The 144,179-nt window shown below is 41.4% G+C and overlaps 2 protein-coding genes, 1 long non-coding RNA gene and 1 pseudogene across 10 annotated transcripts; 3 read left to right on the top strand and 1 right to left on the bottom strand.

Moving 5' to 3' along the window:
• The first annotated feature begins 3,753 nt into the window (after window positions 1–3,753).
• Window positions 3,754–12,312, top strand: LOC122242072. Its single transcript, XR_006222244.1, has 3 exons — window positions 3,754–3,979; window positions 10,049–10,159; window positions 12,051–12,312. It is a non-coding gene; the product is annotated as an uncharacterized LOC122242072 (long non-coding RNA).
• Window positions 12,313–24,277: 11,965 nt separating this feature from the next.
• On the bottom strand, window positions 24,278–86,916 carry CEP63 (centrosomal protein 63). Of its 7 annotated transcripts, XM_042998772.1 has the most exons (16): window positions 86,413–86,488; window positions 84,163–84,200; window positions 77,605–77,673; window positions 76,504–76,681; window positions 65,513–65,608; window positions 64,421–64,543; window positions 59,924–60,037; window positions 45,448–45,681; window positions 44,870–45,009; window positions 43,913–44,050; window positions 42,046–42,160; window positions 40,986–41,183; window positions 32,075–32,161; window positions 27,906–28,111; window positions 26,854–27,133; window positions 24,278–24,669 (listed from the first exon to the last, which is right to left on the bottom strand). In XM_042998772.1, exons 2-16 carry the CDS (start codon window positions 84,189–84,191, stop codon window positions 24,511–24,513), a joined length of 2,166 nt encoding a protein of 721 aa, XP_042854706.1. In that variant the 5' UTR covers window positions 84,192–84,200; window positions 86,413–86,488; the 3' UTR covers window positions 24,278–24,510. The 7 variants fall into 7 exon arrangements, with proteins under 7 accessions (XP_042854706.1, XP_007087465.2, XP_007087466.2 ...); XM_007087403.3 differs by lacking the exons at window positions 84,163–84,200; window positions 86,413–86,488 and adding an exon at window positions 86,858–86,916; XM_007087404.3 differs by lacking the exons at window positions 84,163–84,200; window positions 86,413–86,488 and adding an exon at window positions 86,711–86,826.
• On the top strand, window positions 86,874–95,257 carry ANAPC13 (anaphase promoting complex subunit 13). 2 transcript variants are annotated; one of them, XM_007087401.3, is made up of 3 exons: window positions 86,874–86,950; window positions 89,407–89,532; window positions 93,993–95,257. In XM_007087401.3, exons 2-3 carry the CDS (start codon window positions 89,434–89,436, stop codon window positions 94,116–94,118), a joined length of 225 nt encoding a protein of 74 aa, XP_007087463.1. In that variant the 5' UTR covers window positions 86,874–86,950; window positions 89,407–89,433; the 3' UTR covers window positions 94,119–95,257. The 2 variants fall into 2 exon arrangements, with proteins under 2 accessions (XP_007087463.1, XP_042854711.1); XM_042998777.1 differs by lacking the exon at window positions 86,874–86,950 and adding an exon at window positions 87,288–87,953.
• Window positions 95,258–113,416: 18,159 nt separating this feature from the next.
• Window positions 113,417–114,210, top strand: LOC102962452 (annotated as a pseudogene).
• The last annotated feature ends 29,969 nt before the right edge of the window (window positions 114,211–144,179 follow it).

Here is a 144,179-nt window from a genome sequence, read left to right on the forward strand (position 1 = left end):
GCTCGTCCATATTCCAGCTCCCTTCCTTTCTCTGACACGAGAGACCCTGGGGTCCTGCCTTCCACACTTGCTCAGCCCTGGGAGCCTCAGCTGCCCACCAGCCCTCAGCAGCACCTCAGGCCGGTGTTGCCATGGCAACAACCAAGAGGCTGGCTCCTGCAAGGGCAGCGCGAGAGGGAGGGATGGAGAGGCCTTGCGTGGTCACTACAACACCATCCTGGCTCCTGGAGGCCCTGCAGGTGCTCCCTGCCTCCTGGCCTCTCAGCTCTGTGGCCCCTGCCTAACCCAGCACCCCCACCCTGAGAGCTGGCACTGGCCAGCACTGCCCCCACCCCCCACCATTCTAAATGCCCTCAGGCTCAGCCACAGCCAGGGCCAGCCCGATGCTTGTGCCTTCATCCGCACATTTGTGTCTTCAGCAAATGTTCACGGGGCGCTTAATATGCACCAGGCACTGTGCTAGATGCTGGGGTTACGGGCAGGACCAAGGGGCCCCTGCCCCTGCCATCTCAGAGCTCAGGGTGAGCAGCAGCAGCCTCCCCTGCACAGGCCTGTCTAAAGCTCCATCCCAACACTTCAGGCCATCATCTCCCTGAAGATCCCCGCTGCCACCCAGCTTGGACCTGGCCCACGGCCACGTTACAGGGAAGCCCGTCCCCTACCAGGCTGGGGGTCCTGGAAATGAAGGGAGTACACCACGAGGGTCTGAGCTCTGCCCTGGCCTATGTCCAGTCCTCTGGCAGGCTCCGCCACCCAGGCATTTGGCACTGCATCACTCATGCCTGGAAAATGCACAAAGGCCCCAGAGGTGGAACTGCTATGCACTAAGACAGGAAAACAAGGGGAGTTTTTACACCCTGAAAACAGCCTCTTTTCACACCTTTGATTTTATGGGCTGAAAGAAATGTGCTGTGTTTTGTCAAAATAGTAAGTGCCTTCTGTGATTCACGTCACTCACTGGACCCAGAGCCATGGCTAGTCCTGATGAGAACGGCATGTATCTTTTTTAAAATAATATAATTAATACCTTCTGGAGCATGCAGAGAATGCCACCCAGCAAAACAGGAGCTGCCCCAGGAACCAAGACAAGGCCCAGCCTCTCAAAGTGTCTGCAGAGCAACCACGTGCCCCCCCACCTTTGTAAAGACAGCTGTAGGCACAGTAAAAAATCACCTGTATTTCTTTCCACTGAAGTAAAAATACATGAAATGAAATCCAATCTTCATGAATTTTTATACACATGCTGCTCAGGGTAGAATTCGGGGTTGCATTTTGAAATCTTTTATTCAAATCCCCATCTTTGTCTCCTGGCGGTGGGGTCCCAGCGCCTGGTGGAATGACACGGGCGCTCCCTGGTGCCCAATGTGTGGAGCTGCCGGTGAGGAAAACTGTGAGGCTGAGTCTATCACCAGGGTTTTTACACAGAATCTGAAATATGCTGCTGAGATGTTTGTGTTAAATCCACTGGGTGCTTTCTTGTGGAATCTCGCCGCTTCCTTGTGTGCACACGGAGCACATCTTTGCTACGTACAAGCTGTGAGGTGAGCTTGGGGACTGCCTGGCAGGGTGATAAGACTCGGAATATAATATTGGGGAGTGGTTTGCCCGGAAATCACAACGTGAAATGCAAACCCATGGATATGGGACTAGAAGGGACAGCTTTCACCGCACTCATTACTTTGCCAGTGAAGGATTGAAACTGATCAATCTCAGAGCTTTGGCTGGCACGTCCTAGGGTGGCAGACCTCAGGCCACAGGCAGAAGGGTCCAGAAGGCTGGGGAGGGTCGGGCAGTGGGAGGCAAATGGGCTACAACCACAACTGCAATTACCTTCTTTTCGCTGGTTTCGGAAACGCCAGCAGCACAGCTGGACTCCCGTTTCAATCTGATTATGATCATTGTGAGTTCCCCATATGCTACACTGTCCCACCAAGACAAACTCCTCACAGCCTGCTGAGACTAAAAGGAAATAAATAGATTAACTGAAGCATGAAGGATTTAGGCTAGACATAAAGAACTACTTCCTGTTTTTAAGCAAGAGAGACAAGTTGCCAAGAAAGTTTGTGAAATCCTCTTCTCAAAGGACTTGAAAAGGTTTCCCAGTGGTCTGGGTTTTAGATGCCATGCTAACTGGAAGGACTAAATTCTCTCTAAACCAGTGAATCCTTGAAATACACTAAGTGGCCCGCAGCAAACACAAGGTGAGCGAGGCTGCTGCATCCTTTGCTGTTAGCAGTGTGTTCAAAGGGGGTGTGCGTCTGTGTCCCACATCAGTTTATCTGGGGTCTATCATTTCTTTTCATTTGGAATAAGTAGCTGGAAATCTTAAGAGGTGATTACTTTTCATAACGTGTGTGTTGAGTTGTGGGGGCCAGTGGCTGTTGCGTATGCTTTCCCCACATTGTTGCTGGTGTTGTTTTTCAATAAAATTTATATTCATTTTTATCCAACAATGTAATTATCGATCTGTTCTTATCACTGCTCTCACAAGGGGGTAAATAGGAAAAAACACTTTCATGTTCAAAGGGAGCCCGGGCGGGGGCGGGGGCGGAGGGGTGGGGTGGAAATCAATGTCCCATCGGTGAGGTGCAAATGCAATGTCAGGCAAATAGCTATTTCACGTTAAAGAAAACATAATTGGGTTAGCTCCAGCCCCTCCCTGGCTCACATGCCTTTGAAGAACATGAAGGCAGTGTTTCTTTCACTGAATCTTGTTTAACTTGAAAATTTTAAAGTCAATCCTAATTTCTGTTATCAGGAGAAGAAAAAAAAGTACCCAAAATGCCTACCAGCCTGCTTGTTTTGTTGTTTTCACTATATATATTTCTTGATTTTCATATCCATACAGAAACTTCCAGTAGGTTACCTAAACAGACTATTCATAAATTAGACATTTAGGGAAATAGAGAAAATGAAAATGTAGACCTCTGAAAAGCTGCCGTAACCATGGAGACCATCCTCGTAGCTGTAGTGTGAAGGACAAAAAGAACTTGTGTTCCCAAACCTGGCCTCGTCGTGTCCCTCCCTGCTAGATCCACAAACATGAGCCCCAGCACACTTCTCCCAAGGAAGAAGGCCCACGGACGGGTAGGGCCATGTCTTTAATAGCATATGAAGGGGAAGTTAGAAGAAAGTCTCCCACATTAATAGGAGGAGGAACTCTTAAATTATTAGAACAGTCTGGAAATGCCAACCCCGAGGCTGGAACGGATGACCTCTAACGTCCCTTCCAGTCCGGAGAGTTTGTGATGCTGTGTCTCTGTGAACAAATGCTGGCAGGTGGTAGACCTGAGATTGTCAGTTTCGGAACATCTGAAGGGCCCTGCTGTGTTAAGAGCCTGCCCTGCAGCCCCCAGCAGACTGCGCTGCCAGCTCCTCTCTTGCCTGAGGGCATGGGGCTGGAGAAAACCCAGCAGCGGGACCAAAGGGAAAGCAACAGCGCCTGACAGGATGCTGCTTCTCTCTGATTTTGCAAGCAGAACGAAAGAAAACTAAAAGTCAGGGAGCAATTGGGATGCTCTCCCTTGGATGTCCCGCAGGCATCCCCAAGTCAAAAGATATTGAAGTCACTTTTCTCCCCCAAATTACCTCCAACTCCTCCTGGGTCCCCAACACAGTAAATACATCCCCATCCCCCAGGTACCTAAGTCAGACTTATGATGGTCACTAGTGACTCCTTCATTCCCCTCAATGATGAAATCTCGTCCATTGTGACCCACTCTCCCACCCCCACATCCACTGCACTCCCACAGCTTTGCCCTAATTCAGGCCTTTGCCATCTCTCAGCCATGCTGTGGTGATTGCTTTCCATGATGACCCGAGGCCCCCCACCACCACCTGATCCATGACTCCCCATGTTTCCTCTTGTAAGAACACCAGGACTATTGGTGTATTAAGCCAAGGTTTCCTTGAAAGCCTCCCAGAAGAACTTCACCATCTCAGGAGAAAGCATAATTTGTGTCAGGTGCAGGTAGAAAAGGTAGGTCTTCAAACAAAAACTGGTTTTAACAGAGGGGCAGAAACTCCTCCTTTTTCTGGACTCTGAAGAGGCCAGGTGCTGAGGTCTTCACTCCTGGGCAGTACTGTGGAGGATGGCTCATAGCACCACAGTCAAATGGGGATGTGTGACCGTAAGTGGTGGAGCCTAGCCCGAAGGTTAGCAAGCTACACTTTGTAAATCAGATTATCCATATCCTGTGGCTCATAGATTTCCTTGTTCTCCTCCTGGAACCAACAGTATCGAACGTATGTTCAAATTTACCACTTGGATTCCCTGGCAAGCAGTTTCTGAGACAGAGTTAGGAATGCACACAGGGTATCAGAGGGTAATACCTGCAAAAGATAAAAATGGAGGAAGCAGGATCAGGCAGGGAGAACTTCAGGCAGTGGTCCAAGTCTCAGACAACACAACAGAAGAGTCCCTTGTTGTGCAGAAATGGCCAGGCCAGACCTTAGTCTGCTCAGTCACTGGCTGGGGGCTGCTCAGAAAGAGCTCGGCCTCAGTTCAAAAGCGAAGGCAGACATATGATTTCTGATCCAGCATGTAAGAAGCTTCGAAGCCATCACTCCCTCCTAACAGGTAAAAAGCTGACAAACTGAAAAATCAACGGCCCTTCTTATGTCTGTAGGACAAGTGAGGTCATGTCACAAGGTAAACTGGAGAGACTGACAGGTGGTACAGAGAAACAGAACCCACCAGAGCAGAAACCTCCATGGGAAGCATGGTCTGGGTGGGACAACCTGAATTGTAATTGACAAATTGCTGGGGCTCCATGTGGACAACTTTGAGAGTTGAAAACTCTCCAGGGACCCAATCATCAGGGCCCCCATATTTTTTTGAGTTTTATCTCCCAGATCTCCACTGGGTCCCACCAGGCATATCAGAGAAAAATCCCCTCCTGTATCTGGAGTGAGAGAATGGACCCCATCCACAGGCAGAAAATCAGTAAAGACATAGTAGAACTCAACACCACCCACAAACTACTGGATATAATTGACACCGATAGACTACTTCACCCAACAACAGCATATTACACCTTATTTCCAAGCTCACATGGAATATTCACCAAGAGAGACCACATTCTGGGCCATAAAGCACACCTCAACCAAATTAAAAGAACAGAAATCATGTGCTGTCTGCTCTCAGACCACAGTGGAATTAAACTGGACATCATTAACAGAAAGATAACTGGAAAACTTCAATTTTTTTTCAGATTAAACAACACACTTCTAAATAGCTAATGGGTCAAAGAAGAAATCTCCAGGGAAATTTTAAAATATTTTGAACTACATGGCAATGAAAACAAAACTTTTCAAAATTTGAGAAATGCGGCAAAAGCTCTTTTTAGTAGGAAATTTAGAGCATTGAAGGCACATATTAGAAAAGAAAAAAACTCTTAAAATCAATTTACATTAGCTTCCACATTAGGAAACTAGAAAAACAAGAGCAACAGAAGCAGAAGAAAGGAAATAATTTTAAAAGAACGAAAATCAATAAATGGAAAACAAGAAATCAACAGAGAAAATCAGCAAAGTCAAAAGCTTGGTTCTTTGCAAAGATCAATAATATCTATAATCATCTAGCCAGGCTAGCTAAGAAAAAAGGATACAATTACCAATATCAGAAGTGGAAGAGGGAGTATCACTACAGATCCCATGCACATTAAAAGTATAATAAAGGAATACCATGAATAACTCTAGGCCCACAAATTTGATAGCTTAGGCTAGCAAATGGTCCAGTTCCTTGCAAGACACAATCTTCCAAAATTCACAAGAAGAAATAAGTGATTTGAATAGGCCTATAATCTATTAAAGAAATTGAGTCAATAATCAATAACCCTCTACAAAGAAAGCTCCATGGCCAGATATAGGTGCACTGGCGAATTCTACCAAACATTTAAGAAAGAGTGTATACCAATTTATTACAATCTCTTTCAGAAGATAGAAGCAGAGGGCTTACTTCCTAACTCATCTGAGGCCAGCATTATCATAAGACCAAAACCAAAGACGTTATAAGAAAACAACACATTAATATCTCTCATCAACACAGATATAAAAAATCTTCGCCCCAAATCAGCAACTTGAATCCAACAATGTCTAAAAGCTAAGGCCAACACTGAAGATGCTGCCAACTGGAAGCTCTAAACTATCTGATACAATACACGCCTTGCAGATAATCAGCAAGTTCTCTCTTGAAGGGAAATCTGAGCAGCACCCCTCTGTGTCTGCCACGGAGGATTCAGATAAGAACGGGTGGAGGTTCTAGGAGGGGGGCAGAAGATTCCAAAGCCATCTGGGATCCAGCGATCATTGGTGAAATGCCACCAAAGGGTTTGTCAAAGGGGCGGGCTCCATGTCTGGCTGTCTCTGCCCAGGAGGAATGCATTCCCCAAGAGCCACCTTCAAGGTGCTGTGGACCAATTTGATAGAAGGCAGCTTCTTCCTTCCCTCTCCTCCTTGGCCTCCTGGATCCTGTCAACCAGGACAACCTCAACACTAAAGCCAGAAGGATCTGCTCATATTATACTCTTACTTAAAACCTGCTGACGACTCCCCATTGTCTAAGGGATAAGATTCAGTTCCCCATTGTCTTAGTCTGTTCTGGCTCCTATAATGGATACCACAGATTGGGTGGCTAATCAACAACAGAAATTCATTGCTTATGGGCACCTGGGTGGTTCAACTGGTTGAGCATCTGACTTTGGCTCAGGTCATGATCTCGCAGTTCATGAATTTGAGCCTCACATCAGGCTAGCTGCTGACAGTGCAGAGCCCACTTTGGATCCTATGTCCCCTCCTCTCTCTGCCCCTCTCCTGCTCTCTCTCTCTCTCTCTGTCTCTCTTAAAAAAAAAAAAACACACACAATCCAAATTCATTGCTTACAGTTCTGGAGGAAATCTGAGATCAACTCATTCACAGATTTGGTGTTTGGTGAGAACACACTTCCTGATGGTTCTCTTCTCCTCGTGTCCTCACATGGTGGAAGGGGCAAGGGAGCTCTCTGGAGTCTCTTTATAAGGACACTAATACCATTCATGAGGGTTCCACCCTTATGACCCAATCACCTTCCAAAGGCCTCATCTTGAAACACTATCATCTTGGGGATTTGGTCTCAACCATGAATTTGGGGGAGGGGTACAAACATTCAATCTATAGCATGCACTCTGGCTTCACAATGTTTTCTCTACTTTAGCTAGAGATTCCATGAGATGCTTCTTGCAAAAATTAACTACACAACACCAGGCAGGCCATGGACCCTCATATCACCATGTTTTGTTTTGTTTTTTAAGAGAGAGAGAGGGCACAAATGGGGGAGAGGGGCAGAGGGAGGGAGAGAGAGAGAGAGAGAGAGAGAGAGAGAGAGAATCTTAAGCAGGCTCCAGGCTCAGTGGGCAGGCTTGATCCCACAACTCTGGGATCATGACCTGAGCCGAAATCAAGAGTCAGATGCTCAACCGACTGAGCCACCCAGGCACTGCACGCCCGCCCCCCCCCCCCATACTTTTTACACATGCTGTTCTTTCTCACTGGAAATCCCCTCCCTCCCCCTCTCTCTGGAGAAGCCCTGCCTGGTCTTCAGAGATCCAAACCAACCCCAGATCTTTTGTCAGCCCTTCCTTAGCCTTCCCACTAACCAATCTCATGTGGAATTATCTGCCCACCTTCCCTGTTCCACTTAGCACTTTGTCAGCTCATCTGTTAACCAGGTACTTTCTACATGATTTATGTGATTGTGGGGGTTGTTGGAGGTTCCACACACTTAGTCATGAATTGTTTGAACACAGATACTTTGGTTTTTCTCCATGGCACAAAATAGTGGTTTGATAAATGCTGGGCAAGTGTTTCACTGGGAAAACAGAGAGGAAAGATGAAGACAGGACCAGCAAAGTAACGTAACTCAGCAGTCCAGTAACCAATTCACTGACATTTGTTGAAATGTTTCCAATTCACCAAGACTGGCCCCATGCCTTTTGCCCAGCTCTGGACACCACAGCCTGAACTTGAGGAGAATCTAAGATGCTCTCAGGGGGGGCCACACCCCAGGAAGGGCTGGGAACCTGAGGCAGGGGAGATACTGGAATGACCACCCTGGGGATGGTGGGGGAGGTAGTTCATGGTGGTCTTTAAAGAAGTGGGTGAACTTTTTACCAAGACCAGCAGCCCACACTTACTTCTGAGGCTCTAAAGAGAACACATGCATATTCCACAGAACAGGACTCAAACAAAGGGCATCAGCTTGACAAGAGAAAAATGGTCACCCTGTGTGTGAATGTGGGTGGCAGGGGGTGGTCAGGACTCTTTGTCCATGAATAGCTTCATGGAATTGCCTTTCCTCTCCCTAATTGTGGATCCTGGCCCAGATTTCCCCTTCCAGGACCCTATTTAAAGGAGATTCTATAGCCTAAGCTCAGTGCTTCTGTTTAGTAGCACATAAATATAGCTCAAGGCATCTGCAGCCCTCCCCACACCAATCCCAACAGAGCAAACTAGCCCACTAACAACCAGTCAGCTGCCCAACCGTAGGTCCAAGGATGGTCTGGAGGCCTCCCAATGCCTCTGGGCTCCAGGGAGATGCCACCCAACATACCCACTTGGAGCTCACAAGTGCACGCAGGTATACACCACCCCAGGAAGAAGAAGCCCAGGCTGGACGTTCCTGCTGTTTCATCTCATGTCATGATTAAATGACACCTGCATTTGGAATAAATGATCAGTAAGTTTCTGAAGTAAACATCAATTTGTCATTTCAAAAGAGAATTCCTAGATCACTGGATTTATTTCCAGGGCTGTTGACCAAAAAGGCTGTTGAGTTACAACATCCAGAGCAGTCATTTCCCTCTTTTTCTCAACTGAGTACAAAATACATGCCCAGCAGCAAGTTTCTCTGCCTTGTGGGAAATGTATGTTTACAGGAAGACAGAAACTGCCACCAGCCGGGAGCACTCGCACTGTTTGCCACCAGGAAGCCATCAGGGCACCAGATCGATCAGAGGAGTACCCTTCTTCTCAAGGAACACATGGCCCTCAGCTTGCGCTGAGATTGCTTTGTTTCCATCAGGAGGGATGGCTGACTGCCTCTCTGACACAAGGAATCAGACATCACTGCACCCCGGCTGTGCAGGGACGGAGGCCGTGGCGCCCTGCCCCGGGTGGCAGACAGGACTGTGGAGATGCTTGGGGCATGAGGGCACAGGAGCAGCCACAGCCCTGAACAGCCAAGAACAATTGGGCCACATGATTAATGAAGTACAGATGTAAGGGCCCCGGCAGCTCCCACATGGACAAAGAATGGTGACAGGGGAAAACGGGGGGATGTTTATTTAAATCGAAACAACTGCAGGATTACAAATTGCTCCCTGAACACTGGCTGCTGTATGTGTATGTACGTGAAACCAAGGGGATGGGAAAGTTAACATTTATTATACTACAAAATTAGGTGTAGCCAAGACGCCTGAGGCATTTAGAGGCTGTCCCCTCCCCTGCCCATATCCTTTGTGATGGTTCCGCCCTTGGGACTTGGGCAAACGTGGGCACCATGAACCCTCTGGCCTCCATTTCTTCAGCAGCGGATCTCCTTCCCCACCTCCCAGGAGAAACACAGTGAAGAGAACACGTTAACCTGATTGCGGGAGGAAATACACTCTGTCAGTAAAAGCTTCACTTGAAATTTTTAAAGCTCAGCAAGAGTGTTAAAAGTCCATTTTAAAAAGAAGAGAATGGGCCTCTTTCTGGAAAGATGTCCTCTTAGCTGCTGGTCCCGTTTGACTGAAAGCTGTCTTGCGCCATCAGGAGCCATTAATGTATGATTGAAGCCATGGTTTCTTTCTGTAAATATTGGTTCAACTTGGGGAAGCTCTGCAGCTAGCTGAACAGCCCTTCTCACTGAGCTCTGGCCGGCCCAAGGCCAGGGAAGGCCTGTAGCTCAGACCCTGTCTGCCAACGTCAGGCTGGCATAACAGGAACGCAACCCCCTGGGTCCCGTCTTAGCTCGGCCACTTCCCTCTGCTTTCGGCAAGTTACTGATCCTCCCTGTCTTGGTTTCCTCAGCGGTGAACTAGGGATAATCAAAGCGCTCAGCATGCAAGTTTCTTATGGGGACTGAATGAGGTAACATGAATACAGTGAACAGAAGAGCCCCTGACACATAGTTCCTGCCTGGTGAGTGTCAGCTGTCATCACTGCCACACCATGGGTGTCCTCAGCATTATGAGGATGATATTAAAGGGCCATGTGTTGTTCCCAGTGCAGTGTTGAATCCAAACGTCCCAGGCTCCTCCTGAAATCCTAGTCATCACTGATTCTAGCCTCTAAGAGCAGAAATCCTGTCTCCACCACTTGGCCACCTACCTCTCCTAGAATCTTCCAGAGACCAGGAGCTCATCTGTCCATGAAACAGCTATTCCCTTCCTAAACAGCTCTGTTAAAAGACCTTCCCTCTAGGTAACTGCCTTAAATTCAAGCAGTTGAGCCAATCCACCCCCTGGTCCATGAACATACCTAGAATTTTCCAAGATCACTAGATGACAGGCATCCTGAGCCACCGGTACAAAACCCAGCTCATCCAGGGTTTCTGGGAGTTGGCTGGAACAGCTGTAATCTACCTAGACAAGGAAGGAGAGTCCAAAGACAGGTAAAGAAAAGGAAAATCTCCCACTCAAGAGAGCCTGCCAGTGCATCTGAAACCACATGAAGAAAAGTAATGGTTAGAAAATATATACGATTTGCATACTGTATGGTGAGACCACCCCAAGCCCTTATCCCACATAATGCCCCTGGCTGCCTGCCTTATACCCTCCAAACATTTCTTCTTTGAGAAAACTAACCAATCCAAGGTCTCCAGTGACAGGACCAGGACCCTATTAGACCTCTAGGGATTCCTCTAGGATCCCTCCCCATGCGTGCACACACACACACACACACACACACACACTCTCACATGCAGGTATTCATATGCACATACACACACATATACACACACATGCATGCACACACACACGCAACTCACACACAGAGTTTGCAAATGGCATCTATGGTGGTTTTACTTTATTTTTTTACTATTTTATTTTATATTATTTTTTGAGAGAGTGAGGTACATTCGAGGAGCAGAGGAGAGAATCTTAAGCAGGCTCCATGCCCAGTGTGGAGCCTAATGTGGGGCTCAGTCTCATGCCCCTGAGATCATGACCTGAGCTGAAATCAAGAGTCAGATGCTCAACTGACTTAGCCACCCAGGTGCCCCTGTGGTGGTTTTAAAATACTTTTACAGATTCGTTGGTACTCCTCCCTTCCTAAGGTAGAGCCTAATCTGCATCCCCTTAAGTGGGAGCTACACTTAGTGACTCTCTTCTAACAATTAGAATGTGACAGAAATAACAGTGTGTGATGTTCAAGATTACGACATATAAGGCATTACCACTTCCTCCTGTAAGCCAAGAACAATGTGCACTGGGACCAGGAAGCTCCTACAGAAAGGGAAGACAAGGGGGGTACTCAGGAGGATGGTAATGGACAAATCTGGGGAACAGCTGCATGACAATGAGGATGGACACGGTCTAGAAAGGAAGAGGGCAGACCAGTCCAGGAGGCATATCACAGGAAAAAATAAAATGGGACCACTAAATTAGTTACCCGAGGTACTGGGGCTATTTTACAGTGACATTGAGGAGTTTGCAGGACTATTTGGTGAAAGCTATGATGAAAACAAAGCAAATACTAATTTCATGAAGAAATATTGTACAAAAAAGTCATATTAATCATGGTATATATTATATGTGGGTATTTACAGGGTCATAATATGTAAAGGTCAAGTACTGATTTGCATTAGACACTGTGTTTGGACACCTCCTGCCATTCTAGCCCTGCCCATCTTTTCCATCTTCCAATTTTGAGGCTGAGGTAGGAAATTCTTCCTTTCTCTCAGTAGTAATGTTTAGTAGATTTTGTGTTCAGTAATGTCTTTTGTTAGATATATTTTTAGGTATTTACAGGTGTATTTTCATGATGCGGTAAATGGCATAAATTTTAAAGTACATTTTCTAATTGTTTCTAGCATATGGACATACAGATTATACTACATGAAGTCATGCTGTGCATTCTTTGTGGGTGAGCAAAAATATAGCTATAACAAATACAAAAATATAGTTGTGAGATGTTAACACCATCACTAGGACAGCACTTGCTTCTTGGAGACAGAAGAAAGGCATGGAATTAGACCAAAACTAAGACATTTTCAGTAGTCTTTTATTCTATGTAATTTTGAAGAATGTATGTTGAAATGTTGGCATTCATTAAATTCAGGGGCAAAGAAATCATCCGTGCCACCATTAAAAAAAATAATAATCTTTGCCTAAACCGGGGTCTCAAAGATTTTGTTTTCTTCTACAAGTTTTATGGTTTTAGCTCTTTTTTTTATGGTTTTAAAAGTTTATTTATATTTGAGAGAGAGACCGACAGAATGCAACTGGAGGAGGAGCAGAGAGAGAGGCAGACAGGATCTGAAGCAGCCTCCAGGCTCCAGGCTGTCAGCACAGAGCCCGACATGGGGCTCAAGCTCACAAGCCAAGCCATGAGATCATGACCTGAGCCGAAGTCGGATGCTTAACTGACTGAGCCACCCAGGTGCTCCTGGTTTAACTCTTAAAGAAGTCCACTCTATTGCAAGATGAGCCCCATTCTCCACTGAGGATGGAACACATGGCGGGCAGCCACCTTCTGTGGCATCAGTTTCCCCGGGAGCCCTGCAGGCAAGAAAGATGACCCTTCCTCCTGCTGCCTTGCTACCCCCTGAGGGGCCTTGCCAGGGATAATGGAGCCTGGTACCAGGTCATCCTTATCACCCCAATACTGGTGTGGGCAGAGGTTGAAAACTACTGCTCAACATGCAGTATTTAAAAAAAAAAAAAAAAAGTTAATCAGTGCCAACATTTAAAAATCAGGAAAATCACACCGAAATCTGGCCAGCATTTCTCCAGAAGCCTGTGAGCATCTGCATTGCAATGCAGCCCCCACCCCTCCTTTGGATGAGCTGGCTGTCTGGGTTGCATCACACCTGCCCCTCTGACTCCCACACCCTGAGGCCAGGGTCAGATGCCTGAGTGGATGCTTTCCTACAGCTGCCCTCTTTGGTGTTACCTACAAGGCTCCATCTACAGCTTTTCCATCCTCTTCCCTACTCAGCCTCTCACCTGGTCTCCTGACAGCCTTGCTGAGTAAGGATCAGAGTCCACTCTCTGCATATGAGGAAAATGCCCAAGGGCGTACAGCTGCTAAGTGGTGAGCTGGCTTTGAGGTGCTCCTCCCTGCTCTGAGACTCCATTCTCTGGGCCCCATCGCCCTGGGCACTGGGGCTATCTTTAAGCACTTTTTAAGATACAAAGTGCTCAGGGTGCAGGTGTGTTACTAGGCCGCCAGGCACACCTGTCAGGTTCTGCGAGTGTGAAGGGAGTTGGGGTCTGTGTCACCTGCGCTGGCACCTGCAGGGAGTAGCAGGTGCTCAGGCTCCTAGTTGAGGGGTTTGCTTGATTAAATGTTTGACGAATGAACTAATAAATGGATGAGCTGTCATCTGAGTAGCTCACGTATATTTAACCATTAATCAAAATAGATTTTAACTGCAGAAATATTTTAGCTGAGGCATATAAAGGAAGAGGAGGAGGGGCAGGCCCATGACGTGCCAGAACTCATGGCAGGCTCCGCCATGAGGCCCTCTCATCTCATGACTGAACATTTTGAAGAAGACTTCACATAAAAAGCATAGACAGTAATATTTGTACAACCCTCTGGGGTAAACAAGAGAGGATTTAAAGGTGTCTATGTGGGACAAAATTCATCGATTTTCTCTGAAATATGTAATTATGATGATAAAGATAAAATGCAAATATTAGAAGACATTGAATTTATATGATTTATATGATCTAGTATGACTTAATATGGTCTTTTTAAAAAATTTTTAATGAAAACCCTGAGCTTTCTTTTGTGACTTTAACTTTCTATATAAGGACTTACGCTTGAAACCATTATGCACAATTCCTGATCAAGGCATTTTGAATTAACAATGTCTTTAAATTCTTCATACAGACCTTGACAAGGAACTTTGCCAAGTAGTGATAATGCTCTTTACAACAACAATTTGAAGATTACAACAATACAGATTGTATTTCAAGACTCTAAGTGTAATTCCTTTCTTGACAAATTTAACGTTGAAGTTTCTAGTAATATTATGGATAGACTTGAATCCAATCAAACACTTTTAGATCCAGTGTTAACAACGTGAAATGCTAATTTGGACAACTTCTGTTTCTCGTTGGAGCCGTCAACCTGTAGCTTAGCTTGTGATAAGAAGTGACAGGGTACACCGGTAGACAGCTACAACTATCAGACCATTGCTGGAAAATAATTGCCTTGTTTGCAGGCAGACAAGAGTCTTGTTAGGGCAAGAGTCCAAGATACAGGTCTTGAGATTCCAGAAAGATTCAGACTATTGGATTGTTCTGTGAAGACAGAGATTTGAGACTGCTTGCAGGGTTGCACCCACGAGAACACCACCAGGCCCCCCTACGTCAACCACCCCTCACCTGTCTCTTGCCCCGCAGTCCCCAGGTGGCTCCACTTGGGATGCAAAATTCCCTTTTGCCTTTAGCCTAAAATTGCCTTTAGCACCTTGTCTACAGAAGACAGTGGCACCCTCTGCGGCTCTGTCAAAGATGTTCAAGTGGTCCAGCTTCTCCCTGGTCACATCCAGCAAGCCCAAGATTCCACACATCACTCATTGGGCTTGTCACCTCTACGGACTATCGGCTGTATGGCCAAACCTAGCTCTCCTCTGAGGAGCCCCAGGCCAGGAGCTCTGCCCATCCCAGACTTGACCTGGCTGCCCCAAATGCTGAGGGCTCCCAAGACTCCAGGCACCCCAATAATCCAGGTGTGATGCTCTGGCCTGCCAATGAACAACACTTGTTCTCCAAGATGCCTAAAGGTATGCCATGAATTAAAAAAAAAAAAAAAAGTTTCCTTGTGTAAGTCAGGGATACTAAGTACAAATAGTACCCCCTCTACCCAAGTGTGTGTTCACAGAGAACAAGACTGACCAGGTGTGAGGTAAACCTTATAAAGTTCTAAGCCTCTATATTCTCTCTCTCTTTTTTTTTTTAATGTTTGTTTATTTTTTGAGAGAGAGACAGAGCATGAGCTGGGGAGGGGCAGAGAGAAAGGGAAACACAGAATCCGAAGCAGGCTCCAGGCTCTGAGCTGTAAGCACAGAGCCCGACGTGGGGCCTGAACCCACAAACTATGAGGTCATGACCTGATCCGAAGTCAGACGCTTAACCGACTGAGACACCTGGTGCCCCTAAGCCTCTCCATTCTTAACCTGGAGTTCACAGACCCCCTACCAAGGTGCTTAAGGATGGAACTCATGGGCGCCTGGGTGGCTCAGTCGGTTAAGCGTCCGACTTCGGCTCAGGTCACGATCACGCGGTCCGTGAGTTCGAGCCCCGCGTCGGGCTCTGGGCTGATGGCTCAGAGCCTGGAGCCTGCTTCCGATTCTGTGTTTCCCTCTCTCTCTGCCCCTCCCCCGTTCATGCTGTGTCTCTCTCTGTCTCAAAAATAAATAAACGTTAAAAAAAATTTTTTTAAAAAAAAGGATGGAATTTAGGAGTCCATGAACTTGGATGGGAAAAATTGACATCCTAATTCTCAGTAAGCTCTAACTGAAATTTAGTTTTTATTCCATTAAGAATATAGACCATAAACCACAGCAGCTACCAGTACCTGGAGCTTTATTCCAGTAGAAATCACAGATATTTTTATATCTCATTACACTTGTTGTAGACATCTCAAAACATGATTTTCATGAGTCACTGCTTTGAAAGCATAGTAGAAGCCAGACCCGCCACTCAATCTTGTTATTTAATGAGTTAATAAAGAAGTATACAGAATACTGTGTTACAAATCTGTTTTGTCTCAGGTTTTGATAACAGAACGTCAAAATAATTGGCTTTCCTTTTAACACTAGGTATTTTATTTTATGCACGTAGTCATGATTTTGAGGTGTCCATAGGCTTCACCACTCTGTCACAGGAGTCCCTGGCACACAAAAGGTCGAGAACTGTAAGTGCCTAAGGTCACCAGCTCCCAGTGCTTTGGGAGGCAATAGAGGAGGCACTGGGAGAGAGCTGGAGGGCTGGAAGGATCTTGGCCAGTGAAGGGAAGAGTTCTCCCAATTCTATACTGGCCCTAGGGGATACGATATGCAGCATTTCTCATTCCGCTTGGGCATATTTCTACGGAACATGTATTAACACTGAAAAATTTCAGATCTCTGGAAAACAGCTTGAAATATATGGATTTAGGGAATGGCTTAGCCTGAGAAAACACTGGAATTGCTTGGTGTTCTTTAAAAAAGTGATAGTAATCAGGAATGCAAGCTGGTGCAGCCACTCTGGAAAACAGTATGGAGGTTCCTCAAAAAACTAAAAACAGAACTACCCTACAACCCAGCAATTGCACTACTAGGCATTTATCCACGGGATACAGGTGTGCTGTTTCGAAGTGACACATGCACCCCCATGTTTACAGCAGCACTATCAACAATAGCCAAAGTATGGAAAGAGCCCAAATGTCCATCAATGGATGAATGGATAAAGACGATGTGGTATATATCTACAATGGAGTATTACTCAGCAATCAAAAAGAATGAAATCTTGCCATTTGCAATTAAGTGGATGGACCTGGAAGGCATTAAGCTAAGTGAAATTAGTCAGAGAAAGACAAACATCATATGACTTCACTCATATGAGGACTTTAAGAGACAAAACAGATGAACATAAGGGAAGGGAAACAAAAATCATATAAAAATAGGGAGGGGGACAAAACAGAAGAGACTCATAAATATGGAGAACAAACTGAGGGTTACTGGAGGGGTCGTGGGAGGGGGGATGGGCTAAATGGGTAAGGGGCACTAAGGAATCTCCTCCTGAAACCAGTGTTGCACTATATGCTAATTTGGATGTAAATTTAAAAAAATAAAAAATAAAACAAGTTAATAAAAAAATCACTAAAAAAAGAGAACACATTTGTGTACCTCAAATCCAAAAAAATAAAAAATTAAAAAGTGATAGTATTAAGACCTTTTGGAGCAAAATAAAAAAGATCAGGTGATGCCTTCTCACTATACAAATGGAAGTTTTTGCAGGAGGTAGCCCGCTGAACATACCAGCTACCTAGAATCTTTCCTATCCTTCACTCACGGTCCAGGACTTGTTAATATGAACAGGTCAGGATTCCACGCTGGGCTGTCAGCCAGGAGGGGGATCACTGGGGAAACCACTGGGCTCCTGCCCAGCCACCACTCTGTTGGGTTATACGGGGACCTGCACAGTTGGAGTACATGCTCCTGCTGGGAGCAGGCTATATCCTCCATCACAGTTGAAATTAATTGGTAGAAAACACTTCTGGCCTTGTTTGTAGCATTTAATTTTGGGCTGAGGACCTGAAACATGTGTTCTAGATTGCAGAAAGATTCGGGGACTGGCATGTTATCCAACAGGGGTAAGACAAATCCAAGAGATGGAATCCCGAGAGGTCCTCGTTGCCTCCCAAAGCCAGTGCCATGGGAATTAGGACAGCTCTGGGAACTGGCAATTAGCTCAGCCACACCAGATGCCTCCCAAAGGAGTGGTTGTTCCACAAAAGCACTGGGCAAACTAGTGTCAAACGGTCTTAGCTGATCTGTGTTCCAGAGCTGAAGCAATGAAGAGGTTTATGTAATGGATCTGGCTTTCCTTTCTCTGTTTTTCCCAGTCATGCTTGGAGAGCTATTGGAGGATTTGCCAAGCAGTCTTAGTGCACATGTCCCATATTCACACACTTCCCCATCATTGGTCTGTAGCGCTCTCTGAAACGTTCTGGACGCAGTCCTCCTCACCACTGAGGTTCATGCCAAGCATTCCTGTAGCCCCTCCATACAAGATACTTAGCCAAAAAGTGCTGCCTGGCTGATTATTATGGACTTTGCTGCCGGGACCCTCAGTAATCCTGGAAACTGCTCCCCTCACAGGCAGCGTAAGACCACGCCCTGGAGGGAGAGCAGGAGGCTTACAGCATGCCCAGCTTGCGGCAAAGCCCTTACTCACATCATCTTGGAGGTGAGGAACTGCCTCCACTCACAAGCAATCATGCAGACAGAGCTTGGTCACCCGTTCTCTGAAGAAGGCTACCACTGTTACTCCTGAATGGGCCCGCAGAGCAGAAAACATGAAACTTTGGCATGCATTGTGCTGTGATGTGTTCTGAATATAAACCTGAATTTTTTAGGCATTGCTATGCATCAGGAAGGCTTTTTTTGGGTAACACCTTTATTAAGATATAACCCACATACCATACAATTCACCCATTTAGAGCATATAATTCAATAGTTTTTTGGTTGTTACATTCAGACTTGTGCAACAATCAATTGTAGAACACTCTCATAACCTCCAAAAGACACCCCTTACTCTTTAGTCTTCAACCTCCCCCACCTTCCCCCCCTCCCCGCCACCCCTAGCAACCACCAACCTACTGTCTGGCTCTCCAGATTTGCCCATCATAGACACTTCATATAAATGAAATGATACATATGTGGTCTTTTGTGACAGGCTTCTGTCACGTAGCAGAATGTTCCCAAGGTTCATCAGTGTTGTGACAGCAATGCTTCATCCCTTTTTACGCCCAAATATATTCCACTGTCTGGATACAGCACATTTTGTTTATCGGCTCATCGGTTGAGGGACATTCAGGTTGTTTCTAACTTTTGGCCACCATGAGTAACGCTGCTGTGAACATGCATGTGTCACTTTCTGTGTGGACCTGTGTTCTCGTGAGCTTGGACACGTGCCTAGGATTGGCACTGCTGGGTAAACGGTGACTCTTTTTCAGGAACTGTCAAACTTTTCCAGAATGGCTGCACCATTTTACATTCCTATCAGCAACACAGAAGCGTTCCAATTTCTCCACATCCTCATCAACACTTGTTTATTGTCCATCTCTTATACCATCGCGGCTATGAAGTGGTTATCTCACATAGCGTTGCATTCTCCTGAAGCTGCATTCTCCTGAAGACTAGTGATGCAGAGCATCTTTTCATGTGCTTTCGGCCATTTGTATATATTCTTTAGAGAAATGTCTATTCGGATCCTTCGCCCACTTTAAAATTGGGTTACCTGTCCTTTTATTATTGAAAATGATGAGAACAAAGGCAAGAGAAATGGAGCCAAAATTAAGTCTCCTTCTAGCTTGCAACCCACTGACAACCTGAACCACGCACAGCATGACCTTCATGGCTGCCTTAGTGCCCTAATGTTTATGTTTTATTAAAGACTAAAAGTAACCTTAACAGCAGCTAGCCCCTCAAGGTCCTGAAAGCCTTGCTTCCAAATTCCTTAGAGGCTTACGCTATCCCTAACCTCACTAATTAAAAAGCACGTAGTCACCCCTCACAATCCTGGTGCAGCTCTTTCTGCGCATGGGGCCTGTCCCCGTGCTATAATACAATCAACTTTTGCACTAAAAACATCTCAAGAATTCTTGCTTAGCCATTCGCTCTCGAACTCAAAACTTCTAAATTTCATAATTTTGTCAGAAAAGCTTGAGTTTTTAATGACTATCCAGCTGCACTTTAAAACTCAGCCCCAGCCCCAACAGGAATGGGATGGGCTCCTGCAAATTTTGTGTCTCTTCCCAGATAACATCATTCTGGGAAAATTCCAGTCCCTGAAGTTGTGGTTCTTGATTTTCCACCCCCCCCCCCCCCACCAGTTCACAGATATCCTTGAGAGTCTGATGGACAGTCTCTGAGAGAAAAATGTACATACGCAAATTTGTCTATTTTGCATTTAGTATCAGGGAGTTCCTGGACCTTCCACCATTCAAGCATTGCCTTAGTAAGGTTCTTTCTTTTCATAAGAAGAGTGTACACTTATTTCTAATGATTGTATTGTCAAATGATTTGAACTTGGCCTTAATGGACGACATAAAATGCCCAAATTCTAGGTTCCCACAGAGGAAAAAAGAGTGAACTGGCTGTGAGATTATCGAAATCACACTGTAAAGAAACAGCTTTTATAGAAGATTGCTTTGAAGGCCTGCAGTCCATCATTTCTCCAAATTATCCCGTGATCAGGCCAGACCATGAGAGCTTTACACCATCACATCTGAGATTGTCTTAGAACTGGTCTCTGATTGCACTTCAGCCTTTGCCATCAGCCCACAATGAAAGCACACTGTAAGGAAACTGTGCAGATTCTATTACTATCAGTTACAAAAATGTTGTAGGACCTCTCCTAAGGCTCATACACGCATTCAAAAAAGATGTGCTTCTCTTCAACCCATGGTCTGTTTTGATCTCGTCAGCACCATAAAGCTGTTACATAATGTTTCCTTCCCCACTTTTGCCCTTAAGAAACTCAGAAGTAAGGGGCACCTGAGCAGTGCAGTCAATTAAGCATCTGACTCTTGATCTTGGCTCAGGTCATGATCTCACAGTTTGCGAGTTCGAGCCCCATGTCCAACTCTGCACTGATGGCACAGAGCCTACTTGGGATTCTGTCTCTCCTTGTCTCTGTCTCTCCCCCACTTATGTGCTCTCTCTCAAAATAAATAATAAACTTAAAAAAAACAACAACAACAACAACAACAACTCAGGTGTCTGGGTGGCTCAGTTGGTTTAGCATTTGACTTTGGCTCAGGTCATGATCTCACAGTTCGTGGGTTTGAGCCCCATGTCGGGCTCTGTGCTGACAGCTGCTTTGGATTGTGTGTCTCCCTCTGTTCCCCCACCCCCACCCCCACTCATGCTCTGTCTCTCTCTCAGAAATAAATAAACATTAAAAAAACAAACAAACAAACAAAAACCTCAGAGGTAAAGTTGCTGCCTGTCCCCAGCAACTGAACTAGATATTCTGTTAATTTGTGAATGGACATTGATGGCCTTCATTTTCCCTTTGCCCTGATTCCACTGTTTCTTTTTGATATGTTTTACATGCGATCTCAAACTGTTTCTAGAACAAGTCAACAAATCTCTTTTTCTAACCTTACCTTTCTGCCCTTGACTGCCATTCATGACACCTGTTTGTTTATGCATGTTCTTAATGACAGAACTTATTTTATAGTTATTTTTCTCACCCGTAACTTTTAGTTTCTGGACTCAAGGGTGTTTTGCAAACAGATTACCATCACCCCAGTTTACCAAGCAATATGTGTCTAGGTAGGAGAAGGAAAGTAGAAATTTTTTTTTTAAGTTGAGAAGACATAACAGAGACAGTGTTGTGTTTTTTTTCTACTTGACAAGATACTTTCATGGTGCTTACTAGGCTAGGCACTGTTCTATGTACTTTACAAATACTAATCTTCACAAAAACCCTATGAGGGAGGCATGATTATTGCTTCCCGTTTTACAGATGAGAAAGCTGAGGTATGGAGCAATTAACTTGTGCAAGGTCACAAAGCCAGTTAGCGGTAGAGCCAGGATTAGGAACAGGGTCGCCAGCCTGCAGAGTCTGCACTCTCTACCCCTGGCCTCTGCTAAAGAGAGCCTGGCTCTGGGACCCTGGGTAAGCCACATAAATCACGTGGGAACAATGACACCCACTGCATCCTCGGCTCATTGAAATCAAAGGAGGCTCCACTGAAAGGCAGCATCCTCCCCACAGTGAGAACTCCACTTTGTCCTCTTCAGCTAAAACCTGCATAGAAATCCAGACCAAACTTCACTGGGAATGCCGGCCAAGTGGAATGAGGTAACTCACCCAACACAACGTCATCCGTAAACACCAAAAGTAGATGAGAGCACCCTTACCTTTTCATCTCCTGTGAGCATCCTGATCCTAGAAAGATTTTGTAAAGTGTGGGTTAGGAAACTAGCTCAAATTTAGTTGACACATTTTAATATTTGGCATATCTTCTTGAAAAATGAAGTTGAGAGATTAAATTGCAATCAAACATTTCGACAAATTTAGACAGTTTACTTCAACCAACAATGCAGTATAAGTTTAAGGGTGTACATAGTACCTCATGATTCCTTATGCATCTCCAGTGACTAGAGTCTGTCCTTGCTCCTCCTAGTCAACATGTACCATAGAAACTTGGGGTTGCACCCTACATATTTTAAGTGGAAGCATGGGACAGTCTGACATTCAAAAATCCCCTCATACCAATCCAGATGGGAATCACAGTTTTAGAGTTTGCAAAGCCCTTTCAGAAATGTCTTTTCAGTAAATCCTCTCAACTCCATGACGTACCATCCCCATTTTACAGGTGAGTACAATGAAGCCCAGAATAGTAGCCATTTTTATCCACCTAGTATTCACTTAGTATCTGCTATGTGTAAGACAGCATACTGGATAGAGGCAGGACCTTGTCCCTCCTTTAAGGAGTTTCCAATTTAGTGGGAGAGACAGAAATTAGACAGCACAGTATGGTCAGTGCTTTGAGAAGGGCACACACAAGGCACTGTAAGAAATGAGCAGCTCTCCCTGAGTCTGATCGGGGGCTGTGGGAAGTCTTTGCCAGGCAAGATAATAGGGGCATGTGAAAGAGTTTGGGAAGAGGAGGCTGACCTAAGGGACAGCACGTCCACAGGCACAAAGGGAAAACGTGGTGCATCTAAGGAAGGACATTTATCTGTTGGTTCAAACAATCTGAGCACTTCCACAGTGCTGGGCTTGTGCTGGGTGATGACGCCCCCACGACGAACCAGACTGGCAAAGTCCTTGCCCTCAAGAAGCACAATTCTAAGGGTAGACAGATAATAAAAATGTAAATCAAGTAACAAAATGAGTTCAGAGTGGTGAGTAGTATGAAGGGAGTATGCGTTAGTCTGGACCAGGGTAGTGGCACCAGGGAGAGAAATGGCTGCATCTAAGAGAGATTTGGGAAGCAGAACTGATAGGACCTCCCAATGGCTTGGACCTGGAGGTGTGGGTGAAGAAGGAAGTAAGGGGAACTCCTAGCAAATGGCAGACATGAAGCTGTCCTGACATGCAATCTTAGGAGGAGGGAGAACCAAGAGTTCTCTCTTGTGAAAATTCAACATAGGATGCTCACCAGACATTCGAGTAAAGCAGCTCTGGGAGTCAGGTATCTAAGACAGCATCTCTGGAGAGAAGTCAACATGAGCTTTGAATGCAGGGGTCACTGGCCTATAGATGCTCTTAAAAGCTTAAAAAGTGAATGGAATATTCTGGGGAAGTTGAGTGAGAAAACCCATGTCAAAGCCCCGGGGTGGGGGTGAAGGGAGAGGAGAGGCTTCGGAAGAGAAAAAGCCAGAAGAGCAGGTGAGATGGAGGGGCCAGTAAGGTAGGAGAGAAACCAGGAGTGACAGGTCATAGAAGCCAAGAGAGGAAGAGGGATTGGCTAATGTGTGAAATGATGCTCAGGGACTAATTAGATCACTGGTGACCTCGAGAGCAAGAAAGCAGTTTCATGGTAGGGATGGAGGTGGGGTTGGAGGAGGTTAAGAGGGAGGTGAGGAACCAGAAACATCACTGCAGACAACTCTTGCCAGAAATGTTTGGGTGAAAGAAAGGAAATATACAGAGTATGAGACAGAAAGGCACAGGGAACTGAGGTTTTGTTTTGCTTTAAAGAAAGGGGAAATGACAGGATGTTTGTATGCTGAGAGGAAAGGGGCACTGGGGAGGGGAGAGTCGCAGAAGCCCTGTCCCTTCCCTCAGCCGGTGCCTTCTGATGTCTCCAGCTGCCCATTCTAGCTCCTCCACTGATCCATTTCCTGGGATCCTCAGATGCTGGCATCCTTCAGGGCCCCCAGCCCTGCGTACTGCTCTCCTCTCCCTACACATCCTCCTTGGTAGATCATATCAGCGCTCCATGGTTTTAAACACCTTCTGCACCCTGAGATCTTTGTCTCCGCTTTAAACATCTCAGAAATGCACATGCCAAGCATTTCCATCTGACATTCCACAGGCACGCATGCCTAAAACCAGCCTGTCCTCTCCCTCCACCTCTCTCTCATACTTTGTTTGGAGCAAGACAGGGCTTTCTGTCACAATTCTTTCACCCCTATAAACTCTCCCAACCCAACCGGCCAGAAGCAACAACACTGGTACATCAATCTGGATCAGTCTGACTCTGAAATCCATACTTGCATTACCCACTTCTATAGTTACTTTCTCTTCAACTTGTATCATAAAATCCTTATTTTAATTAGTCTACAGCTATTCACAGTGAAGTCATTAAGAGAAAATACCACTTAATAATAAAGAGTAATGTGAGAAAAAAAAGAAGTCTAGCAAAGTGGTTTATTCTTACAAGTTATTGCTGGAGAAAGTTCTTCAAACAAACCAGTACAGTGAAAATGCCTTAGAGAAGCATCAGGTTTTCAGATTTCTTCCCAACAGTGTTAGGATGTCTCATCTTCACTATTTTTACATGTTCGTGTTTTGACAAGCTGCTTCGTCGGGTGACAGCAACTCTTCAGGGTTCATTTTTATTTCCAAGTTTGTGATTTTTTAAAAAGACTACTTTAGGGTGGTGAACTGTTTCACTGTCTTTTCACTCTCTCTTTTAAGTTCTTCAATATGGGCATCCAGGCGCTCTAGAATATGATGGGACCGCAGTTCCTCCTCTTCCAAAAATCTGGTAGCTATTGAACCAAGAGGAGACACAGGCAAGGGACACTGAAGGAGAAACAAATTTGGACATATGTAAGTTGAACAGTAGATTTCTCAGATACATTTTCTAACGAGAAATATTAAAAGGTGACTTAAAATACGTTTTCTTCCAAAGAGATAATTTGTTTTTATCCTAATGATAGGACTAGTAAAAAAGCAGCTGTTCCATAAATGTTAACATAAGACTTCTTCCTTTCTGACACAAGTTGTATAAATGTAAAGTGTCACATAAATATGTTAGTTATGGGCCTAAAGAATATTTCAGTTCAGACTTATATATCCTTTAATACCCTCAGAAGAGAATATACCTAATGCCTGTTATTTTATATTCACTTTTAAAATCTGAATATGCTACTTTGATTTTAAAGCACAGAAAATCTACCGACAACAGATTAGACAGCAAGTGAAATCAATGCTTTCCCTCATCCAAAATCTCAGTCCACACTCCCTCATCTGAAACTCCTAGGGCCACGGTATTTCAGAATCCAGATTTTAGAAAGGTAATATAGGACATGTACCACATACAGTCCATTCTCACGTGCAGTCGTTATTTTCTATATACAGTCCCTCAAACACAGAGTTAGTGAATAAAGAATCATTGCTCCTTGGGAAAATATACACACACACAATCTCACACAGACTACCATCCTAAAAACAACTCCTCCTGGTAGAATCCATTTTCTTTATTTTACATAAGAGAAAACGAGGTGCAAAAGTGTGAAGTGACTTGCCAGAGGCCACCCCACTAACGGGTGCCAGAGTTGGGGTTCCAACCCTGTTTACCAGGCCCCAGAGCCCGAGCTCCCTGTGCTACACTGTGCTGTCCCCACGTCGTCCCCACTCTGGTCACCTCTGTGTGACAGCTGGACAGGAGGGCAAAGCACCACCTCAACCAATCTCAGCTGGGGACGTGTAAGCGGGGATCCAACCTTTTCACAGCTCCTCAAAGGACCACGAATGACTGTGGGAGTCCCTCAAGTATTGAACAGGGTGTTAAATAGTTAAGCGAGTAGGAGAATTCGCAAATACAGAATCCGTGATGAATAAGGATCAACTGTATTACCTTAGTGGAGTCTGAGGTAACGTCTCATAATCAAATACACTGATATTTCTGAAGCAAAATACTAAGTGGGATAAAGAGTCTATACATATTAGCACATCAGTTCAGTTCAGGTCAGGTTTTAGTGCCAAAAAGGTTTTGCTGCCAAACTTAGGAAGAAAGTTTTCAGGATGTTTTTAGGTCTCAGAATTACATGTAAGTGAAGCGGAGATTTCTTTTAACAATGAAAAGAAAACTCTTCCATGAACCTGTTGGCATATGCAAAGGTCAGAAATACTGCATTTTCACAGGGATAGGACCATGTAACTGGTGACGGTAATGAAAATCTGGCCAGAGGCAAGGGCTTCGGTAGAGAACGCAGACAAATGGTGGAGTCTGCACAGTGGCTTCAGGAATATGGAGCAGCGAGTGTCGCACTGAGGTACCCAGTCCACGTCTGGACACGTCAGGCGCAGTTCCTTCCTCCGCCTCAACCCACCCGCTTTCTCCCTTTCCCAAGTTGCTTCCTTTCTTCTTCACTGGCTAGGCCTCACGACCATCTTGGCATCCAGAGATATTCCTTGACCCTCTACAAATTGACCTCTCTGAAATACAAAATTGACCCTCTCTGAAAAAGGCAGGAAAGGAATTTCCAATTAGGGTTAAAAACAAATGAATGGGGGTGCCTGGGTGGCTCAGTTGGGTAAGACTTCGACTCTTGGTTTCTGCTCAGGTCATGATCCTGGTGAGTTCGAACCCCACCATCGGGGTCTGTGCTGACAGCAGGAAGCCTGCTTGGGAATCTCTGTCTCCTTCTCTCTGTCCCACCCCTGCATTCACTGGTTCTCTCTCTCTCTCTCAAAATAAATAAACAAACAAACAAACAAAAAAGATACAAATGAATGGTTATGTTAATTTTCAAAACTAAGATGTATTTTGAAAAGTAATCATGGCTGAAATGTGTCTTCATGAGTAAAACTGCAAGACAGAAATACATGAACATAATAAAGAGTACTTAAGGTAGAGAACCAGTAAGGAAAAACAAAAACAAAACAAAACAGAAAACCATCACCCTGCTTTACCCTTAAAGTAAAAAATAAAATCAAACTAAATAGACTTAATAAACTAATAAGATCAGAACGTTTCCATACCGAAGACATAAACTCTTCCTGGTCATTTATACTCTCAGAGACAGTGTCAGAAAAACTGGCATCATTTGTATCTAGCGCTGAAGGCAAAGAGCTAGTTTTACACAGAAAGTTAGAAGGCAAAGAGATGGTGGAACTGCAAGGGCTGATCTGAGAGCTCAGGGGGCTGAGGACTCTGGACACGGGCTCTATACTATCCAACGCCTGTCGTCTCGGAGAATGAAGACCTGTTTTGCAGTGCTCAGTCTTTACTCCATCGTGTCTGTACGGGCCACGGGTTGGCCTGGATAGCAGATTAGAAAACAAAACAAATATACATTGTAGTAACTTTTCTCTTTCAACACAGAACCGCTGCAGGAAGTTCACTTAAAAACAAAGGAATAGCCTAACCAGTAAGGCTGTAATTTACTAAAAAAGCAGCCCACTCAGACTACATGCTCTTTCTATCCAGTCAGGCCCCAAACATCCAACCCCCGCCACCAGGCCTCAGCCCTCACGCGGAGACAAACTGCCATAGTGTGTTTGGTGCTAGGACAGAGGGAAGTACTGTGCGCATGAGCAGGGTGCCTGACATCATCTGGGGTCGAGGTGGCAGTGGAGGAGAGGGGTCAGCAGAGGCTTTGGTAGGTAGGAAACACGTCAGCTGTAGAGTAAGAGCTGAAGCCAGGTGGGTTTTCACTGAATGCTGACTTCTTATGGTAAGAGCTTATAATTAATTGACCAACAATACAAAGGAAGCTTTCTTTATGTGAAAAGCCAATTTCTACTTTTAAGGTACAAGTGGGGCTACAGAGGGGGGAGGCAGCATGGAAAGGCTCAGGGGAGGAAGGACGTTGTTTATGCATGCGTCCAGAGTGTCTGAAACTAAAGCTTGAAGGAAGTGCCATACAACCACCCGCCGCATTTTATCCTCATGGCAGCTTTACTTGTCCACACTGTACTTCAGAATCAGACATAGAGTCGTTTGAGGAAGATTTAATTTCTGTAGTCTGAAATCGTGCTCAAACGAGAGTTCCAATAGTACACATTTTAAGTAAACTGTGAAGAAATTTTACTTGGACTCCGTATTCTTGAACTCAGGTACTCTGCTGTGTGCCGGTTTAAAGATTCTCTCATGGTTTTTTTTGCATATCTGAGTAGAAATCTCCAGCTTAGATTTAGTATCCATCAACTCTTTCTGCAGTTGTTGATTTTCAGACACTAATTTATTTAAGGCCTCAATATAATTCTCCTGGAGGTCTGCTAGTGAAATCTCTTTTGCCTAATAAAAGAGAATGCTAGAGTTACTTAATTTGTAGAAGAATATTTGTGATCTGGGAGACTGCTGGTGGGAAATTACATTTCTTTCAGTTATAACTAGTTCATCTGTAGCTTTACTTTGGAAAAAGTGAATACTTGTGTTTGGCCCCCTATGAGGAAAAAAAAGTGTTGTCTCTTACAGTAAATGGGGGGGTGGGGGGAATTAGGAGCACAATGGGCTTCCCTGATGAGCCAAGGAATACCTACGGAGCTAGAGGAAGGCTGGAACTCAGATGGAGGAAAGCTACAAGTAGAGTCAGAAACAAAGAAAAGAAAGAAAATAGCAGCCATGGGTTCTTCCAGAGTATCTACAAAAGAAGACCGAGAGACCTAGTTCAAAGAAAGGCATTTGAGCAGAAGGTTCTGAAAAGTACTCTGCTCTTCAGGACTTTTACATAACATCGGCACCTATTCTGGGACGTGAAATCAATATGAACTACGTGGTAAAGCTGCATGCAAGTATAAGGTGGAGATTCCTACTCTGATCTGGTATAGGTTCTAAGATCATTCATTTTATTGCTTTTCTATCTAGGTGTCTGCTGGTAAAACAGTACCTGAAAAAACAGTAGTCTGGACCGTTTTTGTTTTTTTTTTTTCTAATGACAAAATCTTTCAGTAACATTTTGAAAAATTATGGCAATCTTGTTTGGAATTTAATATGATGTTTAGCTTGGTCTTTTCTGTAAAGAATTTTCTAGAAATAAGCTGGTCAAAAGTAGTTTAACAAACAGAATTTAAAATATAAACTTTAAGATGCAGCATCCAATTATCTGTGTACCAACAGTGATGTAAGTTACAAAATTTTTCAATAAGTTGCCAATGCCAGATAAAATCTTAAAAAAAAAAACAACTGCAGGATACAGGAGTTAAACTACAAACTACTGTCGATTTTTTAAGTGTGGCATATAATTTATTTTATCAGAGTTACTGCTTTCATTATTAAGATAATTAATTTTGTTACAATAGTTATTTAATCCAAACATTCATTTGTAAAAGTAATTCCACCTTCCTAGGTGATAAAACACGAACAGGAACCTTCTAATAATTATTCTTAATACATACAACATGTTCACACTGTGTGTAACTTCAAAACCAGAGGAAGTTTAAACGACTTGATGGGATTTTGACCAACCAGAGTCTGATGTTTGATGTCATTAAATATACTTTTTTTAAAAAGATACTGCTTGCTTTTGCCAGGCATCTTTTGAAGTTTTCTCAAATTTATTAGTTTATTAGCAACAATTCAGATAAGTGAATGTGAAAGGTAATATAAAAACTGCATGCCACACACATGCCCAGCTATTTGTAAAGAAAGGACAAGACTACCACTGTTAGATGGGGTTTCAGGAGAAATTAAACTCAACAGAATCTCTGGTCATAGTCTGGTTTAAGCACCCCTGACAGTTCCCAACTCTTAAATATGAATAGGCAATCACTGCATAAGATAAGATTCTCTCAATCAAGTACTACTAAATCCTGAGTCTTTTGAAGATTCTGTGGTGTAAATGAAGCTGGATCTTGACTTTCTCCACTACTAGCTTAGTATTGGCTTTATCAGGGCAAACAAAAATCAACTATCTTCCTTCCTCCCTCCCTTCCTTCCTTCCTTCCTTCCTTCCTCCCTCCCTCTCCTGGCACCCCCCCCTCCCCGCCATGAGTCCAACTTCCCCCTTACAATTTAGCTGCTGTCTCCTCTCCCCTTTTTCCTATCCTTGTAGGCTTGCACTTAAAAAAATCCTTTCATGGGACACCTGGGTGGCTCAGTCAGTTAAGCATCCAACTCTTGATTTCAGCTTAGGTCATGATCTCACAGTTCGTGAGATGGAGCCCCCACATCAGGGTCTGACAGCGTGGAGCCTGCTTAGGATTCTCTCTCCCCCTCTCTGTGCCCCTCCCCCGCTTGCACACACTCTCACTCACTCTTCTCTCTCTCAAAATAAGTAAACTCTTAAAAAAATTACTAAAATTAAGAAAAATCCATTCATTACAGTTTTAGAGGGATTTGGGAGGGAGCAAAATGAGATGCATTATTTTCATCTGCCACCTTAAATGGTGACGTAATATTTCATAGTATAGATAGGCACAGATGAACCATCCCTCTATAGGTTAACATTTAGCTTATTTCAAATTTTTAGACATTGAAAATAGCTTCAAAATGACCATTTCTGCACATTTGCTCCTATAAGATGGGTTCTTTGGAAATGCAAACTGGTATGACCTTTCTGGAGAACTATTCTGCAATGACTATCAAAATCAGAAATGCAGATGATCCAGGACTTTATAGGCTATCTATATTTACAAGTTTAATGGACATTGCTAAATTGTCCTCTAGAAAGGCCATATCTATTCACTTTCTCGTTAACAGAGCTTAAGAGTCTATTGCCCTATATCCTTGCCAATACTGATTATACTCATTTTTAAAAATCACTGTCAAGCCAGTTAGCAAAAAAATATTTATTTTGTTTTGGTTATAGGGAGGTTAAATAAGCTTTTCTTGGTCACTAGATTTTTGCATTACTTCTATGAATTATCTGTTCTTTGTCCACTTTTCTACTGGAATCTGATCTTTTTATTACCTTTGCAGGAAATCCTTACATTAATATTTTTAATTAAAAAAATTTTTTTAAAGTTTATTTTTGAGAGAGAGAGACAGAGACAGAGACAGAGACAGAGAATGAGCAGGGGAAGGGAAGAGGGAGACACAGAATCCAAAGCAGGTTCCAGACTGTGAGAGTCAGCACAGAGCCTGACACAGGGCTCAAACCCACAAACCGTGAGATCATGACCTGGGCTGAAGTTGGACGTTTGACCAACTGAGCCACCCAGGTGCCCCATATTAATATTTCATATTAACATTTTGACTATGTACAAATTGTTTTCCCCAACTCTATTAGTCTTATTTTATGGGGTCTTATGCCATCCACAAATTTTACATTTTTATGTTGTAAAATTGTTTATGCTGTAAAATTCTTTATGCATTCATGATGCTAAGAGAATCTTACTGTCCCAAAAGATTATAAAGATAGTCCCCAATATTTTCTTTTACTTGAAATAAAGTATTCATTTAGTATTTTGTATTTTGCACTTTCTCCCACCCCAGCCCCCATAAACCATGATTATGAAATTAAAACTACTTAATAGCAAATAGGGGCTGTGTAACCATACATCTCTGAAGGCACACACTCTCTGGAAGTGCAGAAAAGAAGAATTTCTACAACCTTCGGGCATCTGACCAACATCAAGAAGAGATGGGTCAGAACAGATGGGTCATTTTGCAAATTACAAGAATTTTATTAAAAAATAGCTAAAAGGACATCCACAGGGTTTATAACTCACTGTTAAGTAAGCATATTCTGCCTGCTTCACAGGAGCTGGTACACACTTCTTACCCTCCTTACTGGTTTACTTTCACTCTCCTAAGGCAAGAATCCTCAGCCATCCTTGTGTCTGTTACACTGTCTACTAAAATACTTTGAATGTAAAAGATTCTAGAATATTTGACTAAATTAATTATGCCTTATAGAAGTATAATTAAAACCAAATTATGTAAAAGGTGATATACTTTATAAGGACAAGATATTATGAACATAGTACCTACAACAGTAATAATAGTACGTAACATTTACTGCATACTTACTACATTCCAGACACTATGCTGAGCACTTTATATACACGCTCCCTATTAAGAACACAGACTATACATATATTTTGTCATATGCATAATGAAAAAAAAATCTTCCAATTGCTGAAGTGGAGAGTGATATTTTGCTCATTTCCATCATTGTCTTGACTTCTTTGAGAATGTTTCTGCAGAAGGAGCATTCCATTGTTTGATCTTAACTCTGTCTTTACAACATCAATATTTAAAGCTACTTCTTTAAAAGGCTTGGGTAACAGAAAAAGACTTAAGTTTCTATTTATGTACCTCATGTAAACCCAATTCCAATTTCATCACCATTTCAGAAAGATGATGATTTTCTAACTTGAGTGACTCCATCTGATCCAAAATCTCCTGAGAAGGGAAAAGCAGAAAAAAACAAACATAACAAATAAATCAAATGCATCTACAAAAGTTTTCCATACATAATTTTCATCAGGTAAAGACGCATTTTCCATTCGCATGCGCGCACACACACACACACACACACATACACACACGTATATAAATATCTTCCTAAAAAAATTGTTTAAAACGGTGTGTCAAGATGAATTAACATACATGCATTTAATATATTCTAAGAAGGGGCACCTGGGTGGCTCAGTCAGTTAAGTGTCCGACTTCAGCTCAGGTCATGATCTCCCGGTCCATGAGTTTGAGCCCTGCGTCAGGCTCTGTGCTGACAGCTCAGAGCCTGGAGCCTGTTTCAGATTCTTTGTCTCCCTCTTTCTCTGCCCCTCCCCCGCTCACACTCTAGCTCTCAAAAATGAATCAATGTTAAAAAAAAAAAAAAAATGAACGAGTTCACTGGTAAATCCCTCCCGCTCTCTAGCATCAGCCTCCTCTCATGTGGCTTCTACCTCCCACATCACATGGACTGTGCTCCGTACACAAGAGAATATAGGCACACCTCAGGGATACTGCAGGTTCAGTTCCAGAGCACCACAAGAAAGCAAGTACCATAATAAAATGAGTCAAATGAATATTCCAGTTTCCCAGGGCATATAATTTACACACTTTAATTTAAAAATACTTTTTTGGGGCACCTGGGTGGCCCAGCTGGTTAAGCTTCTGACTTTTTTTTTTTAAATATATGAAATTTATTGTCAAATTGGTTCCCATACAACACCCAGTGCTCATCCCAACTCTTCAATACCCATCACCCACCCTCCCCTCCCTCCCACCCTCCACCAACCCTGAGTTTATTCTCATTTTTTAAGAGTCTCTTATGCTTTGGCTCTTTCCCACTCTAACCTCTTTTTTTTTTTTCTTCCCCTCCCCCATGGGTTCTTGTTAAGTTTCTCAAGATTCACATAAGAGTGAAAACATATGGTATCTGTCTTTCTCTGTATGGCTTATTTCACTTAGCATAACACTCTCCAGTTCCATCCACATTGCCACAAAGGGCCATATTTCATTCTTTCTCATTGCCACGTAGTACTCCATTGTGTATATAAACCACAATTTCTTTATCCATTCATCAGTTGATGGACATTTAGGCTCTTTCCATAATTTGGCTATTGTTGAGAGTGTTGCTATAAACATTGGAGTACAAGTGCCCCTATGCATCAGTACTCCTATATCTCTTGGGTAAATTCCTAGCAGTGCTACTGCTGGGTCATAGGGTAGGTCTATTTTTAATTTTCTGAGGAACCTCCACACTGTTTTCCAGAGTGGCTGCACCAGTTTGCATTCCCGCCAACAGTGCAAGAAGGTTCCCGTTTCTCCACATCCTCTCCAGCATCCATAGTCTCCTGATTTGTTCGTTTTGGCCACTCTGACTGGCGTGAGGTGATATCTGAGTGTGGTTTTGATTTGTATTTCCCTGATGAGGAGCGATGTCGAGCATCTTTTCATGTGCCTGTTGGCCATCCAAATGTCTTCTTTAGAGAAGTGTCTATTCATGTTTTCTGCCCAATTTCTTCACTGGATTCTTTGTTTTTCGGGTGTGGAGTTTGGTGAGCTCTTTATAGATTTTGGATACTAGCCCTTTGTCCAATATGTCATTTGCAAATATCTTTTCCCATTCCGTTGGTTGCCTTTTAGTTTTGTTGATTGTTTCCTTTGCTGTGCAGAAGATTTTTACCTTCATGAGGTCCCAATAGTTCATTTTTGCTTTTAATTCCCTTGCCTTCGGGGACGTGTCAAGTAAGAAATTGCTGTGGCTGAGGTCAGAGAGGTCTTTCCTGCTTTCTCCTCTAGGGTTTTGATGGTTTACTGTCTCACATTCAGGTCCTTTATCCATTTTGAGTTTATTTTTGTGAATGGTGTGAGAAAGTGGTCTAGTTTCAACCTTCTGCATGTTGCTGTCCAGTTCTCCCAGCACCATTTGTTAAAGAGACTTTTTTCCATTGGATATTCTTTCCTGCTTTGTCAAAGATTAGTTGGCCATACTTTTATGAGTCTAGTTCTGGGGTTTCTATTCTATTCCATTGGTCTACGTGTCTGTTTTTGTGCCAATACCATGCTGTCTTGATGATTACAGCTTTGTAGTAGAGGCTAAAGTCTGGGATTGTGATGCCTCCCACTTTGGTCTTCTTCTTCAAAATTACTTTGGCTATTCGGGGCCTTTTGTGGTTCCATATGAATTTTAGGATTGCTTATTCTAGCTTCGAGAAGAATGCTGGTGCAATTTTGATTGGGATTGCATTGAATGTGTAGATAGCTTTGGGTAGTATTGACATTTTGACAATATTTATTCTTCCAACCCATGAGCATGGAATGTTTTTCCATTTCTTTATATCTTCTTCAATTTCCTTCATAAGCTTTCTATAGTTTTCAGCATACAGATCTTTGACATCTTTGGTTACATTTATTCCTAGGTATTTTATGCTTCTTGGTGCAATTGTGAATGGAATCAGTTTCTTTATTTGTCTTTCTGTTGCTTCATTATTAGTGTATAAGAATGCAATTGATTTCTGTACATTGATTTTGTATCCTGCAACTTTACTGAATTCATGTATCAGTTCTAGCAGACTTTTGGTGGAGTCTATCGGATTTTCCATGTATAATATCATGCCATCTGCAAAAAGTGAAAGCATAACTCCATCTTTGCCAATTTTGATGCCTTTGATTTCCTTTTGTTGTCTGATTGCTGATGCTAGAACTTCCAACACTATGTTAAACAACAGCGGTGAGAGTGGACATCCCTGTCATGTTCCTGATCTCAGGGAAAAAGCTCTCAGTTTTTCCCCATTGAGGATGTTAGCTGTGGGCTTTTCATAAATGGCTTTTATGATGTTTAAGTATGTTCCTTCTATCCCGACTTTCTCGAGGGTTTTTATTAAGAAAGGATGCTGAATTTTGTCAAATGCTTTTTCTGCATCGATTGACAGGATCATATAGTTCTTATCTTTTCTTTTATTAATGTGATGTATCATGTTGATTGATGTGCGAATATTGAACCAGCCCTGCATCCCAGGAATGAATCCCACTTGATCATGGTGAATAATTCTTTTTATATGCTGTTGAATTCGATTTGCTAGTATCTTATTGAGAATTTGTGCATCCATATTCATCAGGGATATTGGCCTGTAGTTCTCTTTTTTTACTGGGTCTCTGTCTGGTTTGGGAATTAAAGTAACACTCGCTTCATAGAATGAGTCTGGAAGTTTTCCTTCCCTTTCTATTTTTTGGAATAGCTTGAGAAGGACAGGTATTATCTCTGCTTTAAATGTCTGGTAGAACTCCCCTGGGAAGCCATCTGGTCCTGGACTCTTATTTGTTGGGAGATTTTTGATAACTTATTCAATTTCTTCCCTGCTTATGGGTCTGTTCAAGCTTTCCATTTCCTCCTGATTGAGTTTTGGAAGTGTGTGGGTGTTTAGGAATTTGTCCATTTCTTGAGGTTGTCCAGTTTGTTGGCATATAGTTTTTCATAGTATTCCCTGATAATTGCTTGTGTTTCTGAGGGATTGGTTGTAATAATTCCATTTTCATTCATGATTTTATCTATTTGGGTCATCTCCCTTTTCTTTTTGAGAAGCCTGGCTAGACATTTATCAATTTTATTTTTTCAAAAAACCAACTCTTGGTTTCATTGATCTGCTCTACAGTTTTTTTTCGATTCTATATTGTTTATTTCTGCTCTGATCCTTATTATTTCTCTTCTTCTGCTGGGTTTAGGGTGTCTTTGCTGTTCTGCTTCTATTTCTTTTAGGTGTGCTGTTAGATTTTGTATTTGGGATTTTTCTTGTTTCTTGAGATAGGCCTGGATTGCAATGTATTTTCCTCTCAGGACTGGCGTCGCTGCATCCAAAAGCATTTGGATTGTTGTATTTTCATTTTCGTTTGTTTCCATATATTTTTAAATTTCTGCTCTAATTGCCTGGTTGACCCATTCATTCTTTAGTAGGGTGTTCTTTAACCTCCATGTTTTTGGAGGTTTTCCAGACGTTTTCTGTGGTTGATTTCAAGCTTCATAGCATTGTGGTCTGAAAGTATGCATGGTGTGATCTCAATTCTTGTATACTTATGAAGGGCTGTTTTGTGACCCAGTATGTGATCGATCTTGGAGAATGTTCCATGTGCACTCCAGAAGAAAGTATATTCTGTTGCTTTGGGATGCAGAGTTCTAAATGTATCTGTCAAGTCCATCTGATCCAATGTATCATTCAGGGCCCTTGTTTCTTTATTGACCGTGTGTCTAGATGATCTATCCATTGCTGTGAGTGGGGTGTTAAAGTCCTCTGCAATTACCACATTCTTATCAATAAGGTTGCTTATGTTTGTGAGTAATTGTTTTATATATTTGGGGGCTCCCGTATTCGGCACATAGACATTTACAATTGTTAGCTCTTCCTGATGGATAAACCCTGTAATTATTATATAATGCCCTTCTTCATCTCTTGTTACAGCTTTAATTTAAAGTCTAGTTTGATATAAGTATGGCTACTCCAGCTCTCTTTTGACTTCCAGTAGCATGATAAATAGTTCTCCTCTCTCACTTTCAATCTGAAGGTGTCCTCAGGTCTAAAATGAGTCTCTTGTAGACAGCAAATAGATGGGTCTTGTTTTTTTATCCATTCTGATACCCTATGTCTTTTGGTTGGCGCATTTAGTCATTTACATTCAGTGTTATTATAGAAAGAGATGGGTTTAGAGTCATTGTGATGTCTGTAGGTTTCATGCTTGTAGTGATGTCTCTGGTACTTTGTCTCACAGGATCCCCCTTAGGATCTCTTGTAGGGCTGGTTTAGTGGTGATGAATTCCTTCAGTTTTTGTTTGTTTGGGAAGACCTTTATCTCTCCTTCTATTCTAAAGGACAGATTTGCTGGATAAAGGATTCTCGGCTGCATATTTTTTTCTGTTCATCACATTGAAGATTTCCTGCCATTCCTTTCTGGTCTGCCAAGTTTCAGTAGAGAGATCAGTCACAAGTCTTATCGGTCTCCCTTTATATGTTAGAGCACGTTTATCCCTAGCTGCTTTCAGAATTTTCTCCTTATCCTTGTATTTTGCCAGTTTCACTATGATATGTTGTGCAGAAGATCGATTCAAGTTACGTCTGAAGGGAGTTCTCTGTGCCTCGGATTTCAATGCTTTTTTCCTTCCCCAGATTAGGGAAGTTCTCAGCTTTGATTTCTTCAAATACACCTTCAGCACCTTTCCCTCTCTCTTCCTCCTCTGGAATACCAATTATGCGTATATTATTTCTCTTTAGTGCATCACTTAGTTCTCTAATTTTCCCCTCATACTCCTGGATTTTTTTATCTTTTTCTCAGCTTCCTCTTTTTCCATAATTTTATCTTCTCAATCCCCTATTCTCTCTTCTGCCTCTTCAATCTGAGCCGTGGTTGTCTCCATTTTATTTTGCAGCTTATTTATAGCATTTTTTAGCTCCTCCTGGCTGTTCCTTAGTCCCTTGATCTCTGTAGCAATAGATTCTCTGCTGTCCTCTATACTGTTTTCAAGCCCAGTGATTAATTTTATGACTATTATTCTAAATTCACTTTCTGTTACATTGTTTAAATCCTTTTTGATCAGTTCGTTAGCTGTCGTTGTTTCCTGGAGATTCTTTTGAGGGGAATTCTTCCGTTTCGTCATTTTGGATAGCCCCTGGAGTGGTGCGGAACTGCAGGGCACTTCCCCTGTGCTGTCTTGAATAACTTGCATTGGTGGGCGGGGCCGCAGTCAGACCTGATGTCTGCCCCCAGCCCCCCCGCTGGGGCCACAGTCAGACTGGTGTGTACCTTCTCTTCCCCTCTCCTAAGAGCAGAATTCACTGTGCGGTGGCGTGGCCCGTCTGGGCTACTTGCACACTGCCAGGCTTGTGGTGCTGGGGATCTAGCGAATTAGCTGGGGTGGATTGGCAAGGTGCACGGGGGCGGGAGGGGCAGGCTCAGCTCGCTTTTCCTTTGGAGATCCGCTTCAGGAGGGGCCCTGCGGCACCGGGAGGGAGTCAGACCCGCTGCCAGAGGGATGGATCCGCAGAAACACAGCGTTGGGTGTTTGCGTGGTGCCAGCAAGTTCCCTAGCAGGAACTGGTTCCCTTTGGGATTTTGGCTGGGGGATGGGCGAGGGAGATGGCGCTGGCGAGCGCCTTTGTTCCCCACCAAGCTGAGCTCTGTCGTCTGGGGCTCAACAACTCTCTCTCCCGTTGCCCTCCAGCCATCCCGCTCTCGGAGCAGAGCTGTTAGCTTATAAGCTTCCAGATGTTAAGTCCTGATTGCTGTTCAAACACACTCCGTCCAGCCCCTCTGCTTTTGCAAGCCAGACTCGGGGGCTCTGCTTGGCCAGCGGGCTGCCCCTCCACCACAGCTCCCTCCCGCCAGTCCGTGTAGTGTGCACCGCCTCACCGCCCTTCCTACCCTCTTCCGTGGGCCTCTCGTCTGCGCTTAGCTCCGGAGACTCCGTTCTGCTTGTCTTCTGGTGGTTTTCTGAGTTATTTAGGCAGGTGTGGGTGGAATCTAAGTGATCAGCAGGACACGCGGTGAGCCCAGCGTCCTCCTACGCCACCATCTTCCCTCCTCTTGGAATCCCAAGCTTCTGACTCTTGATTTCAGCTCAGGTCATGATCTCACAGTTCATGGGATCGGTTCACAGGATCAAGCCCCACATCTGCCTCTGTGCTGACAGCGTGGAACCTGCTTGGGATTCTCTCTCTCCCTCTCTCTCTCTCTGCCCCTCCCCTGCTGTGTGTGCTCTCTCTCTCAAAAATAAATTATTTTTAAAAAATGAAAATAAAATATTTTTTTTTGCTAGAAGATGCTAACCATCACCTGAACTTCTGGCAAGTTATAATTACTGATCACAGATTACCATACAAACATAATAATAATGAGAACATTTACGAAATATTCCAAGAATTACCAAAATGTAACACAGAAACACGAGCAAATACTGTTGGAAAGATGGCACCAAGACATTTGCTCATCACAGGGCTCAAACCAAAGTGCAAAAAGAGGAGGCATGCCTGTAACCTACCTTCAGTCCTCATTCTCAAGTTGTGTGCTTGGCCATTCCAACTTGAAAAGACTCCTGCCTTCCTTGGTTTCCTGCTTCCTTTGTGAAAACTATCTCATTTCCCTCCTTATCCCCTTCTTTTCTCAGCTCTATTCTAAAACCTTTTTACCCTAAATGAGTAGTTTCCTAAGTTTGGTTCGGTCTCAGCTCTTTATCTCTATGCTTTCTTCCCGTAATTTCTCAGTCTCTCAGGGTGTTTCAAAGGCCAACTCCATGCAGAGATTTCCACAGACAAATGCCTCACCTCGATTTTAATCTTGAACTCCAGCCTTCTGTGGAATCATCTATTAGATATTTCCATATGAAAGTCCAGCTTTTATCTCAAACCAGTTCCCTCCACCAGCTTCCCTATTTTGTGTAACTTTCATACAAATGCAGTATCAGCCCCAATCTGCTCCCATCTTTTATTTCACTAAAAAGCATCACTTTTACTCAATTGCCCGTGTTGCAATCCTGAGTGACATCCTCCCTTAACTCTAACTTGCCCTCTGGGTCCAAGCAACTACAAAGCCCAGTTGATTTTACCAGCCACGTACCTCAGAATTCCTCCATTTCCTTCTACCTTCCCTGCCCACTGCTCAGGCCACCATGTCACTCCTGTATCCATAGTGGTCTCTTTACCTCCTCGCTCACTCTCCATATGACAACCATAGAGACCCTTGACGCCTGCTTACAGCCATTGTCTAGTGGCCTCAAGAGAACACTAAAACCTTTCACAAGCTGGCAGGGCCCTTCAGGAGTTCCTGCTTCCCAGTCCCATCCCTTGTGTACTCTAGTCTGTCAGCGCAGACACATCACACTCTCACCAGATACAAGGGACACAGCCTCTCTACTCTAGTCACTCTCACCTCCCCACTGATCCTCACAGAATGCTTGTTAACCAGCAGACCCTCAGCCCAAAGCAGGAGTCTAATACAAATTTGCTGAATTAAATACTATGGAGAGGCACCTAGGTGGCTCAGTCAGTTAAGTGTCTGACTACTTTTTAAACAATTTTTTTAAGTTTATTTATTTAGTTAGAGAGAGAGAGAGGGCAGGGGAGGGGCAGAGACAGAGAGAGAGAGAGAGAGAGAGAGAGACAGAGGGAGACAAAGAATCCCAAGCAGGCTCCACACTGTCAGCACAGAGCCTGATGCAGAACTTGAACTCATGAACCATAAGATCATGACCTGAGACGAAATCAAGAGTTGGATGCTCAACCAACGGAGCCTCCCAGGTACCCCAAGTGTCCAACTCTTAATATAGGCTCAGGTCATGATCTCACAGGTAGTGGGAACAAGCCCCGAGTCGGGCTCAAGGTTCAATGCTCCCATACTCGTGCTTGGGATTCTCACTTTTCTCTCTCTCTCTCTGCCCCTCCCCCACTCACACTCTTTCTCTCAAGGTAAATAAACATTTTTTTTAAAAAATACTATGCAGGGGGCGCCTGAGTGGCTCAGTTGGTTGAGCGTCCGACTTTGGCTCAGGTCATGATCTCGCTGTCTGTGAGTTTGAGCCCCACGACGGGCTCTGTGCTGATAGCTCAGAGCCTGGAGCCTGTTTCAGATTCTGTGTCTCCCTCTCTCTCTGCCCCTCCCCCACTCATGCTCTGTCTCTTTGTCAATAATAAATAAACATTAAAACATTAAAAAAAAATACTATGGAAATTATCTCTGTACTCAATTCAGTCTTCAGAAACACTTCAAATGAAGAGAGTTTTTGTTCAAGCTTCACCTTATGTTCTACTGCTTTTTCTTCTGCCTTTTGTATCTCTGCTTTGAGTCGCTTTTCCATATCAGAGGAGGAGCTTTTAGTGGAGGCAATAGTGATGTCTCGCTGGTGTAACTCCCGAGTCAGCTGAGAGATTTCCATCTTCATTCCTTCTAATGCAGAACTGTAACTCTGTTCAGCCTGTAGAATCTGTTCTTTCAACTATAAAGAAACAGAAAGGAAAGCATAAAAAATGAAGACAAAGCACATTAGATAGACAGATATGTTAATAGTTAAAATAATAAGGTAATTTTTACCTTACCTCAAGACATGAATTTTTACCTTAAGTCTGCAAAAAATTAGCAATTTACCAAGTTGTATGTCTACACCGAAGGTCTAATGGCTCTACCCATGATAATTTATTAATCGCAAATCAGGGAGAGATGTGTTAGTCAAATGCTGAAAGCCAGTGTCAAAGTCCATGCACACATTATTTAGAGGACAACACCTGTGATTCTCTTTAGTTGCAAAACTAAAAACTTTGTTTATAAGGCTTCCTTGTCCACAGAAGACAATAGAAATGGAAGAGGAAGAAACTAGAAGTAATCTCAAATAAGTAATAAAAAATACGAGTCAACAAACGTAACAGCTAAGGCCCATCAGTGTGGAAACAGTCAGCTCTGATACCTCAACAGCCAGTGAGGGTATTAAAACCACACCACACAGCATGGGAAAATCAGCCATAACCAGCTCCAGTCAGTAAGAAAATATTAAATGTTAGTTCATATAGTATCTTTTAGCAAGGAAAAAAGTGTATAACTTTTAGAAAGCTTTTCATCAAAACACGTTTAAAATAAAGTATAGCATTCAAAAAGGACAGGCTTCAATTATCTCAAAAATATTTCTACGGCATCCCTGAGGATGACGAAGACGTTACCAAAGCACATTCCAGGTGCATAGCTACTCCTGAATATCAAGTGGCTCTTTGTACTGCATTTTTCTCTCATTAAAAATAACTCCGATGACCTCCCAACCCCCAGCTCAGTCTATAAACACAACTTTGCGAACGCAGGCAGATTTTTACCTTCTTAATCTCTGCCCTGTACTCGTTGTTATATACTTCCATCTTCTTCAGTTCTTCATATTTTTCCATTAGTTCTTGGCTCAGCTGTTTACATGTTGCACTCACAGACTCCAAGCTGTGTGCATGACAAAAATATGATCACAGACGTAACACAAAAATCCTGAAACCCACATATTGATTACCTAAAAAATACTCTTCTTTAAACAGTTTCCAACCTGTCACCCTTACTTAAGAATCAATCCCTCACCAGATATGAGAACCTCAGGGCACCACACCTCTGTTATCTCACCACTCATTTCTGCTAAAAACATCCTTCTGCTCCTTTCTCAGGGAATATTTTGTTCAAACTGAATGACATAAATAAACTGTCTAAAAAAGGGTCCCTTTTTCAATTTGCCTTTGATAGAGAAAATATTTTTAAAGGCATTGTTTATTACTGAACACTGGTGTTTGTGTCCATTTATTTCAAGTTTACCTACTTCTAAATGTGGTAGAATGCTTGTTTATTTGGTACTCGTATGTAAGTACAGTGTGTCAAACACTGAGGCAGAGAGAGAAGAATCACAGATACTCTTGTCTTAGCTAGAGATGGGAAAACGGGGGCTTAAAGAGGCTACAGGTCCAAGGTCACACTGCAAGTCAGAAACATGAGGTAAGTCTTTAGAGCCTGTGGGAGCACGGTAAAACATACCTAAAATACTAAAAAGTGCATCGATGGAAAATCTATGATAGGAAGGTAAATTTTAGTTCCAATGTCAAAAAGAATAATAACCTTTATTTTATTCAATCTAAAGTATACACATACACCGCAATAATGATAACCAAGAATATGTTAAGTATTCCAAGGTGCAAAATAAATAAAGCATAAACTATGTGTATGTGTGTGCACACATACATATGTGCACACATGATATTTAATAAGAAAATACTTGGTGGTTTCCAAAAACCAAAGAAATAAAAGTAAACACAAAAAAATGTATTACTTAAAAGGGTAAAATGGCAATATTTTTGTTGTTTTTTTGCCTAAAGGCTAATAGTTTGTACAGTTTAAAATCTTTTACATACAGAAAGTGCTCATGTACAAATGATCATGATTCATGTTTCACACAAAATATGAAACTCTTCCCAGTCACAAAGTTTAGAGGTATGACAAACAAAAACAGTTCACAAGCATGACAACAAAGCAAGCATGGGCATGCTACAGCACAGATCAGGATTCAACCAGCACCCAGGAAACAACCCAAGGGCTCTTCTGAATAGGAGGAAGGAGCGCCACGTGCCCAGGGTGCCTCGCTGAGAGCAGCTCCAGCGAGATGGCCGCTCAACAGTAGAGCCTAACTGAAGGCATTCTACGGGGAGAAACGCAAGATCAAGATCAGTGCGTCAGTACAGACAACTCTTCTGACAGATCTGACTCTGAAGGAGAACAGAGAAATATGGAAACGACTTGACAGGGATACAGGATTCAAGAAGGGTTTCCATTTTCTCCCAACACAGGAAATACTAAGCCTACTTTATACCCATGGGAATGATTGAGCAGAGAGGAAGAGTTTGACGATGTAAAAGAGAGAAGAACAGGACACAAGTGAAGTGGTAGGGGACAGACATGTCATCCATCCACTCATCCACTCTAACAGACTAAGGGCACAGATGCAGGCAGACCGGTAGATTTGGTGGGAGAAAAATCAAGAATCCCTCCTTTTCTTACTTCTGTTTTCTCACTGAAATAAGAAGTTAGCTTATTTGTGAAAACTAGAGAAAAAAACCTTATTTTTTCAATAAGACTGTTATATTAGTTTCTCAATATGATGATCAAAAATCATTTTTAACAACGTGAACATTCTTGAAAGGGTATGTAATTATCTACCTGCCTTCCAAACGAGTCACTTCTGCCTGCAGAAGTTCTTCACTATTGTGGGTGAGATCCAGCTGAGACAGCACGTTGCCCAAGTCCTCCTGCCCTTGCGAGGTGTACCTCCTTTCTGCCTGTGGCTCGTCTGGTGACCTAACGAAGGACACAAGAGGACTGTTCAAGGTTTCTGATCTTTGCAAATAAACAATGCACAATCAGTTCATATTTCTCAACTGTTTTTGGTAATGAAACTCTTTAGAACTCTTCAGCTTGATTCCTGCTTTACAAAAAGAACATTTGGGAGAGTAAAGAAGCAAGAGATGATGCTTCTCAAAGAAGTCGGCAGCAGTTTACTCCTTTCTCAACTGGGATTTGGCCTGCTTTTCAAGGGAAAAAGACAAAAAAAACAAAAATTTGGTTTCCACTTGATACGTTGAGCCAAAGAAACTAAAAAGTTACAGGAAAGTTCTGTAAAGAGTAGAAATGTGTACCAGACTTAAATCAGGAGCATAGTTCCTCTATTACTTTCTATTACAAACCTCATGGCAATAATTCATATATAGAAATGAGTTTTAGGATTTTTTTTAAGAAGGGCTATCTCAATAGCTGGCTTATTAATGATGCTGATAAGCAGCTACAAATCATGACCTATTTTACCAAGAACGGAGGCTTCCCAGGGGACGTGGACTCTAATTCCTTTCACATTTGGAGTTTCACCAAGGCTACAGATTGACCAAGCACTTTCTAACTTTCTAAACATTACAGTCTTTTGGTTAAGGACCCAAACTGGAGGCAGAAAAAAACTAACCACACAAAATTTTATAACACCATAAAAACTTAACTCAGAAATTAAAACTGAATAGGAAAAACCATAATGTGATCAAACACAAAATTATGAATATGCAGTATTAAAACTGGTGCTGAATGCCAAACAACCAAATGGCTACAATTAATATTTAGGACTAAATATACCTCATGGCCTGTACTGTGTGTTGACTGTCAGTTGGCTTTAATTTTGCTTGTAGCTTCTCCTTCTGCATTCTTTCCTCATGGATGAAATTTTCTTGAGACTGAAGAACTGCCTTCAGTTCCCTCTTTTCTTCCTGGAGAATCTGAAAAATGCTCAGGAAAAAAATCAGGTGTTATTACAATTTTTCTATTTCATGAGGAAAGGAAGCCAGGGAGTCAGACTATAACAGGTACCATATTAATAAAGCTATCAATGTCTGATCCGCTGGCAGCAGAGTAAGAAAGAAACCATGGATTCTGGAACCTAGTTCGAGGTTAATTATTTTCTCTTAAAAACATGCATACACACATTTTATTTATTTCTTTTGAGAGATAGTGAGAAAGCATTGAGCAAGGGAGGGACAGAGAGAGGGAGAGAAATAATCCCAAATAGGCTCCACACTGTCAGCATAGAGCCCAAAGCAGAGTTCGAACTCACAAAACTGTGAGATCCTGACCAGGGCTGATACCAAGATTCAGATGCTTAACAGACTGAGCCACCCAGGTGCTCCCCCCGCAATGGAAGTAATTTTAAAACACACCTCTAACAGTTTTTCAGATTCCCTTAATTTTTCTTCCTTTTGCCGCTGCTCTTGTATAACATTCATATTGGTTCCCACTAAGTCATTGATCCTCATGGTGAGGCGCTCTATTTCCAACTCATTGGCACAGATAGTGTCATTGGCCCGTTCCAGCTTACTGCTCAGATGCTGAATTTCCGACTGGCTGGACAGCTCCACAGACTCTAATTTCTGTTTCCGATTGGCAAGCTGAGCCTAGAAACACAGATTACCAATAGATAAAAGTGAAACAATAAAAGAATAATTGATGAATAAGGAAGACTAAAATAAAACCCAGTTGTACTTGCATAAAAACATAAAATAATAGTTCATTTATAATAACCCATTCGTGACCCAAAAAAACAAAAATCTCTCATGATAAAAACTGGGAATAGAGGGGAACCTTCTCAATTTGATAAAGACTATCTACAAAAACTGTACAGCTAACATCATACTTAATAGTGAGAAACTCAAAGCCTTCTCACTAACATCAGATACAAGGCAAGGATATCCCCTCTTACTACTCCTTTTCAACACCAACTGGATATCCTTGCAATAAGGCAAGAAAAGTTAATAAAAGGTATACAGATTGGGGCGGAAGATATAAAGCTGTCTTTGCTCAAGGATAACATGGTCATTTATGTAGAAAATATGAAAGAATAGACAACAACAAAAAACCCCCTGGGAGATTCCTCAAAAAGTTAAAAATACAACTGGCCTACAATCCAGTTATCACACTACTGGATATTCACCCAAAGAATACAAAAATACCAATTCAAAGGGATACATGCACCCCTACGTTTCTAGCAGCATTATTTACAATAGCCAAGATACGGAAGCAACCCAAGTATCCACTGATTGATAAATGGATAAAGAACATGTGGTGTGTACACACACACACACACACACACACACACACACCATGGAATAGTACTCAGCCATAAAAAAGAATGAAATCTTGCCATTTACAATGATGTGGATGCAGCTAGAGAGTATAATGCTAAGAGAAATAAGTCAGTCGGAGAAAGACAAATATCATATAATTTCACTCATATGTGGAATTTAAGAAACAAAACAAATGAGCAAAGGGAAAAAAGAGAGACAAAGCAAGAAACAGACTGTTAATTATAGATAAAAACTGATGGTTAACAGAGGGGAGAAAGATGGGGGATGGCTTAAATATGTGATGGGAATTAAGGAGTGCACTTGTCACGAGGAGCACAAGGTGATACACAGAATTGTTGAATCACTGTGTTCTACACTTGAAACTAATATAACACTGTACGTTAACCAACTGGAATTAAAATAAAAACTTAAAGAAAAAAGAAAAAAAAAACCTTCCTGGAATTAATAAGCAATTATAGCAAGGTTACAGGATAGAAGGTTAATACACAAAAGTCAGTCACTTTTCTACGTACCAACAATGAACATGTGAAATTTAAATTAAAAACACAACATTATTTACATTAACATTTGAAAAAATTAAAGTATGAATATAACAAAATAAGCACAAGATTTGTATAAGGGAAACTACAAAACTCTGATGAATTAAATCAAAGAAGAACTAAATAAACGGGGAGATATTTCATATTCATGGATAGGAGGGCTCAATATTGTCAAGATGTCAGTTCTTCCCAATGTGATCTATGGATTCAACACAATCACAATCAAAATCCAAGCAAATTATTTATGAATATTGACAAACTGATTCCAAAGTTTATATGGAGACGCAAAAGACTCAGACAAGCCAAAACAATATTGAAGAAAAAGAAAAGAGTTGGAGGACTGATGCTACCTGACTTCAAGATTTACTATAAAGTTATGGTTATCAAGAGAGTATAGTACTAGTGAAAAAACAGACAAAAAGTTTAATGGAACAGAATACAGAGTCCAGAAATGGACCCCCATAAATACAGTCCACTGAACTTTGACAAAGGAACAAAGGCAATACAATGGAACAAAGACAGTTTCTTCAATAAATGGTGCTGGGACAACTGGACATCCACAAGCAAAAAAATAAATTTAGACAAGACCTTCTACCTGTCACAAAAATCAACTCAAAATGGATCAAAGATGTGAATGTAAAATGCAAAACTATAAAACTCCTAGGAGATAGCATAGAAGAAAACCTAGATAACTTTGGGTATAGGAATGTTTTTTTAAATACAACACTAAAGATATGAGCCCTGAAAGAAAGAACTGATAAGGTGAACTTGATTAAAACTGAATACTTCCACTCAGTGAAAGACAATATCAAGAGAATGAGAAGACAAGCCATAGACCGGGAGAAATTAGAGTAAGAATTCTTAAAACTTATGAATAAGGAAACAAACAACCCTGTTAAAAAATGGGCCAAAGACCTGAAAAGGCATCTCACCAAAAAAGATATACAGAGGCAAATAAACATATGAAATGGTGATCTACATTAGATGTCATCAGGGAAATGCATATTAATACAATAATTATACATCTACTGGAATGACCAAAATCTGGAACACTGATGATACCAAAATCTGGTGAGGATGTAGAGCACCAGGACCTCTCATACACTGCTGGTATGAATGCAAAATGTTACAGACTTTTTGGAAGGCAACTTAGTGTTTTCTTACAAAATTTAATATACTCTTACCACACAATCCAACAATTGTATTTCTTGGCATCTACCCAAAGAAGCTGAAAACATTGTTTTCACAACAAACTGCACATGTATGTTCACAGCAGTTTTATTTATAAATGCCCAAACTTGGAAGCAACCAAAATGTCCTTCAGTAGATGAGTGGATAAATAAACTTTGGTATATCCAAAGAATAGAATATTATTCAGCACTAAAAACATGAGCTACCAAGACATGAAAAGACATGAAGGAACTTTAAATGCACATTACTAAGTAAAAGAAGCCAGTCTCAAAAGGCTACATACTATATGATTCCAACTATATGACATTCTTGAAAAAGCAGAACTATATAGACAATAAAATCAGTGATTATGGAGATGTGGAGGGAGGGGAGAGATGAATAGGCAGAGCACAGAGGGATTTTTATGGCAGTGAAAATACTCTGTATGCTATTACAATGACGGTATATGTCATTACACATTTGTACAAACCCATAGGCCATACACATCAAGAATAAACCCTGAAGTAAACTATGGACTTTGGGTGACCAGGATGTGTGAATGTAAGTTCATCCTTAGTAACAAATGTAGCATGCTTGTGAGTGATGTTGGTAATGGAGGCGGCGATACAGGAAATCTCTGTACCTCCCTCTTAATGTTGTTGTAAATCTAAAACTGCTTTTAAAAAAATAAAGTCTTGGGGCGCCTGGGGCAGAGGGGAGGCGCTCAGTCGGTTAAACATCCGACTTTGGCTCAGGTCACGATCTCTCAGTCCGTGGGTTTGAGCCCCACATCAGGCTCTGTGCTGACAGCTCAGAGCCTGGAGCTGCTTCAGATTCTGTGTCTCTCTCTATCTCTGCCCCTCCTCCCCTCGCGCTCTGTCTCCATCTCTTTCTCAAAAAATGAATAAACATTAAAAAAAAATTTTTTTTAAATCATTAAAAAAATAAAGTCTTAATAATTATATAATAAATATCTTGAGAAGAAGGGGTAATAAAAAATTGAGAAAGTAAAGGGATTCCTCAGGAGAAGAGATGCTACCCATTTACTGCAAAGACAGCTGCATTATTCTACCCATTGCACAGAAGTTTAACTGCATCTACGAGTCATCATATATGAAAACAGGATTTCTCTCCTCTTTACAACATAGGAAATAGAAACTATAATGCATTATTTTATTTCTTATGGAAGCTCATAAACATTTTTTTAATCACTAAACATCTTAAATTTCCAGATCAAATTCTCCTCTCTCCCCACCCTAGAACATGCTGCATGTAGTTAATTATTCTGTATTTTCAGATACATTACAAACATGCATATTCAGATGATTCAAACTGACCACAAAATGTTTAAATTTGGGGTAGAGGGAACTGGGGAATTTTGTTCCTCGAGGAAAAAGGTGCTGTGCTTGGAGGAGAGAAAGGATTGGTTCTGTCACCAATTTTTAGACATTCCCTGAGCTAAAAGACTTCACTAAACATACTGCACTCAAATTAGTTTCTTCTAGTGATTTATCTACTGAGGTACATACAAATAACGCCACTTTAGTGACTGTCTCACAGACCTGCAGTATAAAGTTCCTGCAGACTTAGGTAATTCCTAGGCTATGTATCCCAGCTATACTAGTTTTTAATTCCCAACTTTCTAGTTTTCACAAGTGTTAACCCTGCATCCAGATAGGTACTTCCTCTACATACCGAAGATGGACATAATGCATCTGTGTAAGTCAAACTTCCCTAATTGTAAGTATTTTTAAAAGGTAAAGGTATCCAATTTTATTTTAAAAATTTAAGCTGATGGGACACTTGGGTAGCTCAGTGGTTAAGTGTCCGACTTCAGCTCAGGTCATGATCTCACAGTTCGTGGGTTCAAGCCCCGCGTCGGGCTCTGTGCTGACAGCTCAGCTCGGAGCTTGGAGCCTGCTTCAGATTCTGTCTCTCCCTCTCTCTCTGCCCCTCCCCCGCTCATGCTCGCTCTCTCTCTCTCTCTCTCTCTCTCTCTCAAAAATAAACATTAAAAAAATGTTTTTTAATTTAAGCTGAAATGTTTCTGAGAAATCAATATGCTACAGATGAAAGATTTTATTGTATACTGTACAGGGCCAAAATCCTATACTGTGGTCACACAAGTACATGCTCAATAATGCTCATAAGCCAGAGAAAGGCTGGAAGGAGAAAGGCAAAGAGACAGACAAATAGTATTTGTGTAAATTATAGATCAAGATTCCAGCATAAAGAACCAAAACCTTTTTCTGCCAGATTCATAAAATAGTGTGAAAGAAGGATATCAAAGAATTTTTAGATCTGTAAAAACAACTGCCAAGCATGCAACAGTTTCCAAACTTTTAAAATACAATATAAACTTTTTTTTTTCCTCAAGGGAAACTCTTCTACAGAATCTTGTGCAGAATAAATAATTGAAGAGACTGGGCCATGAGGGTGAGGAGGAAAGTGAGGGGGCCCAACTTGCTGAGATGGCCGAACCTCCCCAAGCCCATCTTAAACTGCACGGCAGCCCCCGGCCTTGGCAGAACACAGCTAGAAAACCTCTGCCCAAATGGCCTCTCAGGATGAAAGAATTCATAATTGCAAAACACTAACACTGTCTTTTTAACACTGCAATAGCTATTTAATACTATTTAGTTCAAATCTGAGTTCTTAAACTCAAGGCTGGAGTCACAATTTAACTAAGTTATATTTTAACCAGTGAGTCTAGATCTGATACTTAAAAACTCACCAATTTCTTAGTTGTAAGGAATCAAGGACCCACCTTCTTTTGTTGATTCACTATTTCAGTCACACACAAGTACAGTGTTTAAGCACAGTAAGAAGTACCTAATCATTCCAGTACAAAGTCTCAATTTTCATTAACTAGAGTTAACACACTTGGCCTGTGCAGTCCAATATGGCAGTCACCAGTCATGTGTGGCCACTGAGCACCTGGACTGTAGTCTGAAAGGAGACGTACACAAACCGTAAACTACATCCTGGATTTCAAAGACTCAGTCAACAAAAAAAATGTAAATGCTTCAATGATATTTTTTGGTATGCTGACTTAAATATATGAATTTCACCTCTTTCTGTTCACTTTTTAAATGTGACTGCCAAGAAAATCTGAAGTTACAGATGTAATTCTCATTACATTTCCACTGAACAGAACTACACTAGAATATCTCAAAAATACCTCTTCCAATACTAACAGTCAGAAGCAATCATATAAATCACTTCTAAAGTAATGACTATTTCTCTCAAATATCTAGAGTTAGAGGTATCTGAAGGCGATATATTTCTGAACTGTTTTTTTTTTTTTTGCACTAACCACTGCCATTAAGTTTTTGAACTAGAATCCAGAACTTCCTCTTATTAATCTAACATGTGGCATCCTAACTATTCTATTGGAATGAGTGAGATTATTTCAACAACAGAGCTCACAGCAGAGGTGTTCAAGGTAAAGAAACAATTAAAAAGACCATTTCTGTCAGGGAGATGGAAATAAAAGCCAATGGTGTGCAGCTGAAGTGCAAGAGTAAGGAAGGGGCTAGGAACCAGGGTTGCAGTCAAATCCTTCGCTGGGTTGAGGTCTATAATCCTGGTGCTTCAAGGGTGTGGCTCTCCCAGACCGCCAAGATTCCTGAGAACAGTGTCATGTGAAACAAGGGCCTTTTATTTTCCAAAGGATCCCAGTATGAAGCTATGGCCACGGCGGGATCCATCTTCACCAACCTCCCCATCAGTGTCAACTCCAAATGTGTCAGCGCAGCCACAGCCTTGCAGCATTTCCACCAAGTAGCAGCTTGACGAGCCCATTAAGAGAACCGCTTCCAGTAACACCTTCTTATCACTGTCGTGTCTATGTCACCACAAACTTTAAAACAGTAGGTCTGAGCCAATTTAATTAACTCGGATAATTCTCCCTAGACAACGGATTAACATTTGAGTTAGGATCATCTTTTCTTTGTAAGTTGTGAGAGAAATATGATGCTTTAAAAAATATTACATTTATACTCACACATACATAATTGAAAAGTGGATTTAGAACTGACTCGTACAATATCATACAGCTCATCTAAATATTTCAAAAGGAAAACATATATATTTAATGCAGCCTCTATTTTTCTCACATACCATTTATGGGCTAAATATTTTATACTCTGTGCTGGTTTAATATTTTAATTTTTTTAATGTTATTAATGTTCTCTAAGATTTCCCTTAATATCTCCTTTCAACACTTGTATATGGGCAAGAGAGAAAGCAGCCGGTGATTGCTTGCCTTCCACACAGAAATAACCTTATGTTTCAGTGACTAAATGGATCCTTTCCTATGCAAATGTAACCATCATTCTATCACTGTATCTAATGTCATGTTGTTTAGCAACTGTATTTTTTAATATTTGATAGAACATCACCCTCTTTTTAAAAAATGTTGCCTAGTACCATTCATTTATTTTTCCACATCAATTTTAGATTCGTTCTGTCAAGTTCTCAAAATCTAACAGTCAATAAATTATGTGGATAACCATTTAGAAAAAAAAAAGATTAGCGTATCAAATACCATGTCACAAAATAATTTTCAGATCAAATATATAAAAAAGAAATTATAAAGCAGAAGAAATCTTGGCTTAGATAAGGCTTTATAGTATGACATCAAAGACAGAAACCCTAAAGAAAAAATTAATAGAACTAAGCAATTCTAAGTAATTGTTTATGAAACAACTGTATTTCCAAAAAAAACTATTAGGCAAAAATTAAGGTCAAATAGGAAAATATCCACAATTGCAACAAAACGGCTAAGGGCTAATAATATAGGTAATGTATGAAGAGCTATTTCAAAATAGTAAAATATAAATATACTAAAAGAAAAATGGGCAGAGGACATAAAACATTTATAAAAACTGGAAATGCCTGCAAGTACATGAAAAAATGCTCACCCTAATTCATAATTAAAGAAATGCAAATTAAAAACAAATAATCAGATACCATATTTTTTCCCCTATAAGATTGGCAAAGACAAGTCTAGAAGTAGGGGAAATTAAAAGAAATAATAGTGCCCAACATTGGTAAAGTGTGAGAAAATGGACAATCTCAAACACTGCTGGTGAAAGTCTGTATCAACAAAACTTTTGAGAGTACTTTGCCAATATATATTAAAATCTTTAAGACAACTACACGGATGCAGCAATTTCACTTCTAGGGCCATTTCTTAAGAATATAAATGGACATATTCTCCTAGATGTTTATATAAAGACATTCAACCAAGCACTATTTACAAGAGTGAAAAAGTAAAAACACTACATGCTCTATAATTAGGGATTGGTTACGTAAATTATGGTACACTTAATAGTAGACTGGACTCCTTTGCAATCATTATTACTATACATTTGTTGATTTGTCATATTTAAAAAGGAAAATCTTGGGGCGCCTGGGTGGCTCAGTCGGTTAAGCGGCCGACTTCGGCTCAGGTCATGATCTCACGGTCCGTGAGTTCAAGCCCCGCGTCGGGCTCTGTGCTGACACCTCAGAGCCTGGAGCCTGTTTCAGATTCTGTGTCTCCCTCTCTCTGACCCTCCCCCGTTCATGCTCTGTCTCAAAAATAAATAAACGTTAAAAAAATTTTTTAAAAAAATAAAAAATAAAAAGGAAAATCTTAAGCGTGAAAGTTAAATAAAATATTGTATTATAAAATGCTTAGTGCACCTACATAATAAGGAAAAGATTAAATGACATAAAGAGAGAACTGACAGTAATATAATAAATAGTAGATGACTTTAACACCCTACCTGAATGAATAGACTAGCCAGACAGAAAACCAGTAAGTAAACACTGGCTTTAAAGGACACATTAGACCAGATGGATTTAACAGACATAAACGAAACATGTCATCCAAAAACTGCAAAATACACTCTTCTCAAGTGTACATGGAACATTCTCCAGGACAGACCACATGTCAAACCACAAAACAAACCACAATAAATTCAATAAGATTGAAATCATACGAAGCATCTTTTCTGACCCCAATAACATGAAAATAGAAATTGACTGCAAGAAGAAAATTGGAAAAAACACAAACACCTGGAGACTAAACAACACGCTATAAACAACTAATAGGTCAACAACAACAACAACAACAAAATTGAAAGAAAAAAATACCTTGAAACAAATGAAAATGGAAACAATGTATCAAAAGTAGTTTTAAGAGGGAAGTTCTTAAAGATAGAGGCCTATGTCAAGAAACAAAAATCTCAAATGAACAATCTAACTTTACACATAAAGGAACTAGGAAAAGAAGAACAAAGCCTAAAGTTAGTAGAAGGAAGAAATAATAAAGGTCAGAGGAAATAAATTAAATAGAGACTTAAATAAAACAGTAAATAGCAATGAAACTAAAAACTGGTTCTTTGAAAAGATAAATAAAACTGATAAACCTCCAGCCATATTCATAAGAAAAAAAACAAAAGAGAGAGAAGGACAAATAAATAAAAGAGTTACAAATGACACCACAGAAAATACAAAGGATCATAAAAGGATACCACAAACAATTACATGCCAACAAACTGGAAAACTTTGAATGGATAAATTCCTAGAAACACACAACCTTCCAAGACTAAGTCACACATAAATAGAAAATCTGGATAGACCAACTACAAGTAGTGAAATTGAACCAGTAATTTTAAAACTCCCAAAATACAAAAGTCCAAAACTAGACGGCTTTATAGGTGAATTCTACAAAACATTTAAACAAGAGTTAGTATCTACCCTTCTCAAATTATTCCAAAATACTGAAGAGTAAGGAATGCTTCCAAATTCATTTTATGAGGCCAGCATTAATTACCCTAATATCAAAACCAAAGACACCACAAAAAAAGAGAAATTTACAAGTCAACATCCCTGATGAACCCAGATGCAAAAATCCTCAATAGAATATTAGCAAACTGAATTCAACAATACATTAAAAGGATCATATATCATGATCAAATGGGATTTATTCCAGGAACATAAGGATGGTTCAATATCCGCAAACCAATCAATGTGAGACACCACAAAATGAAAGATAAAAATCACAGGATCATCTCAATAGTCGCAGAAAAAGCATTTGATAATTCAATATCCATTATGATAAAAACTCCTAATAAAGTGGATATACAGGAAACATATCTCAACATAATAAAGGGCATAAATGACAAATCCACAGCTAACCTACTTACTCAATAGTAAAAAGCTGAAAGCTTTTCCTCTAAGATCAGGAGTAAGACAAGGATGCCCACTCTCACCACTTTTATTCAACATAGTGTTAGAAGTCCTAGCCACAGTGACTAGTCAAGAAAAAGAAATAAAAGGCCATCAAAATTGGAAAGGAAAAAGTAAAACTGTCACAATTTGCAGATAGCATGACACTACATAAAGAAAGCCCTAAAGACTACAGAAAAAACTGCTAGAACTAATAAATGAATTCTGTAAAGCTGTAGGATACAAAATTAACATACTAACATAGTAGTGTATTTGTGCACACTAATAATGAGCTATCAGAAAAATGCCACTGCAAAAATAATTGCAATTACAATTGCATCAAAAAGAATAAAACACCTAAGAATAAATTTAATCAATAAGGTGAAAGATCTGTACACTGAAAACCGTAAGACATTGATGAAAGAAACTGAAAACAACATAAATAGAAAGATATATTCCATGCTCATAAATTAAAAGAATTAAAATGTCTATACTACCCAAAGCAATCTATAAATTCAATGCAATCCCCATCAAAATATCAATGGCATTTTTCACAGAACTATAACAAAGAATCGTAATATTTCTATGGAACTACAAAAAATGCCAAGTAGCCAAAGCAATCTTAAGAAAGAAGAACAAAGCAGGACGTATCATGCCCCCTAATTTCAAACTATACTACAAAGCTATAGTAACTAATGCAGTAAGATACCAGTATGAAAACAGACACATATATCAATGGAACAGAATAGAAACCAGAAGCAAACCCATGCTTATATGGTCAATTAATCTATGACAAAGGAGACAAGAACATACAAAGGGGAAAAACAGTCTCTTCAATAAATGATGGGAAAACTAGACAGCTACGTGCACAAGAATGAAACTGGACCACTATCTTACACTTCATACAAAAATTCAAAATAGATTAAAGACTTGTACATAAAAAGTGAAACCATAAAACTCCTCGAAGAAAACACAGGCAGTAAGCTCTGACATCAGTCTTAGCAATATTTTTTTGGACCAGTCTCCTGTGGCAAGGGCAACAAAAGCTAAAATATACAAATGGAATTACATCAAGCTAAAAACATTTTCCACAATAAAAGAAACCATAAACAAAACAAATAGGCAATCTGCTGAATGGGAGAAGATACTTGCAAGTCATACATATGATAAGGAGTTAAAATCCAAAATATATAAATAACTTACACAACTTAATATCAAAAAACCAAACCTGATTTTAAAATGGGCAGAGGAAAATAAAATAAAATAAAATAAAATAAAATAAAATAAAATAAAATAAAAACGAATAGTCATTTTTCCAAAGACATACAGATGGCCAACAGGCACATGAAAAGATGCTACACATCACTTATCATCAGAGAAATGCAAATCAAAATCATAATGAAGTATCACATTACACCTGTCAGAGTGGCTAGTATCAAAAAGACAAGTATTACTGAGTGGAGAAAAGGGAGACATTATACAATGCTGGTGGGAATATAAATTGGTGCAGCCACTACAGAAAAATGTCTGAGGGCTCCTCAACAAATTAAAAATAGAATTGCCATGTGATCCAGTAATTCCACTCCTGGGTCTTTAGCTGAAGAAAACAAAAATATCAACTCAAAGAGATGTATGTACCCTTATGTTCACTGCAGCACTGCTTGTAACAGCCAAGACATAGAAACAACCTAAGTGTCCATTAATAGATAAACAGGTAAAGAAGATGTGGGGTGTGTGCATATATATTCATATTCTATTATAATGGAATATTACTGCCATAAAAAAAATGAAATCTTGCCACTGTGACAACATGAATGGACCTAGAGGCCATTATGCTAAGTGAAATAAGTCAGACAGAAAGACAAAAACTGTATGATTTCACTTATATGTGGAATCTAAAAACCAAGGATACATATTCCCACACACACATAACGTTTTCCTACTAAAGGTACATGACTGCAGTATATAACTGCAGATAAGCATAGTAAAAGTTGGAAGAAATTTATACCAACATGTAAATCATGGTAACTAACTCTCTAAAGGACAGAATTATGGGTTATTTTATTTACTTCTCATGTCATCCACATTTTCTCATTTTTCTAAAATGAACATGTATTATGTAACTTTAATAGCTGACCAGAAGAAAGAACCTGAACAAATAAATGACTCAAAGATTGAGAAGTTACTATGAACTCCACTTTTAAATGTTAAAAAATGGATAAGAAAAAAGTCTACATCAAGAGTTTTTAAAAACTTGGGGAAGTGTAGATGTGATATCCATTTATCCAATCACCCAGATTTTCTGCCTTTATTATTCAATGGTGATTCACATATCGCCAAAATGTAATGTGTCAACCTTGACTGGATTCCAATTCAAACATCCAACTGTAAAAAGACGTAACTTCAGACAACTGGGGAAGTCCGAACAGAGTAAGCATTAAATTATGTTAATAGATCATTTATTCTGTTAATGTAGTACTAGTATATCATAATTTTTTAAAGTCCTTATCTGTGGGGAAATATGACAATTTCTGTAATTTGCTTTGCAATATTCCAGCCAAAGATAAAAAAGTGGAGAAGGATGAAATAAGACTAGCAAAATGAGCTGTTGTTCAATGGGTACAGAGCCTAGTTTTGCAAGTGAGAAAAGTTTTAGAGACCTGTTACACAACTCTACGCATATAGTTAACATTACTATACCATACCCTTTAAAATCATTAACATGGTAAATTTTAAAGTGTTTTCTACCACAATTAAAAAAAAAAAAGACTGGCAAAATGATGGTAACCATCTAATGTTGGGTAACAACTATACAGAAATTCATTTAAAAGTTTTTTTCTTTTTTTTTAATGACGCTCACACAGCACTGCCACATACTGAATCACATGAAGATTTAATTTTGTTTAGTTTGCTAAGGAAGAAAGAGAAATATATTATCAATAACATTTTTTGAGTTAAGCAGGCAGAGTATCAGAAGAATAATTCAAACACCCTCAGTAGGGAAAACAAGTGCTGGCTTTTTAAAGGCTGCTTCTTCTAGCCTAGCTGAATTATGGTAAATAAAAATCTCACTTTTACCAACAATGAGGTTTAATTATGCAGAGTAATCACAATAGTAATTTGAAAAAAGGATTTGCAATCAATAGTAAGCACACTCCACAGATGAGTAATTGAGAACTAAAAAGTAGGATGTGATTCCTTTTTTTTTTTTTTTTTTTCCAACCTGAAGGTTACAATTAGAATATAATAGGGGCACCTGGGTGGCTCAGTCGGTTAAATGTCCAACTTCAGCTCAGGTCATGATCTCGCAGTTTGTGGGTTCGAGCCCTGTGTCAGGCTCTGTGCTGCCAGCTCGGAGCCTGGAGCCTCTTCTGATTCTGTGTCTCCCTATCTCTCTGCTCCTCCCCTGGAGGAGCTCTGTCTCCCTCAAAAATAAATAAACATTAAAAAAAAAAAGAATTTAACAATATCTTATAACTATTTATGTTTGCACAGTGCTTTAGCATTCAGGTAAAAAAAAAAAACTCTGGTCTAGACATCCAGGATTTTATTGGCCCACTCTGACAGCATAGCTTGCTGCAGTGTAGTAAATAATTTTCCTCCTTGAGGATGCTGGAGGCCCCTTGTGCCACCTGACCAGAGTTACTCACAGCACAGCATTCATGGTACTTTATCAGCCAGCTGTTATTTCAGGGGAATGATTAAAAGCCAAAACATTACTGAGACTTAAAGCAGAAAATAATGCAGACTTTTTTTTAAATATATTTTTTTAAGGTTTTCCTTCAGCTCTTATAATTTCTCCAGTAATTCCCTTATTCTGTAAGACGGAGATAACTACCAACCTTGACAGATTATCAAATGAAAGAGATAACACAGAACAATATATTCCAGATAACTGCTTCTAGAAGAAGCACTGAGACTGTGTCTGGCACACAATGAATGGTCACAAATATTTACTCCCCTCTATGTTCATTTCCTTTTATGTTCTTGGTTTTTAATTGGAAAAGCATACAAAATGAGTGTATTCTAAGAAGCAATATCCCCAAATTAGGTAGCAATTTTTTAGTTCTGCTTAAGCCACCAGTTCATTTAAAAAAAGGTTTTTACTACAGTTCTAAAAAGTATCTGTCACCACAAAGATACTTCTGGTTAGTATGCACATCAGTGCAGTATGAATCTCTTAGTATCTGTATGCAAACAGCAGCCGATCTGAGGCTCCCTGGCGGAGGCATCTCAGCCAAGGTACCCCAGCTATCAGAAACAGAGCGAGACACAGAAGTGGAGCCAAGGCAAGAGCCAGAAACAGCCAAACACTAAAGAAATGGAAAAGAAAACAGAGAAAGAACAGAGGTAGAGAGAGGGAGAAGGGGAAGGACAGAGGGGGAGAAAAAGGGAAGACCAAGATTAGGAGAATGACGTGAACGTGAGCATGTAGTGATCAGGAGAACCAGACAGCCACAGAGTGAGAGGGCAAGAGAACACAAGGGAGGGAGGGAGCAGGCAAAGGAGCACGTGGCACAAAGACGTGAGCAGATATGAGAGAGCACCCGTGTACTGCGTTCAGCTAGTGCCAATGTCATCAAGACTTCTCCGCCTCTTTTTTTAAAATGGCTTAAACCTACCTGAATTATCTCTGATTGTTCTGCCAAAGCCTTCCTCTGTGCTTCCAGAGAAGATACCTGTTGCTGATAAATCAGGCGTTGCTTCTCCCAGTCCAGTGATTTCTGACGAAATTCCTGAAGAGGCAATTAAGATACTTAACTTCTAAGTGCTTCTCCTTACTGTCATGCTTCCCAGATTCATTCTTACTTTAATTTTTCCCCTCGTTCCTGGGTATACACACACCTTACTCCCCAGCAGGAGCTCCATTACTCACTTAGCTGATAGAACTGGAGAGCAACACTAAATTCCTGACATACTGAGCCTCTGGAGATCTGTCTCTCTAAATTTAACACCCTAATGGTGAAGAGTATGAAGCACAGATGCTGAATACTGGGTCCACGATGGTTTTCACAGATTTGCTGCCACCTAAAGGTTGTTATCATTTTTTGTGATGTTCTTCAGAAAACTGATCTGAAGAGAACTAAAATTTCAAAATATGATTATGAGGAGATCCTGCTACCAATTCTTGATATCCAAACACAGAAATTGAACAGATCAAATAAATTTTCAGGTAAGTCCCTCCGTAGCCCAATTCTTCTCAGTATCTGAAATTCAGGAACCAAATAGATTCCTAAAGCAGAATACCCTTTGATATCCAGATTTTTACCATCTCAACAGAACAACTGCAAGAACTTGAATAACAATGGGAGATCTGTACTAAATTTTAACAGGTATTTGTAACCCAAAGTGGAACAGTCAAAATTAATGATGGGTCACTACAAGTTGCATGAGCAACAAAGAAGATGAGCCCGATATTTATGAAAATATGATTATGAAAATATGATTTATGATCATATAAAATATGAAATTATGAGTTATGAAAATCAAAGGGATTTCTATCACTGTTCTCTAGGACCCTCAACTCCAGAAGTCTCATGCTAACTTGGGGGTAATCACAGTTAACCAGCTTTCTGATAATCATTCATTCATTCATTCATTCATTCTCCTATATATGCCAGGGGCTATTTTAGGGATTGGGGATACAACAGTTAACAAAAACAAACAAAATCCTAGCCCCATTCAATTGGCAATAGACAACACATTCACTGTATAATACATTACATGATAATACCTATTTTAGAGAAGATGGAGCACACAGTGCCCAGAGTTGGGAGTTGCAATTTTAAAAAAAGGATGGCCAGACTGAGTAACATTTAAATTCCCAGGGAGATAGGGATGAAGTCATACTATTCTGGGAAGATGGAAAGGCAAGTACAAAGGTTGAACTGGTAGAAATGTCCTGGTATGTTTAAGGGCAAGCAATGAGGTATGGCTTGAATGGAGTAAAAGGAAAAGTAGGTAGAGAAAGGTCAGTTAACAAGGAGCAAGATTGTGTAGGTGATCAGGATCACTTCAGCTTTTGAGAGAAGCTACTAGAAGGTTTTTTGTAGAGGAGAGGACATGATTTGACATAATTACAACAGAATCATTCTGGCTGCTGTGTGGAGAAAAGAGAAGCCGAGGGTGACTCCAAGGTTTTAGGCTTGAAAAGTTGAGGAATGGAGTTGCCATTAACTAAAACAGGAATGGTGTTGGTAGATGGGGAAGAGAAAACCAGTATGAAGTGTGACACAGCTTTAGATATCAAGGTGGAGATGTGAAACAGCTGAAACAGGCAGTTGGAAAAATTATTCTGTAGCAAAAAGGACAGGTCAAGGCTGGATATATATAAGTGGGAATTATCAACATATATACAGTGCTAAAAACTACAAGACTGGATGATATCACCAAGGGAGGGAGCATGGATAGAAAAAAGAAGAGGTCCAATGACACTACCCTAGGGTATTCCAAAGGTAAAAGGCTGGGGATCAAAAGAGATTGAGAGGACTGGTTAACAAGGTAGGAGAAAGCCCAGGAAAGTATGGCTGTTCTCTAAGTCAAATCAAGGAACTATTTTCAGGTACAAGTCATTGGTGACCTCCAAGTAAATAGCTTCTGCAGAGTTGAGGGGGCAAAAGCCTAATTGAGTGGGTGCAAGAAAAATGGACAATGAGGAATTGGAGACCAGTACAGATGCCTAAAGTAGTTTAGTTATAAAACAAAGGAAAATGGGTGCCTGGGTGGCTCAGTCAAGCATCCGACTTCAGCTCAGGTCATGCATGATTTCAAAAGTTCGAGCCCCACGTTGGGCTCTGTGCTTCAGATTCTGTGTCTCCCTCTGTCTCTGCCCCTACCCTGCTTGCCCTCTCTCTCAAAAACAAATAAACATTTTTAAAAAATGAAGAAAAAAATGGGGCAGCATCCAGAGAAAGAGAGGTCAAAAGAGGATTTAAGAGGGGAGAAATCTGGATGGTGGTGGAAATATCCAGTATGAAAGAAGGGAGGATGCAGAAGAGAGAAGAATCGCTGGAGCCATGTCTTGGGTAAGGATCGGGGAGAGTACGGGCAGTTCCACCAGCAAGAAGGCAAAGTATATGGGCACAGATGCAAATAGGTGGGAAGATATAGTGTCAGAAGTCTGTGAAAATCTCTTCTTATTGCTTCTATTTTCTCAATGAAATGGAAAGCAAGATCATCACCCAAATATAAGAATGTGGAAAAAAGTGTCGAAATTTGAGAAAAGAGAAAGTATGAAATAGTCATTATGGAAAGTAGCAGAGTGAAGGGAAATATAGTATGTTTCTGGGTAGCATTAGGACTTATTTGAGGAAGTGACCATGAATTTAAAATGAGGCCAGTCAGCATAATTATGTTTTTCTCCAGCCACGGTCTACCACACATGGCAAGTAGAGACTGGGCAGAAAGCTGGATTTAACTAGAGTTATGGTTTTGCCAAGCACATATGATGAAGTAAGAGAGGGACACAGGAGCTGAAGGGGAATATAAGGAATGTTACCATGGAATTGAAGCTGGGTAATGACTGACACATGAAGGCATGAGATAGTGAAAAGGTGGCAGAATTCAATCACTTGGGGATGGGATCAAGTGACTATTGAGAGTCAAGGGACTAGAGGAAGTGAGCTAAAAAGAGAAGGATGGTAGTCAAAGAATGAAATGCTTAAAAATGTGATTCCAGGAGGGTTGCAAGTTTGGTCATGACGACACCTAAGGAACAGTAGCGGGAATGGGTGGATGAGATAAGGAGGAGATCAATATGCCCATGGAGGAAAGAACAACAAGGAATTCAAAGACCAGAGTCATATAAGTATCATCCTTGTAGATACTGAAATCTTTAAGAATTATGGTAAGTGTATTGTTGGAGACAGTGACAGTGTCCTGGAAGCTGAAACCTCTAAGGGAAATAACCCAAGGATCAGAAGATGACGACTTTGGTTGTATGTATATTGGTAGGGGATACAGGCTGAAGACATGAAGATCAAAGATGGGGTCTTAAGGTAGAAAAGAGAATGGCCAAGAAGTGGCAATGAGGAACAAGAGGAAGATGAGGAGTCTGGGGAGAAAACCTCAGGTATTGCTGAAGATGCCTGGAAAGGAAGCAGTATCTGCATAGTCCTCTGAGTTTAGGCTCTTCAAATGTATAAAAATATTATGATGTAAAAGAACACTAACTATAGAAATTACAATTCTAAATAGTAATAATGGTATTTGTGGGTGACAGATGCTCTGAGAAAATTGTAACTAATCATAGAGAGATGTTGAACAATACTTCTCAAATTACAAACACCCAGGGGAGCTAGATAAAATGCAGATTCCTAGGCCCCACATCATACTACTGGAGCAGAATCTCTGACAGCCTAAAGAGGACTCTGGTGATTCTTGGTACACTGGAGGACCAATGGCATAGACAGAGGAGGGGAGAGGCAGATACCAGGGAAAAGAGTGACAGCCTCATGCTGTTTCTTCCTTCACTCTTGGCAGTGTTAACTCACCACCTCCCTTAGGTCCTCTGGGAATCAACATACACAATAACCAGAGTTACTCTGCCTTAATAAAAAGAAAGTTAGCAAAGAAGGGAGTAAATGGCTTACTACATCTAAATGGGAACTGAAGATAAGCAATCTGATATGCACAGTACTCTGTACAAAAAGCCAAGTACTTTCAACATTTACTAACCCCTATTCTATTAGGTGGTAAATAAGACAAGGACACTGCCCATGGAGGACTGGTAATGACTGGTGGTCAATGTTTCTCAATATTGGCATTTTGGGGACAGTAACCCTTCCTGTGTAGTGTGGCCCTGGGCATGTTTAGAATCCCTAGTCCCTGTCCCCTAAACACCAGTTTCACTCCCAGTCATTTGGACAACCAAAGTAATGTGTCCGTACATTTCCAAATGCCCTCAAAGGGTGGTAGTGCCCCACTGGAAACTACTGATAGGTAATAACCCCATTAACCACAGGAGACCAGGTGATGACAGGATGTACCTCTGAAATAGCTCCACGCCAGTCCTGGAGACGGCAGAAAACCAGGTTCAGAACTAGTACCATTTCTAGAAAGAGCACCTTCCTACAGGAAGTCTGCCAACCACTATGAAGAAATTATTACCATGAACATACCTCTATTTTTCCAGTTAACCTCTCAATTTCAGATCGATCTTCCCTGTGATTTTTGGTGTTTCCTCTGAAGTCCCTCATATGCTTTTTCTGTAGTCTTTCATAGCTTCTTTTCAGTCTGCCTAACTGTAGACACAGTTATTTCTAGACTTAAAATTTAAGAATTTGTAAACAGTCATGGTGGAACAAATTGGTATTATGAAAGCAAGAGCAGTGCTAAACAGGACTATTGAAAATAGACTGAGCGTGTTAGATTTGCAAATTAAATACAAAGATTCAAACTTGCATATAAAAAATAAACACTAGAACAGAAAGATATTGCATCAAAGAAAAAAATCAAGGGAAAAATATTTTTTAAACAAAACTTTAATTTTTATTACAATAGCCTTGCACTTAAGGACCCCATAAACCACACCCATGATAAAAGCAGTAAATAAAAATTCTTTTTTCTTTTCTCTAGACCTGTGGTTCTTGAGTCATTCTCCTGTGGAACACTGATATTCAGTAAGCAGGAGAGGAATGCTTTGGAATTAAATAAAAATAAAAGCAGGTTGTTGTTGTTTTTTCCTAATCTGGAGAATAACATTGAGTTGCTACAATTTTTACTTTTGTTATTTATCCCAAAATGCTTTTGAAAACTTTGGATTCTTCATTATTTAAAATCTAGCTGATTTAACTCAACATTCAGTTAATTAGCAACATTGAGTTGCTACAATTTTTATTTTTCTTATTTATCCCAAAATGTTTTTGAAAACTTTGGATTCTCCATTATTTAAAATCTAGCTGATTTAACTCAAACATTAAATTTTTTTACATAAGTTCTTGGTATCAATATTTTATAGTATTATACAAAAACGGCTTTATTTCTTTCAAGTACTCAACTGAGAAACACATTTTAGAATCCCTGTTTAGATAGCATCAAACATATAATTAGACAAGACTCTATGCCTGAATTTAAAAACAAAGAAATAAATTTCTAACCCTATACCTCCCAGAGAATATATACACTTCTCATTTTGGGAAGTCCAAACAGGCCTGTTAACAAAATTCTAAGGGTTAAAGAGAGAATTATGCAACACATAATTAAAATCTTACTTCTTCATGTAGTTTCTTTAACTCCTGCTTATAGTCCATGGCCATCTCTTGTTTAACTTTTTCATGTTCTTCTACTTGTTGACGCAACATTACAACCTAGAAGCCAAAAGGTGTAGTATTTTTCATTATTGGCATTGAAACAATATCCTTGAAACATTGAAATAGGAAATAACCTTTGCACTTACCCGTAAAAACAAGTTCTCAACTGTATATGGTAATACCCCACTTCTCAGGAAATCAAACATCTAATTACTTAAAAATCCATAACACTGACAAAAAATGGAAAACAGAACCTTTCTAAAATTTCTAGATTTACATGAAAACTTGCTCTGTTTGACTTACTCTCCCCAACATTTTTTATTTAAAAAAACTCATGAAAAAATTAAGAGATACAAGGTTGTAAAAACCTTGGAAACTAAGAATATTGAACAAAAATCAGTAAGACTTCAAGAAAAAGTTATAGAAATCAAAGTGCAGAATAGTCATGTTAGATGGAAAGACAGTAGGAGGCTTGAACCTGCTTTACCATTTACCCCACTTCAAAGAAATCAGTTCCAGCAACCAGAGTAAGGGCATTATCCCAACCATTTTTCAATGGCTTGATACCAGCCACAGCTAGTTATCAGCCCTCACCTCCATCAATACCCATCAGTCTCTCTCTACAACTCTCCATAACCAGTTAGAATTTCATCTATTAATAAGTGAGGAGGGAGAGGGAGAATGGGGAACAGGAGGTAATAATCACAATGTAGTAAGTTAAAAAACAAAGTAAACAGGGGCGCCTGGGTGGCTTAGTTGGTTAAGCATCCAACTTCAGCTCAGATCATGTTCTCAACGGTTCGTGGGTCTGAGCCCCACATCGGGCTCCATGCTGAAAGCATGGAGCCTGCTTGGAATTCTCTCTCCCTTTCTCTGCCCCTACCCCACTTGTGCTTTTTCTCTCTCTCCCTCTCTCAAAAATAAATAAACATTCAAAAAAAAAAAAAAAAGCAAACAAGACAATTACATCTTAAAAGTTCTCATCATCCATTTATATGTGGAATCTAAAAAACAAAACAAAACAAACAGAAACAAATTCATAAATACAGAGAACTGGTAGTTGCCAGGTGAGGAAGGCAGGGGGATGGGCAAAATAGGCAAAGGGAATTAAGAGCTACAAACTTACAATTATAAAATAAACTAGAAGGATGAAAAGTACAGCATAGAGAATAAAGTCAATAATACTATAATAACTCTGTATGGTGACAGATGGTAACTACACTTATCATGGTGAGCATTTTGTAATGTGTAGATTGTTATGTTGTATACCTACAACTAATATAATATTGTATGTATTAATTTAAAATAAAATAAGATAAAAATACTGATCACCAAATAACCTCAGAGATTCATATCCTAATAGGCAGTATCAATAAAGGAGAAAATAGAGGCATCTAAAGCTTTGGGGGAAAAAAGTTCTCATCACAAACACAAAAATTTTGTAAGCATGTATGGTGACACATGTTAGCTAGACTTACTGTGGTGATCACTTCAGAATATACATAACTACTGAATCGTTACATTGTATACCTGAAATCAACATAATGTTTTATCTTAATTAGAAAAAACAGAAACAAAATTCTTTTAAGAACAATTCAATTTTGGTGCATCTTTATAAACACCAAATGATTGAGTTTAATTATTTGTATCCAGTTGGACAATTTGTATCTTTTAATTAGGCCATTTTATGCAATTACATTTAATGGACCTGCAAGGATCCCCCCACTATCTGAAAGCCTTCCCATGAAACCTGTGTTTACAAGCCAAGATGGCATAAAGCAAAGAAGCAATGATCACTTCATAAAAGTAAAAATCCTCTTCAGCTTTTTCAGTTAGCAAAGACAGGTACTAACTTAAGTCTTTTGAAAAGCAGAAGTGGTGTAAGGTGAACCTTCAGATAGCAGAGGAAACCTTAAATCTGTCATTTATTAAGTACAATGTGTAGTTAATAAGCACTAAGATCCTTTTTCTCTCCTTTCCTGCCTTCTTTGGAAATGGTAACTTCTGATCATTTCATTATTCTCTCTCTAGTAGCTTGGAAAATATATACTCTATTAATATATCAATATATACTTTTAATAGTTCTCTCGAGATTAAAACATAGGTCTGCAACTTAACAAATCCAGTGTTAGTCATTTTACCAATGCCCAGGCAACCCAAGGACTACAGAAATATTTTAATTCCATTTATACCCCAACCAGACTTAAATGCCATCATAATTACACATATATGTAAAACTGAAAAGGCTACTGTTGTTACATACAGTCACTGTTCATTTAGATTTACCCACATATTTACTGTTGTCTTACATTTCTTCCTTATCTGCTCAACTCCAACTGAGATCATTTTCCATCTGCCTGAAGAACATTTACTATTTCCTTGGCGCTGGTCTGTCAATGACAAATTCTCTCAATTTTTATTGATTTGAAATATCTTTATGTCATCTTTACTCTGGATATAGATTTTGGTTTGGCAAGGGAGAACAGTCATTTCTTTGTAAGGATCACTCTATTGGCTTCCGACTTCCACTGTTTTAGCTGACAAGTCAGCTGTTCAGAGCTGTTTATAGATAATCTTTTTTTCTTGTTAAATAATCTTTTTTTTCTCTGATTGCTTTCAGACTTCCTCTTTGTCTTTAGCTTTCAACATAGGTAAATATTTCTTTTTACTAACCTTTTTATTATCTTGCTTGAGATTCTCTGACTTCAAAAATACATGGCCTTCCTCACATTTGGTTAATTTATCTTCAAATATTGCTTCTGCTCATTCATACTCTTTTCTTCTCCTCCAGGGATTCCAAAAACACTCATATTAAACTTTCTCACTGGATCCTCTTTCTCTTATCTTCCCTCTATATTTTCCATCATTTGCCCGTGCTTTATTCTAAACATTTTCTTCTGTCCTATATCCAAGCTCTCTTAATTATCTCTTAATCTTGAAGGCCTTAATTTGAGTTATTTTACTTTTCAATATTATAATTCCCCCTCATTTCATTTTTTATATAGTTTTCAGTTCTTTCTTGAAGTGCTCAATCTTATCTTTTACCTCCCTGACCATAGTGAACACAGCTATTGCAAAGTTGGAGCATGGTATTTGCCCAATATCTAGATTTGCCATGTATCTGTGTCTAACTTCTGTCGCTTCTGCTTTTTCGCATTTTTGTTGCTTATCTTCTTGTGTGTCAGGGGTCACTTTCTGAGTGGGTATCAGGCACTGTATTTGCAAAAATTATTTGAAGAAATAATTCAAGCCCCAGAACAGTGGGGTTTTTTTCCCTCTGGAAAAAAATTAAGTTTGCTTCTTCCAGGTTCCTGGAAGGCTTAGAACTTTGGAGATGCCTAGGGACAGCAGCACTCTAGGGTCACCTTAAACTGTTTCAAGATCCAAATGTCTGTGGCTGAGTGACAATTTCAAGAGGGCCTGTTTTATATCCAGTCCATCCTTCTTCCTAGTGCTGCCTTTTGAGGTCCCAACCCACAGTAAGGAGGGGTTCACAGCTGCTTTGGACACCAAATCTTTTATTCTCTTAGCTCCCTGAAGTTATCAAAAACCCCATTCAGTCTCTATCCTCTGAGCTACCTTCTCTAGGTTCAGCTAATAACTTCCCCAACCCTGGGCTCCTGCCTCAACCTCTCGTTTAGCCCAGATCCTGGCCTGGTAAATTCTTCACCAGCTTGTTTATTAGCACTCTACTTCAAGCAGACTTTTTTTTTTTTTTTTAATCTAACTTACCTAGTTATTCTCAGTGGGTGGGCTGGTCAAATTTAACCAGTCTATCATTATCAGATGCTAAAGCCTAAAAGATTCGTATTTAACTAAAAACATCCTGTATAAAATTTACTTTGAAAGCAGAATTCTACAGCTGATAAAACTCTCAATCTGACATAAAAAGAGACTACGGTTATTTTAGACATAGAAGATCTCAAAAGTATGTTCTACCAAAAATGAAGAAATAAACTAATAAAGAATATGACAGAATACAAAGACAAAAAGGAGAAAAGCATAAGAAACTCTAGAATACTGGTGAAGGGAGTTCCCAAAATCACAGCTCTCCAGCAGGCCTACAGCATTGCTTATCCTTATTCGAGAATGACAAGTTCCACTAAAGACATCTTCACAAAAAAGAAAAAAAATAAACAAATTACCTGGTATGTCTGAACACACAGAGAAGACTTACACTTGGGTCAGAGAGTTTGGGAAGAATCAGTGGTAGGTACATTTTTAAAAAGTAAATGAAAATGAGATAATTATTAATTCCCAGGAAAACAAAAAATTATGTAAGAAATCTGCTTACCATTAGACTATCTGTCTCAGATGTGAATAATATCTACCATCTTAATGATGTAAATATGAAATACTGATCTAACCAAAAATTAAGATATACAATCCTGGCAGGATGAGGGGATGAAAATTGTATGTAAAAGAGTAAAACCCTTATCTTTCATAGTAACAAGTCATTAGATAAATAGCTAAAACTGAAAATTAAAAAAAAAAATCAGTATCAAATGTTACTTAGAAACATGGGGAGAATACCAAAAGACTTAAAGGCATTGAAATGAGTGCTTCCAAGCAGCCAGAATTCCAGCTTCAGAGGGGTAAGCCAGGTGATTACTGTTTTTTCTTACCAACCTTGCAGAACCATTTTTCTTTTTACTTACTACATGTGGCAAGCATAAATACTAAATGTGAAGAAAAGACTGTTTACTTTTATTTATGTATCAGGGGTCTTGTTCATAATGGGCACTCAACAATATTTCAATTTCTTAGAGGAAAAAAAGAGGTTAAATGCTGAGAAGGGATGGCATTAGGCAGAGAAACGGGAGCCAAGGTTTGAAACTGTCACTATGGATGACAGAAGAAAAAACTGAAATAACGGATCGTTTTAGATACAATTGGAAGTTTTCAAAGAGAATTCTTAAATAGTAACTCACTCTTCACAACAACCCTGGGACATAAGCATTACGTTCCAATTTTACACATGATTAAACAGGCTCAGAGAAGTTAGAATATTTGTCCAAGGCCAATCAGCTGGAAAGAGGCACAGCCAGGACTCCAAATTCCTTACTTGTTTGTTTCATTAGGTCAACCTGCACTGCATGGTGTCAGGAGGTAACACTAGCAGAAATGGCCATTAAAACCAATCCACAGGCCTCAGTGGCTCAGTTGGCTATGCGTCTGACTCTTGATTTTGGTTTAGGTCATGATCTCATGGTCTGTGGAATTGAGCACCATGTCAGGCCTGCGCTGGGATTCTCTCATTCTCTCAATCTCTTCTCTCTCCCCTACTCATGCTCTCTCAAAATAAACAAACATTAAAAAAAAAAAAAGACAGCCTAAAAGAGACTCATTTTAGACCTAAAGACACTGCAGGTTGAAAGTAGCCATCTATCATGCTGATGGATGTCAAAAGAAAGCCAGAGTAGTCATACATATATCAGACAAACTAGATTTTAAAACAAAGATGTAACAAGAGATGAAGAAGGGCATTATATCATAATTAAGGGATCTGTCCACCAAGAAGATCTAACAACTGTAAATATTTATGCCTCCAACTTGAAAGCACCCACATACATAAATCAATTAATCACAAACATAAAGAAACTCTTTGATAATAATACCATAATAGTAGGGGACTTTAACATCCCATTTACAACAATGGGCAGATCATCTAAGCAAAATCAACAAGGAAGCAATGACTTTGAATGACACAATGGATCAGATGGACTTAACGGATATATTCAGATGGCTTCCCAGGGGAATTCTACCAAACATGTAAAGAAGAGTTTTAATACCTATTCTTCTGAAGCTGGTCCAAAAAACAGAAATGGAAGAAAAATTTCCAAACACATTCTATGAGACCAGCATTACCTTGATTCCAAAACCAGACAAAGACCCCACTAAAAAGGAAAATTACAGACCAATTTCCCTGATGAACATGGATGCAAAAACTCTCAACAAGATACTAGCAAACTGGATCCAACAACATATTAAAATCAAGTAGGATTTATCCCTGGGATGCAGGGATGGTTCAATATCTGCAAATCAATCAACATAATACATCACATTAATAAAAGAAAAAGAACCACATGATCCTTTCAACGGATGCAGAAAAACCATCTGACAAAATACATCATTTTGCATGTATTTGCATTTAGCATCATTTCTTCATAAAAACCCTCAAGAAAGTAGGGATAGAAGGATCATACCTCAAGATCATAAAGGCCATATACAAAAGACCCAGAGCTAATATCGTCCTCAGTGGGGAAAAACTAAGAGCTTTCCTCCTAAGGTCAAGAACGTGACAGGGATGTCCACTCTCACCACTGTTGTTCAACATAGTGTTGGAAGTCCTAGCCTCAGCAATTAGACAACAAAAAGAAATAAAAGGCATCCAAGTCAGCAAGGAAGAAGTTAAACTTTCACTCTTCACAGACAATATGATATTCTACATGGAAAATCTGAAAGATTCCACCAAAAAACTGCTAGAACTGATACATAAATTAAGAAAAGTCACAGGATATAAAATCAACATATAGAAATCAGTTACATTTTTATACACCAATAATGAAGCAGCAGAAAAAGAAATCAAGGAATCAATCCCATTTACAATTGCACCAAAAACTATGAAATATCTAGGAACAAACCTAATCAAAGAAGTAAAAGATCTGTACACTGAAAATTATAGAAAGCTTATGAAAGAAATTGAAGAAGAAACAATGGAATGGAAAAACATTCCATGCTCATGGATCAAAAGAACAAATATTGTTAAAATGTCTATACGACCCAAAGCAATCTACACATTCAATGCAACCCCTATCAAAATATCACCAGCATTCTTCACAGAGCTAGAACAATCTAAAATTTGTATGGAACCACAAAAGACCCCAAATAGCCAAAGGCATCACAATTCCAGACTTCAAGCTGTATTACAAAGCTGAAATCATCAAGACAGTATGGGACTGGCACAAAAACAGACACATAGATCAATGGAACAGAATAAACAACCCAGAAATGGACCCACAAATGTATGGCCAACTAATCTTTGACAAAGAAGGAAAGATTATACAATGGAAAAAAGACAATCTCTTCAGCAAGTGATGTTGGGAAAACTGGACAGCGACATGCAGAAAAATGAACCTGGACCACCTTCTTATACCATACACAAAAATAAACTCAAAATGAATGAAAGACCTAAATGTGAGACAGGAAACCATCAAAGTCCTAGAGAAGAATACAGGCAACAACTTCTTTGATTTCAGCTGTAGCAACTTATTACTACACATGTCTCCAGAGTCAAGGGAAATAAAAGCAAAAATGAACTATTGGGACCTGATCAAGATAAAAAGCTTCTGCACAGCAAAGGAAACAATCAACAAAACTAAAAGGCAACAGATGGAATGGGAGAAGATATTTGCAAATGACAAATCTGATAAAGGGTTATTTTCTAAAATCTATAAAGAACTTATCAAACTCAACACCCAAAAATCAAATAATCCAGTCAAGAAATGGGCAAAAGACATGAACAGATACTTTTCCAAAGACATCCAGATGGCTAACAGAGACATGAAAAGATGCTCAACATCACTCATCATCAGGGAAATACAAATCGAAACCACGATGAGACACCACCTTACACCTGTCAGAATGGCTAAAATTAACAACTCGGGAAACAGGTGTTGGCAAGGATGCAGAGAAAGGGGAACACTTTTGCACTGCTGTTGAGAATGCAAACTGGTGCTGCCACTCTGGAAAACACTATGGAGGTTCCTCAAAAAATTAAACATAGAGCTACCCTACAACCCAGCAATTGCAATAGGCATTTATCCAAACGATAAAAAAATGGTGATTTGACGGGGCACATGCACCCTGATGTTTACAGCAGTATTATCAACAATAGCCAAATTATGGAAAGAACCCAAATGTCCATTGACTAATGAATAAATAAAGAAGATGTGGTTTATATATACAATGGAATACTACTTGGCAATGAGAAAGAATGAAATCCTACCATTTGCAGCAACATGGATGGAACTGGAGGGTATTATGCTGAGTGAAATAAGTCAGTCAGAGAGACAGATATCATATGTTTTTACTCATATGTGGAACTTGAGAAACTTAACAGAAGACCATGGGGGAAGGGAAGGGGAAAAAATAGTTACAAACAGAGAGGGAGGGAGGCAAACCATAAGAGACTCTTAACTATAGAGAATTGAGGGTTGCTGGAGGGTTGGTGGGTGGGGGGATATAGTAAATGGGTGTTGGGCATTAAGGAAGGCACTTGTTGGGATGAACACTGGATGTTATATGTAAGGGATAAATCACTAAATTCTACTCCTGAAACCATTATTATGCTATATATTAACTAACTTGGATTTAAGTAAAATTAAAAACCAAAACCCAAACCAAAACAGCAACCCAATCCCAGGACACCTGGGTGGCTCAGTCAGTTGAGCGTCCAACTCTTGATTTCAGCTCAGGTCATGATTCCAGGTTCATGGGATTGAGCCCCACATCAGGTTCCACACTGAGTGTGGAGTCTGCTTAAGATTCTGTCTCCCTCTGCCCCCTCCCCAGCTTGCCCACACTCTGTCTTAAATAAAAATAAAAATAATAAAAATAAATAAATTTAAAAAAATGAACAACCCAATCCCAACAGCGTAATCAGAAAACACATAAAGCACTCACTTACAAAATGAATTGTTTATACTAGTATTCCTCCAAGCACCACGCATGCGCACACAGGCTGGAGCTGGTCACTACAGCAATCCAGCACAAGATAAGGAGCTTGAGGCAGAATGTGAAGCAATTATGTTACCAAACACACTGTTTAGTGTAACTCGCATTTTTTATGTAGCAAAACGTTCTAAGAAGTAAATGATGCAACGTGCTGATGTCCATTCTGGTGAAAGTTTTGTATCTCACCACGCACCTGTCATTTGGGTAGCACTTGTTCATACCATAGGGCTGCTTCTAAGCCTGTAACTTTCAAACAAATAAGAATGACAAAAACTTAAAGTCCTATTTTCTAACTCTTATATCAAAGCAGATTATAAACACGTTAATACCAACACAATTTCACAGACGAACTCTAAGGGATAGATTCTCATTACTAGCATTTGGTAAAAGCACTTTACTTCTAGAAACTTAATCAACTTTCAGCAGCCCAATCAATGAAGCAGTAAATTGACCAGACAGCTACAATTCTAAATTTCTTTTATGTCCCCAGGCCAGAATTGTAATCTTCAAATCCTTACCATGGAACCTATCCATTCAATCCCTTTAATTTCTTTTTGAGGTACTAAGTAACGGCAATAATGCCCTTGACATCAAAACTAAGCTACAGGAATAAGTTTAAACAGCCTCATAGTGACTAAATATTCTCAAAATCACACACATAGGAATTTCCTTAATGGGTTTCTCACAAAATAAACGACTTAGATACCTATGTGTACATACGGTGATTTTCTTAGCTAGGAAACCACAATCAATTTAACTTACTAAACAAAACTACTTTTGTTTTGCCCTAGGAGAAATAAAGACATGGTAGCTAAAGTAGCTTACCAGACAAGGAGCACTGACCCTACCTAAATTACAGTGTTTAAAAAAATCAAATACAATTACCATCTCATATACTTTTTCACCACCTTCGTGTTTGCATTAAGTGTAATTTTAAAATACATTCTCAAAGTTCTACAAAATTTTAAAATACATTACAGCTTAGCAAATGGCTTTCACAGAAAACTGAATTTGACACGGCCAATATTACTCTGTACCGCTCTGACCCAAAGTGCAAACGGCCAACCACTGACAGACTCCCTTGACAAGCATAAACCACTTTATATCAAGCCTAATTCTTTCCTTGTTATGTGAAACATTTCTAAAATACTTTTGATAATTGTCATCAAAAGAATCATAATCTTGGAGCACCTGGGTGGCTCAGGTGGTTGAGCATCCAACTCTGGATTTCAGCTCAGGTTGCAATCTTGCAGTTCATGGGGTTGAGCCCCACATTGGGGGTCTGTGCTGACAGCATGGAGCCTGCTTGGGATTCTCTCTCCCCCTCTCTCTCTGCTCCTTCCCCACTCACATGCATGCTCTCTCTCTCTCTCAAAATAAACAAACAAACATTAAAAAAAAAAAAAAAAAAAAGCATCACAATCTCAGTGTATACCCTCACGGGAGTGTTCCTGAATAAACTGAGTAACAGCACTCATACGTGGGTGATCCTGCTGGTGGGAAAATTCATCAGAGTCAGGGTTGGGGCCAGGCCCTTCCTACAACTTTTGCAATCCTTCTCAGATTGACACTCATGCGAGACATTACAGGCATTTCTTGGGCTTAGAAGTGCTTTCTGCTTCCTTTCTAATATTTAATGTTCTTCTTTTTACTGTACCAGCTAAACTATGGAAGTCAATCAACAAACATTATAAAACTTTCCCCCCAAATCACCAATAACTAGTGGTGGTGGGATTGCAAGGAATTTTTATTTTCCTCTTTCCTTTCTTTTCCCCTAATTTTCAACAAGGGCAGAGAAAAAAAACCTTTAAGTTTTTCTGGATTTTATTTTAAATGGAACCCAGAGAGGCAAATTATTGAATTCTGGGCTTAACTTTTTTACACTAGTCATACAATGAGGCCAAAAACAACGTTCGCTAAACTCGGTGAATGGTAATACAAACAAGTAATAGGATGACAGTTATACAAAGATCGTGTAACACCCTTTGCACATTCTTTAAGAGGTTATATGCTCTATGTGACCAAAGTAACATGATCCTTGAAATAAATATTAATATTCTTACATGTTTTCACAATGAATTTTTCTTCTAAAAGAAACCACTGAAGTAATTCAGAAACAACACACAAATGCTTTCTTCAACAAATATTTTAGAAACATATTTAATACAAAAGCCAAGGTCAAAATATCAAAAAGAGGAGTGAATCAACGGCTTTACCTCATTGTGTTTCATATCCAACTGACCCCTAAGAGCCTTCAGTTCTTGTTCACGGATGCCCAAGCAAGTTTCAAGAGCATGTGTCTGCCCTTCCCATTCAGATTTTTTATGAGCCACCATTATGTCAATCTGTTTCATGAGCTCTTGTAGTTCTGCTTCACAGGATGTCAAAAATCCCCTGTAAATAAGATCATATGCCCATGACTTATCCTTCGCATGTAAAAACGTAGCAGACATAAACCCACCTGAGGTGGAACAGTGTCAGTAAAGAAATTATTAGAAGCAAAGAAAAGGACTTCCGAGCTTTTCCTTTTAATGTTCATATTAAGATGATTACTTATTCCACTGCATGTTCTGTCTTCCTCTCATAGCCAACCCTAAAGCCTAAATCGTTTGTTCAAACACGAGATGATGTTTAAGTCTGGCTTGTGAGCGGGGCTTCCACGACCAACAAGTAGCTCTTCTGTAATGTTTTAGGAGAGCTATCAGGAAGAATCCAGGCGAGCTTGTCACATTCTTAGCTAACCAAAATAAAAAGCCTTGGAAGTGAGTAGGCTAGTGGGAAGGTGATAATACAATTTTAAGAGCTGTTTCAAGAAACTCATCATTGAGCCAGGTTTATTTCAACGATTTCTTCCCGCCTTATTATTAGAAACTTCCTGCAGCCGACCTTATTATTGTAAACTTGTTGACATCCTTCACAGTTATAGGAGGTGCCGGATATTACAGAGGCAGAAAAAGAAGTAAACATAGATAGGTGCACTGGGTTCAAACAGGTGTCCAGGAATGGCCACAGACAGCTATCATCACTAAGGCTTAAACACTTTTTTAAGCATTTGTTCTTAGTGTACAAAACTGCTGAACTTCTACGTTTGCTTCTGGGGAGGAGAAAATTTAGAGGGGGATGAAAACAAGTAGCCAGCTTCACACTACTGAGATGAGGCCAACACCCCAAAGAGAGATGCCGTCCACAAACATGACACGGATCAACTGGGCTTTTGCTGAGCACTTTTGCTTCTGTAGCCAAAGCACAAAATAGAGGGATAACTTGGATACGCTTTTTAAACTCAGTGAGGAGCTTAAGGTCAAAAGCAATCTTACCCTTCATGTCCCTGATTTTGCATTCCTTCCAACAAAGCCTCCATCGCCAAATCCCCTTTGTCTTGGCAACTGGGAAAGCAAAAACAATCAGTCAGGAGAAAATTCATTTTTCAAGTTCTAACATTCCAACTTACAAACCTAAGAATGTGAATGAAAACATACAATAACAAATAACAATGAGAAAATGCAGCCACTTCTTAGGATAGGTGTAGAAGCAGTCCAGGAATATCCCTTCAAGAAATATTAGGACCAAATACATTTCAGACTACAAGAAAATGACTTACAATGATCTGAATGCTACTGACAGCCTTCCCACGATAGAAATCATACCTTATTGTTGCATTCCTGTGAACCAGTTCTGTGTCCCAGAAGGACACTAACAACAAAGCCCCTCACAAAATGAGAGGAAGTAATCAGGGGTCACACACATCAGAGGAAAAGTATACCTTTATTTTTTTAAAAAAAGAGATATTATAAAAAGGTGATATTGGCGTACCTGGGTGGCTCAGCCAGTTAAGCATCTGACTCTCGGTTTCAGCTCAGGTCATGATCTCGGGGTTTGTGAATTTGAGCCCTGCATCAGGTTCTGAGCTGACAGTACAGAGCCTGCTTGGGATTCTCCCTCTCTCTCTCTCTCCTTCCCTCTCTAGCCCTCCTTTTATGCGGGCACACTCTCTCTCTCTCAAAATAAATGAAAAGACTTAAAGAAAAAAAAAAAGAGGTAAAGATTGCTGCCCTTTAAAAAAGAGACTAATACTATAAAAAGGTTAAATGCCCTGAGCTTGAACTCCTTGGTCCATCACGAGAGATCCTACCCACCCTTGAAATGGCAGGCCTGTGAGGCTTCCCAGAACACCTTCCCTTCCCTCAAAGGCAGCCCTACGGGTCCTCCCTCCTCTGTGCTTCCCCCACTGCGAGTCCTTAAGAGCTCTTTCATAGGAGTTACACTACACAGGGAATGAGGTTTTTGCACACTTTTTCCTTACTATTTAACCCTTAAGGGCAGAAACTGAATTTTATTCACCTCTGCAGCTCCAGAGCTTAGTGTAGCATTTCAGATGGCAAATGCTAGATGCTTCTGGCTGAACTTATCACAACTCTCCTCCCTTTTCCCTATCCCTCTGTGCAACCTGGTCATAGCTGGAGAACTGCAGAGGAGAGTCTAGCAGAAAAGAACGGAAGGAGACAGAACAGACTGCCATAGAAAGGTAAAGATGCACCATAAAGAAAGGAAGGTGAGAAGGACAGGGGAAAGATTACCCTTAAATTTGGAAGTGCCTGCCAATAAGAAGTACCTGTTGTAGGTTTCTTCCCCTCTACAAAACTATTAACCAATGTCAAACCACTCCTCATTCCTGAGGAACTACTTTTTTTCCTTAACCCTTCAAAGGCTCAACCCTGAATTAGTCTTTAAGGAATTCTCAAAGGCTGTGGTGGGAGGTTCTGCCCCTTTGTACTAACGCCTCATCTATTATAAAGACAAGAGAAGGGGATTCCTTCATTTAACACAGAATTCAGTGTTGTACTAACCACAGGTACATAATGATGAAAGAAATGGTCCTTTTCAAGGAATTAATAGTCCAGTTTGAGAAAGAAAAAATTAAACCCAAAATGTTCCCCCCGTGTGACAAATGTACCGACAGAGGCGAGAACAGGGTGTCCTGGAGACACAGAGAGGAATGAAAGATTGGAAAATACAACTACTGCATGTTATTTGCATTTATTTCTAAAGTTACTAACAGGAGTATTAAACTGTTTGTGCACAAATACGGCACAGAGGGTTTTTCTCCAGTTGGTTTTCCCATTATATTACACCAACATTAAATAAAATAAAAACCTAAAGAAAAAGAATGTCATGTTCTAATCCACTTTCTTTCAAACCATCATATGGTTAATTACAGTATAACTACATTCCATGTTTTATTCCCCTCTGGGGAGCTGAGAGGCAGTGCATAGTTCACATAGCACCATGTAGATGAAAACCCAAGATATAGCCCTGCTCTGCAACTAGGCAGCTTTGTGTCCTTGGACTTCAGTTTTTGCATCTGTAAAATGAGGGGGTATGAACTATCATCTCCAAGGTTTCATGGGATTCTAATAGCCCATCAAATGTGCACTGTAAGTAGCATGCTCTTGACTACCGTACATGGGTATTTATTAAATCTGTAAGAAAGAGCTATTCCTGGGGAGCCTGGGTGGCTCAGTCAGTTAAGTGTCTGACTTCAACTCAGGTCGTGATCTCACAGTTTGTGAGTTTGAGCCTCGCACTAGGGTCTGTGCTGACTGCTCAGAGCCTGGAGTCTGTTCAGATTCTGTGTTTCCCTCTCTCTCTACCCCTCCCCTGCTCGCTCATGGGCTCTCTCTCTTTCTCAAAACTAAACATAAAAAAATTTAAAAAAAGGAAAAGAAAGAAACAGCTATTCCTAAGGACAGTGCTACTACAGTTATTCAAAATTATGATCAGTGAAATTATACTTTTTTAGGTCACATAATTCTTAAACATTAATGTATTAATAATACACATTTACTAATATACATTAACATTTTCTGGATATTATTAATAACTAACAATATTTATAACAGAAGGTAACAGCCATTGAATGCTCAATTGTTCTGCGTTGTATATACAGTCAAATTCATTCTTCACACGCTCATAAAAGATACCACTACTTTGAGGAAACTGAGGCTATCTTGACTACAGTAAACTACAAATTATAGTCCTAGGATCAAACCTAGGCAGTGCGACTCCCAAGTCCCAACCAATGTGCAATGTTTATATATTTTACAGTTTCAGATCTAAAAATACCCTCATATCTTCTTTTGCTTTAATAGTGTCTTACTGGCAATAAATGAAACCACACGAAAAAGTCTGAATACAGGAAAAATGCAAACTCAACACCATGGACACCAGATGGCAGTAACACAATAATGAAAATAGTCCACATCTGGGAAAACTGCCATTTCAGAAGTAAAAATGGTTTAAGACTAAAACAAAGACATTTCTGTTTTTAAAAAATGGATGATGGTGGAGTGGGGGAACCATCAACCTTCTCTGTGGAAAATAATCTTACTAGTGTGTTTCTTTACCAATACCTTCACCATCTATTTGAATAGCTGCCAAACACCATCAGTTCTCATTTCTTGGGATCAGGTAAACAGCAAGGACCCAGATTTTCTATGGACTTTTCTAATTTGAGTTTCTCATGGCTAGATCACTGATTCCTTGCTAGCCAAACTGAGCTTCATTCAACTCTAGGTACTATGTCACTTTGCTTTCTTCTTTGCCTGTGCCATGTGATAATGATATAAAGTTAGATATTCTTGGTTCATAAAATTAAATACCAATTTAATTACTGTTTGATCATCTGCTACTCCTTGCCACTAACATAAAATGCTAAATGTGGTTAAATGGAAACGGTGTAGCTCTACAATGGTCATTTCTGCAGTTAGACCAAGACATCAACAGACATAAGCTATTAATGGTTAACTCTTTTTAAGTTATTAATTACAACTTTTCTTTGGAATAAAGGCTGTTTTAAAGTGGTGAAATCTAGAATAGGAGAGTTAAAGGAAATGCAGGGTGGGAAACAGAGAAAAGACACTTAAAGTCTTAGGGGAAAAAGAATCCACATAGGATAGCTAATAACAGGCACAGCTTTGAAATTCATTAGTATATTGAAATTTAAGAGCTAGAAAGGATCTGAAGGCCTCTTACTTAACCTCTTCATTTTACAATTCAGGAAAAATATTCAGAGTATATGCCCAAGATCAAATTACTCACAAAATGGGACACAGTAAGAAAATAAAACTCCAGATAGAATTATGAATTGATATGTACTAATAAAAGGGTTATGCCTACCCATCACGTCTCATTTAAAGGAGGGTAACAATGCTCTGTCCCTTACCTGTCTTGGTGTTACTATGATTACAAAGACATATGGTTCTGTCAGATTTACTATGGCTAATAAACTGGCTGTTCCAATAAGCAATCAATATAACTTATCATTCCTCAGAAAGGTTCCTACTTAAGGGAAAAAACACAAAGTATCAAAGAAATTTTCCAAAATAAAAATGAAATTTTAAAACATTGACCAAACTATCACTCAAAGTCCAGAAAGAATAAGAAGAAAGACCGAGAAATCAGAGTAGATAAAGATACACTTGTACATAGGGAAAATGCCAATAAGCAAAGTCAAAAGATAAATAACAGTATTTGAAAGTTTTATCACAAGGGGTAAATTATCCAATATATAAAAATTTCCTAAAAGTTGAGGGGAAAAAATAATAAATAAATAAAAACCAGACAGGGGGAGGAATCTATAGAATATGGGCAGAAGATATGAACAAGCAGTTCACACAAAAAGAAATGCAAATGACTTTAAACATATGAAAATATCAGCATTATTTTAAATAGCCAAGATAAGGAAGAAGCCCAAGTGTCCAACAATTGATAAAGAAGATGTGGTATGTACATGCAATGGAATATTCAGCCATAAAAAAATAATGAAATCTTGCTATTTGCAACAACATGGATGGAGATGGAGAGTATAATACAAAGCAAAATAAGTCAGAGAAAGATAAATACCATATGATTTCACTCCCATGTTTCAGAAATAAAACAAATGAGCATAGGGATAAGAAAGAGAAAGAAAGAGAGAGAGAGAGAGAGAGAGAGGGAGAGAGAGAGAACAAGAAACACTCTTAACTATACAGAACCAACTGATGGTTACCAGAGGGGACATGGGTGGAGGGGTGGGTGAAATAGGTGATGGGGATTAAGGAGGGCACTTGCTGTGATGAGCACCAGGTGTTGTATGGAAGTACCGATCACTAAGGTGTACACCTGAAATTAATGTAACACTGTATGCTAACTGAAATGAAAATAAAAACTTAATTAAGTTAAAACAAAACATGAAAAGATGTCTCACAAGTAAGAGAAATACAAATTTAAAATACAGAAAGTTATATTTAGATTAACAAAAGCTCAAACGTTTAACAATATACTCTGATACGGCTATGGAAAAACAGGCACTCACATACATGGTAGGCAAATTTGGAACACAGAATGGTATAACTTCTGTAGAGATTTTGGCAATACCTAGCAACTGAGAAATATGCATTTACCCTTTGACCCAACAATGCCACTTCTAGGAAACTATCCCAAAGACACATTGGCAAAAATACAAAGTCACACATGCACAAGGACACACGGTGCAGCACAATGTGCAACAGTAGGACATAGCACAAAAGCCTATCGAGAGAGAGACTAGTTGAATATTCATCCACCAATGGAATGTTATGAAGCTGTCAAAAGGGATAACATACTCCTATGGAAGGATCTACAAGGCATATATTACCAGACGGGGAAAGCAAGTAGATAATGCATTTGTTTTTATCAAAGGATAAATCCAAAGCCAGTAAACATGATACCTATAACAAAGGGAAACAGGGTGGAGAAAGGAGGAATGAAAGCTAAACTTGTCTGGATATCTCTGTTTTACAGATACTTGTTTTGAGAACTATGCTAATTTGTTACATATATAAAAAAATCCAAATTAAAAAAGGAGTATTAAAAATTGGAAACAAAATGAAACAAGTATCAACTAGATATCAAGTTGGCAAACAAACCATATAGCAAATTGTTTCATATGCCTTTAAAATGCAAGTTTTACTGTACATAGCCCAAGTGGGATATATATTAAAGATAAAAAAGAACTGCAAAGAAATCCTAAACACTATTAGGAATCATATGGTTAATAATAAAATTGGTATCATTAACTTAAAACCAATATGTAGAATATAGGATAAGGAAAAAAAGTAATTATGTTAACCTAATGTGGTTCTAAGATTTTCAGCAAGACAAAAAGACACACATATAAGAACAAATACAAAAAACCCCTAAAATGTAAATAATCAGTGTGAATTCTGTATATTTGTTTTAAAAAATGTATTTCTGGGGTGCCTGGGTGCTCAGTCATTTAAGCATCTGACTTCAGCTCAGGTCATGATCTCACAGTTCGTGAGTTTGAGCCCCACATCGGGCTCTGTGCTGACAGGAGCCTCCTTCAGATTCTCCCTCTCTCTCTGCCCCTCTCTCACGTGTGTGTGCGCGCGCGTGTGTGTGTGTGCACACGCGCACACACACGCGCATGCTCTCCCTCTCTCAAAAATACATATTTAAAAAATAATAAATGATAATAAGTGTATTTTCTAACTCTGGCCATCGTAAATCCTAGAGCCATTGACCAAACTAGCAGCAAGAACACCCAGGCTGTGGTCTCTAAATACCATCTTCTACTCAAAGGAACCAGGTCTTTTTGGTGGCCATTAATGTATAAATGAGAGAGGAACATGCTTTTCCAGAAAAAAGGGAATTATCAAAGGCTACTAGTCATATCAAGGTGGACAGGAGCCAACTTAAAGGAGATGCCACTACCCAAAGGTAGGAAAATTTGGGTATTAAAAAACAAAAAACAAAATTGCAGTAAGTTGAAACAGTTTAAATATATTCAAGTCCATGATGATTTTTTAAAAAAATGCAAAAACCCTCACGGTTACCTTTGGAGGTTGCTAGGCCACCAACTCATTACTGTAGTCTGAAAATAGAGGGAAAGAATTAAGCATTTTTTTTTTGCCTTTCCTGTACAAACTACATTTCAAATAGCTGATGGTAGTCAAATGGCTGGTGGGGGAGAGTTGTTCTTCATAAAAGATTTCCAGCTAATAAACACTGAAGGAATGAGAGAATTAGAATATCAGCATTCTGCAATCCCTAATGCAATAATGGATACAGGCAATCTAGATCCATGAAAAGATTTCCCCATTAAGTGAAAAGCTCATAGGGAATTTCACGATGGATGGATTGGGCTACAATACCTGAACGCATTACACTGTTCAATCTTAACACAAGAGAGACAACTCAGGCATTTCATGCCTCTCTGATAATTAATGCAATAGATTGTCTACTGCACCACCTAGGAAATCTTCTTGCCCCCACCACCCTGACCCCCCAAAAAAAACAAAAAACAAAAACAAAAATTAAGGTTGAATCTAATCTTCTAGTGTTATTCAACAGAATTTTCTGTGATTATTGAAATATTTTATGTTTACGCCATTCCAAGGTTAGCCACCAGGCACTTGTGACTATTGGGCATTTAAAATGTGGCTAATGAAACTAGGGAACTGAATTTTTAATTTGATTTCATTTTAATTAATTTAAATACCTGGCTGGTGGCTACTATACTGGACCGTGTGATTCTAAATCTAACTACTGGTTTAAAGGAAATAAAGGGATGTACATGTTAAAGGATGTTATGCGGATACAATCAGTTAACTCTAGACTATTATGGGGAGAAAGGGACATGAGGGAACTGCTCTATTAAAAAAGATTTAAATGATGTATCAACCAAATGCAACATGTGGATCTCTACGAGATTTTGATCCAAACAAACTAATTGTAAACAGTCATTTAAGGGACAGTTGGAAAAAGCAACCCAGACTGAATATTGACATCGTGGTACTTTTATAAATTTTCACAGGTATGATGACACTATTGTGGTTTTATAAAACCAAAAAAGCAAATTTAACTTTCAGAGGAAAAAAAAAAACTAACATAAAAATAAATTCAATCCCTGCAACCACTGTTCATGTTGGCTGCAGATGAATTTCAAATCAAGTTGACTTGTTTTTTTTTTGAAGTAGCGATCTCTAATAGAGTGGATTACTGATGCTGTCTCAACTGGCCACCACTACTACATAAATGAAAATGGGAAGGACAAAGCAAAAGTCCACCTTCTAATGGGAGAAAAATGGCCTCAGTACAATTAAGATACATTTATTAAAAATAATTTGTAAAACCTGAATCTACATACATTTTTAAAGGACGGTGTGTCTAAATGTTTATAAATCTCTACTCATTTCACTTTAATTTTTTTCTAACCCATTTTAATTTCATTTTTACTCTACTGATCACTGATAATGATATAAATGGTAAGAAGCTGATACAAATCTAAAGGCGGTACTGCATTTCAAATAAGAGAATACACTTTATTAAACTACAGCTATAAGTTTAAATATAAATATCTGAAAGTTGCATGTAGTTGATGATCCTTACTAGGACTTCCTCTCCATAGCTATAAAATGAAATGCAACCATGTGGGTAACTATAACAGCAGTGCACCTACCCTACAGTACTGCTTTATTAAAGGAATAAAACAATTTAATGAATCCGATGTAAGGCTCAACGAAAACTACTTTGTGGAAATAAGGGTACTCTAACTATAAATGAAGATTAGTCACTACCAGCAGACTCGTTTTTACTCTCTGATGTTCTAAGGGACGTAAAAAAAACATTGAGCTTGAATTTCCTGTCTTCAAGTATCTTCAAGATTGAAGTGCTCCTAAGGAACTGTCCCTTTTAAACCCTCACTCTATGATATGATTATTTCCCACCCCTGATTTGTTTGGAGCAATCCGTAACTTCAGTCCTTCACGATTTCTGTCACATTTCCGTACCTCCTGTACTAACATTAACTTACTTCAAAAACTGCTTAAGTTCCCCCCCCCCACCCCCCCACCCCCATTAGAGAACCGGCATCAGGTGCCGTCACGGGCCTGTCACAACAATGCTGGGAAGCTAACCAGGTACAGCAGCCTAGGCGGGAGGGCTGTGCCGGGGGTTCCTCCTCTGCAGAGGAAGAGCGGCACGCAGCTGGCTCCGCCACGGAAAACGAGGGCTCGGCGGCAGCTCGCCCCCCCCGCCCCCGGCCGCCCTCCAGCCGGCCCGGCCTCGGGGGAGGGGCTGACAACCTGGCTGGCCCGGACGGTGTGCCGGGCAGGGCCATATTCGCCTTCGCGGGTCCGCACAGCACACGAAGCGAGGCGGACGGGCGGGGCGCCGCAGCGGACCCCGGCCGGCGAAGGCGGGGCTGGTGGCCGGCGGGCTGCTGCGGAGGCCAGCCCCGGGCCATACGGCCGCGCAGCCCGCGGCGCCACCGCAGCCAGGGCTGCCTCCGGGCTAGGGCACGCCCGCCCCTCGCCCGTCGTACAAGCGCACAAGCAGTTACCGGGCCGCCGCGAGCGCGCCCCCGAGCCTTCCCGCCGTTACCTCCGGCCGGGGGCGCGCACGCGCGTCTCCGCCAACCCGACGTCCGGCCTCCGTTGTCTCCACGTTCGTCCCGCCCACTGCCCGCTCGCTTTTGAATCGAAGCTGCGTCCTCCCAGACCTCCCCTCCACGCAAACAAATGGGCTCACCCACATCCGGGAGTCGGAGAGAAAAGGGCTTGGGTCACGTGATGCTGAGGGTGGGGTCTGGTAGAAGCGGGTGCGGCGCTGGGTCCCGCGCGGGTAAGACTTTCTTGCGCCCCTAGTCTGGAGGGACGCCGACGCGTTGCTTCCTCAGCGTCGCCCTTTCCCCATTCCCGTGGGTGGAGGCCGATGGCTTCACTTCATCCTCACAATCACTTTCCCCGGTGCACGCCGTGGTCGGGTGCAAAGGCACTTCCGTGGCGGTTCTGGGCCTCCCCCGCTTCCACATTTGGTGTATCCATCTTGGAGCCGGAAGCCGGGACTGTTGAGCCGTCCCACGCTTCTTACGGATGGTGGTGGCCTGCGAGGGTCATTTCTAGTAAGGGAGAAAAGGCCGTCCCACTTAGATCTTGCTAATTACCTGTTCCCAGAGCGATAAAGTGCAATGATGAGATAAAACGTGTCCCTGCTCCGGGGATCGGACGCACCGAGGGTCTAGGAAAACCATGTAATGAGCAGTGTGACAAGCTCCTGCGGGACACGACCTGGGAGCCAAGTTTTTTAGACTGACTAGGGGTTAGCTGGAAACAAAGGAATTGTAAAGAGCGTTCCAGGCATTGGGACTGTTAAATGTGTAAGAAAAGTTTGCTCAGGAAGGTAGTAGTGGTTCGTTCTGTCGAGTGTGGCAAGTGCTTGGGACAGCGGGCCTTGTGTGGGACATTGAGTGTCTACAATGCTTTCCACTCTTCCAGCCCCTGAAGAGTGAAGGCACATTAGCGTCTGACTCTGGAAATAGGATGTTGACCAGATTAGCTGATCCCAGTGTTGAGTTTGGAAGGAAAAGTAGGCGTTAGTGATGGGGAAAAAAGGCTTTTACGTGCAAAGTCTGGAAAGTGTGGCAGGGTTAGTGGTGTTTCCAAGAGGGACGGCTAAAAAAAGATTGAGGCGAAATTTGGGAAAGATGTGCTGAGTCTTGCTGCAAAATTTACACATATTAATTGGAGACAAGGATACCTGGCAAACTGTTGGAAAGACTACCTAACCTGTTAGGTGGATCCTAAGGACAAGAAGGAAACGTTCAAGGGCAGAATGCCTGCTAAAGGTAGAGTGATTTGAAAAACACTTCACAGAAAGTCACACAATCTATGTGTGACTGGGAAAATTAACTAGTTCTGCTCAACTAGAGAAATGAGGGTATCCCAGGGGACAGCAGCAAGGACAAAGGAATGGCAGCAGGAAAAGGGGCTCTTAAGGGACAGGGATTCCAAAAATGAACTGTATGTAAATTTCCTAAAGTCAATATCCTTATACTTGCTTTATCTACTGGGTAGTACTGAATTAATTCTTGAGTGAAACATCAAGGCTTCATCTGTTTCACTGAAGACAGAACTAGCTGGATACCTTCTGCTTCAGTTTTGCCTGGATCTTTACCATGAGGTCAAAAACTCTTATCCCACCTAACTTGTGTAATTACTACCTAGGCATTAGGGCTATCTTGCAATCATGCTGTTGGGGACAAGCACAGACCTGTCTGAAGGAGTTGGGGTCCACCCCGAAGATTGTTCCTTGTGTGAATGTTCATAGCCTCAGAAACTAGGAGTGACTGGAAGTGCCTTTGGTGCCATTGGCTTCCAGGCCATCAGGATGGCTACTTTATGGCAGGAAGCACAGTAGGGTGATAACCCATAATGAAGAAGCAGAGCCCAAACTTGGAAACAGGGAAACCAGAGGTTTTCTCCATGCTGGCTGCAGCTGTTTAGGAGAAAAATGGAGAATCAGCTATGGCCAAGGAGCTAAGTAACATCTTGACCACTTGGTCCAGGCATTGAAGGGAGTACAGCATTAAAAAATCAGGAAGGAACCCCAAAGGAAAGCAGAAATGGGCAGCATGGGGTCCTGCTACTCTTGTTCACTGGGAGGTGCTCCTTTCAGAACTCTGGTTGGGCACTGTTTTAAGAAGGGAGGCAGTTTTCCTTTACAAACTCAGCTGAGGATTTCTGTCAGATCTGTAGTTGGTTACTTTGTGTGGCCCAGTTCAGTATCTCAGTGTGTTCATTTAGCTCCTGTGCCTAAGGATGCTAATATTAGAGCCAAGGCAGGTGGAGACTTGTAGAAATGTTTCAGGAAAAGGCTAAAGGGGACAGAGAGGAGATTTGGTTATGAACCAGGGATTCATCAAAGGCATCCCGAACAGGGAAAGGTGAACATGCATATTAGGAGAGAAAAGCTACCTTCTAGATATACCGTGGCCTTGTACATAAGGTCACACTGTCACACTGGTCTGTCAACTGAGCTATATCTGATTTCTGTCCTATATATGCTATAAAGCATCCTTCAGCAGCGGGGAGGGCCGGGGGTGGGAGGCAGAATGGAGAGACTGTGATCTTATAAATAAGTTGTCACCTGACCCAAATGAGAAGATGAGTCTTTCCCATTTCCCAGGGTGATGTTATACCAAAAGACACATCCAGGCTAAAAAGCCTGGGGAGTCCTAGTGCTAGATTATATCATCCCTTCAGCCTTCATGTTTAAGAAGTCACCTCTTTGGCTTATAGATCTGACAAGATCAAAGCTGCAGGAGAATGGACAGTGAGGTACAGAGAGATGGGAGGATCTTGGATTTGATTGATGATGCCTGGCGAGAAGACAAGCTGCCGTATGAAGATGTCGCAATACCACTGGTAGGCTATAATTTGTGCCAGCGATGGTGGCTTAGACGTATGATCTGGAGTGTGCTAGTAGATGTAGGATGTCAATGGACAAATAAAACAGTAGGGCAAAGAAATGAAAGCTGTGGACTCCTCTAACTCTAAAAGACCCTGGATAGCTTGACCTTTTTATTTGTAGAGAAATGTGGTTCAGAGAGCTGATATGAGGAGTTCAGTTAGGGGTCACACCAGGACTGGAACCCAAGCGTTCTGAGCCACATTCTGTCCACTGCACCAAAGCTAGTAAACCAGATAATGAGACCTTAATGCACAAGATGGAGTGGAACACGAAGCAGTGGCATTTACTGTGTATTTCCTACTTGTCTACCTGTAGTTGATCAATTGAGATCTTTAGAGACACACTCTTGAAATACACACCTATCCTAGGTTTCCTGGAAAATGTTTGAAAGACACCTGGCTTTTTTGCATTTAGACCAAAAAGGCCCTGCGATATTCTTTTCTTTCCTGATCTCTGGAGAACTGTCCTGCAAGGAGTTTGTTGAACCTCATGTAATAATAAATGATCTAAAAGTTTTTGCGTTTGTAAGGGTGCCTGCATGGCTCAGTTGATTAAGCGTCCGACTCTTGATTTTGGTTCAGGTCATGATCTCACAGTTCATAGAATCAAGTCCCATGTTGGGATTCTCTCTCTCCCTTGCACTCTGTCCCTCCTCCACTCACAAGCGCTCTCTTGCTCTCAAATAAACATTTTTTAAAAATAAAACATAAAAGTTTTGCATTTATAAATGTTTATTTAAAATCCTATGTATGTCATAGAGGCCTAACAAAAAACAAAGAGAACAGGCTCTGGGAACTTTTTCTGTAGAGCACGCCAAGTGCCTTGAGAGGAGCTGTTAATGAAATACAGCTTACAAGTAGACTGCTACTGCTGTTGACCAACAAATAAACTTAAGCTCACCTACATTTTCATTCAAGGTTAAGAGATGATAATATGTTCAATGAATAATACACATATTAAATAATAAGTCACAGCTTAGTTCAAGTTTAGAAAAATAGTCAAAAGAGAGTGCATAATGAGAATTATAGCTGTCACTTACTCAATACCAGTTTTATGCCTTGGACCGAGGTTGAGATTTCATGTATGTTATCTCTAGCCCTTGAAACACCCTTGCAAGAGTAGTAGTGTTATCCTTATTTTACAGTAAGGAAATAGGATCAGAGAGGGGAACTTGTCCAAAGCCCGACAGCTGGTAAGTTGGGACTTCCTACCTAGGTCTGTGTGAAGGCTGCAGATCCTGTCTTGTAAACTTGTTTTTTCATTCGACAAGCATTTTTTTGAAGCCTACTGTATGCCATAAGACTATGTGAACGTCAGATATAGTTCTTGCCCCTGGGGTGCTAGAGAGGCAACATACATAAATAATTACAGTAAGTGTTATAAATGGGTTGTAAACAGCTACATAGGATAGGAAGTGGCTGATTGCCCATTTGGCATCAGGAAGGGCTTTAGGGAGAATATAATATTTAGGCTGGTCATAAGGGAGGGCCAGAAATTTAGTGGGGATAGACAAGGGCACTCCAACAGAGGGGACAGAAGTTCAAAGGCTCAGAGTTTTGAAGGCTTGAGATGGTGAGACATTCACTGTGGATGGAGAAAATATTTGTCATCTAAGGTAGGCAGAAAAGATGGGCTTGGACCAGATTTTGAGAGGAGTATTTGATGTGATGCTTCAACCTCATTCTGAGGATAGCCAGGAATGAGTGGTCTTCAAAATAGAAATCTGTCATGCTCAAATTTGAGTTTTGGAAAATCAGTTCAGCAGTGTTGTTAGAGGATATGTGACATGGAGAAAAGGGCAAATGATTGGGCAGAGGGACCAGTAAGGAAGTGATTGCAGTAGTGTATCAGCAGGGGAGGAGGGCCTGAACAAAGGCACGACACTGGAGGGGAGCTGGTTAATTCTCGACAGGCTCATGGCAGGATTTGGGGACCATTGCTGTGGAAGGGGTTGAGGGAGAGAAATTTCCATGCTAACATCCAGGCTGTAGCCTAGCCTGCTTGCAAATCTGTGTCTTTTCCTGTGTCTTGTGATTCTGAGGCAATGTGTGTACTGGTTAGCTTTTGTTGCTGCCTAACAAATCTCCCCCAAACAGAGTGGCTTGAAACAATAGCAGTTTATCTCATGATTTTGTGGCTGGGCTCAGAGGGTCTTCCAGTCCTTGCCAGCTTGATCCCTGCTGGATCTGCTTGTGCTCTGCAGTCAGCCAGCAGGCCAGCTGGAGGCTGGGTCATCGGGGGACTTGTCACATAATCTGGTAGGTAGCAGGTCGTCAGCTGGGATGGCGAGGTGCTTAGGCCCAAGTTTCATTATCCAGCAGACTAGCCTAGACTGCACATGGCTGTCTCGGGGTTCCAAGAGCAGCGGGAGACCAACGGTGAGGCTGCCTGGAGCTCAGGCTGACAGCGAGCCCACTGACACTGCAGCTGCTCTGTGTTAGCCAAAGTAAGGCACTTGGCCAGTCCCAACCTGAAACTGGGGAAAGAGGACTCTGCCTTTTCATAGGAGTAGCTGCCAAGAATCGAGGCCATTTTGCAGTAAAGCATATAATTGATGGTTGGGTTTATGATACCGCAGGATACTGTGCGTTTGTTTTCCAAGCACATACGCTTTTTTTTTTTAACCTTGGCATTCATTGCAAGAGACAGTAGTGACCAAATGAAAGACATTATTTCAGAACATATACCACGGATAAGGTGAAATTAAGTAAAGTTGCTTGTCTGCCAATCACATAATTCATTAGCAAAGGACTTGTTTATGCTTTGTCAGCTATAAATAATTATTGAAAACAAACTTCCTCTTTAAGTTTGAATGTATCATTGTGTTACAGTAAATGGTAGTTCTTTGCAGTTTGTACAGATGTGTTTGAATCTCAGTATTATGTTGTATGTTGTAAAACAAGATGTATGTGGTTCAGATAATACTCGTACAAACTGTAAGTAAATCATTTTATATATATTGAATTATTTTATTTTTACAAATTTTTAAAAATGTTTTTATTTATTTTTGAGACAGAGAGAGACACAGAGCATGAGCAGGGGAGGGGCAGAGAGAGGGGGAGACACAGAATCTGAAGCAGGTTCCAGGCTCTGAGCTGTCAGCACAGAGCCCAACGCAGGGCTCAAACTCATGGATGGTGAGACCATGACCTGAGCTGGTCGGGTGTTCAACCGACTGAGCCACCCAGGGGCCCCACTATTTTGAATAATTTTAAAGGATAAAAACATTACTATATTCATATACTGCAAAATGGAATTCAGTGGGAAATCCTAAGTCTCAGTATCGGGTAACACTTTGCTGCCCCCCTCAAAAGGTATAAATTCAGGTAGTTAAAAAGACATATATTTGTGTCAGTGAACTCTGGTACAAAGCAAAATCCTGGTAGTAATAAATTTAAATTTAAACTCCAAGGAAACTATCAAAAGTTCTCAACACATACAAAAATATGGTTAACTAACTATGTGAAGCGATGGATGTGTTAACTAACCTTATTGCAATAATCATTTCATAATACATACATGTATCATCATCATGTCATATACCTCAAACTTATACAGTGTTACATGTAAATTAAATCTCATGCTGAAAAATCTATATGTCAGATTCTATACTAAGTGTGGCCCATGATTTACCATTCTAAGAAAATTGCTGGCCGGATATGAACTGGTCATTTGCAGGATTTATGTTGCTATGCTCCATCACTAGAGGGAAGCCTCACCTATCATGTTACATTTTCAGTGCTTGCCACTTAATAATAATTTGAGCATGTTGGGGACAGGATAGTTTGTTTTGTTTTATCTTAATACATTTCTTGTGCTTAAGGAATATTCCAGCAAATGTGGTATTCTATTAAAGCAGCCTCCCCAGAAGAGAGTCAGTAGGGGGTCTTTTCAGTGATCCTAGCCACTAGTAATAACAGCAGCTATTTCTTGAGCATTGGATGGCCCCCACAGTGGTGAGCACTTGATCTCATTTACTTGATCTCATTTGGTCTTCATAGCTGTCCTATGAGGTGATGGCTCCTTTTTCCTCCCATTGCCAAAGAGAAAACAAAGGCTCCAGGAGTTTGAATACCTTGCCCAGGTAACCCAGCAAAGGGTGGCATTGTGGGCTTGGATCCCAGTGGCTTCCAAAAGCCTGTGCTCTCATCCTTCTGCCACCACTGCCTCTTGCACAAGCGCCAGAGTCGTGGTGCTACTGTTCCCTACTACAGACATCAGGGCACATGTGAGCGATACATGTGATATTTCCTCACGTTTTTTTATCCTAGTTCTTTCTTTACGATACATTTCTGTCAATTATGCTGCCTGTTTCTAAGAACTCACAGGTTTCAATTCTAAGTACTCTTGAGTTTTAAGGGGCTTATTAATGCAGAATCTACCAGCGTTCTGAATGTCCATTGTACCGTTTCAGAATGAGCTTCCTGAACCGGAACAGGACAACGGTGGCACCACAGAATCTGTTAAAGAGCAAGAAATGAAGTGGACCGACTTGGCCTTACAGTACCTCCATGAGAACGTTCCCCCTGTAGGAAACTAACACCTGGCTCCCTTTTCATGGACGGATTTTTTTTAGAATACGTAGGGGCACTAAGGTAGCTCAGTGGTTAAACATCCAACTCTTGATTTCAGCTTAGGTCATGATCTCACCGTTTTTGAGATAGAGCTTTGTATCGGACTCCATGCTAACGGTGTGGAGTCTGCTTGGGATTCTCTCCCTCTCTCTCTGCCTCTTCCCCAGGTGCACACATGCACGCGCGCTCTCTCTCTCTAAAATAAATAAAAATTAAAAAAATTAAAAACTACATATTTTCTTTCATTCTCCTAATTCAGATCTTGAAGTGATAAAGCTACACTCAAAAATGTACACCCACTTAGTTTGTGGAAGCAAAGTGCAATGTGAAAATACTTAACAGAATGAGAAACAGATTTCTCAGGAATGCAGAATATTTGGCCCTTGAACCGAAAGTTCTTCATTCACTAGCTTGTGTTTGAATGTAAGTGGTTCAACATTTGCCTTTAACTCTGATTTTGCTCTACTCGGAGTTTAACACATGCCAACTACTTACACGTGTCCTGTGACACAGGTGATTAAAAACACAAGAGGGATGGGCAAAGACAGGAAGCCAGATGTAAGGAGAGCATTAACTTGTCCTTGCCTCCCTCTGAGAGGCAGTCTGAGCAATGGCCTGTAGCACCTGCAGGTGGAACGCGTGTCTAGATGATCCTGTTGGCTGATTGGTGGGATTCCTAAGATTCCCCATGGCATTTTCAAACTTTGGATAAGTTTACAGATTAAAGGTTATCTGGCAGGTATCTCTGCTCTCCCTACTAGTTAACTTGGTGCCACTGGAAAGGACCTTTGGCAAACCGGACCACTAGTGTTACCCAGTAACAAGATTTCATATTTTCTAAGAGTCCTTTCAGATGCAATGGAAACACCACAAAGTCCACGTTCAGCTACACTTTTGTATAAGAACCCATGTTGTGAAAAACATATCCATGGACATTTATCACCTGTCATTATGCTTCTGTTGAGTGGTGTTTCTTATTTTCTTACCCAGGTTGTGAACTGTAGAAAGAGCCCCTGGCTTATATTTCTGTATCCCTCTTTCAAAAACTAGAAACACTAGGGGCGCCTGGGTGGCCCACTTGGTTAAACGTCCAACTTCGGCACAGGTCATGATCTCACAGTTCATGGGTTCAAGCCCCACACTGGGCTCTGTGCTGATGGCTTAGAGCCAGAGCCTGCTTTGGATTCTATGTGTCTCTGTCTGCCACTCACCCACTTACACTCTGTCTCTCAAAAACAAATAAATGTTTTTAAAAAAGTCTCTCATCTTTTTTTATGGGGTCTTTCTGTTTACCTAGCTTTTAGGAAGAAATATGTCAGAAATGGCTCTAGAGTTTCCATCAGAAACAGTTGTAGCAACTCTCCTGTAATCCAAATACATCCAGGCTAATTCCCTGTGCATCAGTGTCTTGCCTAGAAGTCTTTCATCTCAGAATAAAGACCCCAAGTCATCGGTCCATCAATAATGAAAGACAACCCCATAGAAAAGAGAATTACAATGTTTAGAAAAAATTTATACTAAAAGTTTTTCAAAAACTTGGAAGTACTTAGACTGCCACAGTTCTTCCAGATTCTAATTAAAAGGGTTATACTATGACTTTACTTGAGGTATGTGATACCGAAGACACTGCCATCTAGGAACCCCGCGGATGTTCATAGGAATCCAGCTTTTCCCGGGAATGCTGGTAGGCCAGTAAAACAAGAAAGCTGTCTTGATTTCCATTGAATCAGATTGTGATGCCTGTAAAATAGAGAGCTGTTGATTTATCTGCTCGACCTCTACCCTCACCTGAGAGCTGTCTGCCAAGTTTGATCTGTGATGTGGTGCCAGAACTACAGGTCATTGTGTGGAGTTAGGTGACCAATCCAGAGCCCATCGGATTGTCACCTGTGGCTCTGGAATCTGCCTATCCAGGACTGGCTTGAGGAAGATGGCCACAAGAGATGCTAGGTGGCTGCTGTAGGTTGGCTTTTCAAGCAAATGTACCAGAACACCTGAACAGGAAAGTCTGGGAGTGCCTGGGTGGCTCAGTTGGTTAAGCTCAGGTCATGATCTCACAGTCCGTGAATTCAAGCCCCCACTGGACTCTACTGACAGCTCAGAGCCTGGAGCCTGCTTCGGATTCTGTGTCTCCCTCTCTCTCTGCCCCTCCCCTGCTCATGCTCTGTCTCTGCCTCAAAAATAATAAATAAGCATTAAAAAATTAAAAAAAAAAAAAAAAAAGGAAAGTCTGCAGAGCAAGGCCTGAGAGGCTATGTTCGTGTGGCTTTCCAGTTCAAATCAGTGCATTGTCTCTTCTGTAAAAGGGACCTCACGTGGTGCTGGGAATACAGCAGTGAACAAAAGTATGGCTCCTGCCTTTTTTAGTGGGGGAAACAAGCATTAAACCAAGAGTTCCACAAATCTATGCTTTTAAATTGTGACATGTTAGGAAGGGAGAAAAGGATGTCACTTAGGCTGGGTACCTAGAAGCAAAGCCTGAAGCACAGTTTCTTGTATAGGGGATCTACTGAGGTTGTGATATCAGGAGGGGCTCGTGAGGGAAACAGGATAGAGCAGAGGAAAAAGCTGAGCAAAGATACAGCCTCACGCTTAAGTCTAGCCTCAGCCAGGTTCCACAGGTGCTATGCAATGTGATGTCACCAAGAGTTTTCCCACTTTGAGGCAAGGGGCTGGGCCTTTGTATTCAATGGGCAGTGTGCAGTCATTGGTCTTGCCCCTCCCACCATCCCCCAGGGAGGGCATAACCCAGGCGTTGCCGGGGGACGAGGCTCTCCAGAGTACATGTTGCCATGAGCTCTTGGCATCCAACACAGAGCAAGTAGTCAGAGAATGGGTGCACAGACAGACCAGGGAAAGGGGATCTGGGCCCCAATAGCAACTACTACAGGGTATAGAGAGTGGGACTGGGGGGACCTGACTTAGATTAGATAATCACGGTGTGACATTGTGACAAGTAGCTTTTATAGCACGTAACTTCAAATATTAATTTTGTTTATGAATTTTTCCTACTCCAAGTAAGTGGTTGCTTTGTGCTTCCTGTTTCAAACAGAGGACAGGTGTGTTCAAAAACAACCCTACCCCTAGTTTCGGATGCAGGGGAGAGGGGGAGGAGGAGCCTCTCAAGAGTAGTGGAGGAAGGCTGTGCCCCAGTCACTGGTTGGACCCAGTGAGATGAACTTCAGAGGTTCATTGTTTTGAGGTGTCTTCCAGCCTAGGCAAAACCCCAAGCACTGGAGCCACCTCCTTCCAGGGCCCCTCAAAATTGGCTATGAGGATAGCAGCAGTGACCCAGATGGGCTTAAGAGTAGAGGTCCTCACCCACTTTTGAGGTCATTCATGAACATCCCAAATGCTTGTGAGACCTTAAAAGGAAGCAAGGACACCCTAGTGACCACAGATGTAATTTCTGCTGTAGCACAGCAGAATGAGACCAAAAAGACTCAATTTGCTCTGGAGAAAATAAGAAAGTGTGCGATTAGTGTACCCACCTTGAGTTTAGAGCCAAGACCTGAAGGGTGGGAAAGAGTAGGACGGAGGGGTGGAATTTGAGGGATGAGGAGCTATGGCAGGGAGAGTGAATTGCATAAAGCCCAAAGGCGAGACTGGCATTACAATCAAGGCTGGCAGATACAGAGAAAGACAGATACCATATGTTTTCACTCTTATGTGGATCCTGAGAAACTTAACAGAAACCCATGGGGGAGGGGAAGGAAAAAAAAAAAAAAGAGGTTAGAGTGGGAGAGAACCAAAGCATAAGAGACTCTTAAAAACTGAGAACAGGGGCGCCTGGGTGGCTCAGTCGGTTAAGCGTCCGACTTCAGCTCAGGTCACGATCTCGCGGTCCGTGAGTTTGAGCCCCGCGTCAGGCTCTGGGCCATCAGCCCAGAGCCTGATGGCCCAGAGCCTGGAGCCTGCTTCCGATTCTGTGTCTCCCTCTCTCTCTGCCCCTCCCCCGTTCATGCTCTGTCTCTCTCTCTGTCTCAAAAATAAATAAACGTTAAAAAAAAATTTTTTTTTTAAATAAATAAATAAATAAATAAATAAAAACTGAGAACAAACTGAGGGTTGATGGGGGGTGGGAGGGAGGGGTGGGTGGGTGATGGGTACTGAGGAGGGCACCTTTTGGGATGAGCACTGGGTGTTGTATGAAAACCAATTTGACAATAAATTTCATATACTGAAAACAAAAAAAACAAAAAAAAACAAACAAAACAAAACAAAAAAACAATCAAGGCTGGCAGGTAAGCTGGGGGGAGGGCTGGGAGAGCGGCCTCAATTACATCTTATTTTGTCAAATAGAAGTTACTCTAGGTCTGACCCTCAACAAAGTAGGGATAGATGGAACATACCTCAACATCATAAAGGCCATATACGAAAGACCCACAGCTGATATCATTCTCAATAGGGAAAAACTGAGAGCCTTTCCCCTACAGGCAGGAACAAGACAGGGAAGGCCACTCTCACCATTACTATTTAACACAGTTCTGGAAGTCTTAGCCTTAGCAATCAGACAACACAAAGAAATAAAAGACATCCTAATTGGCAAGCGTTCACTATTTGCCAATTTCAGGAGAAAACCTGAAAGACTCCACCAAAAAATTGCTAGAATACAGGAATTCAGCAAAACTGAGGATACAAAATCAGCACAGAAATCTGTTGCATTTCTACACACTAAAAACAAATCAGCAGAAAAAGAAATCAAGGAATTGACCCCATTTACAATTTCACCAAAAACAATAAAATACCTAGGAATAAACCTAACCAAAGCAGTAAAAGATCTGTACCCTGAAAACTATAGGAAAATTATGAAAGAAATTGAAGAAGACACAAAAAAATGGAAAAGAACTCCAGGCTCATGGATTGGAAGAACAAACATTGTTAAAATGTCTATCCTACCAAAAGCAATCTACACATTTAATGCAATCCCCATCAAAATACCACCAGCATTTTTCACAGAGCTGAAACAAACAACCCTAACATTTGTAATGGACCAGAAAACACCCCAAATAGTCAAAGCAATCCTGAAAAAGGAAACCAAAACTGGAGGCATCACAATTCCAGATTTCAAACTACATTATAAAGCTTTAGTGATCAAGACAGTATGGCATTGGCACAAAAACAGACACATAGATCAATGGAACAGAATAGAAAACCCAGAAATGGACCCACAACTATATGGTCAGCTAGTCTCTGACAAAGCAGGAAAGAATATCCAATGGAAAAAAGAAAGTCTCCTTCTTTGCTCTTCTGCATGTTGCTGGGAACACTGGACAGCAACATGCAGAAGAATGAAACTAGGCCAATTTCTTATGCCATACACAATAATAAATTCAAAATGGATGAAAGACCTAAATGTGAAACAGGAAACCATCAAAATCTTAGAGAACACAGGCAGCAACCTCTTTGACCTCGACCGCAGCAACTTGTTACTACACATGTCTCCGGAGGCAAGGGAAACAAAAGCAAAAATGAACTATTGAGACCTCATCAAGATAAAAAGCTTTTGCACAGCAAAGGAAACAATAAAACTAAAAGGCAACTGACAGAATGGGAGAATAGTTTCCAAATGATATATCTGATAAAGGGTTAATATCCAAAATCTATAAAGAACTTATCAAACTCAACACCCAAAAAACAAATAATCCAGTCAAGAAATGGGCAGAAGACATGAATAGACACTTTTCCAAAGAAGACATCCAGATGGCAAACAGACACATGAAAAGATACTCAACATTACTCATCATCAGGAAAATACAAATCAAAACCACAATGAGATACCACCTCACACCTGTCAGAGTGGCTAAAATTAACAACACAGGAAACAACAGATGTTGGCAAGGATGCAGAGAAAGGAGAACACTTTTGCACTGCTGGTGGCAATGCAAATTGGTGCAGCCATTCAGGAAAAAATTGTGGAGGTTCCTCAAAAAACTGAAAATAGAACTACTAAGGCTAAGTCTTAGACTTACAAGTCTTGTAAGTCTTAGCCTTAGATACAGCAACTACACTGCTAAGTATTTACCCAAAGGATACAAAAATACTGATTCAAAGAGGTATGTGCCCCCTGATGTTTACAGCAGCATTGTCAACAATAGCCCAAGTATGGAAAGAGACCAAATGTCCATCGACTGATGAATGGATAAAGATGCGGTATATATATACAATGGAATACTACCCAGTAACTAAAAAGAATGATATCTTTCCATTTGCAACCATGTGGGTGGAGCTAGAGTGTATTATGCTAAGAGAAATGCATCAAAGAAAGACAAATACCATATGATTTCACTCATCTGTGGATTTTAAGAAACAAAACATGAACATATGGGGGGGGGAGAAGAGAGAGGGAAACAAAGAACAAGAGACTCTTAAATACAGAGAACAGAGAGTTGACGGAGGGAGGTGGTGGGAGAAGGGCTAGATGGGTGATGGGTGCTCAGGAGGGCACTTGTTATGAGCACTGGGTGTTGTATGAAAGTGGTGGATCACTGAAGTCTACTCCTGAAGCTAATATTGCACTACATGTTAACTAACTAGAATTTAAATAAAACTTTGAAAAGAAAAAAAAGAACTTACTCTGGATTTGAGCAGGTGAGAACACAGGTGGAATGACAGAAGAGCTTTGCATTGGCTCGAGAGCGAGATGACAGTGGCTTGAGCTAACAAGGTGGAGGTGGTATTAGACCAGGGTTATCTCTTAGAGGGAGAACTGTCCAGATGGGCCCAGTGAGAGGTGTATTTCATGACACCAGCACCCCAAGCATGGTTGTGGGGCTCAAAAGAGACTAGAGTGCCCAGTGTAAGCACTGGCATCATGACCCAGGGGTGAATCCTCTGAACCAGACACAGGGCTCCAGATGCAGCCTCCACCCCCCGGGAAGGTAGTATCTGTGTCCAGGAGCTGCCCATCCTTTGAAGCCCACTTAGACCCACTTCTTAACAATAGAGTAACAATCAACGACAGCCACAGTTAAACTGAGCACTTCTGAGTGCTTCAGGCACAAGATCTCTAGCCCTCACATCCACTTTTGAAGGTGAATATTATTGTACTCATGATCATGAGATGGCAACTCAAAACTGAACAACTTGTCTCAAGTTGAAGCCACTTGAGTAGCAAATGAATTGCAACCTAGGCTGGCTGATCTCCAAACCCATGTCCTCTCCCTGGACCATGTGGCCTCTCCTGTGAAATCTTCTGTGACCAGTCCTCTCTGAAATAGGCAGGAAATCCTATTGGGACGCTTAGAACTTCAAAATGTTTACCTTGTTTCTATAATGGAAATTAAAAAAAAAAATTGTGAGGGACCCAGGAGCCATAAAACATTAAAAAATTCAACTTATTGCCACACCCGTATATAACTCCTATAACTCACGACTTTATCACTATGAATCATACTGTTGTTTCTGGGTTTATACGAGGTTAATTCCCTAAAGGTGTGCTTTCAGATTTGGTGTTCACCATAGTGAACAGCTTAATGTCAGTGCTATTTTCCCAGCAGGGGGCGCACAATTCTTTTGAGAAAGTCTGAATCGCAGGCAGGTCTTGGTAAAACAGGCTGAAGACACTGCATAAATGTGGTGTTTTGCTTGGAAGTGGTTCTGCAGGTCTTGGTTGCCCAGCATGCTGGGCAGGGGTTTGTGTGAATCCCTTCGGATTCTGGGCGGCCACCCTGGGACTGGGCAGCTCACTTAGTGGGCTCCTCACTTGTGCTTTGTGGGGAGCCAAATAAGGGCACACGGACGGTGAGGGCAGTTCAGAACTTTGATTACAGAAACAGGTAGCCAGAGTCAGGGATTGTGCCAGCCTGTGGCCCCAACCCATACTTATAGTCAGGCCTGGGGACTTTCATTAAGCTATTTCCCAGCTCTCTGTGTTAAATTATTTGGAGAATTTAGGCATCATTCTAGAATGATACATTAGGCTCTAGAAAAACTGTTTTCCAGAGTTCCTGTCCTGATTTGGCCATGTTTTATGCACAGTTAAATCTGTTCCCCAGTTCCTTGTCGTGCCACACCCTGTCAGTGAGCTCCTATAGAAAGTAGTGGAAGGGGGGAAGTGGCTGGCATGGAAAGGCAACTGGATGGTCTCTTGAGGAGACTTCACATCTTGTGGCCTTGGCCTCTGCACCTTGGCCAACCAGGACCCAGGTCATGGACATACAGCCCATGTGGCAACACAGGGCTCACACTCAGAACAGCCTGTTGAGGCTGTCTTGAGATTCTTAACAATTATTGAACAAGGGGCCCCATAAATGACAATGATGGTCCTTAAAACTATGGCAGCCATCTATAGGGGTTCCATGTTGGACAGTGACCAACTGGAGCCAGAAAATGCCCTCACATTGGAAATGGGAATTCAAGAAACCAACTGTGTGCCTTCGGGCTATCAGAAAAGTAGGCTCATCCAGGAGAAGCAATGGGAGAAAAGCTGGGGCAGACCTCCAGGCATCCTGAAAGCTGTTCCTGTTCCTCATGAAAACCTATAGACCTATTGCTGAAATTGTTTCCTGAGCTTGACTGAGTCCTCTGTCATTGTTGCCATCCTACCCATGGAGTAAGAGGGTAGATAAAGAAGCAGTACAAAGTACAATAAGAAAGGTTTTGTACACAGTTGAGAGAACTTGAAGCAAGGTTATCACCCAATCCCAGGGCATGTCTGTGCCTAAATCTTATCTGGCTTTTGGCCAAATACTATATGAACTTACACTCCATTGCCCTAGCTGTCTCAGAATAGAGCCCCTGACTGAAATAAGATATGAGACCACAATTACAGAGCTGAGAACAATGGTCAACACACGAGTTCATGAAGGGCTTCTGCCTGGGTTTTTATTTCAGTTTACCTTATTGTGTTGAACCATACCAAAAAAAAATCTGTTTTGGGGGCACCCTAGGTGGCTCAGTTGGTTAAGCAGCTGACTCTTGGTTTTGGCTCGGGTCATAATCTCACAGTTTGTGACATCGAGTCCCATGTTGGGCTCTATGCTGACAGCACAGAGCCTGCCTAGGATTCTGTCTCTGTCTCTCTCTCTCTCTCTGCCCCTCCACCCTCTCTCAAAATAAATAAACTTTTTTAAAAAGCTGTTTTTATAGGTCAAAAATAGGCACAATTTCCTGGGGGTTTGTTTTGCTAATTTTATTCTTACCTAGAGCCAGTTGCACACATATACACACACAACACACACTGGATATGATGAGGGGAGGCAGGAGCTGGCAAAGGGTGGAGAATTTGAAAACAACCAAGTGACTCCAAAGGAAGTGAGGGTGGTTGATGTATAAACCCATCCCAGTTACTCCATGCCTTCCCTGATGACTCAGATCCCCTTTATCCTGGGGCCACCACCCAAGGGCAAAGGGGGTTTTCCTCCACCCACGCCATGATCTTGCTTCCACTCTCTTGGCATCTCTGCCCATGCTTCCTGCCCTGTCCTCTTAGTCTCAAGCAGTCTCCCTGCCCCTACCACCAAGCACGCGGACTGGTACTCACTCTCACTGGCACACCATCTAACTATGAGGGACTTCTTGAGGAAAAGAGAGGAGGCAGCATCCCTGCTTCTCTGCCAGTGGGGATGCCCTAACTCCTATCATCAGCTAGGACCCCATATGGCCTCCCCCAGCTCAGCCCAGACAGATGGGGATGCAGGCTGTCCTGGGGAGGCCCTTCTCTCCAGTCCCATCTTTCTGGCTCTTGTGTTCCCCCCTGCTCTCCTCCCATCTTCTCTGGCTCTCAGCTCTCAGGGCTGTGTGGATGCTGAGAGTTACTCCTTCCCCTCCACTCACAGCTCCTGCTCACCCAGGGCCGTCCTCTGGGAGATGAGGCGCTCACGAATCTGAGTTCTCAGCCCAGGAGGACAGGGAGCAGTGGCTCCAGTTATACACAAGAAAAATGAGCCCAGTCTGGGTCACAGAGCCCAAGGACTGCTACCTGCCTCTCATCTCACCCAGTTTCCCGCTTTCTCTCAGTCAACCAAGCAGGCAAGACTCCTCTGTGCATGTCTTTCCTCTCCTTCTTGCTTTTTTGCTCTTATTTAAGCACTTATCTAAACATCTTCCTCCACGTTAGACTTCTTTCATGCTACAAATACCTTTAAAGTAGAACACATGTCAGGCTTGCACCTTGTGTATTTTACATAAGTTACTTACTTGAAATGACGTGTAAGGAAACCATATACAGGCTGCTGCAAAATATAACAGCTAAAAGTACAGACTTTGGAGGCAGAAAAATATAGGTTCAGAACCCAGCGTAGCATGCACCAGCTACTTGTTCCCAAACAAGTCATTTACCTTTCTGAACCTGCTTTTGGATCAGAGATAGGGTTGACAATACTGCTCACATGATAGGCTTATTGGGGTACCAAATGAGCCAACACAAGTAAAGCACTCAGAACAGTTTCTGGCATATGGTAAGCACTTGGAAAACATTAGCTATTGTGGGTTTTCAATAAAATAAAACATTTAAGCATTTCAAAGGAATTCTACATTGATACTCTGAAGTCAAGCAAAGAATAATTTTATTGTGTAAATAATCATTCCCAAAATAGTCCTCGGGAATTAAAATTTTTGCATGGTAGGAACAGCAGTGACTTAGGAGGCAGAAGGTCTAGATTCAAGTTCTAGCTCCACCACTTACTGACCGTGTGACCAGAAGCCTGTGTGGCAGCCTTTCTGAGCCTATATCCCAGGGGTTGGGAGTGAAATAAGTACAGTGTACTCAAAACTGCGGTGTAGTTATAAAACGATATATAGTTAAGTTAGATATCATAATTTATTTACTCTGTAAATTTTTAACTGAGGCTCAAACTCGTGTTTCATGCAACCCCTTAATGCTAATTTAAATATAATACATGTACATGTGGGCACATCTGTATGTGAATTTGCATAAACATGTTTTTTAAAGTCTGGAAGGAAAGGCAGCCAATTATTGGCAGTCATTGTGTCTAAGGACAAGGTCAGACTGACCAAGAAGGAAACTGTCATATCTAACATTACTTCCTGAAAAAGTGGTGAGATTATGGGTAATTTTTAAAAACTAATAATGTAGATACTTTGAACATCAGAATAGCATTGTTTAAAAAATATTCTCACTGATTTTGAATGTACATCTCGGGTGTGTGTTAAAACCTGCATCAGCATTCAGTAACTTTCATTCTGCTGACATTCCGCAGGAGCGCCAGCTCTATGCAAAGCACTCTGGGAGATGCCAAGGTGGATCAGATGTGGGAGTCTACCTGAGATTACAACATAGTAGACCAGATAAAACACTTATGCCAAGGGCAATAATCTAAGAAGAAAAGTGGTCAGTGTGCCTAGTGCACTATAAGTGCTCACTAAATACCTACTGGATAGATGGATGGATGGATGGATGGATGGATGGATGGATGGATGGATAAATAGATATAGAAAAAATGCCTTGAAGAGGGGAATCAGAAGAGGAATAACCAGGGCTCCTGGCTGACTCAGTCAGTGAAGCATTCGACTCTTGATCTTGGGGTTGTGAGTTTGAGCTCCCCCATTAGGTAGGGATTACATTTTTAAAAAAGGAAAAGGAATAATCTAGAGCTATGGGGATTTAGTAAAGCTTTATGGAAAAGATAGCTTTTGAAAGTCTAGATTTAGACATCTAGAGATGAGAAGCAAAGTTGGCAAAGGGCCTTTTGGTAATGATATCCTGTCATTTCTGTTTCAATCCCAGTGTTTTTTTCCCTCTCTTCCTTCCTTCTCACTGAGAGTAGAGCTGGTATGTTTGGAAACAGGTGGGAGTTTTCTTGGCAGTCACGATGACCGGGATGATGGGGAAGCGGGTGTCAGAGAACACTGCTGCATTTAGTGGTATGTTGGCCAGGGCTGTTAAATATATTGCAATAAAGAATTGTGATACTGATGGTGATCACATTGAGAAATACCAGTAAGTAAGAGAAGTATCATAAAGAAATTATTACAGTGTCACAAAGAAAGTGCTGACAAAGATATCTACACATGTTTTCTGTTTTTGTTGGCCAAATCAAATCATATGACCTCCCTTCTAGGGAAGAAGCAGGGAAATCATACTGGAAAGGCCCATAGGGGTTGCTGAACCGAGAGCCTCTTAACAGAGATTAGACCTTGGTCCCAAGGGAAAGGAGACACAATCAGGTTTTTGACCAGAGGAATGATCTTGTCATATCTGTGCTTTAGAAATGCCAACCCCCTATTTTTAAAGAGAACTAAAATGTGAAATGATAACAAGTCAATTTTTTCAAAGCTTTACACTGCCTTGTTCTGCATCAGAGAAAGCTAAGAGCTCATTCTATATTTTACAAAGTTCTCCAGATTTAAAGTATGATAAAAATTTATTCAACAAATTATGCTGGGACAATCTGGGTAAACAAAAACAAAACTAAGATAGATCCCTACCTCAAACCACATATTCAAGATGGTTTAAAGAATTAAACCTAAAAAAATTTTAAAGATGTTAGGAGGAAATGTGGTTAAATACTTTAGGAAACTTGAGGCAGGGGAGGTCTTCCTAAGTAAAAACCGAAGAACCATAAAGTACAAAATAGAGAAGCTCAAGATTTCTACATAACAAAAAAGGTAAAAGAGTAGAAGCTGGTTTTAACATACATAACAGACAAAAGATTCTTTTCCAGATAGCCTACCAAGCTTAGGCTTTGTATAAATTAATGAGAAAAAGATAACCCCAAATGACAAACGGGCACTAGGTATAACCAGGCAATTCGCAGAAAAAAAAAGATATGAAACATGAAAATAGGATTATGGCCAATATTTCAGATTGATTCACTCAACTCCATGCCTACTACCTTGTAGCTTGCTGCATGCTGGAGCCTAAAAAGTTAATGCCTACAATTCCCAGGCTCCCTTAGAGCTGAGCTTCTAAATGTAATCAGGCTTCCCCTGGCCATAGATACCCTCAAGAGACTGACTCACGTGACACTTGGGGTTAAGGGAGGTGCTTATTTTTTGCTTGGTTTGCTTTTTTTTTTCCTGCATCAACAGAGCAGCAATCTCACTGTCTAGATGTAGTCTCCAGCTCCATAGATACTGTGGACAGGATGTAAGGTATCCACAATGCAGCTGAGGCAGCGTGGTCCTGGATACCAGGTATGTCTGAGGCCTCCAGGCTTCCAGATTACCAAATCGGCAGTTGGGGCACAGCCTCCCGAATCCCAGTTTCCTGGTCATGGCAGAAGTAGAGGCTCCTCTGGCAGGTTGGTTCTGAGCTGGAGTTCTGGGGGTCAGTCCTACTTTTTCATCTGATCTCACAAACTGTAAGCATCTGATTCCATATTTTAAATCAAGCAGTTCCCGTACTCTCTTTCTACTGATCTTTCTACATAAACTAAGCAGACTGGCTGCTGTTATCTGCAGCTGAACTCTGACACAATAGTCAGACTTATTAAAAATCAAAGAAATGCAAACTAAACCCACAGTGAAATGATTTCTCATTGATCAGAATGTGAATGATTATAGGGGTGTCTGGATGGCTCAGTCAAGCATCTGACTTCTGCTCAGGTCATGATCTCACAGATCGTGATTTTGAGCCCCACATCAGGCTCTGCTGACAGCTCAGAGCCTGGAGCCTGCTTCAGATTCTGTGTCTCCCTCATTCTCTGCCCCCCACTTCAAAAATAAATAAACGTTAACAATTAAAAAAAAAAAAGAATGTGAATGATTATAAAGTTGGATAGGGGCACCTGGGTGGCTCAGTTTGTTAGGCATCCAACTTCAGTCAGGTCATGATCTCACAGTTCGTGGGTTCAAGCCCCGCATCAGGCTCTCTGCTGACAACTCAGAGTCTGGATCCTTGCTTTGGATTATGTCTCCCTCTCTTTCTACCCCTCCCCTTCTCACACTCTGTCTCTCTCTCTCTCAAAAATAAAAACAAAAAACAAAAAACAAAGATAAAATTCAGTGTTGCTGAGGGTAAGGGGAAATGGGCTCTATTTTGGAGCTTGTGTATGTTGTTGCAACCATTCTGAAGAGCAGTTTGGCAGAATCTACACAAATATAAAGTGAGCATCATATCTAACCCAGCTGGGGCATCAGCCATCTAGGCATCGGCCGAAGAGCTGTACTGCTACATGTCCTCAAAAACACATTTTCCACAGATATTAACTGCATCATTGTGAGTAATGGAAAGACAATAACAACTAGCTGGATTGTCCATTAAGAGGGAACAGTTAAGAAAATTATTGCACAGCCATTCTTTGGAACGCTTTGCAGCAGTTAAAGAATGAGGCTGGGCTCCAAGCACTAATGTGGAAAGATCCCAGACATACTTCCAAGTGAAAAATAAATGGCAAAACAGCACGTATAGTATGATCTCATTTATGTTTAAAAATACATATAACAAAATGTGTTTCTATTTAAACATGCATATATCTGTATAAACACAGCCAAAGGTCAGAAGGACACAAACCAAGCTACTCTGTGGGGTGGGGGACGCAGGTGGAGGAGGGACTTGGGCAGGACTTTTGCCTCCTATCTACACTATTTGAATGTCTGAATAATTTACAGTAGGAATGTATTCTATTAGAATGTCATATATTATGTAATTATATTAATACATAAATTAAGAGGTTATAAAACACTGTAGGGGCAAGCTTCCAACTTTCAAATGCCTAAGCAAAAGATATATAGAGATTGATTGATCTGCCAGCTATCCACCTATCATCTATTTATCTAGAAAGGGAGAAAGCAAATATGACAAAATGTAATGCACTGAATCTAGGTGAAGTGATATGGGTATTCATTGCACTCTTCTTTCAACTTTTCCATGATTTGAAACTTTTTTCATAATATAAAGTTGGAAATAAAAACATCAAATACACGTCCTTGGACCCCCACATGCTTTTTCTGTGCAAGCAGATTTTTTTCAGAGGTGGGGGCAAAGCCTGTGCCTTGCACAGCTGCTAAAAAGCAAAACAGCATTGGCGATCCTTCCCACTGACTTCTTAGAGCAAGAGTGCCTCACTCTTGAAGACACTGTCCTGAGTAACCTTCAGAGGCCTCCATGTGCATGAACTGGGATTGACAGCAGGCCTCTGCCCAGTCCCTCCGCAGGCACAGTCAGGGCCAGGACTTGCTGGGGAGCCGGGACCTAGCTGGCTCTCTAGAGGCCTGCAGAGCTCATGGCCAAGGGCACCTTTAATATCAAATACATACCCCCACACACGCCAGTGCATACTTATGAAGCCCCATGAAAGGGGAAGTGGCCATTGGTAAGAAGGGGACCTGGGGGCTCCTTCTTGCCCACACCAGGGGGCTCTGAAAAGATTCCATTCATTTGAGCTGCTATACTCAAGACCTCCCATTCAGTCCTCATCCTGGTGTTTATTTTTGACCTAACAGTGTGAGGAGAATGGGGAAAAAAGGAATTGCAAAAAAAGGAACTGGAATTTTAATGAGAACCATCTGGAGAGTTTGCCAAGGGTATAATGTTTGGTACAAGAAAGTGATTCCTCAGCTTAAATGAGGAAAAAGAGACACGGAGCAAATTGTTATGTTGCGCTTACCCCCAAACCAATGCTGAACAGAACCACCTAGAACACTGGAACATGCACATCACACAGGAACGGGGCTGCGACAGGGCTGCGGAGGGACGGAGTGCGCAGTGAGAAGGAATGTTTCTCCTCAGCCAAGGAGACTTTGAGGGATGGGTTGTGGTGGGCCCTGGGCCAGCGCCTGGAATCTGGGTAACCATGGAAACGGGCCCGCGGGTGACAACAAATACGGGATGGAATTTCAGAGTTCGCAGCCAAGCCATAGAGGAATGGGAAAGTTCGGGAAAGTTTTTTTGTTTTGTTTTGTTTTTTTGTTTTCTTTTGTTTTTAACCCGGGATTGAGGAAGGCACAGGAGGGAGCCACAGTGTTCCAAATAAATGGCTCCCTGCGCAGTCCCCCAACTGAGTCACAGGGAGCCAGATTCTCTGGGAGGCTCTATTTCCACTTTATTCTTTCCATTTGTTTATAACCCACCGCATTCCACCAAAGACTCCGTGGGGTGAAAGCCGCTCCTGAGGGGTCTCGGTGCACAGCCAGATCCCTGACTTCACTCCAGCATAATCCCATACCTTGAGGATAGCCACCTCCTGTGGGGATTTATTTGGGTGCATCCTCTCCATGCATCCTCAAAACAGCCCTGCGGCCAGGATGGCCAGATCCCCACCTCACGGATGGGGAAATGAAATTCTGAGAGCCAAGATCTCCCAGAAACAGAGGGGCTTTCTGCCCCAGCCCAAGCCCATCTTCCTTGCACCATGCCATTGTACCTGTAATCTTTATTCTGGAAACAAATGAATAATTGTATTCTGCATTTGTGAAGAAGACTAGGAAACCCTCCTACGTCTATTGGTGTGCAAATGCCACTTAACCATGTAGCTGCAGAAGCAGGCCTTGATTGAATGGGAAAAGATTTCTATGATGGAAGGAAGAAATTTTTTACAATTACTGGACTGAAAAATTAAAGAACCATGGACTCCAGAATTTTCCTCTCTGAGGTGTTTAAAAATAGAATGGCTGGCCTCATGCCTTGGGCAGATTAGGGCCTGAGACTAAAGGAACCATAGACATCCACTCCAGGCTCCATGCTTTGCAGATGGGGAAACCAAGGCAGAATCAGGCACTGGGCCCCACATCCAGTACAAGGTTCTTTTCTTGACAGCATGTCCCGGGAGCCCCCAAACAAGCCCATAGTAGACCCTCGGAGTCCACAGGTAGGTTTTGGCGAAACGGTATGAATCAGCAGGATTAAAACAGGAGGTAATAACAATTGTTGCAGAACAGAGGATTATTAAATCTGGGATCAGACTCGGGGGTACAGGGACGAGTAGGGTGGGGAATATGCCTAACGGATTGACATCCTGAGAAACCGAGATCCATACAGTGCAAAATCCACTTAAGTTTTGCTGTTATGATCATCATTAGTTAAGAAGGAGCCTCTGCTCATCTCTTTGCATTGTTGGTGGGAATGCAAGCTGGTGCAGCCACTCTGGAAAACAGTATGGAGGTTCCTCAAAAAACTAAAAATAGAACTACCCCACGACCCAGCAATTGCACTACTAGGCATTTATCCACGGGATACAGGTGTGCTGTCTCGAAGGGACACATGCACCCCCATATTTATAGCAGCACTATCAACAATAGCCAAAGTATTGGAAAGAACCCAAGTGTCCATTGATGGATGAATGGATAAAGAAGATGTGGTTTATATATACAATGGAGTATTACTCGGCAATCAAAAAGAATGAAATCTCGCCATTTGCAACCATGTGGATGGAACTGGAGGGTATTATGCTAAGTGAAATTAGTCAGAGAAAGACAAAAATCATATGACTTCACTCATATGAGGACTTTAAGAGACAAAACAGATGAACATAAGGGAAGGGAAACAAAAATAATATAAAAACAGGTAGCGGGACAAAACAGAAGAGACTCAAATATGGAGAGCAAACAGAGGGTTACAGGAGGGGTTGTGAGAGGGGGGATGGGCTAAATGGGTAAGGGGCACTAAGGAATCTCCTCCTGAAATCAGTGTTGCACTATATGCTAATTTGGATGTAAATTTAAAAAAATAAAAAAAAAAGAAATTCTAATTCAGATCGAGAAAAAAACAAAAAAAAGGAGACTGCTCTGAAAAGAGAAAGAGACTCAACAGTTAAGAATTTAGCAAAGAAGATAGTTTTAAATCAGCAAAGTTACATAACTTTATAACAGTTTCAAGAAATCATCTTGAAACTTCATTAGCAAAAAATGCCTCTGAATAAGCCAACAGGAAATAAAGAAGTGCAAAGAATTTCTGGAAATAGAAGAGTGGTTTTGTTTGTTTGTTTTTAAAGTGAAAAAAAAAGACATTTTAAGGAAAAAGGAAGCCCTGACCCACATAAAGATAGGGTTTCAGTCACACTAATTTGAGAGCAAGAAGAGAAAAGAGGAGAAAGTGGAAGCCTCAGCAGTGGAGTGAGTGCCCAGGCCCTTGAGGGCTTTGTGTGGGTTGCTGAAAACACCTACAGTCCCAGAAAAATGGGCTCACGAAACAGAGCCAGTTTGACACTAAAAAAGAAATTTCATTCACTGAAAGATAACAAATCTGCATGAGGCTGTCCACAGCCCTGTTGAAGTTTACAGAGTAACTTAAAAATTGCTTCAGTGCTTAACGATCTGGGAATACCTACTATTTTATCCTGAAGTCACTGATTTTCCCAAAAGCTCTGCTTTGTCACTTTTTACCCTGAAAACCTCTATTTCTCTTTTTCAGTCATTAAAAATGGGAGAGAAAGTGTCATTTTTTTCTCAGCAAATGTTTTTGACAACTTACTCTATGCCAAGCCCTGAATACAGCACTGCTATCGTTTCAGATTATTACTGCCTCTTGGACTTACTACCATTTCTAAGTTTTTAATATTAAAATGCAGAGTCCACTGTGAATCTATAAGCCTCCTATAAAACGTTGAGAGTTTTCCATCTTCAAAAACTATAAGCACTATGCAAGCTTAAAGAGGCCACTGCTCATTCCTAATGAGAATCTTCTGTTTATGATTCATGGATTAAATCCCTATAAATGGCTTTATATACATGCCCAAAATATGTGGATCCACACGACGTCTGAGAGTATTCATGTAAGTATGTATCTCCTCGTGAGAAAGTGTGTGTGGGAGGGAAGGAGTAAAACTGTTTTCATTTTATTTAAAAAAAATTTTTTAACTTTTATTCATTTTTTAAGAGATAGACATAGAGCGTGAGCAGGGGAGAGGCAGAGAGAGAGGGAGACAGAGAATCTGAAGCAGGCTCCAGACTCTGAGCTGTCAGCACAGAGCCGGATGCAGGCCTCAAACCCAGGAACCGTGAGATCATGACCTAAGCAAAGTCGGATGCTTAACCAACTGAACCACCCACGCACCCATATTTTTAAAAATTTTTTAGAAATTTTATTTTTTATCTGTTTTTACTCATTTATTTTGAGAGAGAGAGAGAGAGAGAGAGAGAGAGAGAGGGAGAGAGAATGCATGCAGGAGGGACAGAGAGAGAGGGAGATAGAGAATCTGGAGCAGGCTCCGCACTGTCAGCATAGAGCCCAATGTGGGCTTGATCCCAGGAACAGCAAGACCATAACCTGAGCCAAAACCAAGAGTCGGACGCTTAACCAACTGAGCCACCCAGGTGCCCCCAAACCGTTTTCATTTTAAAAAGCTAGAGGGACAAGCAAAAACTATTCACATACATCATATACTTCTTTAAAAGAAGTGAGTATAGCTCTCTCCTCCAGCCACCAAAGATGCCAAAAAGAAAAAAAGCTAAGGGGAAGAAGGTGGCCCTGGCCCCTGCTGTGGTGAAGAAGCAGGACGCCAAGAAGCTGTCAATCCCATTTGAGAAAAAGCCCAAGAATTTTGGCATCGGACAGGATATCCAGCCCGAAAGGGACCTCACCCACTAGGTCAAATGGCCCCATTACGTTGGGCTGTAGCGGCGAAAGGCTGTTCTCTATAAATGTGTAAAAGTGCCTCCCGTGATTAACCAGTCCACCCAGGCCTTGGATCACCAAACAGCTACTCAACTGCTGAAGCTGGCCCACAGACAGCAAGACAAAGCAAAAGAAGAAGCAGAGATCATTGGCCCAGGCTGAGAAGAAAGCTGCCAGCAAAGGGGATGTCCCCATTAAGAGGCCACCTGTCCTTCAAGCTGGGGTTAATACTGTCACCACCTTAGTGGAAAACAAGAAGGCTCAGCTGGTAGTGATCGCATGTGCTGTGGATCCCACTGAGCTGGGGTTGTCTTCTTGGCTGCCCTATGTCGTAAGATGGGGTTCCCTCCTGCATCATCAAGAGGGAGGCCAGGCTGGGGCATCTGGTCCACAGGAAGACCTGCACCACTCTCACCTTCACACAAGTTAACTTGGAAGACAAAGGAGCTAAGCTGGTAGAAGCCATCAGGACCCATGACAATGACAGATATGATGAGATCCATTGTCACTGGGGAGGCAATGCCCTGAGTCCAAAGTTGGTGGCTTGCATTGCCAAGTTGGAAAAGACAAAGGCCAAAGAACTGGCTTCCAAACTAGGGTAAGTGGATGCTGTTGAGTTTTCTGTACATTAAAGTAATTACAAGTTCTCTTTCAAAAAAAAAAAAAAAAAGTGAGTGCATAGGGCATAACGATGGGAGAAGCCAATGCATTTCCAAATTGTTATTCCTTTAGCCCTTGAAAACATTAGTCTTCAATGAGAAACCATGGGCTGGTGTTTTCAGTAATAATTACACTCTTCTTTTTTTTTTTTTTAATTTTAGTGATTTTTAAAGACCTCTTTAAACCTTTTTAAAAATCACTTTTAACCTTTTATTAAAAAATACCTTTTATCCTTTTATAAAAAATCTTTATTAAAAAACCTTTATTGGGGCACCTGGGTGGTTCAGTCCATTGAGTGTCCAAATTCAGCTCAGGTCATGACCTCATGACTTGTGAGTTCGAGCCCTGTGTCAAGATCTGTGCTGACAGCTCAGAGACAGGCGTCTCCTTTGGATGCTGTCTCCATCTCCCTCTGCCCCTCCCCCACTCATATTCTGTCTCTCTCAAATATAAATAAACATTTTAAAAAAGTTAAAAACAACTTTCATTACTCAGGTGCTCAGTACTTCAGTGATTATTACACTGAGAGAAAGGGCCCCCGCTGTGGGCATGGTGATCTCCACAGCATTACATCACACAGTGCTAGCCTGAGTTGAAAGGCCTTAGACAAGATCATCTCAGCCCAGGTGCCCAAATGTTTGTCATGAGAAAGTGTTCCCCAGGCAAGGCGTCCCTCTCTGACCAACTCCAGACTGTGCCCACCGGATGAGCAGAAGCCTCTGTACTGGATATGCTCTGAGTGAGGTGCACCCCGCAAACCCCTTCCTGCCCCCTCCCTGCCCTGTCCCTATGGTTTGCTTCTAGCCTTCATGGGAAGAAGCAACCAGAAATATTGGAAATATTACTCAAATGCTCTATATTATGTGAGCTGATGAGTATCACTTCTGTTTTTGTCAAAATGCCCAGGTGAAGCTGGGCTTTTCAACAATAATTCTAATGAAAACTACAAGCCAAAAAACGTTGGGTTCCAATTTGTATTATGCTGTCAAATAGAGAAGCCCAACAAGCAAATCTGTATCCAGGTAATATCCTGTATCCAACAAGGAAACCTGCAATATCATTGTATCATTTGGGATGCTTTCAGTTGCAAGTAAAATGAAACTCAACTAACAGAAGTTTAAGCAGCAAGGGAATTTATTATTTCATATAACCAATCCAGACCCACAGCTGATTAATTCCACAACTAAATAAAATCACCCAGAACCCAGGTTCTTATCTATCTTTAAGGTTCTTGTGTCCTCCTCAGCTGTCAGCCTGCTCCCTTCATGATCACAATATAGTGGCCACAACTCTGTGCAATACATCCTCACATCAGAAGCAGAAAACTGATTATCTTCTTAGTTGTGAACATGGAGCAGAGGTGAATACCTCTTACCACACACACACACACACACACACACACACACACACACACACACACTGGATGGATATAGCCATGTGGGCTGCTAGAAGCCATCTTGTAACTATGTGGTGAGTACATAGCTGAGAATGACCTGAATATTCAGAAGAGAGAAGAACCAAGCCAAGAAACAGGTAAAATTGGAGATGAATGTCATTCTTAAGCCACATACGCCCTTGGCCTTTTTAGTTACATGAGCCAAAAAATTCCCTGTTTGAGAGGACAATTCAGGGTGAATTTTCTGTCACTCACAACACAGAGACCTCATTCATACACCTTGTGCAATTTTTCCAAAGCTAGACTAATCCTCTAATTTTGTTTTTCTTTTTAAAAATATTACTAGTTGAGACATTCTACAATATACCTGGCCAGCATTCTTTAAAGCTGACAAGATCGTAGTCACAGATTGGAGGATTTTAAGGAGACATGCTTAAATGCATGTAGTGGCCTGGATTGGATACTTGGAACAGACAAAAGGATATTGGTGAAAAAATTAGGGAAATCCAAATAAAATCTGTAGCTTAGTGCATAGTATTACACCTACGTTAATTTCTTAGTTTTGACAAATGTGCTGTGGCTAAGTAATGAGTTAACATTAGAGAAAACTGGTTAAAAGTTACATGGGAACTCTCTTAACTATCTTTCACAACTTCTCTGTGAATCTAAAATTATTCCAAAATTAGAACTTTAAATAAATATATTACTGGTTGCTAATACTCCAAAATCTAGTCTAGTAAACACTGAACTCATCTGACTCTTCCAAGTCACAGATGAGAAGGTTAAGTCCCAAAGATTTTGGGACTTGCCCATGGAACCTGGAGATTCATGTCAGAGCTGAGCCTGGGACCCAGGCTGCATCACCTGGACACAGAAACACCCTGCAGCTCAGGGACCCCAGGACTTCACTCAAAGGAATTAGTTTCCATAGAAACAGCTCTTCTCTAAGCACACTAAATTCCCTTGCTGCTCTCCATATTAGCTCTGGACTATTACATTTCAAAGTCCATTTTTCACATTAATAAATTACACAACTATAGCAGCCCAGGAATGAGCTATAACACCATGCAAAAGGAATTTGTACCAGAAATTTAAACTACCATATGGTCAAAGGATTAACATTAACCATAAATAGAAACCATCACATTCTGTGGTGCCTTCCAATGACATTCATATGAATTAAGGATTTTCTCAAAAGCAATACACTAAAAATGTTAACCCAGGCCACAACATTTCCAAAGAAAGATGTTGAAGGGGCTGTATCTCAAATAACTTAGGTGAGAGTGAACATGGCATTCTGGAAAAATCTATATAAGATGACCCAAAAAGTGGCTCTAGTGATGGAAGACATTGATGTTAAAGAAGCAATGGGGCGCCTGGGTGGCTTGGTCGGTTAAGCGTCCGACTTCGGCTCAGGTCATGATCTCACGGTCCGTGAGTTTGAGCCCCGCGTCAGGCTCTGTGCTGACAGCTCAGAGCCTGGAGCCTGTTTCAGATTCTGTGTCTCCCTCTCTCTCTGCCCCTCCCCTGTTCATGCTCTGTCTCTCTCTGTCTCAAAAATAAATAAACGTTAAAAAAAAAATTAAAAAAATAATAATAAAAAATAAAGAAGCAGTTGTACACATTGGGTAGGGTGTGCCTCTTAAAATGTAAAGGAAAAAGTAGAATAAGCCACAGTCCTCCAAGAGTGATCTCTTCTACCATGGTGAATTCCTTCATGTAGAGTTTAATGACACAACCGCAGGATGAGACACTTTGAGTAAAAGGGAAATACCCCCAATCCACCTACTTTCCCCCAAACCTTAGCAATCTCATCCTCTAGGCTCCCCGTCCTGTAATGTTTTTCTGTCATCTGCACCCCAGTACTCAGAGCTGAGTCCAGAGTTGGTGACCAATGTTAGCTCCCTTCTCTCCTTGTTTTCCCCACCCAATAATTATTCCTCTTCCATCTTGTGAGCACTGGACTGGCCCTTGGGCAGCGCCCAGGCATCTGCTGGAATGCTGATCCCAGAATGTCAGAACCCAAGGGATCCCTGAGAAACATGGACCGAAGTATGCTAATTAACACCCTTCCCTATAATTTCTGGTGACTATTGGAATTATCTGACAAAAGTTATGACAGTATTTCCCCGTCATTGGCACAGAGATGACTTAGGAAGCACATCATGATAGAGGAAAACCACAATTTCTGGTGTTGGCTACAGTGTCCCCCATTAGCTAATGGTTATATGACAGAAGATAAAAAATGATCTTGACAGTCAGGAATAATGGGCCCCAAATTACAAAATGTAATTTAGAAAGAATGTAGGCAGTGCCCTACAGTTAGGTTCCAAAAAGTGCCTTGCAGAGGCCCAGGAGGCAGCATGTGACGCCAGCAAGAGCAGAGACCAGGCCCTGGGAGTGCCCGGTCCCAGCCGAGCCTCTGACCAGCTGGCCATGCTTGGACAAATTGCTAGCTTCAGGGGATGAAGCTTTCTCATCTGGAAAATAAGAAACTCAAACGAAATGATCTTTCACGTACTTCCCAGATTTGAAGCAATTCTCTGCCAATGGTAGAAAGATGACTCAGTGAATTGTGGCTCGTCCCCATGATAGAGTATCATGCAGCTGTTACAGGCCCCATGTTTCCCAAGAAAATCTGATAACATGAGAAAGTGCTTGTGACATGAGGGAAAAAATAAATATGGGTTGTGGTTTTTATTTTGCAAAAAGAAATAGAGATGCCTCCGCGGAAAAACAAAACGACTAGAAGGGAATAAAAAAGTATTAGAAGTGTTGGCCACAGGTGGGTTAGTTTTTGCCATTCAAAGCTCTGAAAACTGTATTAATCATCACAAAGGTAGTAAATGCTTGATTAAAAAATACTCCAATGATACACGAGTATACACAAGAAAAATTAAAGTTTCTCCCTTTCTGTCTCCCACTGCCACTCCCTAGGTGTAACCTATATTAACATTGTGAAATAAGTCAGACTTCACTGTGTTTAAAGCTAAATTTGCTTGAAGCATCCTTTGTTGCAAGCAGTCTACAAAGAGAAAACTAGAAACAGAGATGGTTTTTATTTTCTCCCTTATAAACCTTAGGAAGAGAACTTCCATGAAATATTAGAATAAAAGTAAGAATGAGGATAAGAATAGAAATAATAAAAAAAACCCAGGTACTAGCACATTTGTAAATGGTTTTAATAAAAGTCTAATAATCAGTTTTATAATGACTGTGATATTTGGAGTATTTTTATTTCTTAAAGTATTTGAAGTATTTAAGAAAGTCTGATATAATGGATTTGTTTTAGAATGGGATTTATAATAATGGGATTTCTAAACATGATAAATGTTTAGAAGATTAAATAATTTCCCATCAATGGGAAAATGACTAGGGAAATTTAATTTGTGAGTCAATGAGTTTTGATTTATAATTGTGTAAGTGTTGTGTGAACATGTAGAGAAATACAGTGCATTTAAAATTAATGGAATGTTAATCATTTGAGAAATTTGGAACATTGACAAATGAACCATTAAACAAAGTACAGGAGTACTAATTCTTCTCCATCCTCAAAAGCCCTCAAACATTAAAAAGTTGTTTACGTACATGCTCAGAAGCCAGGCCATACTTTGTTGAGGACCCTGTTGGCTAAGCCTACAGCTCGGGACATAGGAAGGGAGAAGCATGGAAGTCAGCCTCCATCAGGGCCTGAGGACCCCCTGCCTCTGCCCGAGCAGTACCTAAATAGGAGACTCAGTCCCAGTTGGCCACAGATTCTCACCTGTGACCAGCAGGGTGACACCTTTTGTGATGAGGGCCACAGCAGCAGCAGAACAGAAGTCTCAAGGGATCTCAGAGGCATCAACTGTGATGCCTGATTTCTGGTTTCTGGGATAGGTCTGAGTTCTACTCCCACCATGAGGCAGGATAACATACAAGTGAACACAAATTAACAACTTGGATGCTTACTTGTCCATTTATCCCAGAAGGGTAGACCCCAGGAAGAGAGAAAAATAAGTTCAGATTTGAGGCTTAAGGTCTATAATTAGAATACTGCAAAAAGAGATATGACCTTAATTGTACCCCAAGCAGATGAAGTGGGACATATTGGTTACTTTCAAATCTGTGATTCAGGTGGAGTGCTATTGCTCTGCTCCCAAGCATCTATTCTTTTTTTTCCCTCTAGGTAGCTATACCACACTTCCCTTCTGGGAGAACACCTCTCCTCATGCTCAGTACATTTGTTTCTAGTGCTGCTGATCCCTATTCATTGCTTTACCAGGGAATGTAATCAGGACCAGCCAGTCAGGGCATCACTTGTAAACTGCTGTGAGCCTAGAGTTCCAAGGACTACCCCACGGAGCTCTAGAATGAACCCAACACAAAGGAAGGCTGAGCCTGTGGTCTAAACAGGGAGAAAACAGACACCAAATGAAGACAGTCCTGGTGCTTTTCTTGGACTTCTCAGTTACATAAACCAACAAATTATCTTTTTGGTTTAAATCAATTTGATGTGAATTTGCAGTCATTTGTTACCAAAGGAGTCCTAACTCATACACATAGATCAGAGGGCTTAAAATAATCTAGAAACTTCATCAGGGAGAGAGGTAAGGAATTGGATATGTAATTCTGAGACAAGAAGACTCAGACTACAAGATAACTCTCTTCAAATACCCCCTACATAAATGTTCCAGAAGATTAAATGTCCACTCAATAAGTAGATGAGCTTCCTAATTACTAAAGTTGTCCAATAAAGGGACCAACTCCTTCAGATGGAGGTGAACCCTCCATTAGAGGAACAATCCAGTCAAGGATAGATGACAAGGATGTTAGCACTGAGATTCCTTCACTGGGTGGGAAGTGTGACTCTCAAATGACTGAGATAGTCAACAGAAATTGGCTCTAATAGTCAACAGAAACCAGGGAAAGTGAGTGAAGGTGCTGTAAACCTCTGCAAAGTTTTGACCAGTGAGAAGCTCTGGTGCTCTTTGAATTGGATTTGGTCTGTAGCCTGATGCTGCATAGTGACAGAATTAATGTGGAAGTCAGAGAAATCACTGGAAAGCACTGAGAACTGACCACTTCCCTCTCATAAACCACGAGTTGTTTAAATAGGAATTCTGTAGTTGGTTTGGAATGCTGAGTTTGCAAAGCCACTTCTGTTGATTTGGCCATGAGAGTAAAACATGGAAGAGGCCAGCCCAGAAGTTTGGTGGGAACAAAGGATTCTAGACACACCTGCATGTATGTGTTACTGTGGAAATGACTAAAGTCAGCTCAGGTCCCACATCCCATTACCAGTCTGTGATCCCTGCACCAACACACACCTAGTCTTAGGTGCCCAGAGATTGAGATGGGCACAGACCATTAAAGTTTTCATTAGTATGGCAGGTTGGTTATTTTCATCACATAGCTTACTTCTCTGACCTCTACCATACATTACACTTCAGCCATCTGGACTTTCATTTGATTCCTGAAACACACCTAGCTCATCCCATCTTAGAACCTTGGCTTTTTCTTATTCTTCTATATACCCAGAAAGCTCTACCTCTAGGTCTCTATATGGCTGACTTTTGGGGTTGTTCAAGTCTTAGCTCAAATGTTAAACCCTCTGTGAGTTCTTTCCTGACCACTAGTCCAAATTAGCAACTCTGTCCCCAAACACATGTCCTCATCCAGAGAGAACCCATCCTCTCTATCACATCATCTCTTTGTCTTCCTGGGACTCATTACTATTGGAAATTGTCTTCTTATTTATTTGCAGCTTTCCTTTCCATTAAAGAATAAGCTCTGTGAGAGCAGGGACCTTGCCTGTTTTGTTCATTGACACATCCTCAGCTTCTAGAACAATTCCTAGCATGCAGTTCACATGTCATGAATGTTTCTGGAATAAATAAAAAATAGTTGAGTAAACCTACTTATTGTCACCTTGATCTTGGAGAGATTTTCTTCTATATAATATAACGTTTTCTGGAAGACAGAGTAAGTGAATGACAGGGGTAGACAGAGACTCTTGTTGAAAGGACTTGTCCCTGGTATGGCAACTTGCCCCTGAATTGGCTTACTATAGTGTGGTGACCAGATGGGAATACAGGACTTTATCCAGAGCCCAGCCTCTTCTGTGAGCACGTCTAATATACTTGAAAAGAGTGAGCTAACCTTATTTTTTAAAAAAGGAGCTACTCGTGGGGCACCTGGGTGGTTCAGTCGGTTAAGCATCTGACTTCAGCTCAGGTCATGATCTCGCAGTTTGTGAGTTCAAGCCCCATGATGGGATCCGTGCTGACAGCTCAGGGCCTGGAGCCAGCTCCTGATTCTGTCTCCCTCTCTCTCTCTGCCCCTCCACCACTCATGCTCTGTCTGTCTCTCTCTCTCTCTCAAAAGTAAACAAACATTAAAAAATAATAATAAAAATAAAAAAGGAGCTACTGCTCAGCAGTCATTGGGATTCACTGCCCTTTCAACCCATTGTCTCCTTTGGTCCTTGGTGAAGATAAGCATACACAGAGCCTTCCCTCCTCCACTCTGAAAGCCCAGTGAGTCTTGAGTGAAACTCAACTCTCGAGTGTGTCTATTGTTTTTCCTCTTGGTTTAGATAAATAATTACTTATTGGCATCTCCAGTGCCTGAGATAATTGATAGAGGATGGTTTTTAAAGTCTGAGTGCACATCAGCAAAGCCAGGCTTGGATCACCTTCCAAAGGACTTTGCCCCATGGGGAACTTCTTTCAGGAGAAGAGACTTGTAATTATTTAAATAAAAGAAGATGGGAGGAGCACCCTCTGGAATGTCATCTAACAGGCTTTCCTGAGTTGGGAGCAATTGCAGGGCACCCTAAACATGTTGGCCAACACAGACAGAACTGGCTTTAGCATTCTGGGGAAGTCTGAGTACAGGGGGTTGGGGAACAGGCTTCTTACAAGGAATTTTTTTAAAGCATCTTGAATACAAGAATGGCATCTCCAGCAGTGGGGCCACTATTTGGGGGAGAGAGATTGCTCAGTGATGGAGTAAGGGCATGAATAGATACACCCCAGGGACCATATGCATTAGAAAGGTGGCCATGGGAGATCTAATTTTTGGCTAGCATACTAAACTATTGGGACACATTTAATTTCTTGGTTTGCTTTTTTAGCTGCTGGAAGCACAAAAATATGGTCCACCCTCCATTCACTCACTCATTTATTCATCAACCAATATTACTGAGTAGCTGTTATGTTTCAGACACTATTTTTTGGTTCTAGGGAATCAATGCTGAAAATGGGATAGACAGGGTCCCTTTGCTTATAGGGCTTACATTCTAAAGAGGAAGCCAGACAATTAAGAGATATTTGCACAAGAAATTAACAACACATATAAATTTATATGTAGGAAGGTTGGACAAATGAAAAGAGGGCCTCAGTGCCAGTTTCTTCCCTGTTGCTCCCCACCTGTTGAAAGCCCTTGCAGGTGGTGGGGAGGATGGAGAGGAAGAGGATGATGGCAAAGGAAGGAGATGAGTACGAGACCTGGATCCCAAACTTCCTATACTTTGTACATAAAAGAGGCTACACCCAGAAAAGCACGGAAATCAAGGGGCCCCCACATTTTCTCCATTTTATTTTCTGTTCAAGCCATGTTCTTATAGGCAAGTGGTTCTGGGAAGGCCACTGTTGGCTCACCCTTCCCTTAAAGCATTTTTCTCCTTCTCTGCCAACAGCTGAAAAGCCACATATGGTTTCTCTAACACAGACTTTCTCACAAGTTATGTCTGTTCAGATCCTCCGGGAAGCAGATGTTGAGATGGAGTTGGCAGTGCAAGAGATTCACTTGGGGAGATGACTGTGAAGGAGAACAGGCAGGAATGAACAGGAGTTGGCAGGGAGAGCCTTCAGACCACAGTGCATTTCTGATCACTGTGAAAGGAGATGAGTGGAAGGAAAATTAAATAGGAAGAGCCTCAGAGCTGTACAGCTCCAGGATAATCTTGGCCAGCCTAATTGGGAGCTCTAGAACACAGACTGGTCATTAGAGGAGTCCTGCACTGGACAGATATTGTCAGGTCCTAGTGCCTCCACTGGACATAGTCATTGGTTGTTGCTACCTGGGAAAGTATGGCAGTTCTTTCACAGTTCAAACACAGACACAGATCCGAAGGGCGCTACAGCTGGAGGCTCCTATCGACTGGCTCCCTCCTGAAGGGAAGGTGAGCTGCACACTCCCATGGCTGCCACCCAAGGCCAGCTTGTGGTAGTGCTCTCACTCGTAGGGACATTCTCCACTGCTGCAGTCAACAGCCAAGGGAGAACTTCCACAAGCAGGGCCTTGGCCTCCAGGAAAGACAGTAGGGATAAGAATGGGGAGGTGGGCACACAGGGCATGCAGGCCCCTGGGGTTTGAGGGGATACCAGAAACCCTGTCAAGGCTCAAATGGTGCCTAGCTACAATGGCTGAATGGACAGCTGGGGGCAGGAAACACAGGGATTGGAAGGCCCATGCGTGCTGGCCAGGGAGACCAGAAGTGGCTGACTGCCAGGATAGCCACAATGGTCAAGCCAGTGATGGAGATGAAGGATGAGCTGTGCCACATGCTCCGCACACACAGGCAGCCCAGCCTACAAGTCTGGCACCTTTTCCTTGGTTCCCTGTATTTTCCTCACGGGGACCTAGACACCTGCCTCTATACACACTTATCTACATCCAGTGGTATTGATCCTTCTGATCCTCAATCACTTATTATCTGATAGTAAAGAAAAAACCTGAAACTTGTTTCAACAAAAAAAAAATCTAAGAGTTAAACTGAATCTGTCTTAAATTAATTTTAAGTCAAATTTCTCTAAATAGATGCAAACCATCATCTTAGCAGTGCATTTAGTCTAATTTGATAGTTCTCTGAAAAACTAACTCTGAATTTCACATTCAGTATTAAGAGGCCCTTGGACACACCGAAGTTTGCGTTGTACCATGAACCGAGGAGTATGCTGAACTAAAATTTCTGTATCTAAAGTCAAAACTGAAATAAAATGAAATAAAATAATGCTGACCCAACAAAGTGACTCCATGCTTTTGAGCACCCTACACATTATAAGCACAAAACCTATCTACCCTCTTGATGAGCACCACTGAGAACCCCCTGCCCCCGCAAAAAACAATTCCAAACCCTTTGTTCTGTAGTCTCAAAACAAAGGTGATTGCTGATGGCTAAAGGCAGGCAGCTTGGGAGGTGGGCAGTGTGCTGAGATAAAGAAACACAATGGATTTACCCAATCCTTGCTCTCAGAGAGCATGAATACAATAGATTCTTGCACAACAGAATATAATTTCCCACTAGTGCTGAGCATCCACTTTTTGCTTCTCTTTGTGATCCCATGTGTGTTCCAGGTGCTGTCACTAATTAGTGCTGCATTCATACCAGTTGCATATGTATGGTGGCTAAGGAGCATTTTGCAATATTAAATAATTCACACTGCTGTTAGCTGAATTTATAATATTTAAGTATGTCGGCCTCCATTTGCACTGTTGGCCTGGGCCCAACAAATGTGAAAGACAGGCCTGGACAATGGTATCCTAGTTATGAAGCAGAAATCAACAAAAGGATCCATGTAAATTGGGCCACAGGTCATGAAAACATTCCCATGATGGATCATTAGCAATGATGATAATCACAGCAGCAGTTCCGTAAATATACCAGAAGTACTGATCCTGTACATTTTGCTCTTGTAATCGGCTCTTTGCCCTGTTCTGCGCAGTATCTCTGTGTGCTGCAGAGTAAATGCTATGAGGAGCAGCTCTCACGACTCCAGTCTTGCCAGCCCTCTAGTTGTAAAGGAAGGACCACTTCCTGTTCTACCCCAGCCCTTGCCCTCTCAATGCAGGGAATCCAGTCTGTCTCTGAAGATCTGCTCCCTGATGTCTGTAGGGTATTCCCAAGTGCCATCCTTCATGGGCTCTGGAGCCAGGCTTCAGACAAGCTTCGAGACAGGCTCCTCACTCGTCTTCGGCCACAGCAGTGCTGCTTCTTCTGCCCAATGTCTTTGTGAGAGCATCTCTCTGCTGGTGGCTGGGCTGAGCCCTGCCAGCGCACTGCTGTGGGGTCCTCTGCCCGAAGACCTGGCTCTCCCATCGGCCCCTTTTTCCACGAGCAGGAATCTCTCCTCCACTGCTGCTCCACACATCACCTCAGAGAGCTCCCAGGCTCAGCCTTTCTGCAGAATCCCTTGTGATGCTCATTTCTCCTGGTTCCCAGGTATCTTCCAAAGATAGGGTCCTCTTGGGGCATCCTTCATCTGGCTGTCCACCCTCACCTGACCCAATCCCCAGGAATCTCCATGACACACAACACCCTCAGCCCAGAGAGAGAAGGTCTTTCTCTTCCCGTATGACCAGTGGAAGTACTGAGTGGTCTCTTTCAAAATATACATTTAGTCTGCCCATAACATGGCCCTTTCAAAGTAGTCATTTTTATCAGCTTTAAAGCAAAAGAAAAAGCCCTGCTAATGTCTAATTCCACTGCATACTTTGTTATACATCTAACAATCTACCTGACATCTTCTCAGCACCAAAGTTCTCCATTTCCAACTTGTTCCTCATAGCTGAGCACACTCAGGAGGGGGAGGTTAGAGGCAACACCAACCAGACATTACACATCTTTGAGGAGAAGTCTAGAGCTTAGTTTTGAAGCCTTCTCAAAGGAACACAAGGCTGCCTTCACTTGTCCAGACTATCAGAGACAGAGGAATATGCATCTCGGTCCCTTAATTTTATAGGTGGGGAAATTGGGCGCATACAAAAGAAGCAACTGACCCCTGTCACTCTGAGAGTTGGTGGCACGGTGGGACCTCTGACCCATGGCACTTTCCATCACAGAAAGGCTATGGATTCTGTTCCCAGGAGACAAGACCATGCTTCCTCGGTAAATAGGAAGGGACTTCCCAGGCCTCTTTCATCACCCCAAAGGAGGATTGTTGTCAGGAAGTATAAGCAGAAGACCTTGAACAGTTGCCAGAGATTCTGAGTAGAACAAGGGCAAGGTGAGAAGATGCCTGGGAAAATAAAGGAAGATGGTGATGAGTAGGTGAGATACACATCTGATACAGTGATACAGTGAGAGCACTTGATACAACTTCCCAAGGAAAAAAGATCTGCAGCCCCCAGGCTGGCTGTGCAGAACCTTGGAGCAATGATTTTCATCCTTGGCAACACACTGCCATTACCTAAGGAGTTTTAAAAAATACAGATGTCTGGGCCCACTCCAGAGACTGACTTATTTTTTCAGTACAGCCTAAGCGTCAGCATTTGTAAAAGCTCTCTTGATAGTCTAACAGGTAGTCAAGGTTAAGTTCCAGTTCTTAGAAGAAAAGGCCCTGGTCCATCTCATATTGGGTTCCCTGCTTCAGAAAGAAGCAAATAATGTTTAAATCGACAATGCTTAGGGGCGCCTGGTGGCTCAGTCAGTTGAGCTTCTGACTTCGGCTCAGGTCATGATCTCATGGTTTGGGAGTTCGAGCCCCGTGTCAGGCTCTAGCTGACAGCTCGGGGCCTGGAGCCTGCTTCAGATTCTGTGTCTCCCTCTCTCTCACACTCTGCTCCTCTGCTCACACTCTGTCTCTGTCTCTTGAAAATAAATAAAGATAAAAAAAAGAAAATGCTTAAGTTATTTTCCCATCCTATTCTTAGCCCACACACCAGAAATTATAATTGTTCTAGCCTGAACTGTCAGATTTTCTGCTGAGATCCTTTTCCCGGGTCTTGTTTCCACTTCTGCTACCACTGTTAGATCTCTACACCTCAGATTCTATGAAGTTCTTTCCAGTTCCCAAAGTCTCTTGGTATGTGACTCTATGAAAAATATTTAGAGTCATCACTGCTGAGAATGTAATCTTTAAAAAAAAAAATCTTTCCCTTCTAGTCATGATAAAGTAACCAGTACCAGACTTGTCTTCCCACCATAAAACATGAGAAAATTGGACAAAATATATGAAACAGCTGTTTCCAAATACTGGACAACAAGCAAAACAGGACTATGATCAGAGCTTACAATTGCCCTGGCTTTCTGCCAGGAGCCACTTTTCCAGACAGTGGTGCAAAAGAAAAAACACAAGCATAGCATTACAAGTTTGCCAAGTTAAGCCAAGATCAGAGTTCAGAGAGGCAGAAGCAGCTGGAATCCATGGGGCAGAGTACTGGAGAGGAAAGAACTATGCAGAGAAAGAATTCCAGAAATCCACACAGAGGTCTCATTGAGTCTATTGTTGAAAACTTCTGTGGATGCTCAGGGTAAAACTCCAAGAGGCTATGCAAAGAAGCACTGGGAATCTGTGCAGAACAACCTCTAAAGCTTACACACAGCTGTGAGATAGCAGAGCTCCAACCAGAGAGGAAGTATCTCATTGGACACCTGGAGCACTCAGTAACCTAGAAGTGTTACATCTTAGTAGAAGCACTAAAATATACCCAAAGTGAAAGCTACTCTAGATCTGCTTTAACAAAGCTTAAAAGCAAACCTTCAAAAAATTGAGCTTAAATTCCTTAAGTGTATGCCAAAACAAAGTACAGTATTCTTTAAAGAGAAAAACAAAAATCATCCCCTCAAAAAAGTAACTGTCACAATGCCTAGAACCCAATAAAAAATTTCTAGACATACAAAGATGCAGGCAAACATGATCCATAACTAGGAAAAAAAAATCAGTCAATAGAAACATACCCAGAAATGACAAAGATTTTGAAATAAGCAAACAGGTGTCTTAAGACAGTATTATAAATACGTTAATATAAATAGAAATACAGAGAAAAAAAAACAGAATATATAAAAGAAAACAGAAACTCTAGGGATAAAAAAATATACAATATCTGAAATGAAAAGTTTAGTGGATGGAATTACCAGGAGAATAAACACCACAGAAGAAAAGGCAAATGAATTTGAAGATATAACAAAAGAAATTCTGTAAGTTGACACATAGAGAAAAAAAATGAATACAACCTGGAACCATGGACACCATGAGTAAACCACGGAAACATGTTAAGTAATTGAACATATGCATAAGGGGAGCAGAAAATTATTTGCAGAAGTAATATCTGAAAAGTTTCTGAATTTGATAACATTTTCAAACCACATATCTAATTAGAAACTCAACTAATCCCAAGAAGGGTGTACACAAATAAAACTACATGAGGGCATATTGCTGAAACCAAAGATAAGGAGAAAAACTTAAAGGCAGATAGAGAAAAAAAAGAGAGACATACAACATAAAGGAAACAAAATGAGAATTATCATAGATTTATCATCAGAAAAAAAATGCAACCAAGAAGACAATGGAGCGGCATCTTTAAAATGCTGAAAGGAAAACCAAATTAATCTAGAATTCTGTAAGAAGTGAAAATATGCTTCAAAACTGAAAGTGTAGTAAAGATGTTTTCAGACAACAAAAGCTGAAATAATTTATTATAAACAGACCTATTGTACAAAATTATATTTCTTAAAAATACAAATGGGAAATTTTTAGAACTATAAATAGAACTTTTTCAGACTAAAGGAAAAAGTCTCTGTGGAATCTTGTGCTTACATAAGGGAATGAAATGTACCTGAAATAGTAAATAAATGAATACATATGTAAGATTTTTTTCCTTTAAGAAATTTATTCAAAAGTTAACTGTTGAAAGAAAAAAATAGTAACAATATATTAGGGGATTTATAACAGAAGCTGTATGATAACAATAGAACAAAGGATTAGAGGCTTCAGGTATGTTGTCATAAAGTTCTATATTGTACCTGAATGATATATATTATTGAAATGTATATATATACATTCTAAATCCTATTGTAACCATTAAAAAATAAGACAGACATATAGCTAAGAACTAAAGTGGAGATAAAACAAAGTATCAATTCAATTAAAAAAACAGACTCAACTATATGCTATTTTTAAGAAACCCACTTTAATGATAAAGACACAGAAAAGGTGAAAAGTGAAAAGATCTTTTATAGAAAAGCACACACCATGCAAACACTAATTAAAAGGCTAACACAGTTCTACACTAGATGAAGTAGACTGTAGTTATAAAAATATTACCAAAGATAAATATGAACATTTCATAATGACAAGAGTCAATTCACAAAGAGGACATAACAATCCTAGACATTTGTATACCTAACAACAAAATTTCAAAATGCATGAAACATGAAACAACAGAACTGGAAAGAGAAATAGACTTCATCCACAATTATAGCTGGATATCCCAACACTCCTCTCATTAATTTATACAGCAAGTAGACAGAAAGCCAGCTAATATATAGGAGATTTGAACAATAATCAACCAACATGATCTCATTAACATTTATGGAACACTCCACCTAAAACGACAGAACACATCCTCTTTTCCAATGCACAGGGCACATTCACCAAGATAGACCATATTCTGGGCCATAAACAAGTATCAACATATACAAATATTGAATTATATGTGCTCTGCCCACTCAAAATTAAATTAGACATCGACACCAAAAAAAATCCCCAAATATTTGGAAATTAAAGAAAAAATTTCTTAGTAATCTATGGGTCAAAGAAGGAATCATGAAGATATTTTGAAGTGGATGAAAACATATCAAAATTTGTGCAATGCAGCTAGAGCAGTACTTAGAGAACAATTAGGAGTTTTATATACTTACATTAGAAAATAAGAAAAGTTTAAAATCAATTATCGAAGCTTCCCTTTAAAAAGCTAAAAAATGAAGATAAAATTAAACCTAAAGCACAAAGAATGAAAATAAGTAAAAATGGACTAACAATAAGAACATAATTTTTTAAAACCTCTAGTTTTTTTAAAAGATCAATAAAATTAATGAATTGTTAGCTAGATTGATCAAGAAGAAAAGACAAAAGACACAAATGGCCACTATCAGGAGTGAAACAGGGCACATCACTACAGATGTTACAGATATTAAAAGATAAAAGGGAATATCATGAACAACCCAATGGTAGTAAATTTGAGAACGTCAATGAAATAGACAAATTATTTGAAAAATACAATTTATCAAAACTGAAAAAGAAGAAATAAAACATCTGACTAGCCATATGCTTACTAAAGAGATTGAATTTGTAAAAAAACTTCTTCCCATAAAGAAAACACCTCAATGGCATCACTAATTCTTTTGAACATCTCAGAAAGAAATAATACTAGTACTACATAAATTCTTTCATAAAAGAGAAAAAGGAACATTTCCCAACTTGCTTTATGAGGGCAGTGTTACCTTGTTACCCAAACCAGGCAAAGCTATTATAAGAAAAGAAAACTACAGACGCAAAAATCTAACAAAATGTTAGCAAAGAGAGTTCAGCAATATTTAAAATGGATAATGAATTATGAACAAGTAGGGTTTCTCTCAAGAATGGAAAACTGACATTTGAAAATCAACCAATACAATTCACCACATTAATGGCATAAAAGAGAAAAACTACATGATCATCTCAGGAAATGAAAAACAAATGGACAAAAAGAACAAACAAAAACATCTGATGGAATTCCACACCTATTTGTGGTGAAAGCACTCAACCAACTAGGAACAGAGCAGAATGCCTCAACTGGCATCAATGAAAAACCTGCAGTAAAAGAAGGACTGCTTTCTACCTAAGATCAGAGACAAGCTCACATTTTTGTGAGCTCTCACCACTTCTGTCCAGCATTGTACAGGACATCCTAGCCAGTGACAAAAGAAATAAAAGGCATACAGATTGGAAAGTAAGAAGTAAAACTATATTGCTTAATGTGTATAGAGTTTCAGTTGAGCAAGATTAAAAAGTTCTGGAGATGATGGGTGGTGATGGTTGTACAACAATGTGAATGCACTTAATGCCACAAAACTGTATGCGCAATAATGATTAAAATGGTAAATTTTATGTTATGTATAGTTTGCCACAATACAAAATTAACAAAAATTTTTAGAAGTAAAACTGTATTTATACTCCGATAACAGGATTGTGTGTGTAGAAAATCCCAGTGAATCTACAAAGATGTTAATAGAAATAAGTTCTAGATCACATAATACAAAGTCAGTATGCAAAAATCAAATATTCCTATTATTTCCATATAGCAGCCATGAACAATTAGAAAAGAAATTTTATAATACCATTTACAATACCATCAAAAAAGTGTTATATATTTAGAAATAAATTTAACCACAAAAATATGCAAGACTCATGCACTGAGAACTACAAAACATTACTGACAAAAATGAAGGAAGATCCAAATAAATGAAGAAGGAGCATATGAATTGGAAGACTCAGTACTGTTAAGAAATCCATTCTCCTCAGATTGATCTATAGTCAGTGTGAGACTCTATAATTTATATGGGACTGCTAAGGGCCTAAAATTGTTACAATTTTTATAAACAACAAATATGGGGTATTTACCCTACCTGATTTCAAGACTTACTAAATATTATCATTGTCAAGACAAGGTGGTATTAGCATCAGGATTGAACACATAAATCAGTGTGTTCCAAACAGAGAATCCAGAAATGGATCCACACATATGTGGCCATTGTTTTTTGACAGAAGTGAAAAGGCGATTCAATGGTGGAAGGGAATTTTGGAAGAATGGTGCTGGCACAACCAGGTATGGTAAGGAAAGAGAGAGAGAAATAGAGAGAAGGTGGAAGAGCAAAGAACCTTTACTCTTATCTCATACAATACACAAAAAATTGACTCAAAAAGTATCATAGACCTAAAGGTAAAGAATAAAACTTCTAAAAGAAAACTTAATAGCAAATTTTTATAATCTTGGGGTAAGCAAAATTTCTCAGGATACCAAAAGCACAAACCATGAAAGATAAAGATATTAAATTAGACTTCATCAAAGTTAAAAATACTTCTATTTTTAAAAGACACTATTAAGGGGGCACCTGGGGGACTCAGTCGATTAAGCATCTGACTCATGGTTTCAGCTCAGGTCATAACCTCACGGTTCGTGGGTTTGAGTCCCACATCAGGCTCTGCGCAGAGCCTGCCTGGGATTCTCCCACTGTCTCTAAATAAATAAACACATACATACATATGTACATACATACTTTAAAATAATAAAAAATAAAAGACACTATTAAGAAAATAACAAGGCAATCCACGGAATAGGAGAAAATATATCTGATTAATACACACACACACACACATACACGTGCATCTGACGAAATGCCTATATCCAGAATATATTTTAAAACTCTGCAGTAAAAAAACAAACAAATATGGGCAAAAGCTTGGACAGAAACCACAAAAGAAGATATATAAATGGTTAAAAACACATGAAATAATGTTCAACATCATTATACCAGGAAAATGCAGAGTAAAACCATAATAAGACCTACAACCTACCAATTAGAGTGGCTCAAATGAAGAAATGGACAATACAAGGTGCTAAAAGAAACAGAGTGTCTGGAACTCATACATTGCTGGTAGGAATGTCCAGTGGTACAAACACTCTGGAAAACAATTTGAGAGTTTCTGAAAGTTAGTCATACACTTATCCTCTGATTCAGAAGTCCCATCCCCAGGTATTCACCCAAGAGAAATGAAAATCTATGTCCACACAAATACTTGTGCACACAAGTTTATAATACCTCTGTTCATAAGAGATAAATACTGTAAACAACCTAAATGTCCATCAACAAATGAGTGGATAAACTTATGTGGTATATACACACTAGAATACTACTCAACAATAAAAAAGGGACAAACTACTGCAAACCACACACACACACACACACACACACACACACACACACACTGAATCTCAAGAGCATTGTTCTAACTAAAAGAACAGACTCGAAGAAGCGCATACTTACGAGTCCATTTTATATGAAACTCTAAAAAGGACATATTTAACCTACAGCAACTAAGCAGATCCATGGCTGCCTGGGGTCAGGATGGTTGAAAGAAGTACTAGCTGGACAGGCTACAGAATGTTCAGGTCCCACTGCAAAATGAAAACAGGGTGCCCCTCATTCAAAAATTAAGAATTTCAAGGCAGTAGCAGCAGAGCAATAAAGCGAGCGTGGGGCCCCACCAAGCACAAACCCCCATGTGAGAGCAAGGCTGTACACCCACAAAACCAGTGCCAGGTACAAGGGGGCTTTTTGTGGTGATGAAAATGTTCTACAGCTTGATTTTGGTGGTGGTTACACATTTGTATGCATTCATCAAAATGCTTTGAACTGGGGTAAAAATGGCAGAAATTCCCAAGGCCATTGAGAAGAACAAAACTGCGGACGAACCAGACAATTCTCTGTGCTTTTCTGTCTCCATTAATCTACTAAAAATAGCCCTTTCGACTTTGGATTTCAACCACTCCCTCTCTAGAAACCTCCTAGAACTTCTTCATCTTCACTCACTGATTATTTATTGAATATCTACTTATGGGCATTCTTTTTTTTTTTTTTTTTTTAATATATGAAATTTACTGTCAAATTGGTTTCCATACAACACCCAGTGCTCATCCCAAAAGGTGCCCTCCTCAATACCCATCACCCACCCTGCCCTCCCTCCCACCCTGCCCTCCCTCCCACCCCCCATCAACCCTCAGTTTGTTCTCAGTTTTTAACAGTCTCTTATGCTTTGGCTCTCTCCCACTCTAACCTCTTTTTTTTTTTTTTTCCTTCCCCTCCCCCATGGGTTTCTGTTACGTTTCTCAGGATCCACATAAGAGTGAAACCATATGGTATCTGTCTTTCTCTGTATGGCTTATTTCACTTAGCATCACACTCTCCAGTTCCATCCATGTTGCTACAAAAGGCCATATTTCATTTTTTCTCATTGCCACGTAGTATTCCATTGTGTATATAAACCACAATTTCTTTATCCATTCATCAGTTGATGGACATTTAGGCTCTTTCCATAATTTGGCTATTGTTGAGAGTGCCGCTTACTTATGGGCATTCTAAAAGGGGCTGAAGATACAAATATTTTTAAAAATTCAATTTCAGCTCTCAAAGAATAGTCCACTGTCGTTCTATACAATACAGTGGACTTTAGCTACATGTGGCTATTTAGATTACATCACTAAAAATTAAATAAAAGAAAGAATTCAGTTCCTCATTCACACTAGCCATGTTGCAAGTGTTTAATAGCCACCTGTGGCTCATGGCTATCTTATTGGACAACAAAGAACATTTCCATCATTGCAGAAAGTTCTGTTGGGTAGTGCTGAGCATGGAGACAGGCAAGGAGAGATAGACATAAATTAGATAGTTCCACATTTCTCCTGATTTTATTTATTTTTTCAAATGTTTATTTATTTTTGATAGAGAGAGAGAGCACACATGAGCTAGGAAAGGGCAGAGAGAAAGGGAGAGAGAGGATCCCAAGCAGGCTCTGTGCTGTCAGTGAGATCATGACTTGAGCCGAAATCAAGAGCCGGCTGCTTACCAACTGAGCCACCTAGGCACCCAATCTCCTGGTTTTAAATACTTGCTCACCCCACAGTCTTTTGTGTTCTATCACCTACAAACCAGAAGCTTCCCCATAACCACGTGAGGTGGTTTCAGGGGGTTTGGGGGTTCTGCTTGCACAGAGAAGAACAGCCACCTTGGAAGGTCTGCTTTTTTGCAAACTTGAGCTCAGCTTGCCTTTCTGGGCTGAAATCCTCCCAGGAAGCTCTGGCCCAGTATTTCTCTAGTCCATTACAACCATCCAAATATTTGTTGTTGCTCCCAGTACCCCAGGTGAGAGCATCAGGTCCTCAACCTGTCCTCCCCAACAGCTGGAGGGACATGCTTGCCCACTGGCTTCAGCTGCACTCATCTGAGATTTGGGGGAGGAGGGTAGATCAGCGGCTCCAAAAGACAACAGTCATTTGCTACCCCCTCCACCCCGGGATTTGGAAACCCTCTCTCTCCTGTCTTTTCTGATGGGAATAACTTGTCTATTTTGATCCCCCATCTGACGCGTGAACCCCCTCTGCAGCATGCCTGTCAAGGAGTAGCCGGCCTCTGCGTAAGCACCTTCAGTGATGAGGAGCTCACTACTCTCCAGCACAGCCCATTCCATCATCAGGTGCCATTCTTTCTTTAATGGAGTCAGACAGAAGGTGGGGACTCCGCGCATTCCTCCCGGCTCCTTGATTCCTTCTCCTTTGGGAAGTTCTTCATATCTGTGAAGAGGACTCCAGGCCCCCACCCAGAGCCTCAGCCTCTCCTACCTAACAAGCACTGCCCTATGTGGGAGACCCTAGCATGGCCTGCTTTTGGCATTCTTTGTTATTGGAAGTATTGCAAATGAATGTTCACAGTGCCCCACCCCCACAGAATCACTATCTGGAGCCTCATTTAAGGTCTTCTATTGCTGGTGACATCCACAAAAAACTTATTAAAAATCCTCTGTGCCCATGACAAAACCATTATTAAAGATGCAAGTCGGGGCATTTGGGTGGCTCAGTCAGTTAAGCGTCAGACCCTTGGTTTTGGCCCAGGTCACAATCTAATGGTTCAGTTCATGCATGGGATTAAGCCCTGGGGAGGACTTCACACTGTCAGCATGGGATTCTCTCTCTCCCTCTCTCTCTGCCCCTTCCCCATGTGCATGCTCTCAAGTACAGATGCTCTCTCTCTCTCTCTCAAAATAAATAAATAAACTTAAAAACCATTTTTTAAAGATGCAAGTCACTTAGGATTCTTTACCTAAGCCACACACAAGATATTTCTTTTCGAATTAAACTCTGTCTTTAAAAATTTCCCCAGAAATGTTTCTTCCTTTATTATGAGAACTCTGTGGGTGTGTGTTTCTTCACTTACTTATGCAGCCTTGCTCATCAGGCTGCTCCGAGGGTCTGAGCCAAAGGAGGCCTCTGACTGCAAAGGCCCCTCCTTTGCAGCCACCCCTTTCCTTACCTGGTGCTGCGTCCTGGGTGACACCAATACTTCCGAGGCTGTGGGGCTGCTGCAGCTGTCTGGGAAACTCAGGAGCGCCTCCGTGAGAATGGGGACTATGAATCTATGTATGTCGATCCTCCAGCTCCGGCCCCCTGCAAGGACACTGCAGGGGCTATGGGACTGGGACTCACCTGATGGAGACGAGAAAAGTGAGTCAAGTGACAGCAAAGTCACACCCCAGGTTTCTGAAATGTGTTTTGAAAAGAGGGGGAGTGGCTTTCCAGGTGGGCCTACTTGAATGGGTCCTTTAAAAAAATTGCCATCAAAAATAGCTTTCCTTATTAGCTCTATTTCAACATATCATTTAATTCAAAAGAATGGCTTTCCTAAGGGCTTCTCTCCCTCTTTGTTAATTTTACATCCTAAGTCCAGTGGAACCATCCTGGATTTATAATCTCTGATCCCTCCTCCCCAGGTGTACCCTGTTCCCTCCCTCCCAGGTGCATCCCCACTCTCTCTCTCTCCCCAGGTATACCCCACTCTCCCTCAACAGGTGTACCCCTGCCCCCTCCCCCCACCTAGGTATACCATCATGCTTCCTCCCTGCCAGGTGTACCCACACAAAAAGCTGCAGCTTTCCCTTGGAGCATCTCTGGTCTCTTACTTAAGCCTAGACTGCCCAGAGACCTGCCACCAGGCAGCCTTCCAAGAGCATTCATTCTCAGTTGTCCCTGGAGGTGGGTGGGACCCATCCACAAACACTGGGGGCCCGATGTATTTCAGAATCCAAAACTCTTTGGACTTTAGATAGATAATCTAGTGCATATTATCTGTGTTATGTAAAATCCCAGTGGAGTCTGGGGGCAGCACTCAATAGTCAAATGCATCAATATTTCTGTACCAAATGTTCCACTACATGGGATAAAGATGACAAAAAGCTTCAGATCAACTCAGGTCAGGTTGTGCTGCCAAGTGAGTTTTTAAATTTTTTGTAATGTTTTATTTTTGAGAGACAGAGGGAGTATGAGTGGGGGAGGAGCAGAGAGAGGGGGAGACACAGAACCTGAAGCAGGCTCCAGGCTCCGAGGTGTCAGCACAGAGCCCAATGTGGGGCCTGAACCTGCAAACCACCAGATCATGACCTGAGCTGAAGTTGGACGCTTACCCTACTGAGCCACCCAAGTGCCCCCAAATGAGTTTTCAGGTGCTCCTGGCTGGTTCAGTCGGTAGAGCCTGTGACTCTTGATCTCAGGGTTGTGAGATCAAGACCCATGTTGGGTGTAGAGATTACTGAAAAATAAAATCTTAAAAAAAATAAAAACTTAAAAGTTTTCAGAGCTGTTTTACATTTTGGAATTGCAGGTAAGGGATGATAGATCTGCCTGGCCTCTCCCTTCTCTTCTTTTTATCGCTGGAGATATTTTTCAAACTAATCTGCCACAAAGAGATTCCCACTGTGTTTGTGGGCAAAATTTGAAAGGCAGTTAATAAATAGTGGTGAAATCCTTATGCTCAGCCCAAATAAAAAAATCTGTTTTACCTGGGCAAACTCCTTTCACAATGACCCAACATCTGCCCATCTGTCATCTTCTGGGTCCCCTAATTTGTCTTCAGAGGACCAAACCATCTGCCACCTTGCAGCCCCGGCTACCTTGCACCTGCACTACCCAGATGGCCACCTTTTCTTCAAAAGCAATTGATCTCCTCCTTAAACTCCCCAGACGTCCAGAGTCCATGTGCGTCAATCACAGAGTTTAAAGGGGAGCTTCTTCCTCAAAAGAAAGATGATAGGGACTAATCATCTGAGGGCCACTCACAGACTCCTCTTAAATATAATCAGTGTGGGATCACAGGAAATCTCTTGATAAATTGCAGAGAAAGTTCCTAGAGGACATGCCTCGAGATATAACCCACACTGCTTTCAAGTTGACCACAACGCAGCTTTTCCTCTGCCCCACCCCCCACCTCTCACTGAGCTTTCTCTTACTAAACCCACACAATTCCCGCACCCCTCCCTCCAGCCTCCCTTAGCAGGTGGGGATATTGTTTTAAAGAGAGTTGGACGTAAGTGCTCATATTTCTGGCAGCTTATAATCCAGAAGCTGGCCACCTGGAGGGTCCTGCACTCTCAGCCATTGTAATGGCTCTGACACCCATCTGATGATGATATCTTCCATTGGCCTTGGGTCTCTCCCCTCTCTCCCGGTCTGCTGACTCTAATTTCCTGCTCCCATGCAATTACACCTCTTTTGTCTCTTGCCTCTGATTGTGGCCAGTGGTGCATTACCTCAGATATGGGACACAACCCCCTTTCTTTGATCATCCCCAAACGCCTGTCATGTCAGATGCTGTTAACAAAGCATCTTCCACTGACAAGTCAGAGGTGGGTGGGGTCTACACTGCAGGACAAGCCATCAGACAGCTTAAAATACACCACTGCCCTCTTTAAAACAGGCTTTGACCTCTCAGGCCCAACTTCCTGCCTCTCCTCACACGGTCCCTCTCTCCCTGGCCTCCATCCAGTCTCCATCTCAAAACTCTGCTCATTTGAATGTGCAGAACAATTTCATTTCCTTTGCTGCTTTGTGGCTGAGATAGACCAGGCCTTACTTGGCCAAGACCAAGCCATGTGAGCCCTACCAGACTGGCCACCAGTGGGCTTTCCTTGGATAGGTAGGCATTTGCATGTTCTGTCTAGGGGCAGACATGGGGTATGTGTGTGCTTGTGATCTGATCCTGCTGGCCCTGGGTATCTTTGTATTCCCATATCTGTCTGTGTCCTGTGAGGGTTTCTAGCTGTAATAAATCATAGCAAGCAAAAACTGAGTGCTCAGTCTGGGCCAGGCAGTGTTCCACATACCTTATGTATAATCCTGACAACATTACCCTTTTACTATCATCCTTGTTCACAGATAAGAGACCCAATGGAAAATTAAACAATGTTATCATGTGCTTAAGTATCTGGGTGTCTCTGGTCTTGGGGTTACCCTATGCATCTGTGTGTGTTACATAATTATGTGTTATATCCATGTTCGTGTGTGTGTGTGTGTGTGTGTGTGTAGCCCCAGAAACCCTGTATCCCCGTCCTGTCCCCTTGCTCACCTCAGGGTTGGTCTCTTCTGCCCTGGTCCTGGGAAGGGTTAGAACCGGAAATGATAGGTCCTGGTGTGTGGTCTAGGGACAGTGACAGGGAGAGGGACACCTGTGCTTGTGTGTGTGTGATTTATCCCAAGCAGCTTACCTGCTGCTTCAGCAAGACCAGAGTATTCTGTGTGATCTGTGAGCTCTTCAGTAGGAACTAGATGAGGAGAGGTCCTGTAGGTAGCCAGGGGCCTGGGTGCTTCTCTCCACAGGTGGTGCCCTGATACTGCCAGGCTCGACGTTGGGCAGACCGAGGGAGGTGGGCTCCAGCTGCCATGCAGAGAGACAAAAGGCAGGATGTCCTAGCAGTGACGGTTTGACTCACAAAGGACTATTAGAGGGCATTCATGGCAGATGAGGCTTCTCTTTTTCCAGAGCACAAGGGAAAAACCACCTCTCTAAGATGATTTAAACTTTTCCTACATCTACCAAATACTGAAGGGCTACTTTTGCCCTCCACTGTGCTGAACATCTTACAAACACTATCAGTAATCCTTGATAGGACAGGGTAAGGGTAGCTTATTGCAATTGTCCCCTAGCTACAGATGAGCACATGAGGCTCAGAGGGCTAAGTGGTCTATCCAAGGCCACACAGCTAGTGGCAGATCCAGAATGCAAGTCCAAATCTTTCTGGCTCCAAAGCCTGTATTCCTTCTACTATATCAAAGTATCTGTGAACTACTTGATTCTTCCTTGAGACTTTCCCAGTTCCTAGAGTAAGGCACTGGGGCACAATGAACAGGCTGCTATGTAACTATGACCCCAGGGTTTTCTGGCTTGAAGGGAGACAGTCAGCAGCCTCCCTCTGGGCCTGGACTGTCCATTTAAAAAAGCAAAAGCCTTCCCTGTAGCCACTGCTACTGTTCATCCTTAAAGACAGTGAGGGGAACAGAAGCCCCTGCCCACAGTCACCCACGGCGGATCTGGGCAGGATGACGCCTAAAAGCCAGCCTCCTAGAACAGGACACATGGTCCAGAGCCTCTCCCTGACTGTATGCGGTGTGACTGATGGTGGGGGGTCAGAACACTCCATGAGCAGAATCTCACATGTCCCTACAGGGCTCACGTGGATCATCCTCCACCCACCCCTGCCGAAGAAGGGCTCTGAGGATAGAGCCCTGGCTCCTCAGCACAGCCTCCCTGGCCCTGCTGGCCCTGAATCCTGCTTTGGCCCTTCACTCCTTCTCCCCTCCCCCACTCAGGCCACAATAACTACCCTGTTCTCAAAGTCATCAAGCTCTCCACTTTCTCCAACACCTCTGCTTGGAATGCTCTTCCCTGGTGAACTTCCCATCCTCCCTGTCTCATCCTAACAGTACTGTCCTCAAGGAAGCCCTCCCTGGCCCTCCAGGTCCTGCCAAGACCTCTGTTAGGTGCATTCAGAGCCCCTGGACTAGGTTCAAATTGCAGGTAATTATTTGTGATGATTTCTATCACCCTAGACTACAGGATGTGTGAGAGCAGGGACCATCTGTATTTCATTCACCTCTGTGTCCCCAGGCTATACTGCTTGGCACACACTTGTTGTTTAATAAATATTGGTAAGATGAATATGGACATGCTGGAAGGAGGGTAGGAAGGCAGGGAGGGAAGGAGTGATGGAGGGAGGGAGGGAGGGAGGGAGGGAGGGAGGGAGGAAGGAAGGAAAGAGGGAGGAGAGGAAGAAAGAAAGGAATGAAAGAAGAAAAGCAGGCAGGAAGTTAGGGAGGAAGGAAGGGAAGGAGGGAGGGAGAGAGGGAGGAAGGAAAGAAGAAAGGCAGGAAGGCAGGGAGGGAGGAAGGAAGCAAGAAAGGAAGGAAAAAAGGAGGAACCAAAAGGGAAAGAAGGAAGACAAGAATGGCTATCAACCTCTGAAACCCCACAGATTTCACCCTGTGGCGCTCTGAGACACCCCAGCTCATTTTGCTATAGAAACATCAACTGCAAAGCTCAAAATTCCTTTGAGGTCACTCAGGGAAGAAAACCTATCAGAACAAGGCAGTAAGAGGAAGCCATCCCCAGGAATGCAGAGCCCTCTATTCTGTGGCTCCCTGATTCACCTTCCAGACACTTCAGTGACGTTGTCTTTCCTCAAGGTGCTCATCACTCACAGGCGTGACTACCCCGGACTCTGCCGCGCTGAGATGACTCAGCCTACACTCCAGCCAGACTTCCCGCCGTCTCTTGCTGGCCACGCCAGCTGGGCTCCCAGGCTCTGACACCGCACATGCTCAGGCTGAGGTCACTGCCCCTCCCTGACTGGCCGTCACCACCACTGTCTCAGTCACAGGGAGCTTGGTGTGCTGTCCTTTCTCTCCTTCACCAAGGATGGCTCATTTGTCACCTCTTTCAGGAAGGAGGCAACTGTAGACTAGAGGGGAGGCAGAAGAAGAAGGAAGGGAACCAGACTAACTCTACCTGCTCTGACAGATCTGCCCCTCTTCCAGGGCTAGAAGCCAGGAGATGTCCTTGCCAGTGACCCTGCCAGGGGACCCCACCAGACGAGACACACCAGCCCCTCCATAGTATAGTCTGAGCTTCACAGTGAGTCTCATTTGCCCCAGGGAATTTTGGAAAAACTGGGAGAGGGTGTGAGAAAGGCCAGGATGTGGCACTCTGTCTGAGGAGGCAGGCAGCGCAACACGCACTTGCTCACGGCTGCGGCTGGACCAGCAGGGGCTGTGCACCCAGACGTGTCTGCCCACTTAACCACCAGCCTACAAAGAAGTCCGCTGGAGCAGCTCAGTGGGGCTGGGAGGCAACCACAGGCCACAGGCCAGAGAGGGTGTTCAGACCCTCACATCCCCAAGATGCTATTCTCATACCCCAGGCCTTTCTGACTGGGAAAGTCTTTCAGAAACCCACAGCTGGATCTTCCCAAAAAGCTGCCTGAGGGAACCCAGCAGCACAGGGCCCTGTGTCCCAGCCAGGGCAGGTGGCCCAGACTGGGTGCAATGCAGCACCGCTTACCTTTGACCTGTAGGCCTTCCCACATTGCTTTCCCTCCATAAATCTCTCCTCTCTCTCTCATTTTTATAGCCCTTTTCACTTATGAATATTAGCTTATATATGCACCTATTGATTTGCTTATTAACTGTCTCCCCCAGTAGAATATAAATTCCATGATGACAGATTGTTTGTCTTATTCATTGCTGTATTCCTAGGATCTAGAACAGAGCTTGGCATATAGTAGTTCCTAATTTAACAAATGTTTGTTCAATGAATAAAATGATCATGGTAACAACTGTTTTTGACGGGGCTTTTACCCCCATGTTTACAGATCAGTATGCTGAGGTCACAGAGGCAAAGAGCTTTGCCCAAGATCAGACCACTACCAGTGGTATAAGTGTCCCAGGCAGGACTCAATGCTAGTGGCCAGGCCAGCCCACGTGGGGCTGGGAGAAGCTCTGCCATGCTAGGCGGGCATGTTCTGATGGAGCGTGAAGATCTGGGGGAGGCTCTGAGCCCCAACCGTGTCTGTAAAAGGAAGGCTTCGTGTAGGTAATGGCTCAAACCCCTTCTAGTTCTGAGGTACTAACACAGTGTCTCCTTTGTGACACTTGGACCTTATCTGGAGGACTTGGGCACCAAATCTATCTTCCCCCATTGTCCGCAGGCAGTGGCAGGAATCTTCTGGTCCAAAGATCAGTTCATCAGGACCTTTGTCAAGTGGGGCATGGTGTGCTTGGGTACGCTAAGTCAGGGGCTGAGACTCACCATAGTAGAGGTATGGAAACAACCCTCATATCCACTGACAAATGAATGGATAAAGAAAATGTGGCATATACACAAAGAAATTGTGGCATATACAATGGAATATTATTTAGCCTTAAAATAAAGAAAAACAAGGAAATCCTGTCATTTGCAACAATATGTATGGATGTGACGATTACTTTTATGTGTCGACTTGACTGGGCTAAGGGATGCCCAGATGGCTGGTAACACGTTATCTCTGGATGTGCCTGTGAGGGTGTTTCCAGAAGAGATTAGCATTTGATTCATTCAGTCAACTGGGTAAAGAGGTCCACCCTCACCGATGTGGGCAGGCATCATTCAATCCATTGAGGACTCAGTTGGAACAAAAAGGTGAAGGAAGGGCCAATATGCTCTCTCTTCTTGAGCTGAGACATCCATCTTTTCCTGCCGTCACATATTGGAGCTCCTGGGTCTCCAGGCTTACACCAGTGCTCTCCTGGTTCTCAGCCACTGGCTTCCCTGGTTCTCTGCCTTGCAGATGGCAGACTGTGGGACATCTCAGCCTCCATAACAGCATGAGTCAGTTCCTATAATAAATGTCCTCTTTTTTTAATGGCAAGGTTTGTTTTTGTTTTTTCTTTTTAATGTTTATTTATTTTTGAGAGAGAGAGAGAGCACTAGAGAGGGAGGAGCAGAGGAAAAGGGGACAGAGGATCCGGAGTGAGCTCTATGCTGACTGCAGAGAGCCCAATCAATGCAAGGCTCACAAACCATGAGATCATGACCTGAGTTGAAGTCAGACCCTTAACAGACTGAGCCACCCAGGAACCCCATAATAAATGTATATATGTATCATGTTGGTTCTGTTTCTCTGAAGAACTCTGATT

The sequence above is a fragment of the Panthera tigris genome, chromosome C2, assembly GCF_018350195.1.
Source record: "Panthera tigris isolate Pti1 chromosome C2, P.tigris_Pti1_mat1.1, whole genome shotgun sequence".
In the NCBI taxonomy this organism is placed as follows: Eukaryota; Metazoa; Chordata; class Mammalia; order Carnivora; family Felidae; genus Panthera; species Panthera tigris.

Bases quoted from the DNA above. Each gene is read 5' to 3' on its own strand.
- CEP63 (XM_042998771.1), bottom strand. From the start codon at position 86,573: ATGGCCCGGGGCTGGCCTCCGCAGCAGCCCGCCGGCCACCAGCCCCGC. The intron at 32,162-40,985 runs GTGAAGCTTGAA...TTCCCTTCTCAG, and splicing joins AAAAAGCAGTAGAACATAAG to GAGATTTTGGATCAGATGGA. The intron at 28,112-32,074 runs GTACATAAATAG...CTCTTTTATTAG, and splicing joins TGGAATTGGGTTTACATGAG to GCAAAAGAGATTTCACTAGC.
- ANAPC13 (XM_007087401.3), top strand. From the start codon at position 89,434: ATGGACAGTGAGGTACAGAGAGATGGGAGGATCTTGGATTTGATTGAT. The intron at 89,533-93,992 runs GTAGGCTATAAT...GTACCGTTTCAG, and splicing joins AAGATGTCGCAATACCACTG to AATGAGCTTCCTGAACCGGA.